General features: G+C 39.4%; 2 protein-coding genes across 2 annotated transcripts; both read right to left on the bottom strand.

Annotated features, from left to right (window-relative positions):
- Positions 1-82448: 82448 nt before the first annotated feature.
- On the bottom strand, positions 82449-86789 carry LOC119902263. Its single transcript, XM_038718348.1, has 6 exons — positions 86412-86789; positions 85970-86062; positions 85521-85651; positions 85191-85352; positions 84653-84879; positions 82449-83255 (listed from the first exon to the last, which is right to left on the bottom strand). The coding sequence occupies exons 1-6, from the start codon at positions 86476-86478 to the stop codon at positions 83153-83155; spliced, it is 783 nt and encodes a 260-aa protein (XP_038574276.1). The 5' UTR covers positions 86479-86789; the 3' UTR covers positions 82449-83152.
- Positions 86790-87942: 1153 nt separating this feature from the next.
- LOC119902258 (FERM and PDZ domain-containing protein 4-like) lies at positions 87943-135121 on the bottom strand. Its single transcript, XM_038718336.1, has 16 exons — positions 134517-135121; positions 112901-113023; positions 106481-106632; positions 104795-104897; positions 103385-103430; positions 102276-102380; positions 101920-102027; positions 100619-100750; positions 98621-98740; positions 97912-98048; positions 97414-97540; positions 95037-95126; positions 94711-94893; positions 94439-94577; positions 92834-93853; positions 87943-92501 (listed from the first exon to the last, which is right to left on the bottom strand). Exons 1-16 carry the CDS (start codon positions 134555-134557, stop codon positions 89116-89118), a joined length of 6012 nt encoding a protein of 2003 aa, XP_038574264.1. The 5' UTR covers positions 134558-135121; the 3' UTR covers positions 87943-89115.
- Between the last annotated feature and the right edge of the window lie 268 nt (positions 135122-135389).

The raw sequence follows: 135389 nt of genomic DNA, 5'->3' as shown, positions 1-135389 counted from the left end.
AATTCACTGACATGAATGAACAAAATCTGTTAAAGGAATTTGTGAGGAATTATTTTACTGAGATCCAGAAAAAAACAACACACATGCATTTTGAGGGAACTGCCTCTGAAAGGAATCCTTTCCAACACAACACTATTGTTTCAACTAGCTGCCCTTGAAATAGACAGATCGAGCCTTCAATAGAAGAGCAAAGCTTTTTACCACAATTCCCAGGGCTATGATTACGGATAAGACTTCCCTCAGGCAATTCCGAGTGAAGGGCAGATGAGGAATAGAAACCTAGTATGTGGTCTAACGACGGGCCAACTAACTGGTTACAAAGCCAAACCCAAAAGGATGATTTCTTTGTATACGTATGGTATATTCATACACAAACACACAGAAAGATTGACAGATAGAGTTTGCAGTGCCTGTGCCTATTCTCCATATCGAGAACCACTCTATCACTTCGTGGTAGCTCTTGGCAGAAAATGGCGATCAGTCTCTGATGGCATGTAACACAGCTTTGGAGAGCCATCACGCTAAAGGCCAGGTTTGTTTGAAGTTCGCTTTGCAATGCATCAGTGGGGATGACCTAGATTTCCTATCTCTCGTTCCTCCAAGAGTGCAGAGAGAGACAGCCTCGTTTCAGCCCTCTCCATCTTCTAACTATGTCAGCTCGCCTGTAAACATTTGGCACAGTCACATCACTGCGTCTCTCTGCTTCCCCACAGACGACTCCCCTTTCCCGGTGTCAGCTCTCGACTCCCCTCGTCCCCCAGGATGGAGGTGGAAGGCTGAGTTTTCCCTTAGCTTAACCAAGGGGAGCTACAGTACAGGATGACATACAAAACAAAAAAATGCATAAATTTTACCCGCAATTGTGAGGGCACGTCATCACTTTGAAAGTCTTTGAGAAAATAATTGGGATTAGAAAATACTGAATAGTATATGCATGTCTATTTTCCCAATTGTGCAAAAATAAAACTCCTAAAATAAGAACTTTGAGTAATACTGACGAGATTTGGGTCATCATGTTCCGGTTTTGTGGCTGCAACCAAGTACCATCCTTAAACGTCTGGCGGGGGATAGACCATGCGAGAGCTGACCCATGAAACACAAGACAGGTTATACCCCAGGTACACCCTGTGCTCAGCAGCATGGCCTGTCTGCTTGTTTGTCTGCATGTCTTTCAGCCTATCTTTCTACTTTTCTATCCATCTCCTTTCTTTGTGTGTTTGACTCATTGCCTGACAACCACAAAAGAAATAAATGAACAAATTGCAAAAAAAAAAAAGAGGAACTCTGACACCATCGGAAGCCTGGCTTGTGCCTCTGAGGTACAATGTTTATTTTGATCGTATCTAAAAGCAGCCACTAAAAAAGAAGCAGGCATTAGCCAGCCATCTCTTCCTCCTTTTCTCGCATTCCTCCTTCCCCTCCTCTCTCCTTCCCACACACCCACAGGGGACAGTTGTCAGTGCAGAGCACACTAGAGTGAAGGCACATGAACAACATTAAAAACTGCTTCAGCTTAACAGCAGACTCAGAAAGAGAGTGTGCCATGTTTTTAATTATGCATGCTGCACATCATTACATAGCCCTGTCAGTCAGGGAAATTGCGCCTTCTTCAATATTTCTGCCCAAGTCTTTAGTTGGTTTCCTAGGTGACCATGTAATCTGACATCATTAGACAAGTACAGTACAGTATGCTAGCAAGAGTAGCAGGTGCCTCATTCCAAAATATCCACCCTAATCCTGTCACACCAACTGCCACCACCACCTCTCACTGTGCGGGAATATTCATGAGAAAACCAGTTTGAACGACTCTGTTAGACCCCAGTATGCCAGTGTAAAACAGAGTGTCTCAAGAGTGGAGCGAATTAATGTTCTTTTATGGAAAATCAACCGCACACTATAGCCTTGCGTGTGGGTTTGAATTTTGGCTTGGGTCCTGGCTATTTCGCTTGTTCAGCTCTGCTTCTTAATATCCTGTGTGTGCGATAGCAGGTGGAAATATAAGAACACCGGAACATGAAGGATTGCTCAGCTTCCTCAAAGCAAAAATCAGTAAAGCAATAAAGTATGACTTATACTCTGTACAAAAAACACTCAAGAGTCAACAAGAACTCTGTTTGTTTTTTAGGTTTTATGTTGTAAAGAACTTTCTCTGAAATCGGAGCCTGTAGCACATTTTGTTTTAATCAATTTTTCACGTCTCCCTGGAAGAATGTCAAAAAAACTAATTTCTGTGCCAATGAATAAAGTAGCGTAAGTGGAGTCATTTAAATGTACATTGCTATCAGTTTTTTGTTCAACAGTCACTATAAAGTTTTGGTCTTTTCTTTTTTCACAATTTTTAGGCAATTAAGTATTCTGATTGAAAGACTATTTTTCTCCAAACCATATAAACTTGAATACTTGTTGGAGTTTGGAATATAATTTTCAGGTGATATATTTTTGTGTGATGAGGGAGGGTGTGGTAAAAGTGTGTGCATTATTATTAGGCAGCTTCATTTCCTCAGGTAAAATAGGCAAAATAACAAAAAAAAAACTATCCAACACTGAATAGGATTCCCAAGTTGAAGCATCAAGATTGGGCAACGAAATACCATATGACAGGTTTTATGGACAGATGAAGAGAGAGTGACTTTTGATGGACCAGATGGATGACCCGTGGCTGGATCACTGAAGGGCACCACTTTGACTCAGGTGCCAGCAAGGTAGGGGAGGGGTACTGTTATGGCCAACTATCATTAAGTGTGGGATAGTTGGACTTTTGAAGATGGACTGAAACTCAACTCCCAAACTTACTGCGAGTTTCTGGAAGATACTTTCTTCAAGCAGTGGTACAGAAAGAAATCTGCAGCATTCAAGAAGGCTGTGATCTTTATGCAGGACAATGCTCCATCACATGCCTCCAAGTACTGCTTGGCTAGCCAGCAAGGGCCTTAAAGATACCAAAATAATGACCTCGCCTCCTTCCTTACCTGACTTGAATCTTATTGAGAATGTGAGATTTACAGTCACCTCTCTGAACAGCATTTGGGAGCCTGTGGTTGCAGCTTCAGTGAAAGTTGATTGTGAACAGATCAAGAAAGTGACATGCTATGGAAGGTTCATGGTAGTTATTGAAAAGAAGGTTGGCTATTGGTCACTAAATATTTTGTGTTGATGGTTACTCTAAAAATTGAGAATAAACAAGTAATTGACAGAAATGTTTTTTGCAATTTAGTTGCCTAATAATTCTGCACACATATATTCTCCTTTTCTTAAAAAAAAAACATTCAGGTTTGAGGTTCAATTACATTTTGGATTGACTGAGAGAATTGTGTTTGTTCAACAATAAAATTAATCCTGAGGAATACAATTTGCCTTATAATTGTACTCACAGTGTACTAAATGTTTCTAAAAAATGTGAACCAGGAGTTTCCTACTATAAGATATTACAGCTAACATGTGTAAATTCCTGTGGGTGTTACTTAAGCTTGTGTAACTTGTAACTTTGTGGAAGATGGATTTTAAGGATGTGAAATGTACTGTATATGGATAGTTTGATCCTAGGTTCAGTATGTTTACAGGCAAAAACCAGGTTACTTAGATTACACAAGTAATAGGAGAACATTTCCATGCACTGTAGTAATGTGGTTACTGTAAATCAGTGTATATGCGCAACAGGTCAGGAATCAGATTTCTCTCCTAAACCAGATTATATGATTTTTCTTCTGATCTACAACCCTTATGTTTAAGGTCTGATTAAGTTTAGCCAAATAAATGTATTTCATTAGGGCTTAGGCAAAGATCGTGGTAATGGTTAAAATAACCAAACACATACACTGTTGGTGGAGTAGGTAAATGGCTACATTTAAATAGCACTTTAATCCAAATCGCTTTACAAGGTTTTTGCCACTCATTAAACCATTCAAGCACACACTCATAGACTGAAATCAGCAGGCTACCACGTAAGGTGTTGGCCAACCATGTGGAGCAATTTGCTGTTCAGTGTCACACCCAAGGACAAGAGAGGGTAGGTATCGAACCGCCAACCCTGTGATCAGTAGACGACAGTAGGTGACAGAATGTAAACCACAAACTCCAATGTCAAAGTTCACACTTTGTAAAAAATAACCATCCAACTTGACCTTTTGTCAAAGAGGTATTGTGGCACTTTAACAATGTCACGCTTCCTCCACCTTTGCTACTAAGAGAGGGAATACACTATTCACACAACCAAAGAAAAATGAAATAACAAATGCTTTCATTTTTCATGGTGAAGATTATGACAATATAAGAGCGCTAAAACAAAAAGACTATTTGTCTCAGATTCTGTATTGAGGTGACCCCACTTATCCAGTGACTTGATTTAGGAAGAGGAATACAATGCATTTAAAAAGGCATTTAGAAAAGTACTTCCCTTTTCTGTTATATTGTGGCACACAGTTTGGTTTACAGCTGGGGTCAGCAACCATAGGCACGCATGCCACCTTAGGCACGTGGTAGCTTAACCAGTGGCACGGCAACAAGTGTGCAAGAGAGTTTTTGGGAAATGTTGAAGCACACTCTCATCCGCATGTCAAATTACATCTTTCACAGACAAATGTCAAATGCAGATCTTAATGAGGTCATGGCTAAAGTGGTGAGTTGTTAACTTCACAGTTAAGCAATCTGCTCTAACACACCGACAGTTCCAGTCCCTGCTCAAGGAAATGAACTGCGCATACAAGGATATCCCTATCCACTCGACAGTCAGGTGGCTAAGCGGCGGAAAAGTTTTGGAGAGGTTTGTTGGCTGCTTTGATGCCATAAAAGCCTTTCTGGCTGAAAAAGGCCAAGACTATCCAGAACTGCATGACGAGGAGTGGGTTATGAAACTCATGTTTCCCACGAATATTACTGGATACCTCAACAAGCTCAATCTCCACCTGCAAGGTGCAGGGCAAACTGTCTTGGACATGTAAAATACATGAACTGGTTTTTTTTCTTTCCGCTATTTCAGACACTAAAGGGAGCTGTACACACAGCACAGCATCAGCACCGCAGAAATATGCAAATGCATCAGCGGGCTTGAGTCGGAGTTCAAAACACGATATCGGGAATTTCACAAGTATGGACCCATGTTTTCATCCTTGATCAAACCCGATAGCTTTGATGGACATGAACTGGATTTATCTCTGATAGACTGGCTGGATACAGGGGACGTGGAAATGCAGCTGAACAAGGTTTGCAGAGCTACAGAAACAGCTGAAAACCACTGCAGTGCATGATCACGGAACTGCTGGATATCTGTAGAGGTTTAGCTGTCTTAGGAACATTTTATGGGCTTTGCTGACAGTCTTCAGATCAACATATATCTGTGAGCAGATAAGAGCGTGCTCAGCCCCTCCGGCAGTCGTTAGACAACTGACCACTCCGTAGCTTGCGTGCAACTTTAAGTGACTAAGTATGATCCCCAGATAACAGAGTTCAGCAAAGGAAAGCAGGGCCAGAGATCACATTGATGGTAGGCATCTGTTAACATGTAGCACACATGACTTTGCATACAGGAGCTCTGTCCCTGTCTCTTTTTGTCTCAGATGTGGATGATTTCTTATAGCATGGTAATATAATTTAGTGCTCACATTTCTGTTTGTTACACTTAATTCTCCCTTTTTGACATTTCCTGCCATTGCAACATTTTTGAAATGAGGGAATGCAAAGCAGTATACTGAAATGAGAACTGTGCATACACATTTTTAACCACAGGGGGTTAAGAAAATACAAGTATCTAGGTTTATTGCTGAGGAAAAATATGAATGATTTCACCTCAGATTGGATGTTTTATTAGCATGGCAGTATTTTTCCATAGTTGTCATATTTCTGTTTGTTATACTTAATTCTCCTGTTTTGACATTTACTGTCTTTATAACTAAGTAACGTTCATATCTGATAAACAAGACTGGTGCAATGTTGGTAAGGTTAATGATTTCAACTCAGATTTGGATGTTTTCATAAGGATGGCTGCCTTATATCATACTCATATATATTATTACAATGTCCTGATTATGGGAGAAACATTTTTTTGTTGTCTATGGATGGAATAAAATCACAGATCCCTTGGACATAAAATATTGATGTGATGTCTTGTTGTATATTATATATTATATGGCACCCTGATTAACAAGAAAATTTGAAAAGGGCACTTCATTTCAAAAAGGCTGCTGACCCCTGGTTTACAGTATACATATATCTATGTCAGGTTTTTAAGACTGGACGAAGACCCACCTTCCTCCAATATTCAAGAATGTTGATGCATAAGAATCGCATGTAATATTTGTAATAAATACGACAAGTGATGGAATCTGTCTTTACACAAGCTTTGGTTGGTATCGACATTAAAGCCTGCACAATCCTGACCTTTTGCTTCCAAAGATGATCGTCAGACTGAGGGAGAGATGAAACACGGCAAATGTTTTGAAGTGTTTACTATCCTCGTGCCTGTTTGGTGAAGCAGACCTTCAGTATTTGTGGGAACAGCCTCTGATAAATGAAAGAAAAAAATCATATGGATGATGAAAAACAGATTTTAGAAAAAGTAATCCATGACATTAAGTGATACAAGTATAGTTATTTTACTTATTTTTTATAGTTATGAAAGCAAGCCAAAGTACACCAAAGACTACAATTTGTCTCTTTTTTATATATAAATACAATTACTTTTTCCATTTACTTTATCATATGTATGTAACAATGCATTTGTTTTGTTTACACTAGCAAGATGGATATGTTTGTTAAAAGTATGGCTGATTTTGTACTATACTCATACAGTATTTATTATTGATGGAAACCACTGCCAGTTTCTGTCACTTGACAGTAATTATCAACACAAAATCCTCAAATGTAGAAAAGATGAATGCATGAGAGAGACAAACTGGGGCTAAGGCTCATGTCAGCCCTTTGGGTTTTAATGGGTATCAGATTTTAGGGCTATCCTATAGAAGATCAAGGAGAGGAAGGACATGTTTTATCTGGTCTTGATGATGACACATTTTCTGTTAAAAGATTCAGCCTGTACTGCACGATCATCATTTAACTCTGGCACTTCATGTACAAACTAAGATGAAATATTTAACTGGATGTCTCTGCAGAGATTCCTTCCTGACTTAACAAGCTACTTCACCACACAGCAGATTTTCTATTGAACAGTTTGTACTGACCACTCGAAAGCAACAATATTTAAGATTTAGCAAAATGTTCCGGCTTGCAATTCTGCAGAAGAATTATTTCTCTCTTTCCTTTAGAAGGATTCTTTGGTAATCACTGATATTTTGGCAGCTATGGGGTGTAACTATCAGCAGTGCCAAGTGTGCAGCCTCCATTAGACCCGCAGGCTTCTAGTGGACCCTCTGATATCACCTATCCTTGAATCCTTATAGCACTGGAGGTTCAGAACTTGAGGTATTGCAGTAAAGGACAGCTGAATTTGATTCCTATCAACAAAACAGCCCCTTTAATATTCACTACGTCAAATCAGAATAACGGGTTTGATCTAAATGTGTTTTATGTGAATTCTTCTATGTACAGAGAGAGAACAAGCCAACTGGAACAAAAAGTTATTAAGAGCTTTAAAAAATGATATATTTGAACTATAAACTTTGCAAAGGTAGTATTTATTATTAGGCTATACTGTATTACATTCAATAGTATGTTTATTGTGTCGAGCCCCTGTATGTTACAACCCTGTTAGCAAACAAGAAATTAGATTCTGTGATATCCTGGGGCGTTAATTTAACTTTTTTTTTCATTTTTCAAATACTCGCTTTCTATAGTATCCACCAATGACAACTATGGTAGCAAATAAACTATGGGTTAAGTATGGTTAGGGTTAGGCAACTAAAACAACTAGTTATGGTTAGGGGGAAATGGTGGTTAGGGTTAATAGAAAAGCAAATGTTACTTATAGGTCAGTGAAGGGACACAGACTCCAGTCTTCTCCTAGAAAGCCGGACATGCCACATGGCCATGCATCACCCTGACCTTCATACACTTACTTTCTACCTCACTACATAAAGGGCACTCTAGCCTACTCCCTGCATTGGCACTGAATTCTGACACTGGAAGTACATTTTGAAGTGCAGAATCACCTATTATGGCCATAATTCCTAGGGATACTGGCCTGGTATGTTATTTCATGTACCAAAGTATATATAAATCATTTTAAGAGGTTTAAAGAATAATTATATTTAAGTCAAGCCAGGATATGTAACCAGGCAAAATAAACAACTCTGACAAATGAAAGGATGAATTCATAATTTAATTGCTTAAAGCTAGGGTGTGATATATATTTCAGAATCTTGTATTTGTTGAAATTCTCTTTAGACCCCGACAGCAATCAATAAATCAAATGCCCTGATGCTAAAATGAAAAAAATCCGGTGTTTGTCGCAGGACTGTAATAAGCACAGCTGACCTACTCCCTGCATACCTGCGCACACACTGTGTTTGGGGGAGCAGCTTTAGAGGGAGGCCTGAAGGGAGAGGGTGGGATTTTTTCAGATACTTTCTAAATCTGTCTCTTGCTAGTTTCTCAAACGTTACGTACACTTTAATTCAACACACTGAGGACTTTTGTCCAACAGCCTTACATGATCTGGTCTGACCACTATCTTACAGTAGCTGATGTAAGCTAATGTTGGCAAACTGACTTTATGACTTTTCTCTACTTATGCTACTATTATGCCATCTTTAAACATTTACCAGTACCCGGTAACTGTCACTTGTAGCTACAGTTCTGCAAAAGTAAACACATTTCATCTAATTTAGCATACTGTAGCACACATTTTAAGATGCATTAATTTGTTCCAGAATAATGCATTTAATATGTATGTCCCCTTGACATTTCATTAGCACCACTATCAAATTTTATAAACTGTAAGTAAGTAAGTAAGTGTGTCCTCTCTTAATAAAATGGTTAATTTTACCCAATAAAAACTGCCTGCAGAATTAGGATAACAAGCACAGTTTTCAAAAGATACACAGTACACAATTTTATATAGATGGCTGAGAAAAAAAATTCTTTTAGTTAGCTCCACTGCAATGCAATAAATGCCCAGTGCTTGCCTGCTGGTTGAATGGCATGAAACAGACAACAGTCAAAACCTTCACTCTGCTTAGATCACGTGATAGACAGGGTTAGCACTTAGTTTCTGCTCAGAGGATTGATTTTGCCTGTCTCCCTGGAAACACAGTGCATTTCATACAATAATTGGAGCCAGCTTTAACACACTGTACATGATTTCATGTCTTGGTTGTTGATAACTTGACATCTTGGTTGCTGCATGGTCACAACGCATTTGCAGCATTTGCGAATTAATTCATTCCGCCTTGTGTTCCATTAAAACTTACATTTTTGCTCTATCACATCTACAGGAATGTGCTTGTTAAATTTCTGTATGCAGCCACTTGTGTAGCATGTGGATTAGTCTTACCTTTCTATGGGCATTTAAGTGACACAAATACTTTAGAACATCTTCAAGAAAGTGGAAAATACAGTAGAAAAGAGCATAGATTATTTGGCACAGGCTACAAGTCTGAATGTAACATGGGCAGTGGGCCACAGACTAAAAAGAACTGAATATGTCTCTTGTGTTGACAGTTCACTAATGTGATGAGTAAAAAATAGCCTCACAGAATTTCTGCAAGCAAGACACTTTTAGCTATTAATACAGCTTGTAATGAGCTATCTTTCTCAAAATAGCATCTTGAATGTTATTAAGTTCAATGAAAATGGATCAAATACAAATTATTCCACATTCCTTGGAACCCTGCATAAAATCGCAGTTTTGGTGCGAAGCCAAGTTGGACCCATGGATCCTACTTTCAGCAGAATCTCTTATAGAGGTTTCTGAAGCTTTTGTTATCTTTATTGTCATTTTGCTGACACAATTCCCAACTCAGCACAGGTACACAGATATGGCCCCAGATTTGCAGATAGCAAAGATGCCTTACAAAGCAATAACAGCTACAGGATTTCACAGGGGGGCGGCTCTCTAATGATTTAGTATCGGAAACTTTTTCAAACCTATTTTGAGGGAACTCAATTAAATTTTCAATTCAAACCAATAAACTTAATTTAACCCTGCAGGGCAATATTCATGCCACACATAACATATAGTGTAAAACACAATCTAATCCATAAACACACAGGACTACAAGCAATAACATTATTTTATAGAGACCATAACTTAAATTTGAAGGAGCAGCAATATTTCTGATCTTCCTGAATTCAATACAGAGTGCGTGCATGCCTGTCATCGTCTCACCCAAACCCCCACACTCTCTGCACATGTCTACCTCAAGACTGGTTAAAGTGATGCTGAAATAGGCTTTGAATGGAAATGAAGAGGATGGCAATGAACAAACTACCGAGAGTCATGCTTCGTGTATGTTATTATAACAAAAGCAACTTGTATTTGCTATTTAAAGTAAGTCTCAATCGCATATTTGTTGTTGCTAAGCATAACCAACAGGGCATTAACAAGCGACACCAAAGGGCCTTGACCAAGCGTCAATATGTGACGAGTAAGAATGTGTTGATCCTGTCTGATGTTTTGAGGAAGCACTCTATTGACAGAAACTATTGGTCAGTATTTTCAGTACTAAAGTATTTCTAACATTCTACGTACAATAAGTTTTGCCTGAGATGGAGACTGAAAAGAGGTCTGTTTCAAAGCTGTTTAATTGGCACCGTGATCAAGAGTGAGTGCACTATCAGTGGTGGAATAATAATGTACTTTTTTCCCCCCATTAACCAAATTGGAAGATGGCTTTCACTCCATCTGTTTCTGTGTTATTTGTTCCTTTTTTGTTTGTTAGCAAGATTCACCTGATTCAGATGATTTTTTGAAAAGATACCCTACGGTGAAAAATTTGTTATATTTTGGTGATAATCCAGATATGGGTCTTTTGATAAGACATCTTTTTGAATGCTAATCAGCATTGTATTTATTGCATACATTGACTTGTTGGAGAAATATATCTGGTCTGGTGTCCTCAATAAGAAATGTGATCAACATAAATAAGCTCCTGTAGCAGTGACAACATATTCAAGTCTTTTACATCAGGTAAAGACACAATGTATGAAATCCAACTGTCTTTTTCACCTTGACTATTTCTTTGGTAGGAAGTAGTTCCAATGGCATTTGTATACAGCATGTTGTGTGGGTAATTCAGACACATTGGGAAACTGTTTCTGAAAAGAAATGTTGCTGTTCAAATATTTCATGTAATTTTTCAATGGTGTGAGCTTGGCAACCAAAACTCTATTCATCTGCAGTGTATTAGACTGGCAGCAGAAATCACAGAGGCAGTTATCTCCATATACATGGATACCAGTGGAGGTAAATGAGATTGTATTTTTGGTTTTAGTTTGGTTCATGAATGGAATCATCCTCATGACATTCATTTCCTTGTGAAATACATTTATACAGTGGATCTCATCTGCAGTCACTCACTTAAGCAGTCTCGCAGGAAACTATGTTTTTTGGTTGTACTTTTTTAAAAATGGTTTCTTGATTCTTCTTAAGATCTGACAAATTTGTGTTCGAAATTCAAACATGTTTTTACATTGAGCATGCAAAATGAAGATGCTAACTGGAAGAATATCGTTTAAAAAAAGACACTACTGGTGCGTGGTCTTTCGCTTATCAGAGGTCACGTCGTGGTGGCAGCAGCCAAGAAATACAGTACAGCAACAGGTGAAACGCTTGGATACTGACATCAAAGTGTGAAGCGTGAGGCTTTCCTCGGGCTCGCATACAGTATTCTCTACTTGTCATCTTTACAGCCAACCTTAAGACATAATCAACCCACGATCAAACTCTGATGCCCCGTGTGATAAAAGATGAGAGCTTACATGGAAACCTCTGTCACAAAACAGGGCATGAGTCAGTAGCAGAATATCAGGAGGGCAGCTGCTGTGAAGTAACAATCTACATTATCCCTTATGCTAAAAGGACAGAGGCTTGGCTATGAAAAATTAAGGAACGTTAAATTGGTAATCTTGCAGATTACAACGTTAATGTAGTGAAAAAATATTAACCTTGTGAGCTGTGTAAAACCAGTCTTAATGGATTTTACAACAGACCTCCTTAAAATGCAGTTTAATGTGCACTCCCTCATATTCTAATCAGCAGAATAATCACAAATCTCTGCAGATGTTCCTGCTTATTAAAATCATTTTCTTTTCTCCCAGTGCAGTTCAATTTGACCCGCTAATCAGATACCTGTGCTTCAGGAAAATCCTAAGAAAGAACGTGTGTGAGTCAAACCAAACAGCTCAGGTTGAGGAAAATATCGAATCAATAATTCACTCTAAAGCGACGCGATCCTGCTGATAGTCTAACAGGCGAGGTGGAAAATGGGGGAATTCTACATGAGAGCTTGAGTTGAAAGGGGGAAGAAAAAACTGAGTGGGTGGGAAATCACATAAATCACTGTGGATGAAAGAGGAGAAACCATGAAGGAGAAAAACTGAAACACAACACCTGGAATGAAATATGTCTTTCACCTGCGTTATCGAAAGCATCTCCAGGTATCTGACAGGTGGCACTATCTCGGTTATTATTGGGAAATATTACTTCACGTTTACATGGTGATAACAGTTGGTGCACTACAGAAAAAATGTCTATCTTATATAGTGTGTGTGTATAATATTTTTGTTAGAATGTGAAAAAAGAATGAATGTTATTGCAATGCCCTCAACCAATTATCAGCTGGAACCAAGAACCTAGTCAATACAGTTGGAAGCCCAAAATGCCTCCAAAGTAATAAACAAAAATGGACAACGCTTCCGAAGCCTCAACGATAAATATCTGTGCCTTCTAAATCACATGTGATCCTTACTAAAATAATGTTAGCCAGTTTAAACAGTTTTCTGATTTGCCACCTCTATTTTTAATGGCTGGTTAGGTTTAGGCAACTAAAATGATTTGGTTAAGTTTATCTGTGTTTTAGTTAAAGGAGACCTATTATGCATTCCCATATTTTATGACTTATCTACAATGTTACAATGTTGGATGTTCATGCTAAACATGGCCAAAGCTTCAAATAATGAGGTTAAACTATTTAAAAGAAATCCCTGTGAGCCAAAAACTCAGATTTCCTCCTGTTCTCAACGCCTTGTTTTCAACAGCTTTTTTCTATCAACGGCTCCGTTTGAGGACACACGGAGCTAGAGCCGGTGTTCCATATATGGTCATTTGCTCCACACAGCTATGCTCAGTCTGTCTGTACAGCTCAGAAGCAACAACAGCCTGGTAACATGCTTCAGGTCTTGGCCAATCAGAAGACATTAGGCTTTGAAAGGGGGGGGGGGCTTAAAGAAACAGAAGCATCTACAGCTTGTTTCAGACAGAGGCTGAAATGAAGCTCTACGTGAACAGCCAGTATAAGATTGAAAATTCCTTTTTTGAACTTTTGAATCATGCAAAGCTGTCCAAAGAAGGTTAAAGTCAGGGGCAACTGGACTTGGTTGAAGACACTAGAAGACGTTGCATCCCACATCGAAGAGACTTCTTCAGTTCTGAAATGACCAGTAGGGAAACTCAGGCCCCATTCACACTACTGCATTTTTGAATTAAAACGGAGACCTTTTGCTACGTTTGCACCTCCCGTCCAGACTACAACGATGAAAACGAAGACCTAAATCGGAGAAGTTTGGAAACGCTGCTGACTCCGTTTTGCGTTTCAAAACTCCGGAGGGCGTTTTAGTGAAGACAGGCCAAAACGGAGGACTTTAGAAACGGTGATGCAACCGCTCACGCTCGGCTCTCTGATTGGGTCTTGCAAAGCAGAAACACGATGCTGCTGACCGGGTTTTTGACATCAATTTTTTATTAAAATATTCTGTACAGTGCAAATAACACTCATCTACCTACACTTGTACTGTGCATGTCGCAGTTTACTTTGCAACAACACCCAGTCTGTTTTCTGACACCACACTCCCGTGTTACATTCAGTAACAGTCCCAGCTTGTTATTGATCCATGCAACAACAAAAAAAACGGGTCTGATGCTTAAGTTAGTCTGTATTTATTTATTCTTTCGCCAAATCTTCTGTAACTACGGAATAAACCATCTGCTTCATGTTTACACTGGCACGCGCATGCCGAGTGCACCTGAACAGGTCCTAGCTGTGTGTTTTCAGTCGATTTAATGTAGACGGAGATCAACTCCAAAATGCAGCGGAAATGCTGGTGTGGACGGGACAGGAGTGACAGAACAACAATATAGAACTGGAAATGCAGTATAATATGTCTCCATTAAAACACTGCTGGTAGGAATCACAATCACAAAGTCAAACACACCCTCCACACGGACCTTTTCCCTAAGAGGTTTTCTGACATAACATCCCACTATTTCTACAAATGAGTTTAACAGGAACAATCTCACATCAAACATCATAACTAACCTTCCAAAGAACTAATTGGAACCAGATGCAACAGTGAGACATCTCTAATCAACCACTGTCAATTATTTTATTATAATAATGATCATACTAAACTATTTTTATAGAGCACCAATCAAAACAAAGTGTTTCACAGAGACAAGGATAAAATAAAATACCATAATGAATCACAAAATAAATGAGGCAAAAAATAAAAATGATAAGAAAGTAAACACATTAAAATAAACAGGTTAGAGAATGGATAAAACAAGAAAGCAATACTTCAAAATGAAAAGGTGGCTCAGATAAAATTAGGACATGCTTTCTTATAACTGCATTTGTAGAAAAGACTTAAAAGAAGACACTGACTTATTTCCTTAGGCAGGTCATTCCAGAGCCTCGGGCCCTGACAGCAAAGGCTCTGTCCCCTTTTGATTTCAGCCTGTACTCAGGAAGAGACAGGAGATACATGCCCGAAGATCTCAAGCCACACAACGGTTCATAAGGAATTAAAAGATCCAAAATATAATACGGAGCCAAGTGTCTAGGTACAAATGAAAAGTTTCTCATATAAAATGAAACGAAAAATAAAGAGATGCTCACTTTCCTGTATAGATTGCCAATCAACATCATGCCCTCTTGTCTTGCTAATTTTACTCTGTGGTAGTTTACAGTTTTACCGTTTCCTGATAGGGGAATGACACGCTCAGTTTGACCTGAGACTTTCCTGGAGCGAACACTAAAATGCCAACCACCGTGGTGCTTGTTTCAGATTTGCGCACTGATGAGGAGAAAGAACGTCTTAGTAGGTCTGATCCCCAATAGTCGAAGATTCGATGATTCGATGGGCGGAGCCTGATTCGACTGTCAATCTGACAAGCGAAGCTTTGCAGCGAAACTATGTTCTATGTAAAATCAGATGTTGAGCTCGACATCTGATTTTTCATAGAACTACCAGTTTTCTCCCAATAAGTTAATATACAGCCTATTACAATATACATTTCAACGTTTAATGCTGTAAATAAACATGTAAAAAGAATAAAACTTTCAATAAATGTTTTTAAAAGTGCGAAGAAGCTCTGCAGCTTCTCAAGATTAAAGCGGAGCTACCATGTGTAACCCCCCACCCGCAATCGCCACACATGATTCGACTATCGGTCGACTATAGACAGGTCTATGTCTATATGTATGTAAATCCTTAGTCAGGGACAGCCCTAGTTCTCAGTCTTTTAGGCGACTTTATAAAACATACTGCTGATGGAGAAAATGGAGCAGACGGGGGGAGAGAGACAGAGAGAGGCGGGGCAAGCCGGTGTGTTTACCTGAGGTTTAGGTGTGTGTGAGTGTATCAGAGTGTGGGGAGAAGAGAATTCGGAGGCAGGTGCAACAAAACAATAATAAAAATTTTCGTGGTCATTAAAACCTGCTTTCACAGGGTAGTATAATTTGAGATTTTACTTTGAGATTTTTTTTGCTGGGGGGGCGGCTCAACGTTGTGATGTCTGTCAGCCATCGCTGATGGACGATGGCATCGTCTATCGGCCCAACCCTAATGGATATAATGTAAAGTACTAAAAATGTGGACAACAAGAAGAAAATTACAGGAATTTATATGAGTAAAGGTGCTAAGAAAAGCACTAGAAGATGATTACCTTGAGAGTGCTATACTGAAAAGTGGGCATTGCACGAGCCACCATTATCATGTCTTACTTGATGATTTACCTGCTGAAATCCAAATACAAACATTATAGCAGGTTCTAAAAACAGCCCTGCATGGTTCTTCCATTATTTGCATTCTGCAGTCAGAACTTGTCAAAACAGTCTTGTTCACAGCACCTCAGTGCACACTCAATTTCACAAGCTTTTACTCGTGGCCTTGAGGCACATTTAATGCATTTACTTGCATGATTTTGTCCGAAGTATATCTAAGTACAAAGTTTTTAGACAGCTAGACATATACATTAGTTTCTGTTTCCTTCACTACTGTGTAGTGGTGATGCATAAAAAAGACAGACTGTTATCAAATAGAAATGGAAGAGGCAAACAGGAAACATCATTTGTGAGCACTTTGGGGTTTTGGGAGTACAGTACAATATCATCAATGTCCACAAGTACATTTCATCTTCCAGCCCATCCGCACCAGAGAAACGGCCATATAGGTAGATTATTAGATAGCTCATTTGGACCCATATTTATGTTTTTTATTAGGCCGCGACCTCTAGTGGCAGAAGAAGTCAGGTGATGTAGTATAAAGAGAGAAAAAAATCGGTGTCAAGTAAACTCGTCCCGTGTGAATGGAAAGTCAAAGTTGACATGTTTGAAGTTAAGTATTGTTTTGTAGATGAGTTATATCATGTAACGTATGTGATATACTTATTTTAACCCAAACTGTTTCACAATGTTTACGGCGTGTTAAATGTCATGTGACTTTCATGTGAGTTCCAGTGCGCCTGTTGCTGGACTGATACTTACCAATGCTTTTACATTTTGTTTTGGAGAACGGTCATATATGTCGTTGAACTTTCCAATGGACACATACAGGTGCATCTCAGAAAATTACAATATCGTGAGGTAAAAAAAAAAAAAGTTATTTCATTATTAATCAAAATGTGAAACTTTCATATATTCTAGATTCATTACACATAAAGTGAAATATTCCAGGCCTTTTTTTGTTTTAATCTGGATGAATACAGTTTACAGCTGATGGAAATCAAAAATCCATCTCTCAAAATATGAGAGTATTAGAATACATAATTAATGCAAGTTTTACTTTTCGCCTCAAATTATAGAAAAAAAATTAACTTCTAATTTTCTAACATGATATTCTAATTTTCTGAGATGCATCTGTATGTTGTTTTGGAAAACGGCCCAAAACATCATCCTATTTTGTCTTTTAGATATGAGTATGTGTTGAATCTGCTTATGGAATGATGCATGGGAGAGCTTAACCTCTTTATTTTCTGATCAGATTCATTTCTCTGTCACAGTCTTTGGTAACAAGCTGCAAAACAATACTCAAAAGTGGACATTCTGTGTGTAAAACACTCAATGTACAGGGGAATCTAGTTCATGGATTTCTTTCCCCAGCAACCTCCATGAAGGGCAGATTTACTTTTCATTCCTTCTTTCCAGATATCATGCAGGCAATGTCTTTGTTAAAAGTGCGAAAGGGCGAAGTGGAAATACGTGACCCTATCTTTTCTTTTTCAAAGGAGGGTTGAGCTCTAGCACTGTTGCCAGTGTCAGATGCCAGCATTGATAAAGCCAGAGGCAAGATGGCAACTGTCCACCCGGGAGCCTGCATTTTAAAACTGCTCCTGCCTGCAGCTTTCAGATGGACACTAACAGCATAGGCGAACTGTCTCAGCAAGCCTTGTTGTCTAGCTCTCTTTTTTTCTTGAGGTTCTGAAGGTTTTTAATGATCAAAATTATATTACAATACAGTGTTGTGATGAGCTGTATTACAGACAGATATGACGACTTCCAAAAAAATGTCCATTAAAAGAAAAGTCCAAATACTTCATTTGAATTTATTTCATCAAGTCCGACCCAGATTTGATAAATAATGTTTGGTTCTTGTATCATGCAACATATAGACTTCATAGCCTCTCTTCAGGTAGGACTCTCATACTGCAACACGTCTTTGTAAAGAGAGAAACTGACTGGATAAAGTCGCTAGCGTGCCTGTCAGCTTGGACTGGTCCATTTCAGTGGCTTTACCATAATCCACAATCCGAAATGTTATTATGAGATATGTAAAAATATTTTCGGTTAATTTTGAAACTATGGCTTTGCAAATTAGACTGTGGCGGGATGGTTTTGCGATGCTTAAACACACCTGCAGAAAATTGGAACGGGAATGGTATTCAACCAGACTCAGCTTCCTAGCATGTAAGGTTTAAGTGTACAGTAAACGTGCACTCACAGTAGTGAAACTAATTGGGTCACTGAAACACCATCCTACCAATGCTTTTCAAGCAGCTCAAATTGTTTTCCTTGAAAATTATTATTATTATCTTGATTATAAGTAAGTACTGACCTCTAAACAACCTGCACTTAAAGAACTTTTTCCCAGTTTAGACTTACTGTAATAAAGTTAATGTGGAACTTCCCTCTGGCACTGTGCCATCTGCTGTTAAAACAGCAGCAATTAAGCTGCAATTAATAAGCCCATCCCGAAGGTTTGGAAGTTGGCTGTTAATGATCTGCTTGCTGTTAATTCTGACGTACAAGCTTTGCAAAGCCACTGTCACTCAGAAACCTGTAATCTTCAATACAGTCCACAGTAACATTCTTCTAGGTCATCCTGAGAGCTACACTAGCATTTAAGATCATTACATTTACCTTTTTTGTATTGTAAATTGAACTTTTGTATACCACTATGGTAAAGTCTCCATCTGCAAGTTAACCTATAACAATGTTTCATCACTACACTCATAAAACTCATCTGCACATTTAGCAGATTAATGACTACCAAATAAAACCTAATTAATTTTCATTTAACTGTTGCTGCAAGGGACTCACTCTCTTTGTAGAGTAAGGTTTGGTCTACTCTATGTGTGACTAAGCAGTTTTGCTTAGGCTAGTGTGTGTCTCTTATCTCTTAATCTCCAGTTGTGATTCAGCAATAATTGCATCCTTCTTGACTTTTTATTTCTAGTAGTCCATGATGCCCATGTGCGCATGACAATCTTACAGCATCTTAATGTATACCACAAGGCTGCATCCATGTTAAAGACTAACTTAATATCCTGGCATGTTTAATCAGTGTCGTCTCATGTCAATCAAGAGCACAGGCTAGAAAAATTTGTTCTATAACAACAGCTAAATGCCAACATGCTGAATGTTAAGCAGGTAATGTTACAGCGGGTGGCTGAGTTAAGCAGGTTGGAGGACCCAAACGCAGGACACAGAGTGGAGAAGGTACAGTTCGAGGGTTTCAATTAAACAAAAGGTGAGCACACTTACAAACTGAGTGGCTGAAAGACTAAGTCCAAAACAAAGGTTGTCCAACAGAAAACCAAAACGAGCAGGGAAACACGGAGACACGACGAGTGAGGCTGACGACACAAGAAACACACACTGCAACTCAAGGTGACAACATACAATGATCCGACAAGGACAAGACAGAAACACCAGGTATATATACACACAGGGACTAACGAGCAGGGCGGGAGCAACACAGGTGAAAGACATGAGGCTAACGAGGCACAGGCAGGGAGAGAGAGAGCAGGGGAAAACAGAGACAGACATGCAGAGGGATCATTGGGGTAACAGACACGACAAGAGTTACTGAACACTAGACGACAGACAAGACAGAGACGGACATGAGTGAACCCCAAAACACAACAGACTATATAACTGATACTGGACACAGGACAGAACCCAAAACACTAAGACACAGAACGAGGAGCTAAGACACAGAATACAGGGCAGACCAAATCACAATAATACAAACAAGGACCAGGAATGAATACCAAAACATGAACTAAGGACATGGAACTAAACTCAGACTCCCAAACAAGACACATAGACAGGATCATGACAGGTAAAATACCATTTTAACCTTCTTTGCTTAGCATATTGCATGCTAACATTTGTTCATTAGCACTAAACACAAAGTACAGCTGAGACTGTTAGAAATGTTGGTTTTGCAGGTGTCTGGTCATAAACCAAAGTACTGGACAAATTGATATTTGACCTGATGATGGTGCTGCATGAAAAGTTAAGTGATAACCAAAGTTATTCCAGTTCATCCTGAAGGGAATATTAATGTGTTTACCAAAAGCATTTGTCGTAATCTATCCAATAGTTCTTGAGACATTTTACTTAAAACCAGATTGGTCCACCTCATGGTGGTACACAGTGTTGGGCAGTAGCGTCGCTTGTTTCCCTGGAGATCTCTCTCTCTCTCTCTCTCTCTCTCAAATTCGCTTTATCGGCATGAATATTAACAGAACAGTGTTGCCACAGCTTCTCTCTCTCTCTCTCTCTGGCCTATTGCCATGAATGTTTAGGTAAACAATGTTGCCAGAGCAAAAATTCACATATAAACAATAAAAAATGTTTGTAGTTTCTGTGTAGTGAAGCTTCATTTTAAGTAGAGTAACTAGCAGCTTAGTTCACTACATTTTCCAAGTGGCTTGCTCAACACTGGTGGTACTTATGGAAAGGTCAGTACAAAATGTCTGTACAAAACTCTAATATTTGTTGAAATACTTCACTGGATAAGTGAAAACCTTGACGCTGGTGACGCTAGATGTAAAGTCACGGGATCCTCACAATCAGTACGATTCATCCTCTGAGGACATTGGATGTTTGTAGAAAATTTCATGACAATCCATCCAATGGTTTTGAGATAGTTTGCCTGGACCAAAGTGGTAGACCGACTGACATTGCCATCCCTACAACAGGGATGTAGCTAGCATAACGAAAAAGAGGAAAAGATTATTACTTTAAACATCAAATTATCTTGACAGTTAACAAAACCAACAGATTGTTTTGCCTCAAAGCTGTGGTATCGCAAACTAACTTTCTAGAAGTGGAGTTGAAGGACACGGTTTCTTTCACTGTACTCAGCACAGTCAGTAATCTTCCTGTTCTCATTTGAAGGAGTTTTTTTTGCAAAAAACACTTTAGCTGTACTGAGGTGGCTGTCATGCCTTCATATTGTTGGTTGCCTTGTTACCAAAGATATGTCAGCAAAATCAGCCAATGAAGACTACAATATGTCAAAGGAGATGGCAAATTCTCTCTTTTACACAGTTTTTTTTCCATTCAGTTCTTCTTTATCTTGTCCTCCTACACTCTCCACCCCGGTACAGAAAACATCACTCTTTTCTCCTCCTCTCACTTTGATTTTTTTCCTGTCATATAGGTCTGTAGCCACAGGGAATGTATAGTGTCTCTTTATGTGTGTGTGTGCACGTGTGTGGGTGGGTGTGGGTAGGAACAGTATTGCTTCCTCTTTGAACTCTTCACAGCGATGGCCAACCAAAGCTGTGATCTATAATTTATCCACCATGAGAGCTGCGTGTGCACACAAGCATAAAGAGTGTGTATTACCTGGGTGCGTACACATGTGAGAAGAGAGTGCAACTGCACGTGTGTGTGAGAGTGAGTGAGTGTGAGAGTGCATAGGGGTGGAGCCTTGAAAGAATGCAGATGGTGACTAATGACATGAAACTAAACTCAGACGTATTCTTAAGCGACAAGTAGGTATAGAAGCTCTCATGCAGAGTAATCTGTCACTGCACACTACAGCCTTGAAACAAGAAAGAAAAAAATACATTGCTCATCCATAGCATGTGGGAGGTAGTGGTGGTGAAAGGAACCTTTTCAGAATTCCTTTCAGATTATAGTTATATGAGGAAAAAGTTCAATTTAGGCCAGAGAAAAGTCATAGGGCCCAATGTAAAATGTAAAGTAATTTAAAATAATGAGCCAGATTTAGAGGTGTGTTTGTGACAATTGGCTTGTTTGCCTCCAAGGTCTTCAATGTACATATTTCTTATTTCTTCAAAGCAACTAGGAGAATTCTATAGTGCATGGACTAAAGTTCATGGACCGTGTGTAAGATAAGGCCCAGAGTCTTAAATAGGTCTAAATTAATTCAAAATCAGAAAGATAAATCTGGGAACACAGAAAGCCTGCTTACAAACTGGGTGCATTTAGGATTAGAAATCAGACAGACAGATATATCAGACAGGGAAGTGGGAGATCCATTGTTTTTGAAGCTTGACCCATACTAGGGACTAGTATATGTTGACCTCTGCTACATCAGTTTTGACAATTTTCTTTCTTTTTTGTAAAGCTGTCTCTCTCAAGTAAGTCCCTAAACTTTATGGACCTACAATATTATGGATATTAATCCAGATGGACAGGCGTGTGCTGTAGTTTTATGGGTGAGACCCAGCTGCATTGACTGTCTTTGTACAACTTGATAATAATGTGTTGACTAAACTATAAAGGAAAGTAGCTTTTTACTTGTAGTTTGGTATAAGAAATTATAGGCCGACGAGTCCATAGTTTACTGTTATGTTACTTAATTTATCTTTATATTTATGCCACTCTCTGCCACTTGAAGATACCAAAATATGATTTCCTCTCACAGGCACACACACATCTTTTAGTATTCAGCAGGGAAGTGAAAATTAAACAGATTAGTTGTAACTACAACAGATATTGTTTAATGCAATTTGTCCTGCATTCATTTGGAGTAGATGTATTTGAGTGTCTTTTGTCTATTTTCTCTTATCTCCAATATGCAGACTTAATTACCCGTGTGAGTCCATGTGGAGCGCACAACACAGAGAGGTGGTGCACCACTTGTGCTGGTAATTATTTTGTACTTCACCGAGCTTGTAGACAACCCACTGAAAATGTAAGCAGCATCCATGATGACAAAGCATTAGCAATGGGCTGCTCTGGGCTGATTACACAATCGTAGCCTGTAAGATGGATTAAGCAAAGAGGAGCAACATTAGCCATCTTGACATAAAGGTCAACTTTGTGCTTACAGTTGGATGAGTCACACTTTCTTTCAACTCATTGTATGTTTGACTTTAATCAAAGCAATTCCATCAGTTCAAATGAGAGTATTTGGATAAAGAATAAAAGCAGCAGTGAAAGAAAAGCTCTGATTTACATCTGATGATGGTAAACATACAGTTACTGTGCATTGGAATATTTGAAAGTAATAGCTGTAAATCACAACTGTGTTTTCCCCTTTAGACTTGGTTTTAGAGAGAGGACATGTTCTTAACATAACTATAATAATTGCAGATTTTGTTGTTATCTTTTATGATTACCAAATAAAACTTCTGTATTGTGCCACTAAAATGTAAAATAATGAGCCAGATTTAGAGGTGTGTTTGTGACACTTGGCTTGTTTGCCTCCAAGGTCTTCAATGTACATAAATCTTATTTCTTCAAAGCAACCAGGAGGAAGGTCGACTATATTAACATCATTAAGATATTCTAGGAAATGTAAATGTTCAAATATGCATGAGAAGTGCAGAAATGTGAAAATAAATGTAGGTTATTTAATCTGCATTGATGCATGCAAATAACCTTAGTGACAGTTATTTTTATTAGTTATTAATAACCACAAATGAATCACTAAAGGAAGCCTATTAAATCAGTGCATCGGTACTAGTAGTAAGTGGCACTGTAGTTATTACTGTGATTAGATTACCATGTAGGCTAACTCTGTATGTCCAGTACTGTGACGTGAGTTTGTGTTTTCTTTGTCTGTTCCGACATGGTGGCTGATGCTGCTAATGCTAATATCAGTTTCTTGATTACATTACATTTATTCATGTGTCTTGCTCAGGGACACATTGGTGGATGTGTCACAGTGGGGAATTGAACCTAGGTCACTCACACCAAAGGCATGTGACTTATCCACTGCCACATCACCACCCCTCTCTTGACCCTCTAACAAATGGAAAATAAGAATTCACAATCTGTCTTTCTGTTGGTTGGGCACATATGCAAAAATGATAAAATAGTTGTTTAACTTTATTTGCAAACCACACTGGCCTTAAAACCCCAAAGTTCCTAACTTAGAGAAAATAAGAGCTGCTTACTTTTCAGTTCAGCCAGGATGTGACAAGATGGTAATGGTAACCAACAAAGTGTCTCGCTAGCTAAGAACTACACTTTATTCTATATAAAATAATAATTCTTTACTTGTCCTCCTTTTACAAGCTTGCTTTTAATCTAGTTAACCTGGTGAGTTGGTACGTATGATCATATGCAGAAACGGAGATGGTTAGAAGGATAGAAGCAGAGGGCAGCGCGATGCAAAGCAGAGCAACATTGCTGCTCCCACAATCTGTGCTCCGGCACCGAATGCAGCTAAGTCAGCTAAACTACTTTTGAACTGCACGCTGGTACATCCTCCTGCCATCTTGTGTGGTTGATTCTCAGCTGACAACACTGTCAGTAGCCTCACGGTAGGATTTTATTACCGAACTATGACCAGCACATTTTTATTTCTCTGACTACATATATACATAGTATGGAAATCTGATATGTTTGGAGGCCATGAATATGAAGAAAACATCAGTAATTGGTGCACTGACCAACACCACCAACCACAGAGCCACACTGCTAGCACTTCTAGCTACTAGTTTGATCTCTGAGAAAAAATGTCACACTGTTCTATAGTGCAAGTGGTACTCTATCAATCAAACTTGTTCCTAACTTTTAACACAAGGCACAATTCTGCTAACTCTCTCTTCTAACAATCCCTGTTCCTCATAATTAGATGCTTTACTTAGGAAAAGGTTTCAGAACTGGCTGGTCACGCTGAGCTCTGCGTGCCAGCCAGGTGTCATCGCTTTACACCAGCGTTCAGAGACAAGACCCCTCACTGTCACCAGCTGCTGTCCTCTAATCTCTATCCCCTCATCTTTCCCTCTTGCTCTTCTCCTAATTCTTACTCTCCTTTAGGCTTGTTTGTTTCTCATGCTCTTTCCATCGCTCCTTCTTTATACTCCTTGTTTTTGCTTCCCGCTGTTTTCATGTATTTCTCCCTCTCCCAACTGCTGTTGAGGACTGTTAACTCACGCTGCAAAATGTTGAAGAAAATTAAAATGTTCTTTTGATGGGTTGGAATTACACAAACGCCTACAGCATTTGCTAGCACACTGTTTATTTCTTCAGTGTAGTGGGTTAAGGAAGGTCAGGGATAACACCTTTAAAAAGTTTTCTTGGGCAAGTGAAAACCTGTAAGAGCTGTCTTGCATTACTTGCTTTGGATGATTATTAATTATAAGCTGTCACTGGCCATGTCCATGGGGTGGTGACATTATTAAGTAATGAAGTATTGTCTACAGCTCTTGTTGACAACTGATTATGGTAATTTGAAGAAAGATTTCCTTAAAACAAAAGCTGACCAAACTGTAGCACCATACATGTTGAATAAAGCTCTAAATATACAGTTTTATCAAGCTCGTCTCTACAGCAAAACTGACAAACCCCATTAACAAAAAGCACAAAAAGAAGAGCAAGTTGTTTTTGTGCTAATCATTGTTAGGAGCTACTTGTCAGCTTTAAAGACACGTTACCTGCAGAATCTTTCCCTCATCTCCTACAGAATGAGGGTTGCTAATTTAGTCCAAAGATCTGTCTGATCATTCAGAGCATCCGTCTGTGGGTGTGCAGTAATTACAAGATGTGTGCATCACTGTGGAGAGGGATAATCAAGGACATACAAACTCGGTACAACCACTTGGATGAGCTCAAAAATACTTTAGAACAACAGCTGCCATTCTTCCTGCACCATACCTGGCAACCTTGAGAGTCCAGAGATAAGGAGATGTTTAAAACCAGAAGGGAGGGGTGTGTGAAGTCCTTAGTTAGAAAATGGGAAGATCCAGAGATCTAATTTCCTGCATTATGGTCACTAACCATCATGTTGCACTCACACTAAACGAATATCAAAGATAATGAAATGAATTTGCCATTTATGTAATGCCATTTATGTAATGCTACAAGGTGCTTTTTGGTAAAAATTCAAGACTGATGTCAGAACACAAAGTCAAATCTGCAGTCAACTCAGAAAATATCACAGATCTTTGTGATATTTAAACAGCCTAACTGTGAGCGATCAATACATTCGGCATCCAGACTTCTTATTCTATCTTCACTTCCTCTGGCTTTGTGCTTTTGGAATTATGCCTGGCGGTATATCAACACCAGTCTGCAGTCATCAAACTGTAACCCTTACCACTGATTTACTTTCTAGGCTTGTTAAATCCTGGGCTTCTAATCAGTGTTGCCAGCTGGTGCCGGACCGTTACGCCATGTGGGAAGAGCTTGCATAAAGAGGTGAAATGAGCTGGACTAAAACGACAAGCATATCATGTTTTTCTTACTTTCTCAATATTAAGTCAACTTTATTTTTAGCGTTGCGTATCATGTACAATCACAACAGGCTTTACAGGCCCGCACTTATTGGCAAACTCTCTAAGAAGACAAGGAATAGCTCAATAAAAGCTACTTATTCCCTTCCCTGAGAGAATCATGTTTGCTCATTGATTTTGCTTGGGTTTTTCATTTCATCCTCCTATGTGGTTAAAGTTACTATACAAGAATTTAATTTGAGCAAATAGGGAGGAGACAATGTGGGAACAGAACATGCCTCTCTGTTGCTACCCAAGTTTGTGACCTGCGCTCCAAAAAGATTACTCCTTGTGAAGACTCTCTTTCAATAGCAGTAGCTTTCTCTCATCTTTCTGGCTCTAAAGGTACAATCACAACAGCTTGTCTCTTTGTTAGTATAGTCATTATACTGTATGTCTTGGAAAACACTTACTCTATGACCTAGACAGCCCCATTTCTTCCATATCCAGTCTTCATTTCATGGTGACATATTATAAAGTCATCTCCTTGAACACTGTGGGCACACTCAAGACAGCAGTGACCTAACCAGATATCCAGATTTAAACTAACACAGTTAAGCCCCAGTGAGTCTGCTAGAAACTCAGTGTTGAGGTTTTGTTTGTGAACAACTCAAATGAAAAGACATTCTGTATCACATGCTGACATAAAGTGATGCCCCAGGACAAAATGATCCTCAAATTTTCAGGAAGAGCAAACTGAGGGTAGATCAACCTAAATCTCCTGTGATCTTTGTGAGATGTGCATCAGTATGCACTTGAGGGTGGAGTGCACACATTCTACGTACTACAGCTGGGATGTTGTTGACCAGGGCAAAAGTCGACAGAAGTCATCTGTGGAAGCTCTTGCTCATCACTTCCATACATTTTATGTCGGCCACAAAAATAATTGATTCCCTGAGGACAAGGAGCCAGTGACTGTCCACTTTAACATTAAAGCTGAGAAGTAACTTCATCAAGTGTCAAGAGGCAGCAGGAGTGCTTTGAAACAGAACATTTGAAAGTGGGATGCTCAAAGTTTTAAACCTAGTTAGTCAAATGTAAAACTAAAGTTCATGCAAATCCAGCTGATTGGAATGTCAAGTGTAATGTAATGATGAATAGAAGAAGGGCATTCTAGTGTCTTTTCTTCTCTCAGTCACCTATACCCACTTCTATCCACGTGAAGCTGAATTATTGCAGCGCAGACCTCACATCTCAATGTGTGCTTTGCGTGGGCGGCTTCCTACACTGAGAAGATATGAAATTCGGCTGTGTCAAAATTGAAAATTATAATACATTTGATATGTCTGCCATTGCCTTGAGCTCATTCTGTTCAATTGATGTGAAACACTCAGAAAGGTGTGTGGGTAGCACATCTTCCTCAACTTTTACAATAATTGTTTATGAAATGTGGAAGCACAAATCACATGGCTTCCATGTTTGGTGTTCACCTCAGTAAATAAAGTGTTGCGTTTCAGCCAATTGTTTATAATAACCTACAGCGCATATTAGCATTTTAATTAGATACAGACCATTTTCTTGTTTGCATTTTTTTCAGGACTCTTCTGTTCAGTTAGTAAGCAATAATTACCATACCTTACTGTAATACATTAATTTTACTTATCAGTGATTAAAAAATCTTCCAAAATGAAACATTTCCTGCTCTCCTTTCCTGTTTTAATTTCATTGTTCACCCTAGTGTGCTATTTATGCACCCATGCCCCACTTCTGCATAGCTTACAGTCAATAACGGTGGCTTCAATGAATATGAATTTCCCTTTGCTATGATCCTTTTATTGTGACTCTATCTTGGCTACTAAAAATACTAACTCATGATTAAGGTGTAGATGTGTTTCATTACCAATTAAAAAAACATACTGATGGTAGAGTATAAATGTATTATTTGATATTTACTTATTCTAGCAGGAGAAGCAGCAAATTAAACCTCCTGACTCTAATCAGGCAGGTGCAACAGGCAAGTTTTCTCCTGAATGGATTGGTGCTGGGGAAAAAAGAGCCCTCCATTTATAACATCTACAAATTCTCTTGACTCGGCAAGGACAGCCACACAATAAAATGTAAGTGACAGAGAGTTTGGTCAGAGGCAGAGGTTGAAATGGTTTTCTGGCAGGGCCTTGCCATCTAAAGTGGGCAGAGAACCCCGGGGGAAAGGAGATTATTTTCGTTTTACTGAAACATCATTGTTCCCAGCGGATTCAAAATACACCTACATTCACACTAAGAGTCAAATGAAAACTTGCAGTGAGAGCCAGTACAAGAGCCACGTGAAGTTACAGGATTTCTGGATTCTTCAATTCTTTTGTTGCTATTTAGAGCCATCAGTGATAAGTTAGCTGCCTTGTGTGGCTTTTAATGCTGCTGAAAATGTATCTTTCTTATGACAGTGATTCTACAGGGTTTCCTTGAAGAGCAACTGGGGAAACTTTTGTAGTAGTAGTCTTTTTATGGCACATTCTTCCATTACTTTGCAAAAAAAACAATTCCTTATCACTCAAGTGTTACTACAGTAAACATCATGGGGCAGCTGTGCCTAAGGAGGTAAAGAAGCTCAGGAGGTTGTTGCCCACTAATCGGAAGATCGGTGGTTCGATCTCTCAGCTCCTACAGTGAAAATGTCAAAATGTCCTTGGGCAAAACACTGATGAGCAGGCAGCACCTTAGCCTCTGCCATCAGTGAGTGAATGGGGGAATGTGACATAAAAGGGCTATGAGTGGTCAGAAGACTAGAAAGGCACTACACAACTGCAGTAAAGACCATAACATGTTCAATTATATTGTGCTATCCCTTTCAAGTTTCACAAAACATAATCCAATGACTATGTTTTTAAAAGAAATGTCAGTGTGTTGTGCACAATAATAATGACAACTGAAAACACTAACATAAGCTGAAAATGAATTTAGACTCTGGCATCTTCTAAAATTTAATATAATTGAAAGAATACAATGCATGTTAATTAACAAACACCACAAGTATAAACATTTGAATCAAACAAACAAACATGGCTGGAAATGGAATCAAGCTGATTGCTGCATGTGAAAAGAATTCAGCACCACATTTGGGTGGACAGCGCCGCCTCAGGATTTTCTGTTAGCCTAAAGTTAAACAGTGTGGGCCATGTAAATGTAAAGTAAGCCCTTGGTGGACAAGTGTTAAAAATCATTCTATTACATCTTGTCGAAACTGAATCTGAATTCCATTTCCTAATCAAATCAGAATAGCTTAACCCTTTGGAATCCCTTGTGAAATATATGTTTTGCTTTAAAAACTCATAAATGAAGTAATATATGCAATCACACTGAAGCTGCAATCTGAAAATGAGATGAGTACCTAAAAATATAAAATGTATAAAAAAAACAGACAGAAATAACATATAGGCTACTATCTTTTGCACACCTTATTTTTTCATAAGTTACATGATCTAAATAGTGGAGGTGCTGACTCAGAACTTAAAGTTGACTTTTAGGTAAACCATAAGTTTAATGATGAGACTGCCACTACCAAGCCAATGTAAAAGTGGCTTAAACCTTTCTACTGGCCATCAGGGAGCGACTCCACAGTTTGCAAAAAAAAAAAGTCCAATTGCATTTGAGTCTAACAAAATGAGCATACTTCTCACTTTCATTTTCTAAGTAAACACTTTCCTAATGGGTTTATGATCTCAGTTGCTAGTTTCAAGTCTTCTACAACACAGCACGATATTCATTGTGTAAATTATGATCACTTTGAGGAAAATAGACCGTAAAGCAGGGTATGATTGAAGGCGTGGCTACCTTGTCACTAACACAGTGACCTGTCAGTCAGGATTGAGTCCTGGCAATGCATATCAATCCCCAGTTCCACCTTCTCATATATGCTCACTTCTGGTTGCAAAAAAAAGATGGCAACGACAAAATCACCAATATCGAGGCTTCAAAACGGTAGCTCACAAACCATTGGGTGGCTACATGGTGGCTATATCCACTTCTTTTGTAGTCAAGTTCAGTGTGCTTTATTGGCATTAATGTTTCAGTTAAACAATGTTGCCAAAGCTGTCTGCGCCCAAATCAGAAAATGTATATTTCAATATGCCATAACGACATAATGAATTAATGCAATCGAGGCCTTTCAATTTAGAAGTTATAAACAAAAACAGAAAATACAGATAGAACATAAACTACAAACAGGAATTAACAACATTTAACCTGCCATGCAGCGAACGTTAAGTGCAACAGTTGGCTGAATCACTCGCTGTATGTCCTTCTCCTAGGATTATTCTTAATTTACTGTTATCTTCAAGTTCTTTGAAATCCAGCATTAATAAATGGAATTTCTCAAAACATTGCTCTCTTATGCTTCTATATTTATCACATTTCAGGAGAAAATGTGTCTCTGTCCCCACCTCACATGTTGTGCAGTGCTCACATACTCTATATTCTCTTGGTAACCGGGATTTTTTATGTCTCCCTTTTTCATTTGCAATGGTGGTCACTGTGTCTGTACTTGGTAAGAAGCTGTCTCTGCTTGACCTCTCTGACAGTAGAGAGATACCATATCATTTCATAATCTCTGTGTAGGGCTAGATAACAATCTCATTTGTGCTGCTTTTTTGTCTCGTCCTCCCAATGTTCCCAATAAGTATGTTTGCTTTGAGTGATCATTTGGTTTACATGTTGCAGGATTTGTTAGTCTCAGACTTTTTTCTGCATTCAGCTCTTGGGTTTTAAGAGCCTTGAATTGTCGGGAGTCTAGGGGACTTCAGAAAGTATAGTGCTCTGTTTTGGGTATCTATTATCAGTGCAAACCGTCCTATTCTGCCCTATACGCATTTGTAGGAGACTAGTCTATGGATCAGCTAGATCATTTTAGTAGAAAACAAAAACACAGAAATCCACAGTCCACTAACTATAGTAAAACAAACGGTTTGTTTCCAATTCCTTTTAAACTTTAAATGTCTGAAAAGCCCTTCGAAACTGCCTTCTGTGTGCATTGTGTTACATAAATTAGCCTTTTTTCCTTTTAGCCAGGGAACATTTGTACAGCACAATATGATGTTTACTATCGTGCAGGCCTGGCATTGATAGAGGACTGCAATAGAATCACTGTCTTAATATTACATTTAAAACGTCCTTGCATGACTTGGACAAGACTCACAGGTGTCAGCTTCACACATCATCAGGCCATTAAAGAACATCATCTTCCTGTGTAGCTGTGCCAGCATTATGTATGCATTAGCAAAGCTCGGGGAGTTCTAAATATTGTAAAAGAACAGCAAATCTGAAGTATTTCGAGCAGATGTGAAGGTATTTAAAGAAAATTCTCCATTGTGGCTTGTTAGCGGTTCCATATTATTCAGACTTAGCAGCTATAGTGCAAATGTATTGCAGGGTGACTAATGCCTGGCTAAGCTTTACTTTTTTTAAATGCTAAGGCACGTTCAAAGTGAGATAGACAAATGTGGAATTTGGATAGGGTGACTAATATCAGCCCAAATGGAACACTAACAAACAGATTTTTGCTAAATCAGAAATGGATATCTAAAACCATCATGTGGCCTGTGAATCTCCTCCTTCTGTGGCAGATAATTGTGATGCTTTTATTCTTCTCACTGTTCTCTTGCCGACCGTTATTAATCCATTTTAGAGAGAGAGGACAACATGACAGATGGGATACTTCTTGTGCTCATGTCCTCCTACTTTGATTGCAGCGACCCATCCATACCGCCCAGGGGGCCATATGTGCTGTATTCCTCCTTGGAGGAGTGCAGGGAAGGGGCATGGAGACACGCCAGCTCGCCGTAGCCTCGTTTCCAATACAACGGCAAACGCAGGCTTTGTCACTATACAGGACAATTAACCTCCAGTTTCTTAACACAGTTTCCTCCTCCACAAAATGAATCATGCCATTTTGTATTGTATCAAAATCAAATAAACTCTATCATCTTCACATTTTCTTGCCAGAAGAGATGGTTTATTTACTGGTTTATTGTTCCCTATAAACAAATAGCAGTTTGGACATTGGATTAGAGTAAATCACACTGGATTGACCTCAGCCCTGACAGGCACTGCAGGGTTGTACTGTGAGGGTTATGCTGTGAAAAAATGTCTATTGGTAAGAATCCAGGGCTACTCTGTCATGTCAGAAAGAGCTGTTATGGACCATTTCCAGCAACATGTGCCATGTCTATTGACCTCAAAAGTCATCTCCTCTGTGCTACCCCAGAGTGCTGCTATTGAAAGGATAGTCTCCCAGGTTGGCTGTTATCTCAAATGTACAATATCTTAGGCTGAAGTGGAAAGAGCAGAGGAGAGAGACTGAAGAGGTGAATTTGAATCAGTCTCCCAGGTCTCTGTCTCTGCAGGAGGCCCCGCTCTGCATGCTACAGTTTTTGTTTCTAGTCAAACGCTGAGACAGATTGGAATGTAGTAAAGAGGTCAGAGGAGTGACAAAATGTGGTGCAAATACGTGTATTGCATATTTTACGTATGTAAATATGTGCTTCTGTCCTCTTTTTGGAGGAAATAAGATTGAAATACATTCCATTTAAGTTTTGCAGTTGTTATTAAATGCATCCCTTTGGCTCTGGCCTCATAAATCTAACTCAGCACATAAAGGATCACATTACATCCCACAAAAGCTACAAGTTAATGTTTCAGCAGGAAAACCCCGCACCCATCGCTGATGCAACGAACAACTTCCCAAATACCAAAGCCATTACAAAACCAGACAAACATAAATGACCCTCGGTGGCTTTTCAGTCTCACTCCATCAAGAGTGATATGAACAAACTGATCCAGTCAGCTGGGTCCACTGTGTTAGATGCTGTTCCAATTGCCTCCAATCTAGTTCCTTTTGTAGAGCATGTATTGCCTCTGGTGTTTGGAATCAATTCACCATTCAGAATAAATTAAATAACATGCAGTACCAATACCAAAAAAATATATATATTATATTCAATTACTATGGCTTCTTCTAATTAGCAGCACAGATTTGAAATTGATACAACACAAATCCTTAAGTTGAAAATAAATCAGAGACTCATGCAGACAGAGTGAATAAGGAACTGGTCCCATTTTTTTCTGGTCCAGAAGGTGACAGTTATGCAAATGCAGCGTCCTAATCTGTCAGTAGCACTCCTCCAGGATTGATAGTTTGACAGCATGACAGACTTGAGCCTTCTATTTTTGGGAGACGGCTTCAACTGTCAGGAACACTGACTAAACCGTCTTGCATCAGAAGAAAGATTATGTTTTAGGGTTTATTCTTATTAAGCTTGGAGTTTTTGATTGACCAAAAAGAAATGCCTCTCATCCACTGTTTAGGGGGTGCAACTAACAATAACTTTCATCTAGGAATGCAGCAATTACCGGATTTCACTATTAACCGTGCTTTAAAACGTCACGGTTAATTAATCGTAAAGGCTCCACTACACCGAGTGTTTCTTTTTCAGGGAAAGGAACTGTCGCACAAAGTTACACGAGTGGTCCACCAGCTTAAAGTGCCATGCTTATCAGAGACTACTGTACATTGGCTAAACTCTGGCAGAGGGACCAAACTGTGAAGCTTTATTTCCACCAAAGAAACAGTTGAAGTCGGCAGTGGGGGAGCATTTCAGGTACACTAAGTCTGACCAGGGCATCACTGAAGATGACGGATCACCTGTTCAATAACTTGCAGTTAAAAGGTTGCTGCTAAAGGAGCGGATACCTACATCAAACTTGATGCAGCACCTGCGGGATCACCACCCAGCTTTGCACGCCAAGTAAAGGTAATACATAATAACTTAACGTTAGATAAATAATTAAATTTAGTTAAATAATGTTAAATAATGTGGCAAGTTGGTAGGGAATTATATATAAACGTGTCACTTACAATTGATGCCTTAGTGATGAGAGTCAAGCTTTCAGTGCAACGTAAACAAACAAAGCAGGTGTAACCTAGATACCAGATTGGAGAAACGGGAAAAAAGTAAAGACGATGGGTTGGAGTTTGCTCTTGGACAATGGTAGCAGGTGACAAGGGGTGCCAGTAAAGCTGAATTGAATTGAGTGCTTTAAGTTTGCAGATGGCAGAGAGTCTCTGTTGGTGTTGGTCAAAACTCTTTATTACTTTCTAGGGTGAGTCCAAGGTATTTGAAACAGGTTCATAATGAATGCAGGTAGGGTTGAGGGAGATGTCATGGGTTGTTCTGTCTGTTCTGGGGCCACTGGTAACCAGATATTTGGTTTTAACTCACACAATGGCGCACTAAACAGATGCCTCCAACTAAACAGAGAAAACTGCAAATCTTTTTCAAAGCTGATGAAAAGTTTTCAGTCAATTAATTGCAGTGTTTCCTCTATATGCAATCACGACCGCCCCTACTAATTTCCCACGATCATTAAACTATGCGCTACAAATGTTTTCACTCGCACACTGTGCGAGCACGGCAGCACTCAATGCTCTGCTCGCTTCCTCTTCTCGTTTTATGCAGAACATATGTGACAGATGGTGATATAAGAGCACCGTAACTCTGAATCGGGAGGTGCGTAGCGAGTGTTTGATTGTCCGAGCGGCAGAAAGTGACGATGAACGCGAGCGGAGGAAAATATTCTGGCAGTAAATGTACGGTGTCTGTTACAGTGTGTTAGCTTCTCAAGACCAAGAAAACTCTGTTGTTTCCCACCTGCTGGAAAAGTGAAGCCGGTTAGCGCTAAGTTAGCTAACATCCCCCCTCCCCTTCAGGCTATGCAGCTGAGCAGGAAAGCTTCTACAGCAGCTACATAGCAGCTATGTAACTTAACATTATCTCAATTTATAGAAAGTAACCGGAAGCTGTGTTTTATTACTGCCTACATGTCCAATGTTGAGAACATCAGGTACAAACTTAGACTAAACTGACATAGCCTGCAGCTCAGTCCTGTACAGACTGATTCAATTATTTTTCAGTTTTCAGTCTAAAAAAGTGGTTTTGGAAAAGAAAGGACGGTGGCAACTGGAGGAGCTAATTAGTGATGCAAACTAGTCCTTTTAAGCTAATGAGGAGATGTTTCTTTTTGGATTTTAATGTGCAAATAAAATGCACCTCAGAAGGGAGGAGGTTTCTCATGTTGCCTATTTTTTATATTAAGGTCTATAGATAAATCAGAAGCTGTAAAATGAAGACACAAAAGGCAAACATGAGAAATCATATCTATAATGAATTTGAGGTCATATTAACAGGGTTTTCCTGCCGTTAAGGCTTAGGGGTGATGCCCAAAACATGCTGTGCCATCACTGTAAAATCACTGTGGAGCAACAGAACCAACCAATTCGCACATCGAACGCGCCTGTTTTAAAAATTCTTAACCGTCGCTGACCGTTATTCGCACAGACAGCAGAGCGCTTGCAGTGGGAATTGGCAGTTCTCTCGGAGGACACGGACGCGGTAAGATGATAACCTTACCGGTCATAGATAATGGTGCTCTGGTTGCCGTTTTAATTCAGACAATATCCGATTATGGCAAGCTAAGTTAGCTCGTGTTACAGCACCTTAGCATTAACGTTAATGTTAAGCTAGCTAACTAACTTAGCTTGGATGAGATGTTTCTGTCTGGGAGAGAAGTGATTTTAACATCAATTACCTGCACTATTCAGTCATTTTAAACCAGTCATTAGGGCATATTTAATTTAACGTTAAGTATATTTCACCCGTCTAGTAACAAGCTAAGCTAATCTGATCCTAATTTAAATAGCAGGTTCTAGTATAACTTAACCATTAAAGTTACTCATTTGAGTCCATTTTAAGCTGATATTTGCTAATATTTTGTTAAATTGAAGCCATTAAAAGTATGCCGAAAAAGCTATTAATTTAGCAGTTAACACTGCAATGGAAAGGTGGTTGTACAGACAACTAAAGTTTTCACTTGATGACTTTGTTACTGAAGAAAACTTGAAATGTGATTATTTCTCAGGTTAAGTTAACTAACCTTAACGTTAAGTGTTTTTTCTGCAACCTTTAAGCGGATTTATGGACGTAAATTGGCAGTTTACATCGGATATGTCATCCTCGGGAAGTTTACTCACACTGAAAGATACACTGCGGATCTGCAATCTTTCAGATTAATAAATCATATTAAACATTTAGGCAAAAATCCCTAAACCCTAAGTAATGTTAGCTTAATTGATGTCAGTTCATGTTTTTTTCTCATTTGGCATTTTTCTTTTCTTGAACTTTGGTTATTGGTCTTAAAATTTATTCTGAGTGGCATTACTAAAAGTCTCACGTCTAACTTGTTTGCATTATACTGTGCTTTGCTGCAGCATACAACTCATTTACAAGTGGCGCCACTCTGATGTGGGGACTGCCTGCTTCTCACCCTTTCCTGCCGGCAGAGTAAAGTAAGTATTAGACTTGATTTAGCTGACTAAATTCGTATTTTGTCAAATACTGACAATGGTCTACTTATTTATTGATTTTAATAAATGTAATTATTTCTTTATGATGTAAGAAAGGAAATAACCACAGGGCTCTACAGTATGAGCATTTTGAGTGCATGTGTGGGTGAGCATAATTCTTTGGTATGACAGTGTGAAAAATTATTTCGGCACACTGAGCGATTTTTGTTTTTTTACAGAGATGATAGTAAAGCTGAGTCAATGTCTTTATAAGCTCTAAACATCTCTGGCTCAGTGTACAAAACATTCAGATAGCGCCATCCCCCTTTTAGCCGACCATGTCGCTGTTTTAAATGAGAAACATCAAGTCATATCAGTTGTAGATCAAATAATGTGAACAGCAAAGTGTCTGAAAAGGACCTTAAAAAGTGAACGCATAATTCGGCAAAACGGATGTTGTAGCCTACATCCCGAAATTTGCATCCACCTCTTTTCTCAGTATAAAAGAGCATTACCTCCCGCGAGGTGTATGCAATTCATGGCAGGCACACAGAATTCAGCACAACACCTGTGCTGCAAAACGTCACTAGACCTTGTGGGAGCAAGGCCTGATCATAGTTCTAAGCTCATAGTAAACTCACGCAGTCTAGGGTCGACAAATTTACTTGGGCGGCTGTTAATCTACCTGGGCAGCCCGCCCAAGTAAAGCCTATGTGTGGGAAACACTATAATATATATTTTGTTAGTATTTTATTTATTTTCTACTGAAACTGTCATGAACGATCAACTGATGGTTTTAGTAGAGGATGTCTCAAGCTGTTGGACTATATACATACATGAATACATACATATTTCTTTAGGCTAGGTTTAGGCTGATTAAAAATTGGTTACCAATTTTGACAAACTAACCTCTCAAAGGGAATTTTAAAAATCTAATTAACACAGGATTTATCCCTGGTATGATAAAAATAAATGTATAATAATAATTACAAATGGATATTTGTTGTACTTTTTAATTTTTTTAGAGGAGCCACAACACAAAACGTGCCATATGGGACATCCTTGCTCACATGTTCCATGATGATGTCAGGAAGAGGATAAATAGGACAGGGATCACAGAGAAAGAAATCTCTATGCCAGATGGCATCGGAGACGTTGCTCCTGTGTAAGTAATTCTAATATATATTTAAAACAATCTGAAGTCACACAGCATTCTTAGGCAGTGTTCAAACTGGCATTAGCACTACTTTAAAAAACACAACCATGCTTATTAATCGACGCAGAGGATTGGGAGTCAACACAGAGTGAATCAGAAAACATTGCAGGGTCTTTTGGCTAAGTCTTAATGCCACGCAACAACACATCATCTGGCAAAGCCAAGCCTGAGGTGGCCAAGATATTTGCAAATACACATTTCTGGTAGACTCTGAAACTTGACTGTTACATTATGATTGTTGTTGTCATATACATATACTGTACTTTCTCATAGTATTATAAACAGTTATACTGTGTTTTGACATCTAACAAGACTTAAAACGCATGGATCTTTCACTCCAACCAGCCTACCTGGGTGATATTTCATGGTCTAATCGGCACATGAGGATGTGCCTCCCCCAAGTGAACACTGTCTTATATTAATCTCCAGAAAATACCCTGTTTGTGTAAAAATGATTGTTGTCTGTGGGAACAGTAGCTTTCCTGATGTCTGCTGGTTCCAAGTCATAGCCAGACAAAAATTAGTTTTTTGTCTAGATTAAATAACTGTGAATAAAATATAAAGTGTTGCTTAGTGATCTTTAGAGGTACATCGAAGTGGGTTTTATTACATATGGACATAGCCAGACTGTTTCCACCGTCTTATTCCCCCTCAACGCAACAAGTACTAGCCAATCGCAGGAAGTACTGCGCAAAGCTGGTGGGGAAGAAATATTAGGTGCGTTCGAGAGGACTGCAGCTGACTTTCGCCGACTAGATCAAGTCGAGTCGGACACATTCTACCTGTGTGAGCTGAGATCAATGACTGATCTCGCGGCATTTACAAAGGAAACTGCCAGGAGATCAGGCAAAAGTGTGGTTCCAACTTTGTGCAGCCGGAGAAAAGCAACTGCAGCTGCCGGACTCGGCGCCTGCAGCTTCCATCTCCCACGAGGTTTAAATGTCATGTGACACAGTGCCATTTTGCAGCGCCGGCGAAAGTCGGACACAATTTCTAACCAGCATGCATCATGTTAAGTTAGCGCTGCGCAGCGCCGCATGAAGTCAAACACAGACGCACCTAATGCATTTCCACCTGTTTGAAGTCTTTACACTGGGATAACCTTAGCTAGGCTCCTTACATGCTTGCTTATAACTTTTTTAAGGTGGGTCTCCGTCATTGACAGCCTTGTGCTGGTGCTGACTGATTTGTGCAGCGGTGTTTATGAGAGAGAGAGAGACAGAGAGAGACGAGAGAGAGAGGGGATGTGCTGCGCTGCCGTGCTCTGCAATCAAATACGATTTTAAATTAAAAAAATGAAAATCAATATGTGGTGGTTAGCGTGTATCCTTTTGTAAAAACTGTTGGTTGCAATGGGGGTTCATGAAATTTTGCATGAAAATCTCCTTGTGTGATTACAGATCCTGTGAGAAAGAGTCATATCTCCCATGCTGCCACAAATGATATCCTAAAGCAGAAAATGTGGTGTTTCAACCTGGCATCAGAGAGGGGAAGAAGCTCAAGGATGTGTGCCACTGTCAGCATCCTTATGGAAGATCAGCCCACTGTTAATTCACCTTAATCCTTGATGGTTTTATTAAATAAAAAATATTTTGGAACCACAATTTTTATGGTTGCATTTCGTTTGTCCAGTAATACATTTTCCATGTATTTACAGTTTGTAAAGACTTATTTGACCTACTGAGTCTACCTTTGGATAAAAACTGTGTAAGGAAACAACGCATTTAGGATCCCCAGTTATTTTATCTGACATGAGCATGCTGATAACTGATGTCTCTCTTAAGGCTGTAGCAGAGCTGTATTAAGTTGCTAATACAAACTCAATTTTCCTGTTTTCTGCTTCTTCACGGTAAAAGCATTTAACTAAAGAACTGCAGGGTGGCTTAAAGGATAAGAAGTATTTAAGCTTTTACAGGGTTTCCGCGGCTCCTTAAAAAGTCTTAAAAGGTATTAAAATAAAATCAGGGAAATTAAGGTCTTAAATTGTCTTAAATTTACCATAAATTTGCTGTAGCTTTTAAATTTGCCGATGGTGTGTTTAAGGCCAGTGGGAAAACTGTCACGCACAGTCGCCTAAAACGCCTAATTAGCGTGTATTTGTATGATTTTCTTTTAGTAATTGACAATGTGAGACCCCGCCATTAATATAACTCACGTTACGTTTACGTTAGCTGCAGACGTTGACATCTGGCTGCCTGTCATATTATCGTCAGTCGTGGCTGCATGATTGGGAGACGCAAGTTGGTTGGAGCAAGATCCGATCGTTCTGTCGAGCTCAAACAACTGTAGCCTACATCACGTGCTCCTCTCATATGCGCAGGTCCAAAAAATTTACTTTCTAAAGCATGTCTTTCACCGTGATTTGTTTTCCTCCATGGATTATTTACCTCTCTGTAGCGGCGTGCCTGTGTATGAGCTCGGCCGGAAAGTGAAAGTGAAACTTAAGTTCGGTCCGGCATCGTTTCCTTGCTAACTTTATTTATAATGTGTGAGTTCCTCTTTTCTTTTCTTTTAGTAGTTTATATTGCGTTTAACACAGCAGGGCTGGGCGATATGGACAAAAATAGTAAAATCTTTATTTAATCATTATTTTTATTATTATAAGTTTAAATTTTTTGCTCCCGAAGAAACCAGATGGTTAATTGTGCTTTTAAACTTTTCTTTAAGGTCAGAACATGACAAACACTTGATGCCAAACAGCAGCCTGGTATCAAACAGTGAATCACTTCACAAAGCTGAGGTAAAACATTCAAAACAACAAATACTGTATGCATAAGAAAAATAAAGTAAAATCTTTTTTCAGTCCCTTTTCCTCAACACATAAATATCCTAATAGAAAATAAGGTGCTAATTCGTTTGTGATTCAGATGAATTAAATCAAATATTTATTGAACATTTGTAATCGAGGAAGATTGTATCATTATAATTACCATTATTGTTTTATTGCCCAGCCCTAGTTCACGTTCAGAAACGGACACGATCAGTTCACCAAAAACCTGAGCATGATCAATAATTGGCTCTGTTTGAGCACGTTTATGCACAACACTGAATGGACACACTGTCTAGGATCCTGTCTGCATTGTCAAACTTTTGGATTTTATTTGCAGAAGACTGCGCCCGATACATATTTCTGCCCAAGTAGTTGCTGTTTTTTTGATTATCAAGGCATTTACATCCATGTGGTCATGGTTTCCCTGACCACCTCCAGAGGTCGTTTTGCTGATTGGATCACAATCTGTCCTCAATGCGTCTCAGGTGCATTTACACCTGTACTTTCATGTGGTCAAGTGCTACCTGATCACAAGGTGTAAACAGCCTCTATGTTCCCTGATTCAGAATATGCAAAGTCTTTTACATGTGGTGAAAATAAAACTGCCAAATGTGGCATTGCGTCGCTCATTAAGAGATCAAATGCGCATGAATTATTTTTTTTAGATTTTAGGTCTTAAATTTAATTTGTTGAGGTCTTAAAACGTCTTAAAAAGCATTAAATTTAACTTTTAAAATGGTGCAAGAACCCTGTCTTATACAGAACAGTAGATGTTGGTCAGCTAGATTTTAGATATTTCTGTAGCTAGTTTTGGCCAGATAAGCCACTTTAAGAACATATCCAAATCAGATCTGGGCCGGATGAGCCACTTCATAAACGGATCTGGATTGGGTCCAGGCCGGATGAGCCACTTCGTGAACGGGTCCGGATCAGATCTGGGTAGGGTATGAGCCAGATCTATTCCGGATCTGCAATCCTTATCCGTTTCGGATCCATCCCGCTGTGCAAGTGGACTCGTTCCGTTCTACTCCATTTCAGACCCTGTGAGACCTCCGGTGCGGAGTCAGTTTGCTATCTGGGATGTCACACTTATAACTTGTAACCGTTAGACCACACTAAGTAACTTTACTGTAACTAGTGTTAGGGGATAGCTCTTCCTCTGTGTTGTTGTGACCGTTTTGTTGCAGTGTTTTATGTTATGTGGGTCACGTTAGTTACCACGACTGTGAGGTAGAGCTCTGCATTAGCCGGCGAGCTAACGTGACTTTCTCTGTGTTTCTCCAGCTTTATAAATGTTCACTTTGTTCTTACTTGACATCATCTGAACCTGTTTGGTCTGATGGGCTTTAGCACATAAAACTTTATTGTTGTTTTTTATCCTTACGTGGAGCCTGTGTTTTGCTGTGAGCTGAGTTGTTTTATGGTGTTAGTGGACTGCATGTCGTTAGCTGCTGTGTTGTCGCTGTAGTATGAGAGAGGCTCGGGAGCACGCACAGGGCTGAATCCGACCCAGTGTCCTCACATTAAAAGCAGAATAGTGGCTGATGCAAGCAACGGAGAAAGCAGGCGTGTGCTTCATTTCTAAGTGAGTTTTGAGCCAATTGGCAATAAGACAATGAAAATTTGATTCATTTCACTGAAAAACTTACATATAGAACCTTTAAATGTAAGTGCAGCATGATAGAAAACTTCTTAAACATGTACCATTACTTCCAGCAGTATGGTAATTTCCAGGCAGTTTCATTCTCTATTTTTTTCAAAAGTAACCTGACAGGTTATACAAATGGCCTCATTTCCAGGTGCACAACACCCCCTGCAAGTTTATCAATTAATGCAATGCTTTTGACAAACTACCCTCTCAATGAATTTCTGGCGGAGGTGGGCTGAGCACAAAATAGCCATTGAATACTTTGAGTGCACTGTCAGAAACAACTTACAGAACAATTCTGCAAAACGGACTATTATCAAGCACAATTACTTAGGCATAAGTCAATTTTTCTAGAGCAAAAGGATATGACACTACACTGGATGGAAGAGATTTTCTCATTAGTACTCTTCATATTGTACATATCCACTGTACTTAGCGTTCACATGTACTGCAGCTGACTAAATGTTTCCGGAGGCTGCAGGCATCTGACCCAATGATGGCCCTTATTCTCCCTAGCAGATGCAGAGAGTGCAATTACTGCTCGCACAATTACTACTCCACACAGTGCACAGCAGGCCTTTAGGTTCAGATTCTGTCTAATGTGTCTCTCAAAAAAAATTGAAAATAAAAAATTCTCCAGAGCTCTGCTGAAATGTCGGAATCTCCTTCAGGGTCCTTTTAAGCTGTGATATCGGAAAATTATGTATGTGACCTTTGAACCCAATAGAGGTGACATGGAGATTTTAGTATATGATTGACAGCAGTGTATATGTAAGGTTATGGCTAATTAAGTATTATTTACAGTTATTATAAAAGAGTAATTTGGTCATTTGAATTTTCATCATTCAGTGTAAATACCACCCCGGTTCCTGCAGCAGTCCTAATATGGAGTCATTTAAATAAGGAAAATCACTTTGGCCATAAATATAAAATTCTCCTCTTGTTGAGCTGTGAGGGATTCAGGGCTATTTTGGGCTTTTATGGCCTGGCTCTCAGGTGGAAAATACTCCGGAGGAATGAGGGTTTTCTCCTCATATTATTAATCAAACCAACAATGCATCCAAAGCAGCCACTGGCGCAGAATGTACTTTCTTGCCCCTCAACGACACTCTGCTGACCAATTTCCCATCACTTGCTCTGACTCACCCCATTTTGAAGAAGCAGCACAAGGACTTTATTACCGCGCCACAGGCAGACAGGGACTCATAAAGCTGACGGGTGTGATAACTCGTCCCCTACCTTGTCATGACTCGGAGAGGAGGATGGAACAAAGGTGTGATGGAGAAGGGCATGAAGCCATCGTCCCACAGTGTGCTCAATGGGTTTTCCCAGTGACACCCTGTCACTCCAGATTTAAAGACTGAGGGGAAGGCCCAGACAGTGATGGGTGATGGAGTAGTGGAGATGCACACAGGGCCAATGTACCTAGGTGTTTTCATCTCCTAAGAGCAGTTTGTTCTCTTGACTGATGCACTTTTAAGGCCTCGGGGTGAGAAGGGCATTGGTGTTTTCTGACTTTCTTTTATACCTTTTTTTGTCTGGAGATAGATAGATCGAAGAGTGCATACGTTTTCCATTTTTCCGAAGTCCATTAATTTTTAATTTTAACATTATTAATATTAAATCATGTCATAATATCATCATAATTTAATATGGGAGCTATCTTCCGCTGCTGAGTTAGATGAACGGATCATACCCTCCCCCTCCTCTGAGGTTTGAGCTGAAATTCCGCACTGTGAGAATAAATCAGAAACCTTACCATTGTCTACGTAAGGAAAGTGGACAACAGTCAAAGGAGCATCTCATGTTCTTTGTGGTAATGCAAAGCCAAATGTTTAGTACATGCTTTGCTGCAAGAGTTTCACATATTTGGAGGTCAGATACATGAAAACACCACCACCTATACATAGACTGATATTTATAAAAGAAGAACATGTGGTGAGAATGTGCGCACCTAATGCATACTTCAGACCGAGTACAAACTGTTACCTATACCGAGTGTGATATGTGGAAATGGGTGAAGGAAATAAGGTGAGAGACCAAATACAATATGCAGTGTTATTCTTTTAGGGTGTGTCAATTTTAACAACTGTATAATCATACAACTATATGATTTTTTTTTTCTGTATGATTTTCTTGTATGGTCTACAAACCTAGACTAATGCAACAGGATCCATAAATCTTAACAATAAAATAGGTAATTGTCACTGTCTACCAAAATGTTCAATTTCAAATCTCCCTCTGCTATACATTAAGTTTAAGCTTCCAAACATGCCTGGTTTCAGTACGAAAAAGTCATCATGGTTAAAAGAAAGCAAGATTGACTGATGGTATGAGACAGAATGCAAACGCTCTCCCTTGTTAAAGCTTTTACCCAACTCACCTGTCAGTAAGACATCGTGGTATGAATGTACTTTGTAGTAATGTATTGTGAAGCCCTGTATATACTCCAAATTGCTATACACACTATAACCTAAACTAACAGTAACTTTTAGCTGATAACCTTTACAGTGCTTGATGAGGATTACTGAGATACAGTATTGCTGCTGCTGACAGTTTACAGACACATGAGTGTTAAATGTATGTGGGAATGTGTCATTATTGTGCATAAGGATGGCTGCTATGATACTGCTGAAGGACCTCACCAACGTCATTGAAATGGCACTTCTTTGCCATTCTTTTCACTGACAGATTGGAGGAGCAGACACATGTCTTTCATTCATTAATAATTCATTCATTCTGCCTATGACCATACATGGCAGTGGAAGCCAGGCTTGTGCATTCGCACACATTCCAGTGGATGAGAACAGTGTCTCTGCATATTTCTGTTTGTAGCTTCAAGACACAAACTCTGTATGCACAGAGAATTATACATGTGACCCCAGGAGTGACACAAAGGACATTGTGCCATAACACTTGCACTGTTATTCCCCAACATTTCAGACTATTGATTTTGACCCCGACAATCGTTTTTGGTTGAGATAAATATTAATAAACGTGTGCGACGTGTGTGATTTTGGTAAAAGCTTTGACTTACAGTACAGGTCAGAGTATTTTCAATAGCTGAGCAGTTTAAGAGGCCATCACTGGTGGGAGGCTATCATCTCCTATTCACAGCTTTGCAAGTTGGCTCGGGGGTATTGTCGACCTCTGTGCTGACACAAACTTATTGCTGGCGTAAATCACACTCCAGTCATACACCACTCCTGCCCTTTCACCATGAATATTTAAACAAGTATACATATACCACGCTGCCTTACATTGTCTTGAATATTATTGCCTGCCCGAAGTAACGTTTGAATTATGTTTGTTTCAAGAAGTGCAACTTTGGACTTTGGATTTTCTTTTATACCCAGACTTATTCTGCACATTCTGATGACATATTAGATGAGAAAATATCCACAAGGAATACCTGCTTTATACACTTGATGTTTTTTTTTCTCTGTGAGGTTACTGGGGACACAGAAGTGACGGGGTGTATCCACGCTAATGCATCTCTGCTCACAGACAGATGACACACCTCCAGACCTATCTGTTCATTTACCTCCACAATCAAGATTCACGGCTCTATTTTCCACGGGCCTGTTTGCCAGAGGTGCTCTGTTTTCTTCAGTGTTAAATGAATTAAATGGGCGGGCTGCCAAAAGCATTGCTCATTCCACATACCAGATATAGCAGCGTGTCTGCGTCTCGGGTATGCATAGACAGAATTTCGGAGTGCATTCACACGTTGCCTGCGGCTGATTCAAAGTGATGGATTTTGCTTTCAGAGCTCTGCACCGTGACCTCTATTTTTACAGGTCAAGCTGTGTTAATGTCACAATAATATATATATATATATAGATAGATAGATAGATAGATAGATAGATAGATATATATATATAGATATATATCTAGATATAGATATAGATATATATATCTATATATATATATATATAGATAGATAGATAGATAGATAGATAGATAGATAGATATAAAAATTCCCCTCTCACCCCTTGCAGGGTGGTATCATCCTCAAGCTCAGGTCTTCTACGAGATATAGGTGTATATATATATAATTACTTTTAAATGCCAGTGCAGATTACACACTCGGGTGCACAAAAAAAAGTTGCTGAAGAATGTTACTGTGATGAGCACAGTTGCTCTGCTAAATAAGGTGCAAAAGCTTTGTGCCGGAGAAACGGCGAGCAGGAGACAGGCGAGCGTCGGCTCTGCATGACTTGCTCTGTCAACGGCGGCATACGGAGGCCTAGCGCCAGCCAGGTGGCTCTTACATCTGGCCCATTAGCTCTCAACCACTGCAATGACTCTCCAAACCACTGAAAGCCTGTTGAAATAATATCATCAGGACCTGTAAGTGCTGAAGGCCGCCTTGCCCATTGCCTGCTCAGAATAGCGAGTCATGGAAATACTCTGAATTTGACCTGATCAGTCTGCTTTGAGGCCAGAATCCATTCCTGTCTTGGAGGACCCCGCACTGCTTACTATGTACAGGTGTCAGGGGGTGACACAGTATGGATTTGATCAAATGAATGTAGTGCTGGACCGATTAGTCAACAGAAATTTTTTTTATTTTGGTAATTCATTTTCAAGTAAAAATGCCAGTTCCAGCTTCTTTAATGGGATAATTTGCTGATTTTCTGTTTTATATCATTGAAAATTAAATAAGCAATTCTGATATGGCACCTTTGGTTCTGAGAGTAAGACTTTAATGGATTAAAATACCAGTCAATGAATCTAAAAGAATAAAATTAGTTGCAGCCTTAAATTAAATATTTCAGATCAGCATTTGGTGTCCTCTGGCCAATTTATAATAATAGAAAATTACATTTACAGGTTTTACACTTTTGCCTCTAGCTAATGAAATGTCATCATGGTTGAATGCATCTTTAAAATCTCTCAAGCTAAATAAACCACTCTTATAAAAAGTTTTGTTGGCATTTAAAAATGCTCAACAGCAACCATGAGTCTTTCAAACAAAATAAACATTTTTAAAACAGCAAAAAGTCAAGGTGTTGTATTTAGTGCTGCAACAGATTAGTAGTGTTTTTCACCCAGATGTAGCAGCTGAGTTTAAATAATGTATGTTTTTGTCTGGGACCTCAGCCGAGATAATCTGGAGACATGTCTGTCTCTCGTGAATTGTGTGTCCCTGTCAGGTTGTGGTAGTTAACGTGAACAAAGCGGCCAGGTCTTTGGCCTTTTCTTTCTGGTCTCTAGTCCCCTGACTCTCAGGGACAAACCCCCACCTCCAAAAGCACGCCTCTTGCCCTGAGCACTGCACCAAGTGACACATTCTATCCATCAACTGCTGTGCAGCAACATACGAAGCAAAAAAGTGCAGGAATGGCAGATTTTTCATGCATATGATATTCGAGGTACGGCACATCCGACTGAGTTAACCCAGGAAGGTGGGGAAGGGGCGGAGGGGCTTTGAAGATGGATTACCAGTTTACGTCCTGAGAAAAGAGGCTGCTATGAGCAAGTAGCAATTTCAGGAGAAGGCCCTTACAGCGAGTTCAGTGTGTGGGGAGAGGAATACAGATGTTCATTACGAAGAGTTTATTTTCATGTCAACAAAAGAATACTGTGTATTATTGCTGTCAAATACTATAGACCCCCAGCTAAAAGCCACTCTTCCTTCTCATAAATAATAATAAAAATAGATGTCATGGCTTTAAATTTGAAATTATAGAACCACTGACATATTCACAGATAAGTGGTAATAGCGCATGAATTTTTGGTTTTAGCAATCAATTTTCTTACAGCTAGGCTACATTTGGCATGCCAAAAATCTTCACTTCAGCACTGTGTTTTATGAGTGTAATTCTATTGAGCGAAAAATTAAATGCATAATTCAGGCTTGAACAGGCTGCCCAGTTCATTTTACAAAAGGGGACACAGGCCAAAGAAAAAGAAAAAGGCAGTCTGTGGTTTGTTCCTTAATCTTTCAGGACCAATACAGCAGTGATGAAGAACGTAGGCATGATACGTTGCTCTAGTTTTCTACTGCTGGCAACTAATCTGTAAAAAAAACCATACACCATCATTTTTTAAAACTGCTTTTTTGTCCTTTAATGACAAGAGCTTGCTGATAAAGTTGCTCCTAAATAAAGATAGACCAACATAATGAATGCTTGGGTCTTTCTCTTGCCAAAAACTGCATTACAGTCAGTGCTCCTAATGGTTTCCCTTGTCTGAATCAAACTATCTGTGGACGTGCTCCCAGCAAGAGTGAATTTAACACCAGAGATGAATTGTGGGACGGAATTGGGGAGTCCGAGATCATGGGGGGGGGGAAGCCCCATTCACATCCAAGTGTGGCAGCTCTCACTCAGCAGTGCCTTTTCATCAATAACAGCATGTGGGACAGTACCATAACAGCAGTATGAGCTCGTAACGCTTATAATTTTACATTTACATTTACTCATTTGGCAGACACTTTTATCTAAAGCGACTTACATTTGAGGAACAACATACAAGCATCAACAGAGCATCAACTACACATCTACAACTGACAATACATACTAATAAGAGCAGCAATAAATACTAGTAAGAGCTCACAGTACATATCACATCAATGGGGTAGATACCTAGGGAAGGAAGTAAGAGTTAACAAAAAGTGATAAATGGATGTGTATGCATTCCCAGTATCAGGTCACCAGGTTCTGGTCATGAAAATGAGCATATATCATGTTGTGGGCATGAATAATGAAAATAGTGCTCAATTTCCTCATATGAAAGGCATATATACCAACTGGGCAGAACAGCTGAAATAAAAAGGAAAGGTTTCAGGTAAAGGGTTAATTTCTGAGGTGGGACTTACTCTACTGTTACCCACAGTCCCACTATGGATGGTGGAGCCCGACTTAGTACTACTACTAATGAACATTAAAGGAAATAGTGTATGTAGCCTATTGTGTGCAGCTGCCAAAGAGAAACTATAATTTAAAAAAAATTATAATGTACTACTACAAGTATTAACAATAATAATAATCAGATTACTCATGTCATTACAATTATTATATTACATTATAATGATAAAAAGCACTCGACTACATTGGCAATATATTTTTTGTTGTGCAGTAGTTATTACTTTACACATTCTGCCACAATGACTATTTTCACTGTAGCATATTAACATTAATTTATCCCTTTACCAGCACGCTTTTCATTCTAACCAAAGCTCCGAGAATTTTTAAACCAAAATCTATTATACAGTGACCTAGAGGAAACGCTGCTCTTGAACGCATCTAATACTACATGACTGTCTACATGACTGTTTTCACACTAACATTGCACATTTGAAAGAGGAGCTATAACTTTGTTTGGCAGAAAGCCGTGTTAGATACTTGTTCACCTCACATTTATACAAGTCCCCTCTGGTTTAATCATTTTCGACGCATCAACTGTAACTACAGACAAGTAGCTCCAGGTATTTTAATACGTTTAATATGTATAGTAACACTATAGTTTAACGGCTCATTAACGTTAGCGCTCTGCCACTGATAATTTAACAATGTGCAGCGTTAGTTGCTGTAAGTGATGTTAGAAAATATTTAGAAGTGATGACCTAGGGAGAAATGAGAGGACCGTTAGAACTGTTTCGGAAATAAATCTACAATCAAGTCTGTCAGCAGCGTATCCTCCACCACTCACCTATTATAACATTAATACTACTGCGACCTGGTAGGAAGCCGGGAGAGGGCAATGACAAACGGGAGGGTTAGCAAGTATGGTCATGAATGTTTTCAGGAGAGGAGAAGGGATGGATGCTATTTTATTATTATTTAAGTCATGTATTTAGCATGACAAATGACCAACTCACCGGTAACACAGTTCTCTCTGTTGTTTCTACATGCTCCTGTAGGCTCCTGTAGGCTCCCGTAGGCTCCTGTAGACTCCGGTCAGCTGATCAGTGGAACCTCTGGTGAGCAAACTATGCAACACTCATGAAATGAGTAAAGGATCGGACTCTCATAAATTGTCTCTTATAAACGCAGATACCGATTTATCTGCAATTAGCTCATATCGGCCGATAATATCTGCATAATGATATATCGGTCAGGCTCTAATGGATGGTGCTAAAAATGTCATCACGCATGCTTTATGTTGCTCAAAATGAAAGGGAGTACTCTTATCTAATACACACACACACACACAGCGAGAGAGAGAGAGGGCCAAAGGTTGAAGCCAGAAAGTGATTAAAACATCCATTCAACACATTAACAGTCAGAGTGCAACAGAATCTACCATTCTGAGTGTCCCTTGGAAAGTAGTCTGGCCAAGATAAAATGTGTGTTCTCTGGGCATCCAGAGTTTTTGCAGCTGAAGTCACAAAATCAAACCCGCAACAGTAAGCACATTGAAAATAGGTCTACTTTTTAGAGATTAAAGTAACCACAGCACATGACATATCCATATCAGCCTAACAAAAAGCGTCACCAACGCCACATAAATCAACCTACAGTTGACATTTTCAACCATGTAGTGTGGTTACATGGTATTCTAAGTATTAGTAAGTAGAAGTAAGTAGAAATTGCAATCTGGCCAAATTGGAAGTACAAGGCATTAAAACATTAAAATGACAGAAGCTTAGCTAAAGAAACACTTACAAATTGTATGTTTATATTTATTGCTCACTAAGGTTGGAACTCGCACATGGCTTCCAGTAAGTTCTGATTCAAAACTGTCCATTTCCTGAGCATTATTTAGCTCCTCAAACAATGACTTAAGGCCAGGTTGCACACACTTTCCTTCTTTATTTTCATGCAGGACTTGAGTCGTGCAAAAGAAAAGGAGAGTTTAAATGTGTGGGCACATTTTAAATTGGATGATGTGGAAGATTTTAAATAACCTTGCGTGGCCTTGATACTGCTGTTTCACCCTCCGGCTCTGTCCGTATTCATGATTCACACTACTTTTCTATTGTGTTATAACTGTGTGCCTTGTGTTTACATTTTACATTTACATTTGTTCCATTGATGGAGACTGGATATGTGACCCGCCCTTCAATGGCACTGGCTTATTAAAGTTGAACTCCAATACAGTGCATGGCTCCTTTTATGGTAAGAGGTGTTTGTCTGGGCAGACACTGGGCAAGAAGAGGATGGCTATGGGATATTTGAGGCTGATGACGTGAAGGGAAGATTTTTAACCTGACGAGCAGGAAGAATTGGTGGGAGACGACGATGTATTCAGAGGCCATCTCTGCCAGAACCCTGTGGTTTGTCATTTGAGGTAGACAACAACTGCTAGCTCAGCAAGTCAAAGCCCTGCAGCTCAATACAGCACACTGGACCGCTGTAGTTTGTCAGGTGAGTCAGACTCCTGTAGCTCATCCTTAAGGTTGGCCTATTGTTTAAAAATGTCAACTCAAAATACACTGGAGCACTGCTGAGCTACTACAGCGTTACAAAAGAATTTAATAAGCCTTTCTGTTGGGAGATCATTCCCACATACTGTCTCTACTTCATTAATTTTCTCTACATATCCAGTCTAACTTGGGAGCATCAAGCATGTCTGGGACTCACCAAATGCATGTCACTTCCTCAGCTCAAGTGCTAAAACAGCAGAGCGAGAGTTCTGCTTCCTTGCTTGCAACATCATCATTTCCATTTCCTCCTGTATCATTTCTCATGTCTTATGACAATGTCTTTTTCTTCTCAAATTTGAACGTCTAAATCAAAAACTCCCAACGTTTCTTACCTTCCAATCAACTGGAGTCCAATGTGGAAAGTCTCACTAGCCATAAACTGGAGAGCCCATCAACATACATACAAGTTTTCATCTCACACAGAGCTATATGGCAACATAAAAACCTGGTAATAGTGTACACAGGGCAGGCTATCAACATCTACTCCAGACCAGACCGACAGCAGATGCTGGTGGCACAGATTAGATAGTTTTTCTTCTTCTTCTTCTTCTTTCTCCAAAGCTGCGTGTGTGCAACTTGTTATGTGCTAGACTGTGTACTGCAAAAGCAAAAAATTGCTATCTGTAAACACCTGTCACACTCAGCATTTATTAGAATATTTTATAGTTTTTCAATCAGAAACCATTTTGTAAAATGTAAATGTCGTATGGCGCAGATTACATATTGTGAGCTGGTGGGCTGGCTCTGGACAGTGTATTGCAGGGGCTATGGTGCAGAAAGCAGCAATAGCATGCCATGTGGTCTGTAAAACATGATGCAGGTCTATCACTAAAAACTGTGAAAATATATAATAAAGTTGTTCTTCACAAGCCAATTCCAGCCTCAGTCTAGATTTGAAAGCAAGCTTACCTATGTATACTGTATGTTTCAGGGCACTAATTTCAGTTGCTTGCTATAGTTGCCTGCTAGTTATTTGCAACTTAGCCAGATGCATATGCTACCTAATTTAGTTAACATATTAGGGGAAGTAGCTAATGTAGTTAGTTTGTTAGAGTCTGAGGACAGGGCATATGGTGACAACTTGTTCCCAAGTTACATTTTTGCTTGTGATAAACAATGACGAGACATGCCACATACAGGTATGTAGCTCATGTGTAACTTACATCAACATAGCTACTTGTCAGCTGCATACAGCTCCCAACATTAAAGCTACGCTCCGTTGTACTGTTCTTCATTTGGGTAAGTGAGCTAGCCTAGAGATGTGACAGCAGAGAGTGAAGACCGAGTAATGCACCTTCACTTCTATGAAAAATGTACATATTAAATAGGTTGTTCTGTATGGTCACAAGCTCATCGCACTTTACTTTAAGAGAGCTAATTTTGAGTTTGAATACATAGTTGCATATCAAAAATGAAGGATCAAATATTGGATAACATTACAAGAGTCACCCAGAAAGCCTAATGGATGCACAAAAAATTCTTCTGGGTAATAAATCAATAATGATAATTATAAAGATATAATTTCCTCAATAACAATATATCAAATTTTTAATAAATGTTTGATGATTGCTTGTTTGAATCACAAATTAATTAGCACTTAAGTTTGAATGTTCTTCCTCAGATTTGTGTTTGTTCTGTGTTTGTTCTGTGTTTGTTCTGACCATAAACAATAGTTTGAAACCACAATTACCATCTGCCTTTAAATTTGAAAGAAATAATGATTTGATATTTATTATGTTAATTATCAATATCGAATGTTATGACATTTTTTTCGAGATAATATTTTTGGCCTTATCGCCCAGCTTTATTGTTAAGTAGATGGTAAACATGGAAAAGGAGTGTTGAATAAAGATGCTTAAGTTGATTTCAGCTCTTAGTGTTTGTACATGGGTGTTTTAATGGGAATGGGAATCTTTAAGATCAATTTAACAAGTAGCCTACTTATTATCTCTTTTATTGTGTCATGAAGTCTTGGTCTTGACTCAGTCTCGCCCTCCCTCAGTCTTGGTCTCAACTTGGTCTCAGCGCCTAAAAGTCTTGGTCTTGTCACGGTCTCAATAAACTCCAGTCTTGGTCTTGACTTGGTCGCGGTTTGGGCGGTCTTGACTACAACACTACTTGACCCTTAGTGGGTCTCACTAAAAAAAGTAGAGCTGTGATATTGGGAAAAGCATTTTACGTTCCAGAAAACAATACCAACTAAAAACGACCACACTGTATTTTGACTTTTCTCATGGAAGTCCAAATGGCAATGCCATCAGTCATAAATACTACAGAGCCACTTTACCAAAGTTCGACCTAACAAGATTCAATAAAGAAAGAAAGCATCAATACACCTGCCATAACAAGGTGTGTTTCACTCTATGAGGACCGGTAAATGACTAATTTGGACAAGCTTTTTAACGTTACATGTGCGTCTTAACAACTAATGTAACAATAAAATATGAATAGGTAACAAACATATGTTGGAGCCGCCATATTTAATCATGAATTATTATTATGACTCATTCCAAGCACGCGCATCTTCCAGTTTGGATTCCAGTTCGGCTGAAATTTCAGCTGAACACGTATATTTTTCCCTTTGGTCTTGGAATAAGCTCTTTGGAAGTTTCAAGGTGATTAAAATACGCCAAATGTAGCCTACACGTTTCTCCTATAATACTCCAACACCTCACAGAAGTTTTGAAGTGACCTTCTCTTCACACTAATTAGCTTAACGGCTATAGAGGGCGTACGTGCGGTGCCCCACCGGCCACAAAGCCTAATGTTAATTCAGAGTCAGCAATAGTGATAGGAATTACTTCTTAAAATCTTATGTCTCCATTTCTTTCTGAAAGCCGGCTTTTCATTTCACATTTCACTCAATGCCTGAGTTATATTTTCATTTGTTGCACAAAAAAAAGCTAAATTCTTCATCTGCAATAGCCTACATTTAAATATTCAGTCATATTGATGGTTAAAAAGTGGGATAGGCCTATGTCATGAATAAATCTTAGTTGTATAACAAAACACACTACAAATAAAAAATAGTATGGTTTATAAATACTTACACAGCTCCATACAGACACATACAGTTTATTATGATTATGAAAAACGGAAATGAATGTGCATTTGGCATCCATGCTGAATCTTAAAGAGACAGATTAAGTAGAAAAGCTGAACTGTTGGTTGAAGTGTGCTTGCTTTTCTGATTCAATTGTCAAGTAAGTGCAACAGACTTCTCTAGTTGGAGTCAAAACCTAGTGCAACAAGCTAGATGATGACATTGCTTGTGTGTAAGCTGAAGTCCCCAGAGCCTGTAGCCCTGCCTAGGCAAATAATCACCAGCCCCCACTGCTGTCAATCACACATCAAAGGCAACGCCCAGGTGAAGGCTGCGATTTGTATTTGGACCCTTTTTCCAACAAGACAGTGCCACACATTCTAAAACAGAGTCTTAAAAACAAGGGTCTAAAGAAAAAAATAAACATGATAAAACATTTAAGGCCTAATTTTATAATTAATATCCCTGTACTATTATGTACTTGAACCAAAGGGAGGGGCATACATATTAGATATACATGAGAAAGTATTGATACAATTTCCCTTCATATTAGAACATGATGGGTTAAGCTACAAATGAATGCGCAGAAGGCTATTGGGACTTTTCAGCCCTTTTCAAATGGGAATTCAAGAGTTTATTAAATCATATATTTCAGAGATGCTTTTCAAAAAAAACCTCTGTTCCACTGGATGTAGACAGACTCCTATATGAGCAACTTTAAAACCCTATTGTTCAGGAGGACCTGAATGTCATGCAATTTCCTGTGATCTAGTGTCAGTGTCAGACACCCCTAAAAAGCATCTTGAAGCTTGTAAATCTCATTCCCAACAGAACCCATCTAATCAAGTTTGCTCTGTCTGTTTGCTTCTACATTGTTTTGCCAAAACAACAGAGCAGCAGGGTGTCATGGTGATTAAGGAGACCGCCCTTCAAGTGGAGAATGCTGTGCTCAGGCCCCCGTGTTGGCAAGCATCTGTGAGCCTCCGCCCGCTCAAGGGAGGTCTGCTCTCTTTGCCACCTGGGGAGGATTTCCATCACGGTCTCACAAACTTTGGAGAGATGAGTGTACACTCTGAAATGAACATTGTGTGATCTGCAGTGTTTTGGGACACACTGCATGTATGGAAAATCCATTTTTGGCTACATAAAGATACATAAGACAAAAGTTCTCCCAATTCATAGCAGCCATACTGGGCTTGTTTGGCCACTCGGTAGGTGTAACGAGGGTTGTACAACATGAAAAAGTAACAACAATATTCTCTACTTGACATTTTGTGGGCTAATGAGCCTGAATTTAAAGGTGACATTCTTGTCATCATTACATGTAACTGAGAATGTAATTCCACCTTGTTGACTTCTGCACCCCAACTAATTTCCAAAGAGATAATCTAAGTAACACATTTTTCTAATTGAAAAGTCACGGATCGCTATAGCAACTGTATCAGCAGCATCCACATGCCAGATCGTCCACCTGAGACAGCTTTGCCTACATAATTAGAAGCTCTCTCCTACTGTCAAAATCATAAAAATGGGATGAAAAATCCTGCTGATCTGACAGGGAAAAGAGTGATGGTGGCTTGTTAATTCATAATCACCCTGAATTAATGATTCAGTGAGACTGAGAGGCACAGGGCATATGGAAAAGAGAGGGCTGCAGATGCTCCCCAGTGCCTGGGGGGCTTCTAGGAATGGGAGCAACTCAGTGCCTTGTCACACACAAACACGCCTGTATGCATGCCCATAAGCATAAACACACACAGAGACTATCCCAACATGAAAACATCTCTGATAAGGAAATGGTTTCAGTTTTATTTAGCATTCAGACCACATCAGACAATATTTTTTTCAGTATATATCTTAGTGGACTGGATGCTGATAGCCCGAGGGAACTTAAATAATGAAAAAGAGATATTTACTCCTCCCTGGACGGTAAATTGCAGAGAAAATGCTTGAAATAAGGTCCTTTCCTTTTCCATTTCCTTACCTTTTATTTTCCTTTCCTTTGTCATGACATTGCAGCATATATCAATTCAATTAATGGGAAAAAAGTTTATTCTTGAATAGATTTTTCGCAGATTTACCTGAAGTGCTTTCTACTTGAACTACTCAGCCATTCACTCCATATCTCTAAACTGGATCGCAGCATGGTAAACAGACGCCACAAGTGTAGAACGCAAGTGAAATGAAAACCGCCTCCTCCAAGAATCCCCCCGACACCTTGGGCGAAAGCAGAGTTCCTTTTTCTTTGACCAAAAGGATTATCTGGACAAGCCACAAAGAAATCTCTGTGGATTCATTTCTTGGTCTAAGAATATTGCACATCCTATCTTCTGACATACAATATAGCCAAGGGATGCTGGAATAAGTGTCCAGACTGTGGCACTGTGAGCAGAATCTAACTGTCAGCTATCAATTTGTACAGCTGGCATAAAAAAAGGAGGAAAAAAACCTTTACCCCATGACAATAAAGCTGGGAATGGATGCCTCGCTGGTATTTTGCGAAAATGAAAGATTGCAACCCGAAAAAACAGCAAGCATTTATATATACATATATATATATATATATATATATATATATATATATACACATTACGTATGCTCATATGATCATGCATGCTCATCTTTATTTTCATTTTGTTTTCAACTTGTTCTCCAGCATCAAAGCATGGACATATCATTACAGTATCAGCTTATCACAAAAAAAGTTAGCAGAAGAGTGAAATTATTCAGTTTCTAAGGCTTAGCAGTTTATAACAGTTGTCAATTAATGCATATTTATATACCTATATTGTGCAGGTGTGCAACTTGTGACATAGTATCATGCCATGGAGTTGCTATGTGGTTCTAGAAGTATTTTTGCCTAAGCATAATCCACAACTATTGCTTGATGATGGTTTTTAAAGGTTCTGTATATTAGATTTGGAACATTAATATAGCAGCAAACAAGTATTTGTTTTGTAAAGATATTGTGGAGTAATGGCATCCTGAGCAGACAATGATGTCCCTCTGTGTGTGTTGTCCAATGAGCTTATCTGTAATTTGTTATGGTAGCTTTATCGGGTCCCGCGTGCATGTTAGTCCCTAGGCGCTAAAGAGGCAGTTATTTCCCTCGGGAGTTAGTAGAGACCACAAACAGAGCTAAAAGAGAGTGATAATTGGACTTACATTTGCCATGAGACCAGAAACACAAATTCAAGTGTAAAAAAAGCAACTGTCTGTTTGCCATATAAACTTAAAAGTTGATGATATGTCTATGTTGAGTTCATGTGTTTCTGCTGCCCCCTAAGCAGTAAAAAAATATCAGTTATTGCAGGTTTAAAGCTCTGCCATTGGATAAAATGCTTATTGGGAGTTGTAGTTAACTTCTCTCATTACGTTTGTATTTACACAAGGCTTGTGCTTTTGAGTTTTTATTAAACCACCAGATGTTTTCCTCTGCAGTTGCTCACTTCTTGCTCTGAGGACTTAAAATGGGAGAATATCATGCCCGTCCAAGCCTTGGAACTGCCCCAACTGTCTGTCACCTAACATTGTTTATGCATTAAATGAACTGGATGCCAAAACCACTCATTGACTCATCTTTGCCATTCTATTGGTCTGATCCTACACCTCAGAATCAATAACCCTAATCTTCAGCAAGCTGTGATTCGTGGAAAGAAAATTTAGCTTGAAGTGTAGCTTGAACTGATTAGGAAAGAGTACTGAATGAACCAATGGAGGGCATATATTTGTGAATGAGACAATCTCCCTGATTGAACTAGGGCTAAGCTTCATTTAGTTGCTATTGAGACAGTATAACAGACACTCAACAGTGTGAATTCATGCTAAAACATATAGTTGAGCCCATGGGTATTTAGGTCTGATTCAGTTTTAGTGGCACATGCTTTTGACCACTTTAAACTAAATTCCCTTCGGCTTGACTAATGATAAAACAAACTGAGTGCAAACTGAAAATGAGCAATTTTTAGAGTCAATATGTGACTTAGCAAACAACATTATGACTGTATTGGAAGAGTACTTACAGTGTTATTTTGCACACAAAGAACCCCTGTCAAGAACAAATTCTTAGCACAGGAAGCAGGTCTGATTAGGGCTGGCTTTTCATATGTATTTCTGTCTTTCACCAAAGTCAAACCTCTTGAATAAGGTGGTGGTTTCTCATGATGCATTGATTCAACTCAGCAGTCAGAAAACACAGAAAGGGAGCTTTTACTTGACTGAGTTGCTGTCTCTACTATATTGCAAGCTGCAGGGCACTATGATTGGTAATCTAGGTTTAACTGTCAAGTGCTCTCCCGATTGTTTTTAGGTTCCTATAGAACCTCCAGTTTCTGATGTTTTATATGTAAATAAGTCCCTGTTAGCAATTTCTATCCAAAGCTATGTTATATAATGATAAATTCCCAAATTATGATTTACTGCATTATATAGATTCTTATTCTTTTACATTAGAGTTTGGAGTGTTGAGCTCTGAAATTTGTTCATTTTATTATAACCTTAAGGAAGTCTGGATTTAGCAGCTGTAGTTGAGGGTCACTTCTCTGACTCACCATGTTGCACGTAAGTTAGCAGAGGTAAGAGAGGTAAGAGTTGCTCCTTTCACTTTCCTCTCCTCCTCTGACTACCTTTCTCTCTGCTGACTTCACCATTACAACTGAATCTATATTAGCTATCGCAAGAACAACTATGTATAGCTAGTACACTTTTAATTGGCTGAATTTTCAGTGTTAATGGTAAATTTTATTTGGATGCATGTACAAGTTTTGGAGTCACTTTTCCCTCGTTAGATGGCACTTCTTTTTGCCATGTGGGAAATATTATAGGAAATACAAGTAGAAGATTGATATGAATGTTTTTTCTCGCTCGGCTGCTGGTGATTACGTTCTATACGATATGATGTGAAAGCAGCAATAGTATTCAGTCTCTGCCAATACCTCAAATGCTCCCTGTAATTGGGATTTCCTCACAATCATAGTCAAATAAGCCAAACTAGATACCTCCATTGTTCACATGAATGTAAATGACTCCAGACACTTGAGCTAAATGCCTCATTTTCCCCTTGGACACCATCTTGACCATCTCTTGCCTCTTCCCACCTGCCACAGAGGAGGCAGTGAAGAGTCTGTTAACTCCACAACTCTGACTCTGACTCGCTGCTGTGTTGATATTAGAATCCTTTTTTAAATAACTTTAAAAAGGATGAGTTTTTTTCTGGGCTAGGCCATCCTGACTAAAATAGGATGGCCATCTTAATAGAAGAAAGTCTCAGATGTTGGCTGAGAATATTAGCGCCTGCTTGTGATGCTCCAGTCTTGCAGGAAATGCCCCCCGCCCTCTGACTTTTCTGTTTGATGATACTTCTCCTACCATATTGCAATGTATATATTTGCAAAAGTCCTAGGAAGTTACTTGGTAAAGTTCCAAATAGAAAAAAGGTGGTTTAAATCTGATAGCCAGCATTCTATCATGCTATATATGGCTCAGATAACAAGATTAACTGAGGGCAAACCCTCTCGGAATGTCTAGGAAATGGTTTAGTATTGAGAGTAGTGGTAAGTAAAGTACAAGAAAGGAAGCAAATAAAGCACATTAAAGCCAAAAAGTTCACGCATTCTGTTCAGTGCCTTCAGTGAAGTCTTTCTTGAAGTCCACACTCCACGCTCTATGTGTTATTTGGTGTATTGCACGCTATAATATAATCGTTCCAATTTAAGGGATATTGAATCTTACACGGTATAGAATAAAATGCCTTTTCTTTATTACCATTGTTTAGTGACCCCAATAAATGTTTGGCAAATACTGAGCAAAAAAGGTTATGAAGAAAAACCAACATAAATATTGACTTGTAATTTCTGTGTACGGAACAGGCTTCTGCTATTTATGTTATTATCTCTTGTCTTTTTCATCTCTCATCTTCGGTGAGGCAATAACACGTTAAGGTCACTATATCGGATGTAGCAATAATAAGCGCTCTATAATTCACACTATATTATAAACAGACACCCGCATCACTAGATAGGCACCATCTTTAAAGAGCCAACTCCATACAGCTTGGACTTAGACAGAAAAGCCACTTAACCCAGAACAGGCTGTGGGAATAACAGATAGGACTCTGTCAATCTGGGAGGTATTTGTATATGGATTCATTCATAGATCCCTTTGTATTACTGAAGGGATATTATTACGTTCCTTTAAAGACACATTTTACCTTACTACCTATCTTTCGACTTGAAACTTGAACTTCGTGTGTTACAAGATGCCATGCAATGAAGACCCATCATCCTAAAGTTCTAAAGAGCAGAATTCTCTCGGGGACATACATATCAAGCAGGAACCTCTCGGTCTGAAAAGTGAAGCCAATGCGCAAGTGCCTTAAACCTGTATTCCTTTTAATGGCCAGCAGGTGGTTGCAAAAAGAAGTCTGATTTCATTAGAAAGAATGGCAAACTTTCCATTTGATTTATTACCTCACTTTCCTAATGAGTTTACGGTCTCAGTCGCTAGTTCCAAGTATTCTTCAATACAGCATGTATTTCTTTAGTAAATTATGGTATCATTTATAGGAAAATAGACGATAAAGCAACATATGCTTTACGGCGGCACTACCTAATAAGTGACAAGTCGCTAACATATATTTTGTTTTAAGCCTGTATTTATTTCTTTTTAAGATTTGTTTTTATTAACAGAAGCTCTTACAAGATGTTAATTGTGTGTAGGAACGGTCCATAGTTTGATACGTTGAGAATAGTATTTTACAAAAGGTATATAAACAAATGTATAACCCCACAGACACACCTTACAAACATGATGATTTTCAATTTTCAACATCAAAAGCAAAAGCAAAAAAATAAAAATAACGTTAAGTAAATAAGATCAATACAAAACAAAAACACAAATATTACACAAACCTTTCCCATCCCACCCCCCACCCTCTTACTATGTATGGTTCTCAGTTTCCTTTCATTTATATATCTAAACAGTCTATATACATCTTATACATACACTCATCTGTATACATTAAACCTATATAAATCTACACATTACTCACAACAAATGCATCGATGAGGAAGTTTCCAGAGAAGGCAGAATGTCTGTGAAGGTGCCCCAGATTTCTCTAAAGGCTGCATGCTTCCCTCTCACATTATATAATATCTTTTCGGGTGTGCAATAAGACACAAGCTCATTAATCCAATGTCTTATTGATGGTGAATTTTCAGATTTCCAGTTGATCAGAATACATTTCTTTACTGCAGTGCTCGCAAGTAAGATAAAGTATTTCTTGTAGTAGTTTGCATTAATAGAGCTTGTGTCCCCCAGGATCCATAGTTTTGGGTCCTGTTCAATTTGACTTCCTATTACCCTTGAGGTGAATTCAATGTCACGTTTCCATAGTTCTTTTATCATTAGGCAGCTCCATAGCATGTGTATAAGATCACCATCGGTCACTTTACATCTCTGACATTTAGAGGAAATTTTGCTGTCAATTTTATGTAACTTGTAGGGTGTGTAGTATGTCCTATGGAATATATTAAATTGAATTTGCCTGTGTTTTGTGGAGAATAGCACAGTCTGTGCTTGTTCCAATAGATGACGCCAATCTGCCTCCTCAAAAATACAGTCTAGGTCTTTTTCCCATTTCTCTTTTGTAGATGTTTTATCATAAACCGGTAACGCTCCATTGATGATACCATATATAGAAGATATTATCCCTTTTGTTGATCCGTGTAATTTGTTACATAGGTGGGTTTCAAGAGGAGTTTCTTTTGGGATATATGGGAATGTTTCTTAGGATTTCTCCTTAACCCAGTCTGTAATTTGTAGGTTGAAAGGTTGAATTTTTCATTTAGTTGTTAGCAAATGTATCATCAATGTATAAGTCAGCAACTGTTTGGATTTCTCTTTCCCTCCACCCCCGCAACACTGAGTCAGCTATGTGGTGCGAGAGGTTGGGATTGCCCCACAAAGGTGCCCTTCTAAGAAAAGAAATATATGTGTCGAGAAGTGAGTGAGATTTGTTCGTGAGTGTGGCTAAATATGTTTTTGTGCCTATGAATGGAATATCCTTTAAAGGCATATACTTTAACTCATGTTCTATTGGGACCCATCCACCTCACTATTCTCTGCATGCCACCAGATCCAAATCGATCTGTACTGCAAAGCAAGATAATAATTCCTAAAATTTGGTAATTTGAGTCCTCCCCTTGAATATGGAGCCTGCAGAGAAATGAGTTTGACCCAAGAGTTTTTTCTTTGCCACATAAAAGGAGTTTTTGAAGAAACTCTTGGGAACATTCATCGGGAGACATTGAAAGAGATAAATAAACTTAGGTAAAATGTTCATTTTGATAGTATTAATTCTGCCTATGAGAGACAGTGGAAGATCAATCCATCTTTGAAGGTTAAGTTTGGTTTGTTCCAATAGCTTTATATGGTTCTGTTTAAATATATGCTCATCCGATTTACCAATTTGTATACCCAAATATTTAAAACCAATGCAGCACCATTTTAGTGGGTCAGTGAGAGCTCTAATATTATTGTCCTGTATCTCGCTTTTAGTGTAATTTAATGTATATCCTGAGACTGCACTATATTCTTTGAGGCATTTTAATAGACGGGGGACAGATGTTTGTGGATCAGTTATATATAATAGGAGATCATCTGCATAGAAAGTTTATGATAATTTTTGCCAAATTTAATTCCTGCTATGGAAGTGTTAGAGCGGATGGCGATGGCTAATGGTTCAATTGCACATGCAAAGAGAAGGGGGGAGCTTGGACAGCCTTGCCTGCACCCTCTGGATAATGAGAAAGTGTTAGATAAAATGTCATTTGTTAAAATATTAGCTTTGGGGGCATTAAAAAGTGTTTTAACATATTGAGTGACTTTCTCTCCAAAGCCCATAGTCTCTAGAGTCCAAAATAGAAAGCTTGGTTCAATCCTGTCAAATGCTTTGTTTGCATCCATAGACATAAATAGCATAGGATTTTGATTTTTTGAGCGTTGTTCAGTATATGGAGCAGTCGCCGCACATTGTCTGCTCCATACTTGTTTTCAACGAAACCTGTTTGGTCAGCATGTATTATCTTTGGTATAACGTTTTCCAGTCTGAGAGCAATTAGTTTGGATAGTATCTTATAGTCTGCATTTAAGAGACTGAGGGGTCTGTATGAGTCACATTTCTGTCTGTCCTTTCTCGGTTTTGGAAGCAGTGTGATTGTCTGGTAATTTTTTATTTTCTAGAGCTTCTTTAATAATGTTCAGAAGTGGAGTCTGCCGTCCTCTGTTAATATTGAGTGTATAAATTTATCAGATGCTTCCTTTTTAATTTGCCATGCCAAGAGTTTACTTGTTTTGTTCCCGAATTTATAGTGATATCTAGTTCTGGCCATAGCTGCTTCCTCTTTGCTCGTGCATAGATTATTATATTATATCCTTGTTTTTGTTAGTGTGTTAAAGTGTTCTTCCTTCTTGGTGGCAATGTATTCCTGTTCCTGCTTTTTAATATCTCTTTCCAATTTGGTTAGTCTCTCTCTAATTTGTTTTACATTATGGGCACTGTATGATAAAATCATATAGGGTTTAAGAGCCTCCCAAATGTTGGCATGTGAAGAGGAATTTAAATTGGCATCAAGAAATATTTCAGTATTGGTAGTCATATATGAAATAAACTCTGGGTCTCTCAACATGTAATTTTCTCCACCTGCGGGTTGTGGGCTGTGGAGTGTCAGTCAACCAGGAGAGTTTGATGGGATTATGATCTGAGAAGGTAGCTGCTATATAGGAGCTTTCTATCACTGTGGCTATCATAACTTGTGGCACCAGGAACATGTCAATTCTAGATTGTGTATTATGCATAGGTGAAAAGAAAGAGAAATCCCTCTGGTTTGGATAAAGATTTTGCCACACATCAATTATGCCTATGTTTTTCATACCTTGGTTTAGTGCTGTTGCCACCTTTGATAGTGAAGATGTTTTGGGTAATGATCGATCCAAAAGAGGGTTTAAGACTAAGTTAAAGTCTCCACCCACAACACATTGACCCCCAATTGTAGCCAATTTCATAATCAGATTGTTAAAGAACAACGGGTCATCATAATTGGGCCCATATATATTTACTATGGATATCTTGTTCCTATTTTTTTCACAATCTACAAGCAAAAATCTGCCGTTTTTATCCTTTTCAACTGAATTTAATTTAAAGTTCAGGTGTTTATTAATGAGCAAGGCGAAACCTCTTGCTTTTGAAGAGTAAGAAGAATAGAAAACATTACCCACCCAGTCTCTGCGCAGTTTTAAATGTTCAGAGTCAGTGAGGTGGCTCTCTTGGATAAAGGCAATGTCTACATTTTGCCTCTTTAAATATGTCAGCATTTTCTTCCTCTTAATTGGTGAGTTGACCCCTCTTATATTCCAAGATATACATGTTAATTTACCCATAATATAAGTTCTTCATATAGATGTCTCAGAAGGATAAGAATCATTCTATTCGCCTCTAAGGATGTCTGGATACACTCCTGCATTTAGAGTTTAGAGGTAGTAACATAACGAAAAAGGGTATAATGATAAGACTGAATCTGAACCTGAGAGTAATCTGGATATGTGTGTAAGTAGAAATTCGAGTTTTTATGAAAAACCATATGTTATCCCACAACATTAAAGTAAAAACCTGCCTAATAAAGCCCCTGTAACAAAAACACATTAGGTAGGTAACTCTCTTAAGCAACAGAGGTGGCTCCAGCAACTGCTGATAATTAAAAACTAACCACTCATAACAGTTTGTATATGGGAAAGTTCACAATTTTACAATATTAGAGATAAGGCAGAAATATGTACAACATAGAGAAGTTGGGTAAATGAAGTGTGATCCCATTCTACCATTGTGGTGTAACCCGTAACTTCATGTTCATTAGCCTGCACGCAGGGTCTACAGTTTATTATCAGCCATGGTCCCAGTTATTTTGAACATTTGAAGATATCATGATTAGGCTATCATGTCATAGCTTGAATCACAAACCTTCTCATCAGTCCAATCATCTCATCAGTGTCTATAGCAATGGAGTATGTACTGCAGACACTTTGGTAAGCTTTATGCTACTAACTTGGGAGATCTTTCAAAAAGCGTTGAACTTCGGCTGGAGTGGAGAAAAACTTGACTTTTCCCAGATGTTTGAAGCGAAGCTGGGCTAGGAAGATCAGCGCACATTCCATCTCCTCTCGCAGTATCCTCTTCACGTCACAGAACTCGTCCCTCCTACCCAGCAGGTCTGCGCTTTAATCTGGGTAGAACGATATCCTCTTGTTCTCGTATGTCATTTCTCCTTTACTTCTGGCCAGTCGAAGGGCTTTTTCTTTGTCTCTGAAGTTCAGGAATTTGGCGATGCGGTGTGCTCTTTCCAGGGTGACAGGTGAGGTGAAGTTATCATTACCCAGGATTTGCGGTATAAACCTTAGAATAGAATAGAACCTCCAAAAATCCTATAGTATCACGACCCTCTGCTTGTTCCGGCACATTTATTATCCTAATGTTAGACCTCCTGCTGCGGTTTTCTAAGTCACCAGTTTTGTCTTTGAGATGCGTTATCAGTTTCTCCATTTCGCCAACACGGTCGCGCGTATCTTTGATATCGTCTTCATTTGCACTCACTCGTGTCTGTATCTCCTCAACCTGTTCCGCCAGTGTAGAGAGTGAGGACTCGATTTTTGTTAATGTTGTTTGTATGTCGGTTGTTTTCTTGCCAATATGCTTTGTGAGGTCGTCTTTAGTTTCTTGAATAGCATAGAGGCAGATGCTAGGTACCACCGCCGAGAGCTCACGAACACACGTCTGCACTCCTCCGCTACATTCCGGAAACTCTTTAAGCCTGTTTTTTGCTATTCAAAATTAGCAATCTGGTTAAAATCAGTTAACGTGAATTACAGATGCACCTTGTTAACCAAGCTACATATTACTACCATCTCATCCAAATATCATCATATCTGGGGTCTGGTTGCAAAAAATCAAGATGGCGATGGCCAAAATGCCAAACTCAAGGCTTCAAAAAGGTAGTCCACAAACCAATGGGTGACTTCATGGTGGCTACATCTACATCTTTTATACAGTCTATGATACATATCCATCAAAAAAGTCATCACATAGGAACGACAAAATAGGTATTTTTCAGTGCCTTCTAAGAAAACCCATGAGTGCTTTCCGATCTGCCACCTCTCCAGTTAAGGCCCGATTAACCAATTGGATAAGGTTAGAGAAGGGTCGTGGTTATGGTTAAAAGAAACCAAAGTCACACGGTTTTCTGACCAAACCATCCCAACATCCTTCCTACAAGGTTTTGAAGTGGTATAATATCATCATGCCACTACAACTTTGCCTTTGTGAGAAGACATTATCTATATGGCCGCAAAAGGTAAGGAAAACATATACATAGGTCGAACAATACTCCTTATAATATGGAATGCTTTTTTTTAGGGAGATTACAAAGGTTGTAGTCAAAACACATTAATATACTCTTATAGCATAATCTCAGTCCCTCATATCCACTTGTATAGAACAGTACATTAGTACCACACAGATGTATTGTATGTTTAGTAAATAAATAAAAAAATAGCTCAGTAAACCATTTGCACAAAAACCTATCATGCCTGCACCTGGCTCATTCACTGGCCGGTCGACTACTTGGCCAAAGGTCTGTGTGGGTTCATCTCCTCAATTTGCCAAATGTCAGCCAATGAATGATGTGCATCCATGAGTAAATAATTAGTTTGTGAGAGGCAGCCCATTGCGAGAGATCATCAGCCTGTTGTAGTCTCTCAGATTTTAAAGTTTGTTCCTCATGATGTTGTCACAGGGTTCTTACACCATTTTAAGTCAAATTTAATGCTTTTTAAGACCTTTTAAGACCTCAAGAAATATAAATTTAAGACCTCATATTTTGAAACAATTTCTTTGATAGAAAAGAGACGCACGTTTGATCTCTTAATGAACGACGCAATGCCATATTTGGCAGTTTTATTTTCACCACAGGTAAATGACTTTTTACATATTCCGAATTGAGGAATATGCAAAGTCCACCCAAGTAGGAACAACTACTATGTACCGCTCGCAGTCTTCTGCAAATAAAATCTGAAAGTCTGACAGCGCAGACAGGTGCCTGGACAGTGTGTCCATTCAATGTTGTGCATAAACATGCTCAAACATTGTAGATTATTGATCTTGCTCATGTTTTTGGTGAACCGATCGTGTCCGTTTGTGAATGTGAACTAGGGGGCAATATAACAATAATGTTAATTATTGTGACACAATTTTCCTCAATAACAATATACAAATGTTCAATAAATATTTGATTTAATTCATTTGAATCACAAACAAATTAGCACTTTCTTTTCTATTAAGATATTTATTTTGTTGAGGAAAAGGGACTGATTAATTAATTTTTCTCATGCATATTTGTTGTTTTGAATGTTCTACCTCAGCTCTGTGAAGTGATCCACTGTTTGATACTAGGCTGCTTTTTGGCATCAAGTGTTTGTCATGTTCTGACCATAAAGAAACGTTTAAAAGCACAATTAACCATCTGGTTTCTTCAGGTGCAAAAATCAGCCTTTAAACTTAAAATAATAAAAATAATGATTAAATAATGATTTTATTATTATTTTTGTCCATATCGCCCAGCCCTTACTCATACACTGCTGTGTTAAATTCAATATAAACTACTAAAATAACAGAAAAGAGTAACTTACACATTATAACGAAAGGTAACAAGAAAACAATGTCGAACCGAACTTAACTTTCACTTTCACTTTCCGGCCGATTTAATACAGAAGTGCACGGCTAAAGAGAGGTAAATATCAACCAATTTAACTTGCGTCTCCCAATCTCGCAGCCACGACTGACGATAATATGACAGGCAGCCAGACGTCAACTTCTGCAGCTAACATAAACATAACATGAGTTATGTTAATGGCGGGGTCTCGCATTGTCAATTACTAAAAGAAAATCATACAAATACACACTATGCGTTTTAGGTGACTGTGCGTGACAATTTCCCCACCAGCCTTAAACGCAAATTTAATACCTACAGCAAATTTATGGTAAATTTAAGACAATTTAAGACCTTAATTTCCCTGAATTCAATTTAAGACCTTTTAAGACTTTTTAAGGAGCCGCGGGAACCCTGTGTCAGTCTTCATAAATACATAATAGAGTCATAGGTATCAGTGTTACAGGACATTTCAGTCAGTCATGGCCATTATCTCATTTTCAGTCTTTGTTGAGTAAATAAACACTGTGCTGTTGCTGCTACTACAGCTGCTGTATTGGTCTCCATTTCTGAAGCAACAGCTGATTGATGCCACTCACCCCAACTCATCATTACAGAAGTGTGTGCTGGATGTTCCTCTGTAGAAATGGGTAATATAAAAATGCACTTAAGTGTTCCTTCAGAGAGGTAAACCCACAAGAGGTATGAGACCAAAACCGCACCCCTCAGTGGTTGTTTGGCTTGTTTTCTCTCTGCTATCCCTGGTTGCATCTGAACACAGATGGAGATTCATCTGTTGCCTGTTCCCTCTTGACACGTTTTCCTTTTCTGTTCCCATCTTCTTGAAACCCCCCCCCCCCCCCCCCCCCCAACCCCAAGAGCCTGTCTGCCAGCGGAAGCCCTGTACCTCACCGTGCGCTTATCAGACAGTTTATCCTTTTCCTGTGGGCGCCGTCCTCCATCTGTGGCTGTGACAGCCAATCGCCACGCCGAGGGTCCATTCCAAGCCGTGATTTAAACACCCAGACTTGCCAGCACTGCTCTATCAACCCTCTCTTTTCCCTCTCTCATGTGAATTTTACATTCTGCCATTCCCTCACTCACACAAAGTTTAAACCACATACAAAAACACTTATTATAAGTCCTTTCACTTCCTTACATTTATTCACACCTTTATACTCATAGGTAGTCACAATATATGTCAACATCCTATACCAGACAGGGAAATGGAATATACTGTATTAAATGCAAAGTGGTGGAATGATAGGAAGGGACTAATGAATAGGCCCTGTGTTTACATTCCTCAGTGGTAAGGCTCTCTCCCATAATAGCGTGGCTACAGTCATATCGCTCAGCACTTGCAAACATCCTCAAGAGGTATCTTCGTTAATATTTTACTCAGTAGAGATAGTAAATAACAAGCAAGGCATTTCCAGAGAGTAAGAGCAAACAGAACATAGCAGCAGAGAGGGTGGAAGAGGCAGAGACAGAGGTAGGGAGAGGACGGCTGTCTCCAAGGTGTCAGCCACAATTGCTTTCTCATTTTTAACTTGTCAAGTCGGCTTTAACTGTTTTATCACCAATGGAACTTCAAATGCACCAAAAGGCTAAGGCAGGTTGACAGAGCAAATATGGCTATTACATATTTTGGTAGGGCAGCAAAAGGAGATTTAAGAAAAAATCCTGCCGTGCATCAGCTCCTCAAAGAAAAAGAAGAAAATACAAAAAAATAAATAAACAAAGGAGAGGTTCTCATCCAAGCTACACCAGCTTCTTCAAAACCATGCTAAAAGGTGTTTGTTCAACAAAGTATGAGGAAATAAAAAGTAGAGAACAACATCCCCTTGCAACTGCACAACCTCACAAAAATCCTCCAAACTGAATTTAATGTGTTTTCTCCATGTGACAAATAAATAGTAAATAAATAATTAAAGTAAAAATCGAGCCAAGGTTGAGGTGCACCTCCCATCCCAGCACAGCAGGTGAGAGCAAGATAAACATTTGTGCAAAGTCGGCCGGGTCTAGTCAAGCGGCTGCTACCCCTGGTTCATTTGCAGTTGCCAGCGATGTGTTAAATGGCCATCTGTGATGGGGTGAGAGCCCCTGTAATGACTTCCTGTCTGGGAAGGAAGACTGGCGTGTAGGGAGGACTGAAACACACAATCCGTTTGAAAATGAAAGGTGCAGTATCGAGCAGAAAAAACAGTGGATGTTTGTGCTTTTTTTTTTACATGACAAATGCCCTGCTTGTGTGGCCTCTCTGAAGTAACAGTTGATATGAATTCTCGAGTTGAGTTGATAAAAGTTTAATAGAGGGGCTGCTGATTAAAGAATTCGTAATAGCAAGACACATGTGTTTTTGGATTATGTTCCAAATGGACAAACAAGATATTGGTACTGGTACTAAAAACAAATCAGAGGTTTCTTTGTTAAGTGTTGCTTTTTTCTGTACATTTTTATTTTGATATTCTCATACTAAAAATAGAATCAAAACATCTTTAGACTTTTACAGATCCTTAGCTAATCTGTATGACATCAAAGCACAAAAAACATCCACCATTATAGACATTGTGATTTCCATTTGATTAGTTTGCAGTACAACTACTTTGTATGTCTTTACAGGCAAATTCCTGCCAATTCACATATTTAGATTTTAAATTAGATATCTAGTATAAAATCAACATATATGGGAATTATACCACATTTTATTAAAGATTGAGATATGATCTGTGTGCCAGGTACACCTTGATCAGAACAGCATACACATGCCTGTCATCATAATTCTTGTGAAAAACCACCCACAAATGAGCGTGGGTCATGCTGTGCCAAGCAATATATATATCATAACACATCCAAATATCTGCAACAAAATCATGCATGATGTGGTGGTCCATAATGGGATTATGGTATGGTTTAAGTTCTTTCATGTCTTAGTTTAGTGAGTTCCCATTTCCTCAAAAAGGAAAAAAAAGTGAAGGTGCACTATAAATGTCTGAATGTTGATCCAACATGCGGAGTGCATGGGAATCTTTGGAAGAGGAGTGTTTAGCACTGATGGAAAAAGTACTTTGATCCTTGACTTAAGAAGCAACGGCACAATCTAAAAATGTTCCATTACTAGGAAAGGCCCTGCATTTAAAGGGGCATTATGGAGTTTCCAGTGGCCACTAGCGGTGTGGTTTTATGATTGCTACCAGGCGTGTGCTCGCTTGAACCCATGAGCGAGCATAATCTGAAACACAACCACTTTCATAAAGAAATCCTGCAATAAACACAGAAACACCAGCATGCAGGCTGTGGCTTTTCACTCAGACAGGTTCAGGCTCTGTTACTTCAACGTTCCCGTCTTAGAGGAAGCTTAACACCGGCTCGGTAACGTTACTTCATTCAGCGCAGCGAGTCGCATATCTGCACAATCCTCCAAGATAAAAAGGCAGAGTGACAGCGGCTATAGACAGGCAGGGAGACAGCTTCACACAATATACTGGAAACTCCTACTGCAACGTTACAGCAATAGTTTTATCAGCTGCAGGTTGAACTAATCCATGTTCGTTACATGATCATGGTACATTTACTGCATTTAGTCAACGTGCTACAGCGTTAGCTCGCCAGCTGCTTTTCAGTAACTATCTTTACTATCTGTGTTTCCCCGGAGGCTCAGCAATGTCAGCACAGCTAAATGTACTGGATGATGCTGGACTGAATATTATAACGTGATTGTGTCACACTTTATAATAACAAGACCGTAGTAAGTAACTTTACTGTGTTAGTGGATGGCTCTTCCTCTGGGTTGTTGTTGCTGTGAAGTTGCAGTATTGTATATTATGTGGGTCACGTTAGTGACAGTGACGGAGAAGTGGAGAAGCTGTGTACCTGATTATTGCTAAAACCACAATAAACCTAAAATGAACGTTACACAGCGGCAGGTCTGAGCTACTGTCGCGTTAGCTGGCTGCTCCTGGCTGCATCACTATAGGCTAACGTTAGTAAGCAAATCGCTCCACATTTGCTTTTTACAGTTTCTTGCAGGCTAAATCAACAGTGGTATACAGGATACTAACATGGGTCGGCAACTGCTCGGCGTTAGCCGGCAAGCTAACGTGACTTTCTCTGTGTTTCTCCAGCTTTACTAATGCTCATTGTTCTTACTCGACATCATCTGAACCTGTTTCGTCTGATGGGCTTCAGCACCATCCATCCATCCATCCATCCATTATCAACCGCTTATCCTGCATACAGGGTCGCAGGGGTGCTGGAGCCTATCCCAGCTGACATTGGGCGAAAGGCGGGGTACACCCTTGACAGGTCGCCAGTCCATCGCAGGGCCACACATAGACAAACAACCATTCACACTCACATTCACGCCTAAGGACAATTTTAGAGACACCAATTAGCCTAGCCTGCATGTCTTTGGACGGTGGGAGGAAGCTGGAGCACCTGGAGAGAACCCACGCGGACACGGGGAGAACATGCAAACTCCACACAGAAAGGCTGTGAGGCGACAGTGCCAACCACTGCACCACCGCGCCGTCGGGCTTCAGCACATAAAACTTTATTGTTGTTTTGTATCCTTATGTGGAGCCTGTGTTTTGCTGTGAGCCGGTTGTTTTATGTTGTTAATGGACTGCATGTCATTAGCTGACATGTTGTCGCTGTAGTCTGAGAGAGGCTCGGGAGCGCGCACAGAGCTGAATCCGACCTGGAGTCCCCACATTAAAAGCAGAATAGTGGCTGAAAACAGGCATGTGCTTCATTTCTAAATGAGTTTTGAGCCCATTGACAATAAGGCAATGAAAATTTGATTTATTAAAATCAAAAACTAACATATATCCCCTTTAAAATTTTACCCAGGTTAAAGCACACACTGTACATTTAACATGTATCAATGTATTTATTATTGTATCATATTAAGTTAGATAATAGTATTTTTATTTGTTTCTTTTTTTCTTTATAAGTCTGATTCTTACAAGTATCATCATTATGCAAAATGGCCTTGCATGTGTTATTACTATACATTATATTATTTGATTATCACAACTATTAATTTGCTTGTTAACAATATCCTAAAATTGCAGCTGGTATATTCACTTTAAACCTAAACGTAATTGAATTATTTTATACTGGGTATTTCATTCAACAACTGATCATGTTTTGTATGTGACATTGTAATATGCAAAATAAATATAGATAAATGAAGTTGAGTAAAAAGTACCAGCACCCAGAAGACATTTTGCAATTACGCAGGCATTAACTGTCTCTTTAACTGTATAGTTTTCATCATACACAACCACTTCTGGGTAATCATATTCATATGTGAGATATCAGAGTTATCATGAACAAACACAGCAGATGCTATTTGTGTGTCCATTTCAGCTAACCTCTGAAATGCAGAAGGTCTCCCCATAGAGGGCATTTGCCGCTGCATAATTGCCTGTAATCATCTTTTCACCCAGCGTGCTGTGGGTAATTTTATAGCTTGACAGCTCTTTACTTTTGTGTTCTACTTTCAGCACCATCAGCACTTCTGTGTTCAGGTTCTGTGGCAGTAATTTAGCTTTCACTCCAGATCTTTCACGCCTATCAGTGTGACTCATGATCTAAATTTAAACAGGATCATCGCTATGACCAAGTAAGACGGACAGTGAATGTACACTCTGTGTTCAAATGTGTTGCCTCTAGAGATTGTATTGTGCAGCAACGTTGTTTGTAAACCTGGTTAATTTGTCTTTGTATCACTTTGTACTTGACAAGAATTGAATGGAAAGTTCATTCACACAGTTGATACAGCTTTGGGCTTGTTGTGCTAAAACTTGCTCTAATGGAGGCAGGCCAATGTAAACACTAATGGTTTTGATGCCCAGAAACACTGACAATTTTGACGTTTTTGACATTCTCATGCAACATAAACTTGGTCAAAATAAGGTGAGAGGATCTTCACACTCATCTGGCTGTGCAGCAGAGTGAGTGGGAGAAATCTTCTGCCTGCCTGATGCAGCCTGGATGGAGCTTACTCCCTTGGAAAGAGGCAAAGTGAGGACAGGCGCTGGCCGTGAGCGCTTTCCACTCAGCCATGAAAACAGCATCGCTGTCCCCGCTGCTCGGCTGTTTCAGAGTCTGCCACCAAATCAGACTGCGCTAATGACATATGACCCTGGGATGTGGCCCCTCGAGGCTGGTCAGCGACTCGCCTCTGTCATTTTAAGACCCCACCACCCACCATTATACTGTCCATCTCTGCAGCCTTTCACTCATTCTCACACACACACCCTCAGAGCGCAGTGAACCCAAGGTACTCACCTGTCTAGCTCCTACTATTAGAGCAATGTTCCGGGTAATATGCTGCATTTCTGGTGGAGATGGCAGCAGGAATTTTGATGTGTTTTCAATGTGTTCTCTAATATTGTTCTTTATTCATGCCCACTATTTGTCTTAAAAGCACTTTGCAACTAAGCCTTTCTCATTTAAAACACTAAACTTGACTTGACTTAATTTAAAAGGGCAATTAGGCAGCAACCACTGTCGCTGAATTTTAAAAGCCAGTGTGACATGTAGTAATTTCCTCTGATGAAGTCAATGTGGAACACCAACCAACTTCACCCCTTTTTTTTTTTAAAAAGGCACTGTCATGCACAAAGTCATCTCCAGGCAGACTCCAGCGCCAAAATGTGGATATCATTCTCTCTCTGAATGGGTAACAAAGACAGCAGAAAGCCTAATCTGATTTCATGATTTAAAATGCCCCTTCAGAAACATAAGGCTGATGTCACCAATGCCAAGGCCATAATCAGGATATTTTCTACTATTTTCCCATTGCACCAAATTACCATCATATACTTGCAAGGTTTGATAGTGTGTTGTTATAATGCCAGCCACTAGCGGCTTAGATTTCTAGCGCACAAAACCATATTACCGTCTACTCTCAACGCAACTCCTCCAACTTCACACAGCCACATGCTAAATGATTTACAACAGTGCCAGAACAAGCAACATCACGTCAAGCCAAAAAAAAAGGCACAAATAACAACACGGTATACTGCGTGATGGCTTATTATGTTTTCATATCTTACTGTACTTGATATTCTGTTACATCCAAAGCCACTTATAATAAGTACCTTCAATCTCCTTAGGAACAAGTGCAAGATGGGCATCGCTCGCAAGCAAACAACCAAGAGTATGATCCTCGTTCTAATTAGACAGACTATTATGAAAATGTTACATTTGCAAGTCGAAATACATCCGGGAACACACTCAGAAAAAGAAATTTTCACGTTGTACATATCTGCAAACATGGTACTGCTACAATGCTATTACTACAGCTGCTACTAAAGTATGATTGATGTACGCTTAAGTTTAGATTAAAGACTAAAACCACATAGGTAAGGTGAAATCTGCACCCCCACCTTATGCTGCACTACATTGGAACTGAACAGTGCCATTGACCATTTGCCTATTTTGTTCAATATAAATATTTGTGGCCGCCACTGTGCTTACCACAAAATGTAATTGTGAACAACAAAAAAATAAGAATGTAGTTTGTAGAAGATCGTGTTGCTGAGGAAGGGGTAGAAACTTAGACCCAGACTATATTTGCTACTGGTTGCAGATAAAGTTCAACAGAAAACTAACAATCCTTTAATTCATTTATGTGACTCTTCTGAATGTGCCACGGTGCATTTGCATACTCATTTTATCATTTTGGCTTCAGGCACAAAACAAGTGCTCCTTGCTGACCAGCCTTGGATAATAAATAAACAAATATAATAAAATATGAATAACAAAAATAAGTGCATGGGCCAAAGAAAATGTGGGACAACTGTTGCCACTGTTTTGCATTGGGACAATTTTCCTTGCAAAGGCTGCCAGCGTTTAAAATTAAACTGGGCCCCCACAAGGCCGCTTTGGGAGAGAGAAGGTAAGGGAGGAAGGAGCGAGTGAAGACAAGCACAAGAAGAAGAAAAGTATTGACAGCCGTGCCTGACTAGCGCAGCCAAAATACAGAAGCACCTTGTAAAAGTATCAGGCTCGTAATTAATAACTTCACGCATATTTAACATCCTCTTTATTCATGAGCACCTGCTTCCATTGACCCGAGGGGCACGTAGAATCAACCTGCCTTTTAAACATTTGCAGTTGAGAGATTCGGGAGCCAAATATTTTAGAGTCATCTAAAACAACTTGGCATAATTCGTTTTGACTGTGCCATTATGTGGTCATATATTCACTCAGAAACACCCTCGTGCTGAATGATCCTCACTCTTTGTCAGTACTCGGCGACATTCTAATGCTCGGTGTCCAAGTCACATAAATATCTGAGTCCTTGAGCATGTAAAGCGCAGCCATCTTAAATATGAGCCAAGTTACCACTGAACCTAGATTTTGATGAGGCAGATGGAAGAGAGTGTAACATGATTTCCCTTTTTGGGCTAGAAAACAAACAAACTATGCTTTACCTACAATACTAATTCCACTGCAATTTATATTCAGGTTTATATATTTACATACTCAGAGTGGACTAAACTGTAGATCATGGGTTCAAATAAGACTTGTGACCTTTGTTACATGTAATTCCTTAATTCTTTCCATCTTGTCAGCCTCTTGACGCTGTTTTAAAGGGTCTTAAAAAGAAGAAATACAAGAAAAACAATTCAAACACAGGGGTGGATCTTTTTGTAAAAACGACACATTACTGTGTATTCTGATTCCAACTGGACTCGTTTTCAGGATTTGATAGAGCTCACTCATTTCTCATTGACCTTTTGCCACTGAACAAATTGCTTTGCTCTTCTGTAAATGAAAAAAAAAATCTCCAAAATAGTGGGCCCGCTCACTGGAAATATCCACTGTTAGAGAATAAATAGAACGTTTTATCCATGCAAAAAAAAAAAAAAACAAAAATGTTTTACCCAAAGACTCAAACAACAATGAAATAAAATTGCCATATTGTTAACAAAAAAAAGAGGTGCAAGTGTTCCATTGTGGAGCTTCGAAGTGCAGTTGAAGGGAAGGCCTCGGCTTACATTTTCATGTAAAATTTTAAAATGTTGGCTGCATACTGCAATCCCAGAGGGACGAATCTGAAAATGATGTAAGTGAAGATACTGCTGATACAACAGTCACTGTGAAAAACACATTTCTTTGCTTCCTTGCCATGAGTTAGATGAAAAGACTGATACCACTCGTATGTCTGTGCGTTCAATATTCAATGTGAAGCTGGAGCTAGCAACTAGCTTAGCCCAACGATTGGAAACAGGGAGAAACAGCTAGCCTGGCCTGAAAATCAACTTACTAGTCGAATAAACATATTTCCCAAAGACCGAACTCAACAAGTTTTGCAACATTGGTTCCAGTAAGAGTATTGCTGGCTCACATTAGCTATGTCCCAATACCACGCTACACATTACAGGTTTTGTGTATGTACAGTATTTACACTGCAAAAGTAGCCAGTCAGAATGCATACAAAATGTGCTTATTTTGGCATGTGCTGTTAATGCCCACAATGCAATGCTTAATGGAAACGGCGGAGCTGATGTAAGAGCAACTCATGCTGCAAAGCATTAAAATTACCTGTGGATGGCATTGAATCACTCTAACTCTCCGTTTTAACTCTAGGTCCACAGGAAACCAGCATGCATCAAGAAACTTGAAACTTCACCTAGATACATATATATTAACAACACCTATATGGAATGCAGCCATCATTGTTTTTATTACACAGTTTTCCTATTATGACATGCCAAATGTCTGATATGAAAAGGGTTTATTTAGACCTTGGATGCAAAATAAATGTAAATGAATCCTTGATGGATCAGTATTCAGACAGTTTAAATAAGGTTTCAGCCATTTATTTTTGTTGTACTTCAAAAAACGTCCCTTGTGAATTCTATAGCTCAGCTGCGTTCAACCTTGACAGCAATGAATATTCAACCGACTTCAAACTGAACACTTTAAAAGCATATTTCAGTGTAATTCTGACGATCAGTGGTAGCAACTGTATTGATGGCTACTGTGGAAAAACTATGAACACGGACAGCTTACAGTACATGCAGTATATCTAAATGATCATAAGGGAAATTAACTAGCAGGAATAACTGACCCACTGCTCTGCTAATTTGAACCAAAGCACTGGTTACTTTCTAGACGGAGCAGACTGTTGTAAAACACTATAAAACTTGAAGACTATGAGACTATTAAGGGCATCTCCAGTACCGTTACAAGTTTTGCCCTTGCTGTTGTATCAGTGTCCTTGGTACCTCCTCCGGTCTTTGGATTCATCATTGTAATTCCAGCTACATGGCATCAAAATGCTCCCTTTCATTTTCTTTCAGCTCTGTTTGCCCAAGCTGCAGTGACAGATGTTTGAATGTCAGTGCAGATGTCTATGAGAGGACTTTTAACTGTGTAAGGTTATTCAAGTCATGTACAAACAATCAGTCAATGTGTTCGCTCACTCTCAGTCACTTCTGTAACTCCTTGAGACTCAGCAGAGCTAGTTTTCTACCCTCATAGCTAGTTAATTATCAATAATTACACTCACCTGGCATCCCAGGTGTATATCAGCCCTTTTTCTAGATGGCTCAAGCTGAATGAAAAGCAACACAGCTATGCATCCTGAGGTCCAGAATTAAAAACCGCCAATGTAAACCTGACATTCGACCAAGTGGGAATTCATCAGGAACATAATCATCTATGATGTCCAGGGCATTGCGGGAGCTATATTTGGGATGAAGTAACTTGTTTTGGTACCCCCAATTTCCTTCACAATGCCTCATCAACTTCCGCACTCTGTGAGTTTCTCTGTTTCTTTCCAGCTCTTTAAGAACACTCTTGCGTTCCAGATCAGCTGTTCCCTCGGCCAAAGTCCACATTTCATGACTGAAAACTGTAAAAATGATGGGTCGACAAAGTTAGATTCCTCTAAATCAGATGTTTCCCTTGGAGCCCTCAGTATCCTTTAATCCACTGTATGCCAGTCAGTTATCTAATACTGCAGTCAGGCAGTTTTTGTCAACTTGTAAAGTCAGGAGATACCATATGACCATGCCAGAAAAACTCAAGTAGCAGCTGTACGTGCCAAACAATATGTTGTTAGTAACTGTCCTCCAGAACAACACATGAAAGCGTTTTCTTAAAATGACGCCCTATCGGCAGGATGACAATTTACCAGTGCCTTCCAAAACCAAATCACAAAAATCATCATTGCAGCCTTCACAGGTTTGGTGCGCATATATGCAGTTGGAAAACAATATCGACAGCAACAGTGGAGCAAAATTGTGAAAGGAAATATATATATTGTGGCTGTATATTGTTGAGATGGATTATTTCCAAACATTGGCACAAAATAGGTAGTCTAGAAAGCAGCTACCATACTCTGATCTTCAGTACCTCTATGTGACAATAACTTTGACATCCACAAAAGTACAAAAGAGAGACTACACTACCGACAGCATAATTGCTAGATAATGTGCATCTCTAATAGATGAATAACAAAAACTGAAAACATAGCTCAATAATTTACAAATAATAAAGTCAGCTAGTCAGTGCTATCTCCGGGTTTTTTCCAAAAAAAGGTCTCAGACCAACAACTTCTATTATGTAACTGTCCAAGTTAGATTTCTTTTGTTACACGCGGCTTAATACAAAACTGCATCACTATCTCTGGAGCTACTTGAGAGATAATGAGCAAATGAAATAGTGAAATATTCTCCTGAAACCTCTAGTGACAAAATGTATTGGGAACATAAACTATTGCTGATTTTAGATAAGCTGAATAGAGCACTGTTTGAGGTGTTTTATAGTGTAGAGGTAAAATACAGAATGTACTGCTCTACAAAAGGTTAACAGCTATGCACGGAGACAAACAAACAGGGAGGTCTGTCTTTGGAGCTGGTAGCACTCTGATCTCTGGCGCCGTAGTGAAGGTTCCCCAAAGAAAACAACAACCAAAAAAACATTCAAGGCACAGGGGTGCTGTAAAGCATTGATTATTTTTTATCTTCGCAGCCATGTCATAGTAAAGGCATTTTAACTTGTACACTACTTCAGTGGACCTCTTTAAGGGGTTGTTTCCTCTACACTTGTTAAAGCACTTTGTAACTTGTTTTTGAAAAGTGCTCTACAAATAAAGATTATTATTATTATTATTATTATTATTATTATTATTACACTGCCAAGATCAGTAAGCTACTGTGCTTGCTACAAAACACTCCTCATTGTGCATTCGATTCAGTGTTTCAGAGTTCGCTAAGAACTACTTGGTAGCCTTCATAGTAGCTCAGGACATCCCCTGAATTCTACTTTTAAAACACATTCGCTTAGAGGATTAATCCCAGGTGAAAACCAGGCCACGCATTTACAGCATAAGTAAAATAGCTTTTAGTTATACTACTGAACATTTAGATTTAGAAGGAACAATTTGCAGTGGTAATTTTGATATTATCACATTAAATGTCTTTGAAGAGCAAGCTATGATAGCTAATTTATTGTGATGGTTTGGTTTGGCTCTGTGGTATTATCCCATATTTTGTTACTATTATTATTTTCTGTAATGAGAAGCAATAAAAGATAGTGGGACAGAGAGAAACAAGACCGCAGCGGGATTTGATGTAGGCCGCTATATGTGGACTCACTTGCGGAAGACTAAACCACCAACAGCCCCTCAATTTAAGTTCCAATTTATAAATTACAAATTAACACCATATATCTATGTGAGTGGGTTGGCCACATTGACATATTTTGTTGCCATAGCTGTAATTTTACTACATTCCACTCCATGCAATACCCTGAGGAGAAATAATAGTACCATCCTGATTTTTAAAGTATAAACATCACAGCTGAATACTAAAGGTACAATATATACCTACACAAAAAATGTAGATATTATAGGAGAGTCCCCAAAGGACAACAATGCGACTATACATGTCCCTATATGAGTAATAAAGTAACATTACAGCAATCTCTTAATTTCTGACAAAGAAATTGTCGCCATGTCATCCAACAGCCTCTCACCTTATCAGCCTCACATTCATTATCTTGAACTCTAAATAGCATTTAATATTCGCTCTACAGAGTGCCATGGCAACAGCTGTTTCTACAGTGGCATTAACATTACTCCTCCATTGAAGTCACAAGCCTGACTCCAATGACAGCAACACTGGATGTTGGAAAACTGTGCAATGTGGGCTCCATCTAGTGGTAGAAAATGGTAACTTAAATAGTAGCGCTCCCACGCAGACAGAATGGACAAATGATCAATCCATTGACTGATTAATCCTTTTATCTACTGCAATGGCCCATTTTTAGACACAACAGTCTCTAATCAAGGCGCTTTGCAAACTCCAGTCTACAAATCAACTATCCCAGGCTACTCCACCCACAGCAAACAAATCAATTTGAGGCAGAAACTAGCCCAACTACAAAACTTTACTGTGAGCATACAGATTATCTGGAAAGTTAAGGACTACAAAAAAACACACAGTGCTGTTTTAGTTTCAACTCTCACACACACAAAAACAAGCATGAACACAGTCACAGTAGTCTTATAGGTCTATATGAAACTATAGTACTATGACATGTCATTGTAGGCAGCCCAATAATTCACTATGAGAAGCCTGGAAAGGTCTCAATGTGTTGCACACATAAAGCGGTGTATCTTGAGCAAGTTTAGGTGCATATTATGTGAAACTGCTCTGTTGACAATTTTTCACAAGTAAGGATCACTGACCTGTATTGTCACTGCTTTTATCTTTGCAGTTACTGTATTATGTAGCAGAGCGCACAAAATGCCAACTGCTTACTTCAAGTACCTGACAATTACAGAAACGCATTAATAGCCTAAACGTAGAATTAAAACAGTCATACAAGTTGCAGAGGTGATGTCTGATGTAAACACACTACAAATGAAAGGGATTCTAACTCCCCCTTTGGTGGACTAAAAGTGCCGTTTGATATATCTGCCAACAGAGATAAAGGATAGTGAAGCCAAAACACAACAGAATAACATCTCACAAATACGAAGTAACTTTATTGAAATCAAGGGTCTATTTTATCAAAATATTTTCAAGTTTTCAGGACAAACAGTGCAATCAGTGACAAACGATTTTCTACAAACAAGACACACATATAAAACATATCTACAGTTAAAGACAGCAAAGGCCACAGTTTCAAGTATTGTGAACGAAAACAAGGACATACAGACAAACAAACCTGCCCTTATAAACAAGAAAGGCAATTTCATACTTTTAACGTTTCAGTGGTCGATGAAAGTTATTGTACACAAAGTTCTAAAAATATACAAACATTAAATTTATCACTGCCAGCACCAACCTAATGCAACATTTCTCAGAAACCTGTTTTTTGTAATATGCTGTCAGGTAAAATGAGAATAAGAAAAATGTTAAATTATGAACACATTATGAGGTGTGCCATGCAACAAATGTTAAACTCCTTGTAATAATACTTGCCATTTGATGTAAAAATGGCATATCATTTAAATAAGAGGGTTTGTTGCATTTTCAGCCATTTAGAAGGTGGGTTTCTTTAACCTTTTGAAACCTGCATTATCTGGCACATTTTCAGTTGCTACCTTGCCCTTTGGAAGAACACTAGTGTCTCAGCACAACACATGCCACACAAGTCATTTAGATAAACCTAAGCAGCATAGTTTTTCACTGCGGTGTAGCTGGCTGGTTAGGTAGTGTCTGTGTTATTGTGTGTCCATGGAGGAGTCATCAGCACATCCCATAATCCTCTGCAACTCTTGAATACAGGGCACAATTGACTGGCTGTACAACTGTGCCGTCTTCAACCTAGAGACAAGGAAAAACAAGAGTTCTCTGTTAAGACAAGTTTCATCTGTATATCTTCTCAGTTATATTAATGCTAAAGAATGCACTACTTAGGTTTTCTGGAGCTGATGAACTGATCCAAAACAAACTACATCTAAAGCACTTGCACCAGTACGAAAATTATTAAGATGAATGATATCAAGAGCCTACATAGTTGGCACCAACAGAAAGCAAATTTGTAGTAGTAGTAGTTTACTTTAACAGCTACCTCAGAATGTAAGCAACCATTACTTTGGAGGTCCTGAATCTTACTTTAGCTCCTAAAATAATCAAGATTACTAATAAGCAAAATACATTACAGATTTTATGCATCCCAGTCAGAGCTGTAATGTAAAAAATGGAACTTCTAGCTAGGAGATAAAGTTAAAGTTCCTCAGGGGATTGTGTACCAACACAGGGCTAAAAGGTAAGCGAACTTACATTCAGATGGCAAGACAGAGCTCTAGCAGGATGCCTGTGTTGCATAGCTTCAGCTGGATTTTTAAGTCAACACTGGGTTGCTAACATGTCAGCAAAGAGAACGCAGTGTTTCCCCTCCTCCCCCACACAGAATTTCTGTACTGATGCTCCGCCTCTTTCGGTGTCTCTCTCCCTGTATGCGTCTGCTCCATTGACATTTTCCATCAGCAGTACATTTTATAAAGTCGCCAAAAAGACAGACCTTGTCTTTTGGATTTTTCTGTTCTCATAGCAGCAGGTACGCTGCATGTGGAGAAGGCTCGTTAACGACGTAGCCTTTCGAAACCAAAGTTGTACCAAATGAAATCTGCACTAGGGTGTTCACCGTTGCTTTACCTGGTCCATGCTTGTAAAATATCCACGTCTTGTAATGCAACACCAAACATCTCTCTGCAAAATGCTAAAAATGTCTACGTGAGAAACACTGGAATGTGCTAAGCTGATAGTAATTTAAGTACATCACAGTTTCAGCTGTCAATTTGTTTGGAGATGTTTCTGCCCTATAGTGGCCAAAAACATTCAACACAGATTAAAAAGGTCATTCCAGAAAAGCCTACATTTGCTGTAGCCTTATTTCCATGATACTCTGAACTCAAACCTGTTTGTGCGTCACGTGTAGGATGTGGACAGTCTGTACTGAACATCCCATTAGTGCCACAAAATAACAGCCACACCACTTAGTTTTTTTGGTTCACTGTGTGACCTTTAAGAGGTGTGCATGAAGGCAAAACACCATCACAATTACAAATCATATTTACATGATCATTTCCTTGCTGAGCATTGCCTTAACCTGATTATAATGGATAAATGATCTGTGTGCATTACGACACTATCAATGTATGCACTGTTTAAGATCTAAATGTGGATTGTTCACAGGCCATCAAAAACTTAAATATTACCTTCTGAGCAGCTCGTGTCCTCTGCTAGTTTCAGGGTGGTAGTGCTGGAGAGCAGTGAGGCTGTGAGATGCCAGGATGCTGTAACACTGTTCTCGGAGAATGTTATGGTTCGCTGTATCCCACTGCGGCAGCTCGCTGGTGTACCGCCACGCCATCATTGTGTGCTCCAACACAGCGTCCCACTCTTTGTTCCTCAGAAGAACTTGGCCCCACTCCTGACATGAAACCTGAGGGGGAGGATACGGTGTGGTAACAGATTAGGATGACACAATGAAACACTCAATACACAGGAGGTAACATATGGAGCAGTTTTTAATATGCCAGTGACAAAAATTCCCTTCACGAACAGAACACAAACTCAATTAGAAAATCCTTTTTTTTTTTTTTTTTAAATAGCAGGGGTGTGCTTAACTCGAACATAAGATATATCGCCTTCCTGCTAATGAGAATTGGACAGTATGTAAATAGAATTATATCTGCAGGTTTCCAAAAAGTGCAGTCATTTATACAAAAATGCCCCAACACCACTGGTACTCACTTTGAACGCCACAAGGTGAGGATATGCCTTTCTGTAGCAGTGGGCGTCTCTGTTAGAGCCAAGCCGTGAGTAGGGTATGGACCTGTAAACATTTGCTTTCTTTTGTTGCAGGTCTTCCTGGAGATACTTCAGGTCTGATGCTAGGATTCTGGGCTCTTGGCTCTAGGATGCAATGCAAAACATCATATATCAAATTACATAATATGTAGTGATGGCTCAGAGTTAATTAGTACATATTTACAATGTGACTACTAAAACTCTGCTTGGGATGAATCTCCCCCCAAATGTGATCTTATTAATATGGTCATGTGTAATGGCCAGGATGCCTACCTGTTCAACTAAGATGAGAGATCTGATTAGCTGCACAAGCTGCGGTTTGGAGAGGGGAGTATGGTGCTCATCCATCTTCTCACAGTGCTCCTCTATGCCCCCACTCCACAGTCCACCAATGGACAAGTCCACTGCAAAACAAAAGAGGTATGATGAAGACAAAGACAGGCCACAGCAAACAATTACAGGGGTAAACCTAACACCTTTTGAAGTAATTAACAAAAGGAATAGTCATCAGTTGTTAAGTAGTGGCATTTACTTCAAAAATGTTTTAGTAGACAAGCAGAACAGCTTTTAATGCTCTGAACAGTCTTATTTAATTTCAAGCTCTCAGATTTCATAACTTTGAAATGCAAAAGGAAACATGAGTATTAGAAGACAAAATACGCTCACAATTCCTCTCTGTTGTCATTTAAAAATTTACTTTTCCCACATGGAACGTTACTTACGTGACTGCACGCGCTTTGTGTTCTTCCCCCTTGGAAGTGGAGATGGAGCCAAACGAGCACTTAGTATTTCTAGGTAGGACCTCCTCATTCGAGCTGTAACGTTGAAAGATTAAAAAAAATAAAAAATAAAATACTCTTTGGGTGACAACGGCTCGTGTTAATATTTCCTACAACGTCATTTGCTATTTTACATAGCACAAGGCACACCGTATAAACCGACAGGGGAACGAATTTCAGTGTAAAATGTATACCATCCTTAATTTTGTAAAGTTGACATTAAAGTCACCGATAACAACCTGTTTATCCTAGGGGCGCGGGCGCGCGCTTGTGATAACATTAGCATGATGGCAAAGTGGCGCGCCACCCCAACAAAGAATTTCACGTTAACGTTACACCAAATTTCCGCAGCCAGAATAAAAGAGCCGTAAATTTTCAGACTTACCTGCAATTTTGGGCTGTGGGGCGGGTATTTCCACCAAAGCACGTCGTGTCTGGAACACAGCTGACATTGTGACCAAACTAACGTAATCACTAAAGATATGGAGCTAACTACCTGCTAGTAGCCAGAGGGTAGCCAGCGCCGCTACGGTTAGCTGAACTTTAAACCCCACGGGCTGCCCAACAATAACTTTTCTGGCTTCAGCTGGTGAACTCGCAGTCAGCAGCTCCTTCAAAGGCGTCGGTGCAGTTTTCGAGCTCCCGAATACCGTAGGGCAAACTTGCTTGAATTTAATTAAACACTACAAAATGCCCCCACGTGTGTGATGCCTGCTGAAGTGGTAAGGGGAAAAACTAACCAACTTTTGTCTGCTCTAGTACCAGTACTATGCTGGTGAGGCGCGCGACACGAGTTGCCGCGCGGGCGTGGCTTGCTTCATGTGCCGCCCTGATTGGTAAACGTCGCAGAATGTATAGAACAGGCGCCGAATATGCAAATGAGGTGACTGCTGCCCTTTAGAGAGGGCTCTGGTTTGGGATAGAGATCACGTGAACACACGCTCGTGCACGCATGGACACATTAGCAAGTACGCGCGGCAAAGATGACTATTAGCGTTAAAAATGTGTTAAATTCTTTTTTGGCTGAGAGGATGTTTCATACACATGAAGCATAGTAGACCCATAAAGTACCCATATTATCTAATTTTGTGTCTTATCAGAATGTTGTTGCTAAGCTATTTAAAAGTAAATATTAATGTCAATATTGTATAATAATAATAATGCTATATGGCAGTATATTTTTTCTCGTTTTAATGATTTCTCACTAGCCTGGACCAGGTCAAACAGTATGAGGTTGATCTTTCAAAATTTGTTGGGTGAGAGTATTTTTATTTCAATCACATGCAGCTGGAGCTACTGCATGCTATTTGCTGGCTATTCTTTTCTCAAACACCTTTTGCTGGCCTAAGAGGGATGCTTCTCCAACAAATAATACCTGTATTCTCTAGCTGAAGGGCAGTCTCTCTGAGCAGGAGTGGATGATCTGACATGAATAAATTACAGGTACAGGCACACACACAGTGACAAAAAAGATATTGGCCTTCATGTGATGCAGGCTATCTGACTGCTACAATTTTGTTAAATTGGCCTTTATAATATCTACTAAGGACCAACATTTAGACACAGTAGGTGCTCGAAAAGAACAGTGAAGGGCGCCTTGAAACTTCACCTCTACTTCATCCCACACTTAATAACCCAATATCTGGCACAAGATAAAAATATGACTAAAGAAAAAAAAATAATATGAACAACCTTATAAAAAATGATGTTTATATGATTATTATCAATGCATTCTTCTGCACCATGCATTATATATTGACATGAGAGCTTTGCGTAAGTTGTAGTTTTATGAAAATGATAGGCTGTTGTATTTTGTGAAAAGAGTGAAAGACGGACTAACGCTCAGAACACATCGGTAGTGGTGATTCTATGTTAGAGTGAAATATTCAAACCAAGAGACATGGTCGGAGTCATAAAAATCTGTAAAATGTTTTTAATAGGTTGGTGAATTATTGAAAAAAACAGGAATTGAATTTTTTCAAGTCAAGAGACATAACTGCATCTTGATACATAGTGTGGAATAATAAATTATTCAAGCACAGAAGTTATTCCAAAACAGATAAAACACAAAAACAAAATAAAAAATAATTAGATATAATTAACACAGTGGTCAATCTGAAATATGTCTTAATAAATTAAAATGTTTTCTAAATTGATAATATTATAGCATTATTATACTTTTACATATTTTGCTTTTTGGGGGAATAGTTTATTATTTACTGTTTACTGAAAATATCCTATGTGGTAAAATATGAAGCAGTGGTAAATACAGTGCAACTTTAGTGTCCCTGTATTTTCAACATTTCTAACAAATGTTCCAGTCATCTTGCAAAAAAACCAAACAAACTGTAATGCAACAGGGTTGAAATCAGTTCACTTTTACACAGTCATTCACAAATTCAACCTAATACTTATTTGTGTAAATAAAATGATATAACAGTTTCCTCACTGGACTGACAGTGACACATTTTTACTCACATTTCAACAGGTAAATTATTAATTACAATAATTACAATTAATTAAATTATTAATTAGATTAATAATTAATTAAATTATTAATTACAATAATAAATATCTGTAGTAAAACTGCACTTTATGAACTGATTGAACTGACAGTGAATTCACTCCAGCCCTGTACAAGATTAGAGCAAATTAAGCTGAATACTCAATGGCTTCTTGAAACTGCTATGTCAAATAATATAATTATATTGTATTTATTTACATTATATACATTTTCTAAATAAGTTACATAATGCACAGGTAAAAGGGTATCTAATAGGTACATATCATATTACAAAGGTTTGTGACAGTATGGCTTTGTAAATATACATTACAATATTGTCATATTGTCAAGTGCAGTCAGATAGGACTACCTTTCAGCATCTTACTCATTTGTCAGTATAAGTTTTATGTAACTTTCACGTTAAGCCTAACTGCAACGAGTCTTACACTTTATTGATTCTGACACGGAGACCGTCCAGACCATATATGAAAAATATATGACTCTTCCAGCAAACTCAAAAATAACAAGATGCTTAAAGACATCTTCTGACTGTGTAGGCCACACTATAAAGCATAAGGAGTAGCCTCTACTTGCTAAGCAGTGTTTTAAGGGAGCGAGTGAGTGCGTTAGCAATGGCCGACATGGTACTGGAGTGGCGGACCAGGGCTTTCATGCTGTGCTCCCCTGGTGCTCCCACGGTGGCAGCCTCAGCTGCTTTGAGCAAACAGATATAGTTCATAACAACCTCGTCAACCTTTGCCACAACTTCTCTCTGTTGGTGTGAGGCCGAGGCTCCAAGCCCCCTAACCAGACACATGCAAGCTTCACAGAGACAGCATAGCACCTGGAAGCTACAAGTTACAGCTAACAGCATCTCCTCAGGACTACCGTGGGCCTGTGCCATCCTCCGGCATGCCCGGCCTAATTCTTTCGACTCAACGGAGAGGAGCTGCTTGTACTGGGATACATCCTGGAGAGGCATCTGGGCTCCGCGGTCGCAGCGACCTACGCTGGATCTCACCAGTGCAATGAGCTCACTGGCATCACGGCGGACATCAGTGAAGCCAGAAGGGAAGCCATACATGCGGTCTTTGAGTGCGTTGATTCGTGCAAGACGGTCACTGAAGCTCATATTATTGAGGACCTCCCCATATAACTGCTCCTCAGCTGCATCCACTGCTGAGCCATAGGGCACCATGGTTGATGCAACAGCACCGTCATTATCAATATCCTTCCCACCACGGCTTCGTCTGGGCCTCTCCCACTCAATCTCATCTTCTTCCCCCTCACTCTTACGTTTAAAGAAACAGTAGCTAAAAGGCCCATTGCATCTCCACGGACTGGTGTCCAGTTTTTGAGAGCCCTTCATGTGTTTGGCATCCTTCTGCAGTGGAAATGCCACAGACGCCCTTCTACTGTCTACCCTACAGCCTGTAGACCAGCACGTGGTGTGGGAAGATACAGAGCCTTGGGAGTAGCTCTTGGAGAGCCGCTTCCTTGTTGGCCTCCGCTGAACTTTGGTCTCACCTTGTTGGGGCACAGATGGTGACAAGGGCTGCTGGCTCCGGCTTCGGGTCGGCTTATCAAACAGAACTTCCGCACTACCAGAACTGGCAGTCACATTGCTGGAGCTGCGTTTGAGCTCCCGGCCCCGTTGCAGGTTATTGCTGAAGGGATCTGTCTGTGACAGGGTTGGTGCAACAGCCTGAATGTGGTTCTGATTCTGCCGGGACTGGATGGAATGGATGGTATCCTGCGTGCATCCTGAGTTGCTGGAGCTAGCGTTGGCTTGCATGGGAAGAGGCAACGGAGGAGGTGGTGGTGGGGGAGGTGGAGGAGGAGTTGGGGATTGTGGGTTGGGAGTTGGAGATGCAATGCAAGACCTAGTGCCAGTAGATGGCTGCCTGATAAAAGCAGAAGGGTGGTCTCCCCTTCCGAGCGAGATGGTGTGGACGTCTGCTCGTTGACCACTTACACTGGGGGCAGCAGAGAAACAAAGAGAATCATTAGGACGAGGATGAGGAGACTGACGAACTGCATGCTTTGCCCTTGGGTCTGATCTGAACCAGTCCTCTGTGCTGCTACTAGGTTGGCTTCTTGACCGAGGTGGCAGAACTTTAGCGGTACCCCCACCCTCGCGGTTTCCACCTGTAATGTATCCCCCATCACGGCTGATACAGCCTTCTCTCTTATACAATGACAGGAAGTGCTCTGGGTCCATACCACTCCTCTCTATTTCACTCTCCAGGCCAGAAAAGGAGCTTCTCCTCTCAGCAGTGGCTGTTCTGAAACCTAGACTGTCATTCAGTGTCTGAGCATGCATGTCAGGACTTCTCTTGAGTTTGGCAGGAAGTGTTGCTGAATGGTATGGCTGTGGATTTTTATTTGCCAGCTGCATGGTGGCCGCATTAGGGGTTACTAAATTTGGGCTGAGGAATGGGGATGATATGGAGGAAGGCATACACGGGCAGCGAGCAATGTTGTTCCCCCTATTCTTTACCATTTCGACAAGCTGAGGGTTGCTAGTGATAAAGCGCTTGGTGTCCTTTTTCACTGCCCCTCCCAGGCCTGCACTGTGCAGTTTCCCTCCCTGATGCATCTGGCTGACTGTTAGATAGTTAATCAGTTGTCTGTAGGCCTCACTGCCTTCCTTCTGGTTCAGTCCCTTAAAACAAGCCTGTTGTTTAGCATGCTGATCATTATGGGGCCTCTTGCTTCCAGTACCTGGGGTCTCTTTATGTTTAGATGGCGTGGCTGAGGAGGGACGGCCTGGTTCAGCCCCGGCAGGAGGAGGGTGAATGTTGGGCAGCATTTTCCGAAGAAGGGCTGGGTCTGCATGAGGATGGAGGTCTTTACCCTGAGTGCTCTGGCCAGGGATGCCGCGAGCGATTCCAGGTTTGTTATCTTCATAGTTTAGCACCCTGAGTAATGAGGAGGAAGAATTAGAAAGTGGGTGCCTTTGCAAATGGTGGTGTTTTGATTCAGCCGCACCAGGACCAAGTGGTGAGTCAGTTGGGGTGGCACAGGCACTACTGGTAGTGCTGCCTCCAGCATCCAGTGATGAGCACAGAGAACCTTGTAGTGAACTTTGGGCTTCTCCTTGCAAATTTGAAATCCTTTTTGCTAGATGGTACTCACACAACCGTGCAACACTCTGCTGTCTAGAAATCGGCTGATGGTCACTTTGTATGTCTGATCCCTGGTCTGACCCCCCTGAACTGGGTTTTTTGGTTGGGGACAGCAATGATGCTACAACTAGATGTTCATCTTGCTCAACAGCCGCAGCTCCATTACCTGTACCACAGTCCCCCAAGTTGACAACATCCAACAAGCGATCAGAGGTAGAGGAATGAGGGCGGGGAATTCTGTGATGGTCGTGGGCGAGGCTGTTTATGCCAAGGCCCTCAGCTACAGAATTTTCTGCCACAAAAGAATTCTGTCTTCTTTGATTTTCCCCTCGCTCACAGAATGAAGTACGCTGTTCCAAGTCAAGGCGGCTGCGGCTCCCACTGCTCTCACCTCGATGACCTTCCTTTGTGCTGAAGGTGTTATACTTCCCACTGGAGTCTGCAGACTTTTTGTGATGCTTGCCTCCCGGTGTGGTGGAACTTGGGCGCTGGAGAGTGGATGAGAGGTTAGTCTGGGACCTCACCTCCAAGCTGTCTGGCCCTGATGATGCGGAGTCCAATAGGGGACTCCGTCTTGGAGGAACTGCCGGAGGCTGAAGGTGCCGTGTTGGACTACGGGGTTTCTTCTGTATCGTTCCTCCTGTGCTGGGCGAGACCGGGAATTCTGTTTTCTCCTCAAGTAAAGGCTGGTACCCTTCCCTTGTGGCCACCAGAAGACGCATGTGGCTCTCATTGAGCCTGTGAGTAGCAGCCAATTCAGAGATTTCAGTCATCTCTGAGGAGTTGGTTTCGTTGCCAGAATCTGAGGATGACTCTGGGCTAAAGCCTCGAGATGTGTAAACAGCTAGAATAGAAGAGATACAGTGAAATATGGGTTATACAACTAATAGTTAAATATGTAGCATATTAAATATTACACAGAGCTATGACAAGAAACATTATACATTTTTGTTCTGGTGTCATAGTTTTGGAAGTCTGCTTAATTAAAGGAGCAAAATCGTCTCTGATAAAACGAATACAGATAATAATAATACACACATTTTTAGTAGTCTAAATGATATCAAGTAAGAAAGACTGTAGACAGAATTTATTTCCTGTCGGTTATGCTGAGTAAAAAGGTCTTAAAACAATGCTAAACAAAGACATAAATGATTATGATCAAACATTGTGTTTAACCTGGATTGTTGGGTGGTGGCGGGGGAGGCCTCTGTTCAGAGACAGACAGAGCCTCCAGTGCATGTAGAGTGTTCATGACCGCATTCTCCAGCCTTCTCTCCCCTCCCCTGCTCCCTTCCCCCTCCCCATGTGTTGGAATTGCATCAATTAACGATACTGGGATATCGTCATTGTCACGTGTGCTTAGTGGCCTTCCCTCGGGTGCTGTGTCCTCATCTGAACTGTCCCGGAAGCCTGGCGGTGGAGCTGCGATCGCGAGGTTGAGCGTCTGCAGCAGCGTGTCGTCTTCATCGTCGTCAACGCCGTCGTCTCCCTCAGGAGGAGGCAGTGACGTCAGGTCGATGATGTCATCGGTAGACCCAGACAGCGTGAGGAAGGTAGCTTTGCCGGCTGCTGTGGCTATCCCGCCTCCTTGGTTACCGCAGTTTTCATCTCCACCTCCTCTGTCGTCACCCACTGGTGTCCCCCCCATGGAGTCTTCTTCACAGGAAGCATCGTCATCATCCTCTGCATCATCCGTTGTGTCACGATAAAACAGATCCCTTAGCAGTGGCTCCTCACCACCTTCCTCACTTATAATGTTACTATAGACATGCGTCAGACCACTGAACTGAAATGGCACCCTGTCCTGTGGCCGAAAGTCTGTGTTGTTGTGCAAGTAGGGCGGTCTGTGCTCAGGTACCTCAGGACTCTCCAACAGTCTTTCATAGCCTACGTTCTTGGCCTTGTTCAAGGGTGGGTCCCCTCCAAAAATAAATGACACTTTGGCGCTCCGAGGTGAGTCTTGAGGTTTGTGTCTGGTAGCAGGTGGAAGAGGAGGGGGCAACGGACTTCTCCGTGCCCCAAGGTCTCTGTCAGGGTTTTGAGGTTCGTGGAAGTAAGGAGAGATGCTGTTTTCTCTCTGCCCATTGTCTGAATACTCAGAGTCCCTGTTGTAGACCTCTCCCTGGGTGGGTGATGATGGCTCCTCGTTGTCCCCCAAAGATGTGCTGTACGGCCACTCCAGGACACGATCCTGACCTGCAGACAGCAGCAATACAAGGTCTTATTACTTTATGTGTTTTATATTTTATGTTTATTAAATTGTAAAGGGGCTGCTTCTTCTTCACTAGACTTTTGAGTGGATCACTTAGACTTATGAGATTTCATGCTGCAAAGCATACATTTTTAAGCCATCCAGCCTGGTCTTTTGCACCTTTTCAACTGGTTTTAATGGTTTTCTATAGAGAGTTCTGCCAAGACAAAGATTTTGCCACTTGTTTTTACAACTTGCATGTCACGACTGTAATGGAAAAACACACATTTTCTCACCCATATTTTACTTTAAGATTTAAATACTGACTGTAAAGTTTGAACTGTGAAATACTTTTTTGATGTGCAGAGTGCATTTCTACTGCATCTCACTGGCAAAGGCTTTGTCCAAAGCCAGATCTATAATTAACAGCTGAACAAGAGTAAATGTCTTTAATCAGAAAGAAAAATACCTACTGCCATATTGTGTTATGTGAGATTGCGTTTTTGTATAGATGAGTAACAACAGAATTTCTTTTTAATCCAGACTATTTTAACCACACATCCATGCACACATAATTAATAGTAACTCACTACTGTCATCCCCTCCGGTGCTATTGCAGTGGGGCATGCTGAAAATAGATCTCCTCGAGTCCACTAGGAGGCGATAGTAGCCTGCTGTTATACAGGCCAGGTTCATTGCATCGCTCGACTCCATGATCAGTGTGATGGGCTGTGAAAAAAAGAAGGAAAGGGATAGAGGAAGGGAGGAAGGAGGGAGAAAAACAAAACAGAAAGAAATGAAAAACAATTGATGCTATAATTTATGTGAGACAAAATATTGTTTCAGACAGAACTGTGCTCACCCTGACATCCAGAACATGCAGCTCCAGTCTGACGTTGGTCTCATCCTCAGTGAGGATCTCAATACGATTGACATGGCTGAAGTCAGCCAATAGTGCCACTAGGTTGGTCCGGGCATTGATGACATGACTGATGCCGTAACGTGGGCCCACTAACAGCGTTACCTCTGTCTGTTTCTCCCCTTGCTACAGAAAGTAGTGTGTATAAATACGAATGAATTTACAAAGAAATCAGCTATCTCAAACTTTGTGACAGAGATGCAGTTCTAAACAAAACTCAAGTTTGTTCTCAAACTTCTATAAATCCTTTCCAGAACTAATGGCCTTACCAAAAGTATTGATTTGAATTCCCTCCCTCCATAGAGTCTGAGTTCACTTAGGTACCTCAGGTAATGCACCTTGGCCTGCAAAGCAGTCAGCTGCAGAGAGAGAAGGGAAATCCATTAGTAAGCAACGAAATCACTTCAACCTGAACAGATGCATTTGTCGTCAAATGTCAGGATGTATAGCACTCTCAAGCCATTCTGATCTGGGCCGCTGACTTTCCATTATATCCCATCATATCATTTAAAGCTGATCAAACTCTTTATGGTGTGCTTGTGTAGATGTGTGCCTCTTCGGATTTTCAAAATTCAAACTTTAAAAGTACCAAAAGTGTATTTTTGGAAATTACTGTTGATTTCACTGCAATGATACAAATCTATCTATGACCTGACACATTTTATGTATTTATTGTTAATTCTTCCCCTCTATACAAAGCAGATTGTATTTTTTTTTACCACTTGTTTCATTTATGCATAACTGGATTTTGTGTTTTGAATGTCCCTATATTTCAGCACCACAAGCTCAGGGAAGGCAATACATTTGTAATGAAAGAAACAGTAAAATAAAACATTACTACAATTATGTGTCATATCTCAAGCTGCCTTTATAACCGGAATGCTCACCAGACTTTTATAAAACACTATATCTACTGTTGCGCCTGAATTTGAGAATATGTCTCGTCAACAGTATAATCCAGTAATATTTTACCTCACCATCAGTCTCAGAAACCATAGACTGATGGGAAGTCTGACCTTGCTAGTTGAAAACCAGACATCACAATTAGAAAAGAATTATGTTTTTATGAAATTCTTGCTCAGTCTTAACCACTGCCTTTTCACAAAACTGAGTGAGCAGCCTCTTTTGGGGAGGGCTGAGTGATAACTTCGAGACTGCAATGAGAAAGCTAATTTACAGTGTCAATGTTTTGAATTGCACGCAAGTTCATTGCTGCTGCTCGGCTGTATGTCTCGCTAATGAGACTGGATATCACCTGCCACTGCGAATGCAAATTATTAAACAGCACATCATCCTGCTCAGACTTGCAGGGCAGAGATCAATATCCCTGTAGTATGCCTGACATTTGATAGGCATTTTACACACATACAAGTGTTTATGTTCATGTGTTTAACCTGAATTCCATTCCTTCATCCACTACATGAAGCTCTCTTTGGTAGAATAAGCTGGGCGTGGAGCAATGCTAATTAGCCTGCTGATGAGTTATATTGCCCAAACTACAGTAAATGCTTCATGGCTTCATGGCTTCATGACTGCATACCTTGTAAGTCATTTTTAGAATACATACATAATTTACTTTCTGTCATTCTTTTAAACATTTTAATTCTTCAACCAATCAGCCTAACCTATATTACCACTTTCAACCTTATTATTATGTAGGTCAGCTGTGAGTGAATTGGAAGGAGGAGATTATTTAACTTGCAATGACCCTTTCTGCTTTATTAATTTAGTTTAATTTCACCCTGAATATGCATGGAATTTTACAGTAAAAACACAGACCTAGAGAGCTCAGACACGCTGGGAGAAATTGGACTTTATGTAATGATCTGAAAAATGATTTTCCTAGAAGAAAAAATGCTAGACTTGGAATCATTGAATTTTGGATTAACGTTGTATGTGGGATTGACTCAAACTAAACTACAGGGCCCACATTCATGCAATGAATGTCACCAATAACAATGTTGTGTGTTGTCTTACAAAACTACAGCACAACGCCACTAGTGTAGTGTTGTTGGCTTAACATATACACAATTTTCAAAGTACGGTACTGGGTTTTTTTTGTTGTTTTTTTTGCTTTATCATATCTGCAAGCACTTATAATTCAGTTTGGAAAACTTTGTGTCTTCTCTGAGATTAAAATTGCACATTGCCTAACTGTGATTCACTTGCAGCTAACCTTATTTGCATGTCAGCTGATAGTAAATCACTCGCTGAAGTTGAAACTTTTGCACGGCTTCATTTTATTGTATAGCGTGCTGCTGATTTGTACGTGTCAAAGCAAATATGGGTGTTACAGAATGAGCGGATCAGCAGCAGCCTGACTCATTAAAATAGTTTCGCAAAGAGCAAAAAAGTTCAGCCGAAGTTGAATCAGCGGCCCCTGGCTGGGACATGTGTGTGAATATGAATATCTTATTATGCACACAGTTTGACAACGCATTTGGCTTGTTATTCACATTAGCATTCAAGGTCTGGCTCAACAAAGGGTCTTAGGTTGACATGGGTGAGAACCTTTACAAGGTTGAGCATGGCAGCGATGCTATTTTAGGATATTGCATCACAAATAAGAGAGGCAGTGTGTTTGTGCACATGTGCGCATGTGAAGTTTATTAACAAGGGCAAAGAAAGACAAAGAGAGATACTTACTTTTTTCCCTGGAGGCACGAGGTTCTGGTTGGTTTTGAGGATGTGTGTCAGGGCCTTCTTAATGTTTTTCTCCTTCATGCTGGACAGCACAGCGGGAGGCAGAAACAGCGATAGACCCCACTCTTTTCTGTTGAGAGGAGATTGATTTCAGCATGTCGCCCATGGAAAAAGCTACTGCCTGGGTTAAATACTTGCAGCCAAAAGCTTGAAATTGGATGGTGTTTACTCTCAGACAGAGCAGATGAGCTTTCTCTATGGAAAGTGCTTCCTCAATAGGGCCTCCTTTACAAAATGTACAACTACTGAACTCTCCAACCAAGGAGAGAGAATAGGACAATGAATTAATTTAACTTCTAACTAATGGAAGTCAGCCCATCATTCACTATTACTATTGATGGAGCAGCTCCAGGCTGTACAACAGTTTAATATTACAGTTCATGTTTGTAGTGTCAAAAACACCCGAATACCCTGCATAGCTGCATTTACACACAAACTTACTGGATGTATTTGAAGGAGACCTTCTGGCTCTGTCTGGTTGTCATGGTGAGAATGTACATCTGCAGTGCAGCCAGTCGCAGCGCAGCATCGTACTTGAGCTCCGGGCCGAATCGCTCTAAGACCACATCATTACAACTCTATGGCAAAACAGGAAGCGAAGTTACATAATGATCCCAAAGTCAGTTTTTGGGGCCCGTGAAGTGCTTTTCATCTCTCCATTGAGCAGCAGCACATCCCTGCTTAGCTGAAATAAGTTGTTCTCAACCTTTGTGGCTTGAGATTCCTTCAAAGGGATATAGTTTCCAGTCCCTGATGAAGGACTCGGAAGCACAAAATGGTGAACTCTGACAAGAAAAGATGATTACTTTCCTTCTCTCAGGCTATTTCACTTGACTAATTATCAAAGGAATCCTATGGGGAAGCAATTTATTATTTTAGAGAGATGTACTTTATACAACAGTGGGTTGATTTGAGGACTTTATTTGTAAATACGGATTTTGTCTTGACAGGAAACAATTCTGTATCCAACTGTATTAATTTTGTTTCCAAACCATGTGGTAGATTGTACCCCTCTCAAAGTAGACAAACAATTGTACACTCAATTTAATTGTTCACCTGTTTCAGGAATGTATTTTTTTTAGAGTCAACAGGTTTCAGTTAATGTAATAATCAGAGTCATTTTCAGGACTTTACTGGGGACTTTGCTCACCTGTACATAGAGGTATTCAAATGCCACAGCGTCTCTCCGGAGCAACTCCACGGGGTCCCTGGGCACGAAGCTGACTCTAAAGAAACACTTCATCTTGTCAGTGCCAGGCCTCTGGGTCACCTGGGGACACAGAGGAAGGAGACAGGAAGAGAGAAAGAGAGACCGGCGGGAAAGAGGAAGAGAGAGAGGGATGCAGGGCGATAGATAGACAGAAAGCATCAACACGTGCACACATAAAGAAAAAGCACTGGGAAAAAACAGTTCTGTGCTATAGTGCAATCATTATTGGAGTAAAGGTGGTATGTGTGACACTATACTATCAATTTAATCATGTAACCTAGTTTCATTCATAGCACGTGTGGGTGTGGCCGAAAAGGTAAAGTCAAGAAATAAGGGGGGAAAAAATTCCATCACTCAGCTGAAATGTGAATTTGTGATTGATGTTTTAATTAAAGGCCTCATGAACCGGGCGTAGTACTGAAGAAAAATAAGTAGTAGTAGGCTAGTAGCAATTACGTCAAAAGTAGAAGTAAAGGTGGGTGTATACTAGTACTGGTAGAAGTAGTAGTATTAGCAGCTTTGGAATTAGTAATAGCTGTAAGATTAATATCAGTTAGTAGAAGTAGAATTAGCAGTAGAAGAGGAGTGGAGGATGTAGGCATTTTCCAGGCAGGGTGGGTCTAATGAAAGACACTATGGAGTTGCATTATGGGAAGTGTAGGATCCAGTGTCTCTGGAACTTAACCTATACTAGGAAGTAGAATGAAGTAGCAATTAATATGATGAAAAATATAAATGAAAATATAATCCATTACCAGTAGGTCCTGCAGTTTTTGTCCTTTTTCATTGTTGTAGTTGTTTTTAGATTGTTGTTGCTTCTACCGTTTCTTATTGTTCATCTGTTGTTTATATACTGATATTGCATTACTGTTTCTGTTTTTTACCATGTGAACCCAACGAAGGTTAAAATCAACCATGTGAAGTGCCTTTAAGTACCTTTGAAATACATATAAAATGTAACTGATGCATTGATGTGTAGTAGTGCATTAATGTTGTAGCTGGTTGAGAGGGAGCTGGTAGTAGTTTAATCCACTGGTTCCCAACCTTTTTTGACTTAAAACAAGAGGCATGAAAGGCTTCTATCCAGTATTTCACAAGAAAAAAGGAATTATTAGAGAGAAGTCAGGAAAAAAAAGTTTTGTGTTGGATAATTATGCTTTAGATTCACTAATACAGTGGTACAATATTTGTCTCTGAAATTTGAAGTAGAAGAATACACTAGCATAAAGTTATACTCAAGTAAAGTACAAGTACCTCAAACTTTTACATCAGCATAATTCTTGACTAAATGTACTTTACACTTTACAACCTAAAGACATGGTTGTGTAATTTAGCAGCAGTAACCCAGCAAAAATTTTCTTGCAGTGCTGGTCTATGCATTTGACTCCATTTCTTATTCAGGACAAAACCACAAGACCAGCATCATCTTTTTAAATATTGATTTTATATTATAAATTTTTTAATGTGCGAGTGTAGATAGGACGAGGGAGTTTACTTTCTAATTCAAGGACTCCCAGCCTTGTTCCATACACCTGTCACCAAGATTGACACTCAGGTGTATTACAGTATACTGTATGTTTTATCAAGAGTGCCAGGGAAGAGTGACTCTTGAACAGTCATCTGCCATTGTGTACGCAGAGCTTCACATCTGAACTGTGTGGTATGAATATTAAAATTGTCCTCTTGTGATCCTGCAACCTCATTAGAATGTAGCAGGCACTGTGGATGAGTGTGTGTGTGTGTGTGCATCTTTGGGGTGTGTGCACGTGTGTTTGGGTGTGGAGGAGGGTAGGTGTAATGTGAGCTGTCGCCCCTGCTGTGCCAGTGCTGATAAATGACACTGGGGTCCAAATGCCGTTTGAATACTGAGCAGGAACGTGTGCGTGCAAGTTGGTGTGTCAGACAAAAAAGGAGACAAAGAAAGGAAACCTCTCCTACCTGAGTAAGCATCTCCTGTTCATGCAGGAGAAGCAATCTGCTTCCAGAGCCCTCCGTCCTCTGCTCCAATACAAGGGAGAAGTGCTCGATGCATTTGATTGACAGCTTCTCTTGCAGGGTTAGGATCACGTCCTTAAGTAAATACACCACATAAATATTTAGTTAGAATAGTTGCTTAATAGTTTTGACACATGTATGTAAGTATTGTCATAGAATACCATTTTTGCAGTTAGTATACAAGAAATCGTGTAATTTTCAATTTTGTGCAAACATGAGATGATGCAATATGTGCGTCAACACATGAATTAAACTGCAATTTTGGAATGCCACCGTTTTGTTTGTTCTTCAAATGTTCTCAACACCATCTGTGCTTTTTACTGACTTTTTAGAGTATTCATAATTTTGTCACTTTCCCAAACCAGCTTAGAATTAGTATGTATGATGGCATAGGGTAACAACTAGTTACTAGAGTTCCATGTCAAGAAACATTTTCAAAATATATAACGGCACTACACATGACCTTCATGCAAAGTTACAGTACCTGTATTCTGTGCTTTACATTTGCATTCTTCATGCAACAAAAACGGAACCTTTTACAGGTTATTTATATATATACACACACACACACACACGCACACACACCTTACCTCTCATTTGCATCCCCACTCATATACATTAACAATTATGCCAAGGGAGTATGTTGCTATACTCCAATTACCCTTCTTTATAGCTAGCTAACATTAGCTTCCCAGGTAACAGTAGTGGGTAATTGTTGCCATAACTAAGTAGTTTTGTAACTTAGCTAGCTGGCTTAGTAGTTAAGTAGCATAACTAAGACACACTGTATTTCGCAAGTCTGTTACAAGTTAAACTTGATAAACTTAAAATAACGCTGTTAAATCATTAAGATATAGCATATACTTAATATAAAACAATTATTATAAATAAGAGCCTAAATGCATTGTTAAGATACCAGTATTTGAAGTGAAGCTCAGAAAAGGAGTGACTCAGCTCTCCGGCTTCCTAAACTACATGCTTGGGGCCACAGTGGCTCACAACTGATTAAGAATCTACAAGTCAAAAAATGGAAATATGCTCTTTGCCACCTCGCCTGAATAAATGAGGTGCTCAAACAAATGGAACTCAAAAAGTGATTGAATTTCATGGTCCATGTGTGTGCACCAAGACACACTCATTTGCACTCTAAATGAATTTCTCCCTTTGTAATTATAGATGCTGCAGAGACTTCTAATTTTGTCGAGGGTGCCTCAAGGGAGTGGAACACACACACGCACACACACCTTGATAGAGGTACTGCTGTCGAAGCGAAAAGACTTTGTCTGACCGTTCTCCAGGTAGACCTTCAGGACATTTGGCATGAACAGAAGAGAATTGTCCTTCACCGGGTTCTACAAAGGGGGAATACGACCAGTGTTTTCATTCTGTGCATTTGTGATCACTTTGTGAACAAATATGGTTTAATATGTGAAAGGAACTCATAAATGTCATGTCATAACACATTTTTGTAATTGTCTTATCTCTCTGGCATTCACTCAGCTGTCCTATGTGGGAAGTGGCAACCATCTGGCATTGCCTATATAGGTCATAAAAGTGTGTGTATGTGTTTGTTTGTGTGTGTGCGTGTGGTAGAACTGACTGGAACCTGGCCGTTTATAATGACCTCCTCTGCAAAGCGCACTTTGACCGGATTGGACTTGAGCATGGCTTTTTTGGCCGCACTGATGAACGCTGATTTAGGGGACTAAGAGGCAACCATCCAAAAAGAGAGACAGAGATTGAGAGAGAGAGAGGAGAGAAAGAGGAAGAAAGAGAGACAGATGGAGGGAGAGAGATAAAGAAGAAGCATAAACACATGCCCAACTGAAGAGGAAGAAAACAGGTTTCCGGCACATTAGGTTTACATATAACACTGGAAAAATCAATAAAACATTAACACAATAACCTAACCAATCTAACTTCTTCTTAATCTAATTTCTTACAATTGTCACCAGAAACACAACCCTGCTGCAACGCAACACAAATGTAAGATGAGCATGGAGCTGGATGAATACATTTAGTTGGAATGAAAGTGTTCCCCAGTGCCCTGGTGTGGCTCACTGATGTCTTTTTATAGTTGGTGTATGGTATGGAGGAATAATCTATATCAGGCTCTGACTACACAGACAACACACGTTAGTAGGATCAATTCATTGCTGGCCTTGATCTTTTCATGGGATTTGTTGACAATTAAAAAAAATATACATAGTACCTGCCTTATCCTTTAAAATGCAGGACAGCGTGTAACAAGTCTGGGAGAAAATTTAAGGTACATACCACAAATCTCCACCTTGCTAAATATTATGCCAATGGATGACTATGTCCTTCATGGAGAATTTTTCAAGTAAAAGGTTTTGAGAATTAAGAGGCATGAAACAGGGGATACTATGTCATCATGAACATGTTTTTGTTTCTGATAATTGCATAAAGATTTAAATGATTGTGTGTGAAAAGTATAAAAAAAAGTAAAAATGTAAAACCTGTGTGGTTAATAAATTGAGTGTTGCGTATAAGTGGTTTACAGGGCCTAGACAAAACGGGGTAATTAGGCAAATGGAAACAATACATTGTATGTAGAGCAACAACACATACAGAGTAAGATTTCAAATTTAATTTCAGCAATTAGTTTTTTTGATCAATATATCTGGTGCATACAATCCTTGTGGTATGCTCCAAGAATTATTATTTATCAAGAGCTGATCTACTCACGGGATATGGTTGGACAACAGTCAGCACGATGGATTCTTTGCAGCTCCTGAAGCAAGAAGACAATGAATTACAGAGTGAATTACAGAGTCAAGAAAATCATCAGAAAACAACAATCACAGCAAACAACAATGGCATGTAAGCAACAGGAACTTGATTAGCTTGGCTGTAATGGAATGAGATGCCTCTGGCAATCACCAATTACAAGTAGCTGCAGTTCAAACCAAAGGCACACACACACACAAACACACACACAAACGTACATACAATAATTTATTTTCCATTTATAAAATGTGACTGTGTTTCTTGTGAACCAAAACACAGCCTCAGTCATGGCAAACTGTGTGTGCATCGAAATAAGCGTTTCATTTTTAGTCTTATTTATTCTGAATATATTAAATTTTCTTAATATTATGAGATGATGACAATGGTATGATGAGCAGAACTGTATTAACTGTTAATTATTAAGTGTTATGCAGATGGGGGTAAAGCATGACTAATACCAGGCAAGCACTTCATTAGAGTTTCACATAGTTGTGTGAAATTAAAGATGAGATTTTAAAAGCAAATGAATGATAATTACTATGTTTCATTGTGACTTTCTCTGGCACAAACTGTTTCTGTTGCTATTGGTATTTAATCTGCCATTTAAAATGTTTCAAACTATTTTTTTTTTCTTATAATGACAAAATGCTATATTAAAGCCTGTATAATGGAATAATCAGTCATTTACTTTGATATTACTTGGGCTTTTAAGGCAATGTAGTCCAAAAGTATTTGAAAATAATCACATGAAGCCACATTATGTTTAAAAACTGAACATGCCTCAGCATTAGGCATTGGATTTTATCGCTTATGGCAGTTTAATTATTCACCCTCACCATGTATGTAGCCATCTGCTCATGCAGATAGATGTGTTTGAATGTGCAGAGATTATCTACCCCTGCCACCTTAATACAAAGACGGTGACCAATTTTGTTTGTGGTGTTCACATCATTACAAATAATGACATTTGAAAGACTTGATAGAGAACGCCTCTTTCCAGAAACAGTGTCCTGATTTCTCTGGTTAATCCGCAGATTTCACTGTCAACCATTTCCATAGGGACTACTTCTTCAGTGACAAGTAGATTTAATGAAAACTGTTTACAGGAAGGTTATGGATTATCCAGAATAACCAGTAGGTGATTTGTCATTTTTTAACAGGGGGGATGGCCCATTAGAAGCAATTTGTCTTCATGTAATAAGAGTGAACTGGCCCTTTAAAGTTTAGGTTATCAATAACCTTAAGCACAGGGTTTGGGTGAGGGGTTTTGGTATTTCTTTAGAATATCCACCACCCGATTAATCTGAACTGAACTATTACAGCTTTGATTCTGACAGGTCACAGCATCCCCAAGGTTTTTGTATCCACCTGACGAGGTCGATGACTCGTTCCCTTGGAGCTGAACTGACAGGTTCATCGTTGATCATGATGATCTCATCGCCTGGCAACAGCTTTCCCTCTGATGGACCACCTTCACACACAAACACATGCAAACAAGCCATAGTTGATCACATCACAGGCAGAGCATTTCATTCTGTCAGCCAAAGATTGTCTATGAATGAATGAGCGCAAGAACACCTGAATGGACACTGCAAACATGCGTGTATGTCTGACAGTGTACATACAGGTCATTTGTAAAAAGATCTACATTGCTTGGGTTTGTCTGGCTCCTGAAACTTGTAATAGGTGTGAGCATTAATAAAGTGCAGCGTCCTTAAGCACATTTTCCTTTCCTTGGCCAACTCTAAATAGAATATTCATTAGTTCAATTGTCTGCTTGGTATTCAGCGCTGATTGATTATTGAGATGCCTAATCACTGTGTGTGTCTGAGCCGCCTCTGGAGCTGATGCTTGATAGGAGTCTGTAAGCAGTAGTTTGGCAGTAATCTGGCAATCAGCCAATCGACCAACATAAACACTACTTCCAGCAAAAATATTAATTTTCTTTCTTGCATGGGGTCAATACTACTTGCGCAATCATAGTCGGGAGAAACCAATGGTCTGCATGGTTTCCTTCTAAAAAATCATTACAGCAACTGTTTGCACAGGTTTGCACCAATGAAATTTCTCAATGCAGTCTAACATGCAACTTTGGGTCTTCTGTGCTGTACTAGCATAGCTGGAGGTATTTAGGCTTTTTTTACTACTTTGTTTTTTTTACAGTTATTTCATTTTCTGTCTTTTTTTCTTGCATTATATCACCCCACCAACGTTTGTTTAGTGCACACACTGCATACTACTACTTTTCTTGCTGTCAATTATCTGACTCTCACAGGAGTGAATGGGCTATTGCATCTGGTAGTAATCCCTCATGTTGCTTTAAAAACTCCACTGTCATTTGATCCTTGTGTTATTCAATCAGGACCATTTAAGGTGAGACCGCAACAAATCCAAGTCAGAGTAGCTTTGAGATCAAGTCAAGATCTGGTCAGTTGATTCTATGAACAGTATGTAAAAGACTTAAAGGGCAATGTTTGGTTTCTGTTTGTTTTTTTGCTCTCTGTCCCTCCCCTTCTGGAGGACCACCATGGGTCCTGCTTTTGGAAAAAAATATGTATGGTTGTCAATGGTGGACAACTTTTTTTTTTCCCCGTTTGAACTCTACCATGAATTACACATTTGCTGTTTGTCAGACGTCAAAAGATAATTTTGTAAGTCAAGAAAGTTGCAATTTGTTGTAAAACAGTAAAGTAATATTTAGTTTTGTGCAAAATTACTTGTACAATATATGTCACCATACATGTTAACGTTGTAATGCTAGCAAAGGTTCATTGCTTGGTTGCCACTAGCTAGGTAACTTAGGTATGTTCCACGCACAAATGTGTCTCATCTGATGTGTTTAATCCAACGACTCTTGGTCCTTTCATCACATTATCTACACATGTAAGTTCTTTAACGTTAGCTTCAGTCATTGAGAGACACAGTGATGATGTCACATACACAACTTTTGAGTTTCTAATTACGGTATTGGTGAAAAATGACTTGACTGAACTCAAGTATTTTAGCCCTGTATCAGAGAAGACACTGTTACAGTCAGCAGAGCACAACACCTACCGGGCGTGACAGAGCGGACCACTACTGGTTTCTCACTCCCTGCCACAAAGCCGAAGCCAAGGACTGGGTCGCGTCTCATCTCCACCAAGCGGGGGGCAGGTGGGACCCCATCCAGGTGAACCTCTTCCAGGGAGCTGCTCTGGGACACTTGACTTGAAAAAACAGGAGAGGAGGAACATGGTGACTAAGAGAACTTCAACTGAAATCTCTACATGGTAAAAGAAAAAAAAGGGAACAAGGACATCATAATACTAACTTTGATTCACTTAAAGTTGACAGATGAAAGTTTTCTGACCGACAGATGACAGTTTTCTGACCGACTTATCCAGACGGACGTGAAATGAGTCAGCAAATACTTTCACCTCAAGAAGACATGTAACTGGTAGTGACTGTTACAGGGACTAAACGTGTCCTGATTGTTAAAGGAGGATCACTTAAATAATGTCATACAGTGCAGATTAAAATTCAATCAATGCATTCATTCCTACAATAGAAATAAGTTTTACCAATAAAAGACAACATTAAACATGATGAATGAGTTATCTGATCAGCTGTTCATAAATCAGAGCCTTGGCTCAGGTTTGGTCATTAGCACAGCCTTTTATGCTTAAGAGACACTTGTAAAAGACAGCATAGGTCCTGCATTCATAAAATGTCTCAGATATGCAATCTGGAATCAATTGCCTCCTACATCCATCTATAAGTCTGCAGACTATTCCAAATAAAATTCTATTCTATTCTTCTAAATCTATTTTATGTGTGCTCTACAAAGCTGTGTCCTCTTCTTTACTGCTGCTGACTGTTGATTACTATTATCATTATTATCAAAATATATGACCCAGCTGTTTGCAATTCAGCACAAAAAGTTTCATCTAACTGTTTCTGGGGTCGGGATAGTTGGCAACTTTCTTTAATATAAGTTGTTTCCGTTGATCTGAGCTTTACTGAATGCTTTAAAAATGGTGTTTCCCACAGCTACACTAATTTAACTAAGTGTAAAGAACCGATTCAGCAGTACATTTATCTGCTTTAAAGCAACATTATGTAGTATTTTTTTCTTAAAAACAGCTAAAAACAGCAAAATCATTTTGATGGTACAATGAATTATAATAGGGTGACTGATGTCAGAATCATCGCCTCTCCGGGCCGTGGAAGCTTTCTATGGTGCTAGGGAAGAATGAAATCCCTGGCAGGATTTCTATCGCGAGAACAGTGTAATGCTTTATGGCCCCACAACGCAATAGAAATTCTTTGGAAGAAGCTAGCTCGGTATTCTCAGTATGGATATCATGGCAGAGGCTGCAAAGAGACCGAAGAAGACATTGTCAGAGGAAGCGAGGAAAAGAAAAAGAGAGAGTGACCGAGCAAGACTGGACAATAGAAAAATAGTGGACTGGTTTTTATTGGATGCTACTATAAATTATTGGAGGTTAGCGGTTATGTTGAAATAAAAAAGTGACAAGAGGTTAGCGGTTATGTTGAAATAAAAAAGCCCACAACAGCACATACACTGTGAAGTATTGTCCCACTGAGCAGAAACTGGTCCTGGATGCTACTATATCATAATATAGGTTAACATTAGTGGCTCAGGCCTACTCTTTATTGGATTTGGGGTGGGCACACTGCAGCACCAAAAGCCAAGCACATTATTTATGATAGCTATAAGTTCACAAAACACATTGGTTAGTCCACATCCACTTTGTTTGTTAAAAGTGGAAACAAACTGTTTTAAAATATGAGTATGTAAGTTATTAGCAGCCAAACAGCATTAAGAAAGAATGACACAAGTCTGATCTTACATTTTTCCACATCATACTTATATTACCCAGACTAACTAGCTGTACTGGTACTTTTAATACAAGTCAAGAACAATGCTTTTTCTTCATATGTCATTTCTGTGTCTTCTACACAGATCATAAGCTTATGAAGATATTGATTTTTTGCCTGGGACATGCAGCTTTGGTTTCAGTCATAATCATAATAATTTTTAATGGGCATGTATGTGTTCACATACGAGGAATTTGACTCCAGTCTTGCATTGCTCTCAATGTACATACACAGAACAAGCATAAACAAACAGGACAGCAAGCTAACCAGAAACAGACACAAACTACAGTGTACAGTGCACACATACACGCAACCATAAACAAAACAAAATATGTAGATAGCAAGACAATAGTGTAGTGAAGCATTGTGCAAAGGATGCTGGTATGAATAGAAATACGTAAGTATTATTGTATATATGAGGCAGGTGAATATGATATAATATAAACAATACAATATGAATATTGAACAGCTACTCAATTGCTACAATGATGAATAAATTGTAAGTAGTACATATACTGGTTATTGCACAGGGATTGTCCCTGACACTGTGTGTCTGGCGGCCTGGAGTTAATTGTTCATCAGAGTGATTGCCTGTTGGTAGAAACTGTTCCTGTGTCGGTTTGTTTTGGCGTACAGTGGTCTGTAGCACCTACCAGAGGGGAGAAGCTGGAACAGGTTGATTAGCCCACATAGGTAGCCATTAAGTGCATTATCTAAGATCCTTTTCAAAGGTTTCACATTTAAAACAAGTCACTGCAAAACGAGTAAGCCAGAGACTTTATTTTCAAAAAACTCAAGGAGCTAATGTTATCTTAATTAGCTAGCCAGCCACAGGTGATAAACTCTGCCACTATCAGTTCATCTATCCTTTCTTTTAAAATTTCAGCTGGCATGACTACCTGATGACTAAGAAATTTCGGTGATTATCATTGTAAACAAATTGTAAACAGAAATCTTAACAGATGTAGCAACGGTAACTAAAGGGGTGGGGCTTAGAAAAAGTGTTTAAAGTTTAAAGTGTAGCTTTGTGATTTCCTTCAAATGGTTTGAGGTACCTCAGAGGATCATAAAAGGCGCTTTATGAGAAACTATCCTCATCTGTCTTTTAAGGAAATTTCCTAGGTAGCCTATACTGGATATCTTTTTTCAGGTCATTAGTAAGTTTGATGCTTTGCTGTGTGCTGTTTTTATCTATGTGGATGAGTATCACAAATGCCCCGAAGCTATAGGTTTTTCAGTTTTATGCTTAGATGGATAAAGTAATATCAGTAATGATGCATGGCCAGAGCAAGAAGCAAAAACTTTCCAGTTGAGCAGAAGTGACTATATTGCGTTACTTAAATATAAGTTAACATTGGTGAAATTTCACAGTGTCCTTTTCTTTGCTCTATTGCAAGTCACTCAGGATGAGAGCCCCACTAAAATGTAAAGCCCCATATTAAATGAAACCTTACTGCCTGCTGAACCTTAGATGTCTGACACTGAGAATGCCGAGTGCCTGTTAATTAAGAGGTGATATACGCTTTCAGTGAGTTAACTCATTCTCTCTTTGTCACTATCTCTTCCTCCCTCCCGCTTTCACAGCTTAAAAAGCTCCCTTGGCAGCCATTGCTTCCTCTCTGCACATTTAGTCCAGTACAGGGTGTCTATTATTACCTGGCCAACATCCATTACATCTTTGTCTGCCTCTACTGTCCATACAGCAGAGTATATGAAAGTCCTGCCTCATCTGTCCTAACCCACATAGTCACAGATGTTGCAAATGTAAATGCTACTAAAATGGTGTGCAAGTACAAGGTTGATTTACTTATCATTTTACAACACAGGCTTGAATAACGGGATTAGGTTGTAGTTCCCTTTATGCTACTCAAAAAGCGAATGTTAAATACTAAAATTATATACAGTAGATAGGTGGATTATTAAGAAGTCATAGAAATATAACTTTACTTGGTGCTCTGTAGTGATACAACATTGTATACTCCTTTATCTCCTGCCACACAGCAGCAGGGTGAACAGGCTGTGGCTGGGGTGGGGACTGTCATTTAGTATCCTTTACATGACTGAGCATGAGCAGTGTGGCTTTACCCATGGATGTTTATCTAGTTATTAGAATATATATCTGCAGCTTAAATCTTCCCTGATGATGAAGCATGTTCAAACTTTATCTCCAAACACTCCTGACCAGTTTCAATCATCACCTCCCACCTTCTTTCTCATTCTCTGTCTCATTATGGCATTGATCTGCATTGTACATACAGCGTGGAAATCTCTAACTAAATCTGCCTGTAATGAAGCATGTTCCAATCTGTGATGCAGGCTCATCTTCCCCGTCAGGGTCAGTGGGGTTTAATCCCACAGGAGGGCAAAGCTAGGATGTCAGGGGTTGGGGAAAGCTGAATACTAAAGGTCAAATCCTGGTGTTGCTGCAAGTCATGGAAGAGTGGGAAAAGCACAGACAACCATGCAATTCATACTGATTGTATCATGTTACCATGAGCAAAATTGTTGCCTAATCTTAACCAAGTGTAACAAGAACACAACAAGAAGTACTGAAGTATGGCAGTGTTGTATTTGTAGGATATCTGCAACAATGTGTCTTTGTGTTTTCAGGCATTTAACTTTATTCAGGTAGGCCTATTTAACCTGTCATTCCCCTAATTTCGCACTAAGGTGGAGGTGTGCGAAGTGAATGTAAAGACACCACCTAAAGCTCAACTTGGTGCAGGGACGCAGAGTGTTAAACCTGAAGTTTTTCTACACCACTATGCTTCTCCATTCACTATACGAGCTCCCTGTTGCAGCTCACATCCAGTGCTGGAACTGCTCCCTACTACCATCAAGCCAGTATAGAAGAAAAATAGTAAAATGTCTTGATTAAATCAATATCGTAATTTATATTAGAGAATTTTTTCCATATAGAGCACTTATAACAATATACACAATATAACACCAAATAAATCCATAAAGGAAAAAGGGCACCAGTATTGAGTGTCAGAGGGGAATACTGCACCAGGACAGTTGTGCATGCAACAGTTGGCAGGATTTATGAAGCACACAGACAAGCATATGAGCACACACGTACAATAATCTGTGTTTGTCAGCATCCATAAAGGCAAGCATATGCTTACTCTACACATATTGCAAGGTCTCTTATCCACTTCACTCTATTGCAAGTTCTTTAAATAAGTACATAATACACAATATTCCACGTGTACATTTGTCGAATAAGGGTTAACTGCTTTGCCATTTTGAGAAAAGCTTATTAACAAATAAAACAATTCAATTAATCTCATGATAGGCACAATGATTTTAAAATTTGATTTTAAGATTACAGTACTGTAGGTATCATGACCTCCATAACTTCATGATGGCCATTTTATGCACTTGTACAAATTAATACAGCCTAGCTGCACATATTTCAGGGATTTTAAATACACTGACACTTGAGGGGGGCATTACATTCAAAAACCTGCTAGTTCATGTTATGTAAGGTTAGGGGAGTTGTCTGTCTAACATAGTTGAATCAATCGTTGGGTTTACTCACTCTTGCTCTCTTTTCTCTTTCTTTATCTGTCTCGCAGAAATCCATTTGTGAGTCTCAATCTGTGTCACCTCCTCTAAAGCCAACAGCTTTTCTCTGGGAACAAAGCTACATAACCAGAGTTGTCTCCCTTGTCAAGAATGTAACGGGGGAGTGGCAAAGAGATAAAACTAGTGGACAACGAGAGGAGATATAAGGAAGGGTAAAGAGGGCAAAGAGACGAGGGGAAAAGTTTCAGTGAGAAGTGGAAATTCAAGAAAAGGAGAAGAAAGGAAAGAAGAAAAGAAAGAGTGGAAGGATAAGTGATGGGAAAGCAAATTGTGCATCAGAACACATTATGTGTATGCAAGTTAACTGGATCACAGTTTATCAAAATCAGATCTGCCTAAACCAGTTGTGAACAATTTGCAGACAGTAAATTCTGTTTTCCAAGTTCCTAGGCACTGGGTTAGCCAGCTACCCCATTTTGTCCACAGGTTTGGTAGAAAGGCAAATTGATGCCAGGAATCAAAAATGTATACATATTGATTTTGCAGTCTCGCTCTGAGATTTTCTGTAGTGTGTTTTTGATTACCGCCACCAAAGTAAATAAGTCACTCTATTGACTGACAGAGAAGTCAAAGATCTGCATGGAGCCTGTTCCACAGTGTTCACACATAGCTGGCCTCATTGTGCATAACATTCTGTATGCCAAGCCCTCGATGCCAGTCCAACTTGAGGATTTGCATGTTCACCTGGCTGGAATTTTCGTCCTGCAGGACAAATTTACACAGACAACAGGAACTGCACAGGCAGCTAGAATGACCTGGACAACTAAGGAAGAACTCCAAAAACTCAATGTTAGTTAGCTAAAACAACTTTTTAACTCTGCACTACCACTGCAGCCTTCATGCCTACTGTATTTGCATGTGCGCACACACACACACACACACACACACACACACAATCCCCCCTGTGGATCTTCATGATGAAACCATATGCAACTGTGAAAAGTCTATAATAATGATCATCCAGCACATGCATGCTGATATTTATGATCACAGTGTACATACTTGGTGAGGCAGTCCCGCCCCTCCCTAGCGCTGTTCATGTTGTCCCAGCTGTATGGCGGCCCCTGCAGTCCACCCCAGGAGCCAGGGCCAGGGGGCGGCCAGCCCGACATTTTGTTCTTGTGGCTGAAACATGAAGAATGGGAAAATCAGTTGTTGATCATCACATACACTGTAAAACTTCGATTAAAAGCCCGGGCTTTTATTTGCTAAAATCACTGAACTGACTCTACCTATATTTGGGACAGGCATCCATATGGGACAGGCCTTTAATTCCGTTCACACAAAACTAATATAGGCTACTATGAAACAGCTTATTTATTTAAAACAGTATGAATATTACTTGTATAAAAATATATAAAAAAATATCAAATACAAATCTGTTGGCGCATAAGCTTATGCGAAACGAAAACAACAACATGGAGTAGGATGAGAAAAGTGTGGCAAAAGTTAGCAGACAGAGAGCAATGGACTTCACATGACAGTATTCACAACTTGGATACATTTTTATGAAAAGCTCTTTTGATTCTTTTGATTGGTGAACCCTTACAGACTAAAGGAATTAATAAACAAGGAATGGACACATTCGGACTTAACGAGTGCCACAAAGGTAACGGTAAATCTATAAAAATTTGACTTTGGGGCTTGTTGTTTCCATTAAATGAACTGAACGATTGAATTGTGAAGAATCTAAACGATCTAATGATGTGTAGCAACCATATTGATCATAAGTTTAAACATTAATATATGTATGCACGATCTAAGCAGCTAAGAAGAAGCTAAAGCAGGTGACACAGCAGGGTTTAAGAGGTTTTAGACATCCAAAGAACTTCTATAAAAACCAGACCAGGTGTTTAATGGAGACCTGCGTGTCTCCCACAACATGTGTTCCCACACCAGGCCAGTAAACGGGGTAGGCGGCTATTTGGGAATGGGCTATTAAAAAATTTATAAATAAAAAATTTAAGTTTTACGGCAATCAGTGATTTAGTCTCAGATTCAAACACAAAATACATTTTCCCCTAAAAATAAGACTGTTTCAAAGCAGTGAAGTAACTCCATTTGATTCCTATGTAGTTCCATTTTTGTTTTAGGAAATATAGACAAACAGGGACCAATATCTTAAAGCAGAATGAACCTGGTACGGCGGCACATTTTTGAGAAAGTAAACACACAAGAGAATAAGACAGAAAACAAACATTTAACAACATTTAAACCAGTGGTTCTCAAACTTTTTCTGTCACTCTCCCTTTCAGAAGCCAAAAAAAAAACTAAATTCATGCCCCCCCCATCCATTGCTTTTACTATACTGCTACTGGTTTAAACTTTATTTAAATACAACTGCAACAAATCTTAAGATTTATTGGTAGGTTTTTATGCAGTGAGATGATCCACAGAGAAGAGAACTCATACATAAACATCACAGCACCTGTATCTAGTTATTTCAAGAGTTAAATCATTGAAGAAAAGAATCAAAGGTGAATTTATAAATCTTTTATATCCCCTCTCTGGTTAGAAACACTCAGAGACACAGCACTGGTTAGATCCCTCTCAGTCCAATTAGTGGGACTACTTGTCTCATGGTGTGTGGCTTGCAGTGTGAGATAGCACTACTTAGTGCAGTCAACCGCAGTCAAATAACGGCCCATCGGGTTCGTAGATAGGCAATCAATGGCTCAGCAAAGTTGTACACGTGCAGTGAGGAAAAGCACTGATGTGACAGCTGATTCGATTACTGCTGATTACGCAAACAATGTCATTCAGGATTTCAGGAGAGTGTAAAAATGGATGGAGACAGGGGTAAAGTGATGAGAGAAGAGTGTGTCACCACGAAAAGGTTCACCCTATAATGAAAATTGAACAGATCATCCTCCCGAATCAACTGCGCTTATAGATAAAAAATTCAAGACTCCAATGTCTCGCGTGCTACAGTGACTAATCATGCACAGATCATAACGCGCCCATCCCAAAAATTCTCCACAGAAATAATCACAAATGCAATAAAAGATCATCAAGGTAGAGAAATGCCACTGAATTTAAGCATCAGTGCATTTCATTCATATATTTGATTTACTTTGGAGAACACTTACTCTCACAGCCACAAACCATGAGGACGGACTTATTGTACTGACCTCAAATCTATGAGAGCAGGAGGATGCATAGCTACAGTCACAATGAAAAGATGAATGGCATTTCAGTGCCAAAAGTCAGACTAATATTCTGTCACACAGCACCTTCTCCACTGTGTGCTTTACATCAGAAAGACGTCACACATCCCAGTTTCAGCTCTCGGTTGACTAATAGATCAGCAATATGCTAACAGAAATTCTTAAAAAAGAAGAAAATGCGTACTAGATGAGGACGTCATCACCATACGAATCCAGCCGATCGATTCCCATATTGTGCTGTTGATGGGGTGAATACATCAGTGAGTCATGTCATAGCTTGCAGTGTGTGAAAAAGAGAATTGTCCCTAGATTTAAAGTGTAGAACAAGCTCCACTGGGGTGCAGTGGAGCTGCTGGTGAATGTGTCAGACACACTCAGTCATCCTGCACAGCTGTCATGCAGAAGAAAAAAGAACAAACATTTACTAATTATACTTCAGTTGTCTAAAGACATACACGTAGCTTCCACATTTCCATTAACACCAAGTGCAAAGAAAACAAAAACGGCTGATATTCAAGGAATAGATCCATTTCAACACTCTTGGGCTATTGAGTTTAACTCCTCTCGATTCTGTTGCCATCAGCCAGACGCTTGTTTTTCTGCTGATCTCCAGTCATCCGAAAGAAAAACAGATCCAGCGCCACTTCAGAATCCCAATCAGAAGCTCTTGTGCTCAAAATATAAAGAGACCGTGGCGTTAACGTCTGTGCAGATCTCCAGTGTGTAACCAGACATTCATCTGTGTTTGTCATTGTGCTGCTGCTGAGAGCAGCTTTGGTCCAAACTGAACTAAACTGCTGTGGCCTCGCCTCCTTTATCCCATAATCCTTCTCATCACAGAGAAAACAAATCCACGCCGTGTGTGTGTTAGTGTGTGTGAGTATGAGTATTTGTGTGTTTGTATGAAAGAGAGAGAGAGAGAAAATGAGTGTGCGTGGAGTAAGAGGATTTTCGGACAGCAACAACGTGTATGGAAACACTGCTCCAGCTCAGAGCCGGAGTCTCACAGCAGGAAGCAAGAAAAGGAAACTGACTCTTAAAGTAAACCTGAATGACTAAATAAATATTTCAGGTTTGGTCTTTTTTCTCCTTCTTGAGACAGAAAAGGGCTAACAGTTCTGTCAATTAGACAAAAATTAAGTCAAGAAAACATTAAGATGGATGCCAACGTTGACAAGCTAACGTTGCCAACATGTTCACAATGACAATGCTACCGTGCCAGCGTTCAGCAGGTATTGTTTCCATTCGTTTAGTTTATTAGCATGCTAAAGTTGGCTTATTAGCACAAGTAAAGCTGATAATAATGACAGTGACAGGTATGTGGTCATAAAACAAAATGAAATGAATACTTTGAAGGCACACGCTAAAAAGAAGGAATATTTTGTTTTGAAATGTTTCAATATTTCCCGCGACCCGACCGGATGAAGATGGATGGATGGATTGTTTCAATATATTTATTTACTCATTTGGAACTCGCCGCTGTATACATGAATGTATTCAATCAGATGTGATGTTGGACAACTAGCTAAACCAACCATTATATTAAATCACACTTGACTATTAGCTTGTGGGTTGTTGTAGCTAGCAGAGCAATATCATAGGTCAGAGCTTGGTTTGGTTTAAATGTTCCAAAGAGTATGGTTGAAGTCTAGTTATTTATTTCTCCCCTCCTCCTCTTTGTCCTCCTGGTCTTGGTGATTCATCATCTTGGGACCTTGAATCTGTGAATGTTATGTATGACAATCCATCCAATAACTGTCAAGATATTTCACTCAAAACTAAAAATGGCAATCTCCCAGTGGTGCTAGATGATAAGTCAGGGGATTTAGGATTCATCAACTGGGTTCCATAAAAATCTGAGATATTTCAGCTTGGACCAAGGTGGCCTACTAGTGTCAAACAAATATTTGGATCTTTGGATGGATATTTTCCTCAGTATGAAGGCCCTTTGCCTCCAAGCTGCTATATCAGTATCAACTCTCCTGCTCTTTTCTTGCAGAACGTAGGAAATTAAATGTGGATTCAAGTTTAAGTACCCAGATAATTGTGTTTACCATTCATAACAGTGACAGTCACACTAATTTTACAGTTGCATGTGTAAAGGGAAACCTTACAAGTAGCACTGACAGCCACATCCTCTATGCTTTAGCTGGGATGGTTCAGCTTTCTTTCTGGCTTCTCCCACAGTATTTTTCAAAAAGGTGCATGCAAATGGTTACTGACTTAAGAATCTCTGTGCAGAAAGCATACAAAGATCGACAGATCACAACACAAAAAAAAGGAAATGTAACCCCTGCCTCCCCATCATGAAAGTTGTCTAACTGATGTAGCACAAACTTGCTGTGTTGACATTAGGCCTTTTCCCCAGTTTCCCTGTTTGATGCATTTTCATACCAGGAATCCAAATATATGCATTCAAAAGAAGCAGCAGGGTACTTTGTTTTTGGGATCGCCTTTGCTGAAAAGGCCAGTGTATTGACTTCAAAAAGCACTTCTTTCTTTCAATCTGATCAATTCCTCTCAGTCACTCATAGTCCTGCTGAAAAGCTAGACTTCTCATTCTTTCCTTGACAAAAATGTACTGATAAGAACCACCATTTTTCAGAGTAAAGCTGGGACACAAATGAAAGAAAAAAAAAAAAATTCAATACTTTATCAAATCTAGTGGCATGAGCAACATTAAGGCAGCTTCAGGGGGACACCTATGGATCTATGACCTGATGATGGCGTAAATTAAAAGTCAGCAGATGATCAACAGTATTGCATTCATCCCAAGTGAAACAATAATATCTGTATCACATTTCATGGCAATTCTTCCAGTAGATGTTGAGACATGTCCTTCTGAACCATAAGTGTTGTGACCTTAAGTGACCTGCTGGTGGTGCTAGAGGAAAAGTCTCTGCATAACCAAAGTCCTTAGGATTAATTCTCTGGAGACCATGAATGTCTGCCAAATGTTAGGGCAAACCATCAAATATTGTGGTGATAGCGAACAGACAAAATGACCTGCCACTAGGACAAGATATAATGTGTAGTTGGCAATAACTCCACATATACTGCTCCACAGAGCAGTATATTGTTACATTTCATTCTTTTTGAATAAATTAGAATCCTGATCCCGTGCCTAATTGATTTGCCATGGCTTGTCCTTCACAGACTGTCATTATAAATATTGATCCTCTCTCCTTTCATTAAAACATTAAGAACAAGGATTGGATCACAGTGATGTATTGCACGGCAATCAACAAGGTGTCATTCAGTGAAATATCATTCTAACTTTCCACCCGAATGTACTGTATGTCACAACATCACAAATAAATGCCCATCCTTATGTAGTAACAAAGATGGTGGTTACTGGAGCTAGTCGGTTTGTTTTTTGCTGCATCATATGTCAGACCTCCCTATCACAGAAAGCAGTCGAGCCAGCTGGCGCAGGCCTCCCTGCTCAGCCACCACATGCTCCAGTCAACAAGAACGCACAGCCTCAAACACTGACCTCTGGGGGCATCTCGACAAATGTTTTATTCCTCATGTACTGCAGCTTTGATTCGGACTGTTAATGTCCATTAAAGTCATCCATCATGGGGTTCAGCCATAATAGGATAGCATGAGTTTAACATGTAATAGAATTAAAATCCCTCTTCCTCAAACATTTATCACATTTCATCTCTGAATGCGATTGTTGCAACTTGAGAGTGACCAATGGTAACTCACAGAGCTTGGCAGGAGTCAGGTAGATGGACTGCTAGATATTCATATTGGTGCAGGACAATTTGGCAATTAATCAATTTGTCAGTTAGTCAGGAAAATCAATCAGCAACAGTTCTGATAATGGATTAGTCATTTATCAAGCAAAATTTCCAAACTTTCTACAGCTCAAGCTTCTTAAAATATGAGGATTTGCTACTTTTCTCTGTTTTATATCCTTGTAAATTAAATACTTTTGGGTTTTGAACAGTTGACCAGACAAAACAAGACACTTGCGGCAGTACTTTGAGATCTGGGACATTATAATGGCCATTTAGTTTTACAATTTTGTCACATTTTATATTAAGTATTGTTTGTGTGTTTTCCTCTGAGCTTTTTTGTTTTGGACTGTTGTGCCACTGAATCCTAATATGAGTCAGCCTCTGTCTGACGGTCTCTTCAAAAGAAAATCAGGAGAACAGAATTGTAATTTGAACAAGACGCTGTAGTATTTCAAAGATCCAGCCTCAGGATAGAGGCCATTTAAAGGACTGTTTCTGCCAATGGCCTGGCTACTTATTACTGCTGGGGTAAAAATAATTTAGTTTGACCTTCCTTTTTGAATAGACCACACAGACACACACACACACACACAACATGGGACATTAAATCTTGTAAAACCCCTCAAGACTGACTGAATTTGCACAAAAGGCGAACAGCTCTCCCAAGATGCTTTAGCCTACATTATGACAATGCTTCCTACAGCCAGTAGCGTAAAACCCACCTCCCCCTGCCAATTCTCACTACTTTACACTCTAAAGAACAACTAGGGTAATTTAAGCTCAACAACAATTCTATGGCAGAGACTTTTTTCTTCTCTTAAAAGCTCAGCTGCTGAGTGTCCTGCAAGCTGGTGGAGCTGAGGACCGCTCAGCGTACAAGTAGACATATAGGTTAAGTGGTGGTGGAGCCATTTAAAAAATACACAGAAAATGTAAATCAGGGATGGGGTTGTTTCCTTCTCCGTTTATTCATTTTAGCTTGCAAGCTGAGTCTGCAATACATAGTGTTAATTTTCAGTCTTTCCTTTATTGACTGATATAATGACTTAAGTGCTTTAGGAAAATCTCCTCCAGTCAAAGGTATTTCAGCCTAGGGATTTGAGATGAGATGAAACGAGACAACTTTCTACTTTCACACATTTGAGCATGTAAATCTCAGACAAAAAAGAAAAAAAATAACGTCTGTAGAACTTCACAATCAGTCTGAAGTAACTCTTAGTGTGCGTTTCATGACGTATCATCTTCCAAATCAGCAGGAGGCTCCATTAAAAACACTCTGGTTCTGGTTTAAAAGCCCAGTCTTCTCTGCTTCAAGGCTTCTCAAATGTGAGGATTAGCTGCTTTTGCACTTTGTCACGTGATCGCAAACTGAATATTGTTGGGTTTTGGACTATTGGTCAAACAAAACAAGAAATTTAAAGACGTTACCTTTCACCAACTAATTTCTGACATGATGAACGATTCATTTATTACTGAAGAAAACCAGGAGATTAATCAATAACGAAAATAATCATTAGTTGCAGCCTTATATCACTTGATTTATTAAAAGCATGTAATGTGACACCTACATACATATAGACCTAAAGCTGAATTAACTGAATTTCTGCTGTTATCAGTAGAATATGATGTCCAATTTGGCATTGATCTGTCACTAGAAATTGCCTGATTGCTTGCTAATGGAGCTTCTTTCCTCTTCCTCATTATGCTCATTAATGTTCCAACTTAACGCACTCTTAGCTCCTAGCAAGACAACTCCAGCCATTGCACGACCTTCCTCTCGCCCAATCCACTTCCGTCTTTCTGCCCTCTTTCCATTTGTTGGCTTATTTCACTCTCTCTTACTCAGTCGTTCTCTTGGACTTCGTGCTGTTCATAAATGAAACATTGGTGCACGTTGTTAAAAGTAGGCCTGAAAGTGCTCTCGCTTTATATAGCTTTACTACCACTTTTTTTTTTATGCAGCCCCTTGCATGTTAAGCTCCATGCTGCATGCTCTTGTCAATAGAATATGATGTCCAATTTGGCATTAATCTGTCACTAGAAATTTCCTAATTGCTTGCTAGTGGTGGCTTCTTTCCTCTTCCTCATTATGCTCATTAATTTTCCAACTTAACGCAGTCTTAGCTCCTAGCAAGACAACTCCAGCCATCGCCTGATCTTCCTTTCGTCCAATCCATGTCCTCTTTCCATTTGTTGGCTTTTTGCAGTCTCTCTCTTACTTGCTCAGTCGTTCTCCTTGACTTCATGCTATTCATAAATGAAACATTGGTGCACATTGTTAGAAGTTGCCCTGGAAGTGCTCTCACTTTATATAGCTTTACTATCTGAAGACAACATCCTTTGGCTTTCAGTGCATTTTGCACACACACAAGCATGTACTCTACACACACACACACACACACACACACACACAGACACACACAAATTTCCCAACTTTCTTTTTGTGTTACCCCTTGAACATTAAGCTCCATTCTGCATGCTCTCTGAACATATTGCGGAGTGAGGGTGTTTGCTAAACAAGCATAATGGAATAAAACTGCAAGAGTTTCACAGAGTGGTTAATTTGCAGCAGAGGCTTTGGAAACACTGTAAAATAACACATTAAAATTCAATGAACGCAGAAAAAACACAACTATTCTCAACAACAATCTCACTCATTCATAAACTAAAGGGTTAATGAATCCATCCTTTCAGATGATTACTGTTTCCTTTTCCAACCTTCGATCTGAAAATTCCTTTCACATCAAGACCTTGGACATGGTGCATCATTCCTTAAGCTATATAGCATTCAATCTCTATCAGCGAGCCTGATAATCGGACGGTTTTGTTTCACTTTAGTATTCTTACGCCGTAAACTGCTCCACAAAAGAGGCAGTTGTGAGACATGAGTCGACGGTGCAAATATGTGAAGTTATTGTCCTGTTAAGCTAGCTGGTCAGCTAACTGTCAAAAGTTCGCTGGCTTACAGAGCTTTTTATACCTCTTCTTCAACTCTTTATTGAATGAAATGATGTACAGTACTGAGGATGAAATCCCACCGACTTTGGCTCTCTTGTTCACAAAAACAAAAAAATTATATAGAAAGAACAGTTATTTCTGTAAGTGAACTTACAACAACCTGCACACCATTAAGTTTAAATAATTTTTCTGCTACTATTTCCGTCACAATCTTTTATGGATGTATTCAATAAGAAACACCAGAACTACGTCTGGAAGGGCTCTAATATAGACACACTCAGCATTCCATTAATCTGAAATGGATGTTAAACCAATAAACCAATTTTTATTCTTAAACATGGTATTTTCTTATTTTTTACCCAGACCACTCACATGTGGTTCAGGCTACCACACTCCACCATATGCAGTCAGCAAGTTGCTAAACCCATAGCCTATCAGCAGTAACTGCAGAGGCAGTGAGTCATTGCTATTCTCCTATTTTATGGTTGCGGATAATGTTGCATTTGTCAAGTTGCACTGTGCTGCACTGTGTACTATGAAGCCTTTCCCCTACAAATTAACTAAACTTTATTTGAGCTGATTAGAGGGATCTGGATCTTACTGTCCTCTGGAGATAAAACTCAGCTCCTTACAAACACTGGCTAGACTTAGTGATGTGGAAACGTGCCAACGGCATGTGAATGATGGAATCAATTAAAAGCTCACAATGAAAAGCTACTCCTTACAAAGACATCAAAGTAGGTGAGCGAGGGAGCTGCTTCATTGAGGCTTTCATTCAGCTGATTTTAGGACCACGGACAGCTCCCCTTCTCTTATACAGCACTGTTCATGATGGGAATACTGATTTTCAAGTCAAAAATAATTTCTGATCTTTCTAACTACTGACATACACACACACGGAGCAATATATGTACACAAAGACAGGCCAGCGCAATGTCAATAAGCACACAGTCAGCTGCATCAATCACAGCTGTCCGGCCTGGTTAAACCACCAGCCACTACATGCTCATTTCACAATGAAGCGACCATCAGTATCACCTCAATCAAACAGTATATGACAGCAGTCTTTGTAAACAAGCCATCTGGAAAATACTTTTAAGGGCTTCATCTCTATTTATTCACTCATTCTTTATCATTATTACCACACACTGAGTGTACCAGACTAGAACTGGGCACACCCTGCCCTTTGTAAAGTTTGGACTATTCCACTAGCTGATGGCCAGCAAGATACGACACACACACTCATCTCCACTCAGTGACTGTCCCCAGCTGCACTGCAAATGACATATTAATAGCGTGAGAGATGCGCGCGAGTGCATGTTGAAAAGTCACATTTCTCTTCAGACTTAAAGTTTCCTGCAAGGGGAGAGCAGCATTTGGTTGGAGGATAGCAGGTGCAGCTACAAGCATGTTCATTTATAAGATAAGATAATATCAGATGAAACCTCTAGATCCCAGTGTGGTAGTTAAACATATAGGATCTGGCGGAGAATATAAATAAGCCAGAAACCATGAAAAAGAAAATCAACTAAACAGATTTAAAGATTTGCGGAGTTGCCTGTATGTGTGCTGCATAGGTTGGAATTGTAGATAGATGGTGGAACAATGTGGATACTTACATTTAAACATGTACTAGTCTTAATTCAATCAATTAATTATGAAGGTATAGATCATGAAAAAAGAAGTATTGTTTAGATGATAATTTAACGTTAATCTTTACATGATCTGCTACGGATGATTTCACATCTGTGTGTTGTTTATTTTTAACTTAATACCTTGTATGAATGAACCTGTCCGAAAATCTCACCTGTGATACATTCATAGCCATTGATTCTTTGTAAATGTCACATAAGGTCCAGGGAAACCACAGGACAAAAAACACAAAGGGCAGGCAGCAGAGCAAGTTTTAAATTATGTTTTTAAAAGAAATCTGATGATTGGCTGTTTGAATTGTGTTTATGCTGTTTCATGTTTGAATCAATGATTTTTGCGGTTAGCCAAAAGCTTCACTGGAACAGCAACTGAACTCACTTAAAACAGACTAAAACACATATCAGCGTAGGGCACCTTCTTCTGTATTATTGTAGTCTATCTAAACATGCACTACTGTCTGTCTGCAGTTAAAATATGATGTCAGCATCTCTACAAAAATTCTGTATGTCAGAAAAATTGTTTGTCAGCTAGAGGAGAAAAACAACATGAATAAGAAGACCCTGAATTTCCTTTGCAACCTGCACCTTTTGGCTGTCCATTAAGGGATCCAAGAGTAAGCTCTTAAAGACCAGGATGAAATGAATGGATTCCCAGAGACGACTAATGGCAATTACTCACCAGTGTCTGTGATAAAGAAAACAACTGAAAAATCAGGGCTCTTATTAATTAATTTACCTTTCTGTGTCAAAGCCCTTTATTCTTGTTCATCTTTGGACTAGGGAGCAGTACATCAACTGAGGCCATGCCTATGGGTTGTTTCACTACCAGTTAGTTTCTGGTTGGTTGAATGTACTCGTGTGATGTAATGATGACCAAGCATTGACTACCTTTATCTATTTGGATCAAGTCAATTGGAAAGGTTACAGAAAGAGCACAGTGTGTGTGTGTGTGTGTGTGTGTGTGCATATCTGCTTCCAGTGTGTACAGGAATCCATGGCTGCAGAGTGTGTAACTACACTAAATACACCCCAGTGACTTCATTTGTCACTGGGTGCATTCAGTCCATGTCAAAACACACACAGGCTGAAAACCTTACAGCCGACTAGAACATCTGCAACGAACATTGAAGCATAATTCCGCAGGCTAAAAATACCACAGTAGAACAAGCAGCGCTAAACGCTCCCTAAATAAGATTACACAGGAGGATGGTGATCATTAGGATGAATGAGAAACACTTTTTCTTGAATCATAACGTCGGAATGAAATTTTTTTTGCTTTCTGTGAGCACTTGCAGTAAAAAGAAAGAAAGAAAATTAAAAGTGCAGTAGGGTAGGATGTGCCACAGATCAACATGTCGCCACATGGTCAAGTGTTTTCTGAAGGACAGAGACATGATGCCCAGACATCGAACCTTAGACAAAGGAATAGTTCAACATTTTGCCAGATGTGCTTATTTACTGTCTTTCTTGGGGTAGAATGAGAAGATCAATATCAATCACATGTATGTGTTAAGTAGAAAGCTACAGTCAAGGCGCGGTTAGCCTAGCTTAGCATAAAGGCTGGAAACGAGTGGGAAAAGCTCTGTCAAAACAGCACAACACATGACTACAGCACCAGCACCTCTAGAGCTCACTCTGAAACATTTTGGATTTAATTTAATCTGTAATCACACCTGGATCCAGTTCACTCTTCTATGGTCAGAGAGCCAGGAGGGCTGAATTAGTGTTTTGCTTATCAACTGGCTTTAAACGGAATTACTAAATTCATTTAAATCCAAACAGGGGAAGTAATAGCGATGCAATCACATTGCACACAGTACAGTACAGTGCGCACACATATGCGCACACGTGCGCATATGTGTGCGCACTGTACTGTATGCAGGTTTACAGTACACTTGGTGTGTGGCCTTGAGAATACACAGTGGCACTTATGTGAAAGCATTTGGAGCAGAACTAATCACTCAACTAGCCTCTTTAGCAAACAGATGCATCAGCAAACAGACAACTGGATGAACTCAGTGGGCGCTCATCCATCATCTGCCCTGTCACTCGGTTTTCTTTGCACATCTTTTAGAGTATATTTAGTTCAATCTTATTTGTCAATCCCGTGACAGACATTTAAGGCTGCACATTTGTACGATTTGCTTATTTCATTGACAAATGCACACTGTCGGCAAAGATAATGCACAGTTTTGTCACATGCCATTTCCTCTCCCTCATTCTTTTCCATTTAACCCTCAATCTATCAGACTGTTGGATAGCAGGAGTCCAACACTGTATTAGCAGGAGTCTATTTCATCTACTCCATTATAAGTGTCAACTTATGTGATGGTTAGATGTGGTAAATCCCAACTGATATAAAAACTTCCTCCTTAATGCAAAACTAAATAAAATTCCACTGCTTGAACAAATGACATGAAAGATAAATGGCAAGGATTCATTAATTCCACATTCTTTCTGTCATGTTTGACTCACTTGTTCCACAGCGCCGTCGCCTTTCCTGTTGCAAACCTCACCCAGAATTACCAGTGTGTGTGTTTGAGAGCAAGAGAGAATATAAAATGTAAGATGTAGACAATATTTTTAACTTTCCTTCTGTATTACAACCACAGATAGCTAACTGAATGTAGTTAAACCAAGCCAAAGTGATCAATTATTGAGTATGCACTTCCTAAGAGACATGTACAGCATGAGTGTGAAATGATGTGAACCGCAGCGGCCATTCTGCATAGCAGTATCTGAGTGGTTGATTCTGTTGAGACTATGTATTTGAAGTGTAGTGATCAAGGAAATACACAGTTTTGGAGGTTACTTGTTATATAATGAGAACACAGATGCCAAATGTGGCCTTGTTTTTTATGCTAACACTTTAGCTGAAAAGGTTAGGGAACAGTAGCTGTAAGGGTAAATGGTACGGAAAGTGGAGGGCAAAGGTACAGTACTTTGTTGCATGCACTTCACTGTGTAAATGCACTGGAAATGTAACATGTGAATATCACATTTCTCTGTTTTTTGGAAATGTTGCACTGGGAATCTCCCAACTGTACAGCCTCTTTGTATAAATGTACAACTTGTTCCACCTTCTATATCTTATACAACAACAACTTCCTGGAGTCTCTGCTGATAGCGTGGCATCCTCATGATGACAAGACTCAAATGCTGTCTTCTGTATTATATGAAATTAAAGCCTAAACTATTGTATATCACTAGACGATGTAAAACTGGCAGCAGAATTGTCCATGTCATATCTAAAAGATTAATTGGGGAGGCTGCAAGATGCACAGACTGTATGGTTGGTAATCAAGCTACCTCAGTCAGCCAGCGGGAAATAGGTTTTAAATGCCAATACTAAAGTTGCCTGTGTGAACACTTCCCATGATGATTGTCAGTGATTATTTTCAAACTCATAGCTGGGTTCCTCTGTGCTGAGGAAGAAAAAAGGAAAAGAAAGGGCCGGCAATTTACCTTATCACATGAGCAGAATGAGTCTGTCTCTAATCCTGTTGCGTTTGAAGAGATACAATATGAAAATTTCCATAATGCAGATCTGCAGATAGGAGACAAATTAAATGAAACAAAACCAACAAAGTTTCTTAGTGAGGTGCTAGGCCACCGTGAGCATCTAGAACAGCTTCAGTGCTTCTTGGTTAAGATCCTCCAAGTCTCTAGAACTGTGCTGAACCTGAATATATCAGCTAGAGAATATTCAGCTAAAATATATATTGTATATATTCAGGCACGTGCACACATAGACATAAAAAGGGGCTTCAGCACCTGCACTTTCTCTTCCTCAAGAGAAAGTGCCCTTTTCTGGAGTGCTTTTTTAAAATAAATGAATATACAGCAAACTTATTCCTGTTTGCGCACAGTTTCCCTGTCAAACAAATATATTTATTGAATAAAACAATCTAAATAGGCTATCAGGTCGAAAGAGGACACTTTGGCGAGTTCTGATGCTCTCTCTCTCTCTCTCACTGCAGCAGCACAACACACAGACAGACAGGCAGCAGCCCCTCCCAGCAGTGTTTTTCTTCGCTTGTGTGGAGGTGAGTGGTGATGAACAAAAGACCAAACTACCAGTGCCTCGAGTTTACCGCTAATAAGACAAAAAACAAAAGGCAAACGTAGGCCTATACTTGCTAACATGCATGACTCATGAGCTGAGCTAATGTAATAAGTTAGCTGAAGTTTAGGGCAGTATCTCATGGCCATACAGGCTCATGTATTGTACTTAATGGAGACACTACAGGTGTATACAGTAGGGCCTAACATTTGTGTCTAATAACATCATCACAATCACAACATTGATATGCAAATTATGCGTTAACTAATTGAAATAAGCCAATTTGAACACATTTGCAAAGTCATTGCAGGTGACTAAAGCATATCACCACAGAGCTTCCCCAGTTAATGACTTACATCAAGAGTATTTTCCTCTGAAATTTCAGACTATGTTTAAATATGCAGATTAACTTGTTAACTTGGCTTAAAACCAACACCATCTAAAGGTGAATTCCTTTTCTTTCCATTAGAGTAAAAGAAGACATGGAAGCATAATAGACCAACATCTCAAAATTGACTACTACATGAAAAAGGTGCCGTAAAGAGTATTTTGTAGTATTTGTTTGTTGTATGCTGATAGATCCTTACATAATACAGACAGCCCTCCCTCAAATGTGAAACTAAGTCCTTGTCACCGTCAGTTATTGTGTGTGTGCGTGTGTGGCAAGTGTTATTAAAATAGCAACAATAATAATGTATTTGATCAATACATTAATGTATTCAGGCAATTCTGTATTCTGTTGCTTGGTTGTGTGAAGCTTAAGGTTATCTTTACTCATTTGGCATCTTGCTTGTGAAATAAAAAGTAAAAGTATTTAAATAACTTTGAAGTGTTATGTATTCCAATAACACCAAAAGAACTGAAACAATTTATTGCCTTGTGAAAAATAAACAAATTATTAATGAAACTATGTAATTTATTCTAAATAAATACTTTAAACTAGTAGCATAGAAAACATGCACACCTGTTCCTGTGATAAACCTAGTGAATACAAAAGAAGACCATGGTCTTTGTGTGAACTGATTATTTTGTAGAAATTATGATTAGTATTAGTATTAAAAGAATTGCGTGATTGTGAGGAAATTAAAATAAATTGGAAGGAAGTCAGAGTTGTGTTAATATATTTAATGTCTTGTTTAAAAAAATGCCCTTTTTTTCACTTGAGCACCTGACGACCAAAATGTCTGTGCACGTCCCTGTATATATTGCTAATTTAACATAATGTACTGTAGTGTAAGAATGAAGTTTGAACTTCAGAAAGAAGATCAGTCGCTTGAGTGAACCATCTTGGGACACATGAGTGGTTTTTTAGTGCCTTTGTTCTCAGGGATTATTATGAGGTTCAACCTAAGGCCAAACACTATTACTTGCCTTGTTATGATGTGTGTTAGGGAAAAGAGAAGGTTGTTTCAGAAAGGCTTCGAATTGAGCTTCCGCAGTCACCGTTTGGTTACTAAAGCAAAAGCCTTTGCACCAGCCCATCATTAAATAATGTACTAAGCAGGGTTGCCTCCTAACCAAGGCTCCATCCAGAATACGTGAGACATGAAAGTGCTAACAGAGAAACACATGCTGTGTGTTGAATGCTCTTAACATTTACAGAACATGTGACGCTCCCCTGTGGGGAAAAAATCAATCAATAAGAGCGTTACGTTTTGCATCACTGATCAGCTGGCATATTGTGTCTGAATTTCAGTGTGCTTGCTGTTTGAGAATTAAAGCGTAATTGGGATATGAAGCTTGTTGTAAAAGTTATTTGTTTTTGCGAAGCAGCGACGAGGGAAGGAAGTTTGAATCTGAACTGAGCAAGAAACAAAATGGGTTTTTACTTCATTTGCATAATTGATCAAATATGGTCCCTCGTCAAAGGGGAGCGGAAGCATGAATTGCATTGCTGCAGTCTTTCAGTATTATCTGGTGCAAGAGATGACTGGAATTACGGGAAGTAAAATGTGGTAATCATAACATAACAGAATATTAGTGTGCACCAGGAAATGAATCCCTTCAGAAGACACGGGTAAAAATGAAGGACTGATTAAAGCATTCCATTTCAGAGCTGGTATATTTGATCAAATAAGCACTGAGAGATAACAAATGTGTAATTCTGTTGGGCTGAAATTAAAGTTGCTACTGCGGCTTTGCACTTGTACACAAAAAGTACACATGGTTTAAACAGATGTTTAAACAAAACATGCCTTAAAATATTTTCCCACATGCCGACACAATCAAAAATTAGTCATCAGTCTCAATTGGAAAAACGGATCACATCTTTGAAGCAGACTGTACCTGGTTTAAACTACAGGCAGGTATACAGATAAGCGAATGGATGTGCTGCCATTTAAAGTAGTCAGATAGGTAAGGGAGAAAGAGGGAGAGAGAGACGTCTGATGTGATTTCATAGTGAGTGAAACAGCCAACAGTGTGCTCACCCTGCCAGCCCCTCCTGCAGTGATCACCGACCAAATCCCTTAGGAGGATTATCCAGACTCAAATCAAGAAAATCATGCAACTTTAAGGGTTACAGGCAGAGAGTGAGAAATACCAAATGAAGTGGGGGGTTTTCCTATGTTGTTTTTTCCTCCGTTCTGGCCTCTAAATTTGTGTAGTGCAGTGACACATCCACCTACATCAAATAACTATCTGAAAGATACAAGTGGGTGATAAATGGGGCTATATCTATTCTAAAAAGACAGTAAACTTGGGAAGATATACACAGGTGTCACACAACTCAAACTGCTCATCTCATACTAGCTTTGGCTAAACTTAAAAAAACATTTTGACATTTTAGGAAATACACTTGAGATACCACTCTCATGTTTGTACGCTAAACATGAAACTAGAGCCAGAAAGCCATTAGCTTAGCGTAAAGTCTGGAAGCAGAGGCAAACAGCTAACCTAGGACTGTCCAAAGATAAAGTGATATAATGTCACTATAATTAGTAAGCTTAAGAGTTGCAGGTTGGTAGGTTAGCTGTTTCTTTCTGCTCCCAGTCTTTATGCTAATCTAAGCTAACTTTGTCCTGGCTGTAGCTTCATATTTAGGATACAGACACGAGAGTGGTATTTTCTACTTTAACCAATTTATTTGCCATTGAACATATTGCAGGCTCTGCAGAGTTGTGCAATATTCTAGGTTGTGGATATGGTTGGCAGATGTAGAGAATTGTGATTACACTAAATATAAGGAAAAAATCATCTTTTATATGTTATTTGGGCTATAAATATTCATTTTGGTTCATTTGGTAAAGGTTGATCTTGTGGCCCAAATTTATGAGACATGTTCTGTACTATACTATGAATAAAACCTATTTCAAATGTGTCTAAAGTGATTATGAAATAGTTATAGGTATTTTAAAGTAAGAGTCCTGACTTCAATTGAAATTGAAAATCACTCTTATATTATAGTATATTCTTTAGGATGCCACAGCTTGTCAGATGGCTCTCAGTACAATGCAACTTTGCCCTCTGAAGTAGCAGCATGCATTGGCATAAAGCAGGAGGCAATTTGGCACGCATTATTGTAATCTGATATTCAGAACACAAACAAGCCCTGCTGGCTAGTTTCACTGCCAAATGCCGACACACTACCGCCAAGATATTCCCACAGTACAAACACTGATACAGGTCCTGTCTTTGTCTTTAGGACGCATGGATTGGAGTGGATAAGATAAATTAGGTTAATATTAATGCCAGATGTGTGATGACAAACTCGCATTAGTCCATTAGAATTAAAAAAAAAAAACATAAACAAAGATCACAGATCCCTCTCACCTGCTGCAGCTGTTTTATTTCCCATCTTACAATGAATGATTTATCACGAGGATTAAAAGGTGATAAATGATCCACAACTTCTCATTAAAGTTTATGAAGCAAATTTGGCTTGAACGCCATCTGCAAACAGAAGGCTCCAAATTTGTATTATGACAGCTCATGGATACACAACGGCCATCTGGGTACAAGCAAAGTGAGGCTAACTTGCCAGTGATACAAACATTCTCTTGGTGCTTGTTAGCGTTATGCCATTATTAATTTTTGCCATTTTACCGTCTGTCGACAACGGATGGAGCCAAATGTGTAAAGGTGGGTGTGGCAAACATTATGACTGGCTGACAAAATGCTAAAGCATAAGGAGAAGTGCAAGTGGTTCCCAGAGGGGTAAAACTCTTGGAAAACAAGGGGAGGGGAGGCACTTCTTATGAGAAATGGAAGCTATTTCTTCAAATTATAACAGATAAAGTGTCATAATATGCAACACATACACACTTTAGGCTCTTGCTCATGTGGTATGTGACCCACTCATCTACATTAATGTGTAAAATATGAAGGTTCTTCATTTTATGAGTCATTTGGAATACTCTTGAATTGAAGTCTAGGTAAAACTCATTAAAAGGACACTTTAACTGTTTATCTCCCTCTTCTCTGATTTACAGGGATAGTTCTAAAAGATTTTGCATGTTAACACTGCGCCTTAATTGCATTAAAAGCACTGGTGAGGTGTGGTTAGGTTAAGGCACAAACATGACTTTGTTAGGTTTAGGGAAAAGACTGTGGTTAGGGTTAAAATGACTATTGTGCTAAGGTTATTGGACCTTCCTCATCAAGGTTACAGTAATAGCCACTTGGTTATGGTTAGGGAATGATCGTGGTGAAAGTACGACAGAAAAACACATACAGTTTTGGGGCACTTGCTGAAAGGACTGATGAAACTTCACAATATATGTTAAAGGTTAAAAACAGACTTTGTCTGTCTCAGATATGCTTCCACATTATTCACACAATAACTTGTAACTACAGACTCTTGAAAGACTAGTAAATAAACCAACTGCGAATTTGGGAAATAAAGAGATTTAGTTTGTGAGAACACATCAGACCGGGCCAGTGTTTTAAACATTAACTTTGCTTTTAGCTAATACTCCAAGTGTTCCTGCTGTAGGTTCAGATGTGTCCCCTCAAACTTTCGACAAACTTCACTGAATTAATGTCTTTACAACAACATGGAAATGTTTTGTAAAAATAGCAATATTGTTGAATCACTATGGAGACTTGAAAGGTTTTCTTCTTTCTGTTTCCTAGAAGAGTAGAAGGTGCACTCCTGGGGCATCATTACAGAAAATTCCCAAGTCTGAAATCCTATCTTATCACAGTTTAGAATGACATTTTTGGTATTACAGAAACATGTTTCCCAAAGGTATTCAGGAAAAAAATGTCTTAGCAGAGGGATTTAGCTTTCTTAATATTTTAAAGTTAGGAATCCTAATATAACATGTCATAGATCCTGTCCTTAATTCAAAATAACCACCAAAAATGGTAGCAACACTATTGTTAGATCTGACAAGAGAAGGATGTCTGGTTGTTTGAACTAGACAGAGCGATTGGATCTTAATGTGAACACTGAAGAAACATATTAATACCAGGTGTAAACGTAATGAAGTTAAAATCATATCTAGATACAATTTGGATACAAGATGCATTTTAATGCAAGGTGTAAAGGGGGGATGTCTCGTGTGCATTCTAAACACCGATTGAAGTTTACAGTCCTAGTTGTGTTTTCTTAAGATAAGATACAAGGTCTAAGATAGGATAGGATGAGTTTAGGAATTGCTTTTGTAATAGGAAGATAGGATTTGTCCTATATTTGAAACTTAATTTAAGATAGGCCAAGCAGCTAGGACATTTTTTCTGTAACAAGGCCCCCGATGCTAAACTCCGAGCATCTGAGTATAGGTTTAAAAGATTTATCATGAGCCATGTTTAGTGGGCTTAGAGACGTGACCTCACATGAGTCAAGGATCATTAAAACATGTATGTACATACGTGTGTGTCCACACACTGTATCGTGGTGTGTGTACGTGTGTGTGAGTGGCATTTAAAATCACAGTGAGCGGGGACTGTTGCATGCTGAGCTCTTCATTATTGCTGCAGCTCCTATTTACTGTATAGTGTGTTCTGTCTTAAGACTTCCTAGTGTGTCTTTACATTTGAGGCTGGTTGAATTCAACTTGATCAGGATGTAAAACTGTTACATTGGACAGTAAACTTTGATCAAAATAGGATATAGTAGCATCTTTAGGAAAAACAGTGTCTGAAAATTTGCATTTAGAAGAATAAAGCAATTTTAAAAAACTCATGTGACTTCAGTGAGTCAGGTATTTGATGTCATTTTTAATCTTTTACTGTATAGTGCAATGAGTGGGCGTGGTTGTGCATCATGGGGACTGGATAAGGGTGAACCTTTTTCTGGAACAGAGTTTTAAACCAAGCTGTCTTTTTAAATACTTAGTAGTCTTGTTACAACCCTTCCTTAGGCTCCTTCCTCTCCACTGCTTCACTTTGTGTTTCTATCCTTTTCAGTAACCATTGTCCATCCTCTCTTGTTTCTTTACCTCGATCTTAATCCCACTGACTATCTGGTTGCCCCTTGGACTCTCTGATTTTATTCCTCCTTTCATTTCCCACATTCACTGTGCCTCTGTTGTGTATCACTATGGCTATCTCAGCATGAGTTGTATCTTATAGATCCCAACATGTTGATTTCTTTACAAAAAAACAATCAGGCCTTTACCTGCTCACATACTCTACACCCACATAGACAGAGCATAACACATCAGTAGCAACCCCTCACCTACACCCATCCGTGAATGCCTATTCTATTAAGACACCACAGGACACTTACACATCTGTTTTCTACCTTTTTTTCCTTTCTCTTCATGTCACCAAAGTCTGTAAGAGCCGTAAAACTTTTTGGGTGTACAAAGTGAATATAGACTACATTCCTTTGCTATTGACGTGACTTGTATACCCTGCAAAAACTTATCAGTGTTCACTGTTCAGACAATGTCACCTGGAAATCCCTGCAAAAACGTATCCGCGTTCACTGTTTAGACGATGTCACCAGGAAATATCTTGGATCTCAACTTTGTTCCCAAGAAATTACATTTGTCAAGAAACTTGAATGAAAAGTATTAAAAACATAGGATTTGTGGGACCCCCAGAGAACAGCAGTAAAAGAACACACATGCACGCACTCACCCAGACAGCTTTGGCATCTTGGAGAAACCAAACATGTCCATGTGGTCCTGCTACAGAGTGCAACGTCCCGAAGCTTAGGTGCTCCACATCAGCATTCTAATCCACATCTACATCCCTTCACAATTAAAACCCAGACAATCCAGTTTCAACCCGGATCCATATCAAGAGTCAACGAAAGCCTTTTCGAAAACAGAATTTCTTGCAGATTATGAAAATAAACTCAAATGTCAGCATATATCACCCTTGTTGAATGCCCCATCCGGTGCGCAGACAGTCCAATTCCTTGTCTTTCCACAATGTTGCTCTCTTAAGTGATGAGAGAGACAGTGAGGGTCACCTCCCACTTCCCTGCTCTCTCTGGGAAGAGTCAGCCCTTTCTGCTGCTCTCAAACTGGCTTTGTGGAGCTGCAATAAGCCCACTGTGCTCTCCACCTCAGCGCATGGAGAAGTGCAGTGATCCTAGCCGCGACAAGTAGGGGAGAAGAGATGAGGAGGGAGAGAGAATGGAAGAGGGATGGGATAGAGAGGGAGGGAGGGGCAGAGGAGGGAAGGACAAAGCGAATGGATGACGGATGCTCTCTGGCTCCAGCTTTGCCCTCCGTTCATCAGGGCTCCAAGTCCCTTTGCAGGTCGGAGGAAAGGATGTGGGGAGGATGGAGAGGAAGGAGGGGTACCAGAGGAGGAAATCAAGATGAAAGAAGGAGGACGGACAAAATGAAATAAAAGTGCTTTGGTTGTAAAGAGAAAGCAACTGAGAGAGACAGAGAAGGAAGGGGAGGGGGGGCGGTGATGGGCAAAGGAATGCTGACTCTGCAGAATGGGACGCTGATGGGAGCAAGACCCCCGTCTCCCAGGTTTTTTTTCCCCTTTTGC

Source organism: Micropterus salmoides, unplaced genomic scaffold, assembly GCF_014851395.1.
Source record: "Micropterus salmoides isolate LMB-PRFRI ecotype aquatic unplaced genomic scaffold, ASM1485139v1 Ms_hic_scaffold_1, whole genome shotgun sequence".
Classification (NCBI taxonomy): Eukaryota; Metazoa; Chordata; class Actinopteri; order Centrarchiformes; family Centrarchidae; genus Micropterus; species Micropterus salmoides.
This window is presented reverse-complemented; position numbering and strand designations above follow the sequence as displayed.

Excerpts from the sequence above, each read along its gene's own strand:
- LOC119902263 (XM_038718348.1), bottom strand. The coding sequence starts at position 86,478 with ATGTCAGCTGTGTTCCAGACACGACGTGCTTTGGTGGAAATACCCGCC. Across the intron at positions 85,652-85,969 it reads CACAAAGCGCGTGCAGTCAC|TGGACTTGTCCATTGGTGGA; the intron begins GTAAGTAACGTT and ends TTTGTTTTGCAG. Across the intron at positions 85,353-85,520 it reads CTCTCATCTTAGTTGAACAG|AGCCAAGAGCCCAGAATCCT; the intron begins GTAGGCATCCTG and ends ATTGCATCCTAG.
- LOC119902258 (XM_038718336.1), bottom strand. The coding sequence starts at position 134,557 with ATGGACATGTTTGGTTTCTCCAAGATGCCAAAGCTGTCTGG. Across the intron at positions 97,541-97,911 it reads GTCTCCTTCAAATACATCCA|AAAAGAGTGGGGTCTATCGC; the intron begins GTAAGTTTGTGT and ends TCCTCTCAACAG. Across the intron at positions 93,854-94,438 it reads CACCGGAGGGGATGACAGTA|GTCAGGATCGTGTCCTGGAG; the intron begins GTGAGTTACTAT and ends TGCTGTCTGCAG.